We start from the raw sequence: 123431 nt of genomic DNA on the forward strand, positions 1-123431 counted from the left end.
AGACGAACAAATATACATTTTTTTTTAGAAAATAATTCCCTGCAGTGCACTTGATCTCTCATGGCACACTCCTGTGCCACGGCAGACTGGTTGGGAAGAACACACTGTTAATAACTGAGTGAAATGCGACACCCGGACTTGGGTTTCGCATTTCATTTTTTTATTTGTTTCTACGCTTGAAAGGGATTTCCTGTTTGCTCTGCCATCATGCACAGGTAATGATTAGACAACACTGTCCTGATAAGTGCACATGGTCTTATCTGGCTGATAAGATATACATCTTGCACACTTCAACAAAGTGCGCCAGATTGTAACAAAGCAGTGTTAGAATGAACCCCCGTAATTGAAAATATTAAAGGTAGTCTGTGAGATTTTATCATGTTCAAGAGTAGGGTATAACTATTTACAGTTGCTCATTTTCCATTAAATTAGTCAAAACAACTGAATTACACGGTGTCCCTGATTTTCAAAACACAGCAGCAAATTAAATAACACCAATATGTTAAACTAAACAAAATATGGAACCCCCCCACCCACAAAAATAAATCCCTAAACAGAACAACAAAAATACTGAATAAGCAAAACAACAAAAAGCTAAACACGACAGCAAATAAACACACACACACAAAAACTAAACAACATGCTATACACACCAGCAAAAAAAAAACTAGCTCAATAAAACAACTCAAGGTAAACACAATAACAAATCTAAAACACAAAAATTAAAGGCCTGAAACCTTGAGCTCGGTTTCAAGGACACTGAACACAAATAAACAATCATACGCAATCACAATAACACATGTGGACAAAATTAAATCGTCAGTGAACCAAATTTGCATGTGTTCGGAATTATTTGTAATTTAATAAAATGCAAACGCATCACGAAAACCACAGCAGAGCAAGTACTGTCAAAAACTACGTTTCCCATGACCACTTGAGCAAGGACACGTGACAGCTGTGTCTTATCACGTGACCTTCATACTGTTCACGAGTCAACAGTCCGCTTCCGGCGTCTGCACTCGCAGCTGATCTCGCATAACGCAGATCTACTCCATGACTTCGAAATTGCATTCCGGCTTTTGACAAGCGCATTTTGTCAGCTCGTCAGCGTATGGAGCATTCGACACTTGGATGTCAACCAGCAGAGGTCACTTAGCCTCGGCGATTTCCCACCAGCAAGGCCTCTCCGCTCACCGAAAGAGCATCGCTCTTCTTGCCGCGGTGGGGCGGGTCAAACTCGGCCACGGAAGCCGCATCAGCCCGGTCCCTCGCGAGCCTCCCCGGTGGATGATTTGCAGCAAAAAGAGGGATGAATAACCTCGGTGGGGAAGCGTCAAGCTTGGATGTTTCCGCACCAGAAGTTTTGTTGCCACAATGAACGGTAAATTTAGTTAGTGTTTGGAAAAACACGTTTGGACAATTTGCACGGGCGTTTCTCCAAAGCTATTGTCATACAGCCTTCCAGTTTTTGTAACAAAAGTCCATTTGATTTTGCAGACTTTGAAATATTTCTATACTGTTGCATTTCAAGATGAATCAGTTTTAACCTACTGACATGAAAATGTGTCGTCATCACAATGAAGTCTGACCGTATTTGTTGCTTCCTTTCTCCTAAGCAATGTATATTGGGCATGAGGATGCAGATGACACTGCAGTATTTAAAACAATTTCAAAGCTCACACAATTTTATTAATTCTCAGTATGTAGGAAACATGTTATTTTATTTGGGTGTGGCACCTGTAAACTCCACAGTCATGCAAATTGAGTCCAACTGGACCATGTTACGTGGCCCTTATTGAGGGGGTCGATCTGTGTTGTGGCCGCAAGGTGGTCGGTGCTTGTCTTGATGGCAACCCCCAAACTCGCTGGTTTACACTGGCAGAAAGGATGCCATCAAACTGAAGGAGTCCCATCAGTCCTTTTTGGGTCACGGGTTACCGACTTGCCAAGCAGAGCACGGCTTTGGTGGTTGCTCCAAACAATGACTCGATTAAAATAGTAATCGATTAGTTCTTGATTCACACCTTAAGTTTCCAATTATCGTCCAATAAGTTAAGAAATTGCATGCCACCAAATCAAATGTTGTCTTTGTTCGCCTTTTGCAGGCGCTGTGCAGAGTGACGCCAAGAGACAGAACCTCTTGGAAAGGTTACTAGATGCTGTCAAACAGGTTAGTCCAAGTCGCCTTTCCAAACTATGGTGTATATATGTTTTTTTGTGTCGATATGACATTCTATTCAACATCTCTGAATTTAATGAGCCCATTAGCACACTAAATTATAGCCATATTGTCGAACAAGAAAGTGGACATGATTTCGACATGATAATAGCTTCAGAATGTTTCAGGCTGTGGAGTGCAGTAACCCAGCATTTTTTGAAAGTGGCTCTGAATGTTCACCCAACCTAGTTGGTTTTAGGGAAACTGTGTGTGCAGGTGCTTATTATGTAAATTTACCCCAGTGAAGGCTTGCTAGAGTTTTTTTCTAGAGGTGGGCAGGGACGCCAGAGACACAACTACTCCAATACTGTACAAGCCTTTCGAGAAAATCAGCTTGCATTCAGGTTTGTGGTCTCTCATCCATTATAAACCATCCATTGTCTTCCCAGTGCCAAATCCGCTTTGGGGGCAGAAAGGAGATCGCAACGGACTCGGACAGCAGGTTTGCAGCATTTAACATCTCCAAATGAACATTTTCAGCTTCACACAGTGATGCCTTGAGGCCGGAGTGACACGACGTATGTTTTATAAGAGAGGAGCGGTTTATTTTATTTTTTTTACTTGTGAACAAAAATTCTAATTCCACCTCAACTCACTTCGCATCAAGAAGAAAAAATCTGAAAATTGGTCTCAAGCAGTTTATTGCCACTCCTGGTTGAGGTTTGCTGTCAAACTAAACATCCAAAAAGAGAATTACAACATGTGTATACAAATGATGATTAATTCTGTTGAGCTTCATGCTGACATACCAAAGAAAATGCAAAAGGGCTAACGTATAGCATCGGTGTCACGGTGTGATCACCCTTTTTGCAACGGATATATGAACACAAATGGTGGAGCAACAAATTTAGACAGACAATCTAACAATCCTCACAGGCCTACATTCTTATATCCTTTGAATGACTTTGAAAATGACTAATATGACTGCAGATGACTAAATCAGTCATGAAGTCATTGCGCAGTGCTATTCTTCTTTAATTCTTTATTATTCTCTGCAGGGTAATCTGTCTTTGCGCCCAATTTGAGGCGGTGCTGCAGCACGGCTTGAGAAAGAGCCGAGGTCTCGCCCTCACCACCGCCGCCCTCAAGCAGGCTGCGGGTTTCAGCAGCAAGGTTGAAACAGGTCAGAGTTTGGAGTTTACCTGGGTGTTCTATGAAGAGGTTACGAAACAAAAGGGGGCACTAACTCGGTATCCACTTTCAAATCTGTTTTTTGTCACGCAACTTGATGTTTGGTTGGCAGTGGTGACGATCAATACCACTGATTGACTTTCCGATTCGATGCTGGGTAAAATCAGTCCTGGTGCCGATACTGTGTGCCAATATTACCGTGTCAAGTCAAGTCAAGTCAAGTCAACAGTATTTATAGAGCACTTTCAAACAGCCATCGCTGCATACAAAGTGCTGTACATGGAGCGATTTAACATATACAATAAACAGTAAGACGAATCAGTAATAAGTAATAAGTAATAAGGCGGTAGAAAGCACCAAGCAGTAAAACCAATAGCAAATCTAAGTCATGCTGAGTCAAACGCCAAAGAATACAAGTGAGTTTTGAGGAGGGCTTTAAAGATGGGCAGCGAGGAGGCTTGCCGAATGTTCAGTGGGAGGTCATTCCCTCTGAACTGAACAGAACTGAAGTGTCTGGTAATTTGAACAAAAATAGTGTATTTAAACTCAAAGCTCGTTAAAGCATCCTAGAGCAATATTAATGAGACATCTGCCAATTTTTTAATGCTTTTAAAATCAGCCCACGGCCAATTTTTTTGTGTGTGTTTTTTAAGCGCTTTTTAAAATAAAGTGCACCGGAAGACAAAAGTAACGACAATCAAACATTTCCCTCTCGCTTAAATCAGCAAAATAAATTACTGACTTGAAGATTGTTTTCTCTACTTTTGTTAAATTCGACTAAAATGTTCTGCCTGTGATTGATATCTGTACAGGAGTAAGCGTTAACAGACCCGTCAAACATTGAAGTTAATGAAACGAATAATTATTTTTAGCATATTTTTCAGGTGTTGTATTTGTTTCATATTTTCTAATGAGTCAGCTGATTAATCGGTTGTCGGAATTTTATTCAGCCAAATACCGAAATCTGCATCGACCTAAAAAAAATAAAATAAATAAAAATCATCTCGGTCGGTCTTAGTAAAACCAAGACAATTGTTAAATTCTTCACTCTTACCTTGAATGACAGATGATGAAGGTGTCATGTCTCTTTTTTTGACTGTAAAGTGTCCTTGGGTATTTTGAAAGGCGCTTATAAATAAAATGTATTATTATTATTATGATGTGAGGTTTGGAAATAAAACTTTTACGCTGGCCAAAAGTATTGGTACACTGCTTGACACGCACACCACTGATTTTACTGGTTCTGACTTATACGGGGCTGGTGATTTTTTTTGGGGGAACGTTTTGCTTCAGTGTGAATACCTTTCCAATTCGGCATGACAAAAAGAAAGCAGCTGGACAAGTTTCATGTGGGTTATATATTTAGAGATTTGCTCACGTAGCTCTATCATGAGGAAGTGTTAACTCTGAATAATCATCCTCTTGTCGTCAACCCAACTCTAAAACTGTCGCGCTGTTCGAGGCGCCGCGAGTGCCACATTAGCGCGGAAAACCGCATCATATTCAAGAATGCATTGCCTGTTCATCCCACAGTAATGGCCGCCACCTCATACGTGGCTATTAGCACTTGTAATGTCCTCCTTTGTTTGAACCTGCGGCTTTGCGGCAGTCTAATGAAGCCCAAACCATCGCAGATTATAAATTTCACAAATGTCCTGGAGCTGTATGCTAATCATGTGCAAATGAGTTGCGTTATCACTTTCCAAATCACTTTCATATGTCATAGGGGTGCGAGCGTTCGCTAATGCTTATTATCACATTTTTTTTTTTTACTGACTGTTAATGATCACTTTATTGAATACTTTTGCGATTACGACAGTCCTGATGATGCGCCCCTGCCCCCTGCAGAGTTCACATTCTGGTTTTACGTGAAGGAGCATCTCAACCGGCATGAGCTGCAACGCTTCTACTCCCTCCGTCACATCTCGTCGGAGCTGGGCCGGGGTCGGGCCTGGATGCGCTGTGCTCTTAATGAGCATTCGTTAGAGCGCTACCTGCACACGCTGCTCGCTGACCGACCACGCCTCGGGTTAGTGCACAATGTCGCTTTGTGCATTATTGAAGCCTCTGTGTTTATTTTTTTTGTTTTGATGAAAATCCCATCAACTGTGTCTCAGTGGGCGCGGCAATAAACAGAGGACATTTATGAGCGTCCGCTTTAATGCACTCCCTTGAATTAACTTTCCCACTGTTTTATTATTATTTTTGAAGCATTTATTATGAAGACTGGGCTTTCATGCTTGATGAAGAGAGAGCCAGTATGCTGTCCACCATGGCTGCAGGTGAGTTTGGAGACTAAATTTGCACTTACTCATTCAGTACCAGCCAATTCTGGACCAAGTCTGAAAAGACGTTTAAATACGTCTTTGGGAGTGAATGAGTTAATTAGGTATTACATTATGCTTTACACACCCTATATCCTGTGTGGCTGAAATTATGGATGCTGATGTGGACCACACAGGTTTTTATATACGTATTGTCACGTCCTGTCATCCTTCTGGAACAGAGGAAGGATTTTAATAACAGACCTAATATTTAATATTGCCGGTTATTGAAATCCATTTCAATGTTCTCTCATTAAACTTACCAGGGTCTGAATGCGAAGTATCCGGAATATTTTCATTGGTTTTTAACCCTTTCATGCACCCTGTAACCTGATAACATGAGAAGCTGTCCACTGTAGTAACCGCTGTCCCTGAAAAGCTTAACGCTCTTTGCGGACTGAAGGACACTTACCGGCAAGTGGAATTAAGGAAGTAAAAGAACCGAGACCAGACATGACTTGTGCTTTTGTCCTCGTGAGCCACAACTGTAGGTGTTTCTGCACGATCTAATCTAGATCTTATACAACAGAACTGTATTTAAAAACTGGCCATCTTTTGATTTAACGAACCAGAGAGCGGTTCATACAAACAATGGTAGTGCCAATAAAGTCTCAGCGTTATTTTGAAAGTCATCGCGTGGATGTACCTGAGGCAGTAGCTGGTGACTATGTCGCAAACAAAATTGTGAATTAGTGGAATTGAAAGGCAACATTTAATTGATCCATCCGAGTGTACAACTGAAGCATTACTGTACTATCATTCAAATACTAAAGTTCAGTGATGTAAGGAAGTAGTTCAAACCATTTTTACTGGTCGATAAGAGACTGAAGTTGCATCCTCATTTTGCTCTTCCTCTTTGAACTATTGATAAGCACCAACGAGCTGAGGACAAACTTTAAAATATAAAGACTAGGTTGCACTCACTGATCCTACACTTTGAGGAAGTTCCGTCTTCACAAGCACACTCGGTAATGACTTGGCTTTGTGCCCTCCCGCCTCTCTGCAGGTTTGAACTCCATCTTCTTCGCCATCAACATAGACAACAGCGACCTGAACGGGGGTCCGACGAGGGGCGGCGCGTCCACCATCACGCACCTCCTCAAGGAGTCCACGCAGGGCATCGGCAGCCTGTGGAAGGAGTCCACGCAGGGGGTCAGCAGCCTGCTTCGAGAGATCAGCACCACCACCGTTGTGGTGCCGGGGTTCTGCCCGAGGGTGGATGGAGCCTCGGACCCACTGCCTGTCCTGCCGCGTAGCACCTCTGCTGGTAACCTCCACTACGAGTTTGGAAATATGACACTCTGGAAACGTGTTTTTTTTTTCCCCCGTACTAAAGAATTTTGCGAGAAAAAAATGTCATTTTGTTCATACTGTCAGTGTAAATCTGACAGAAATACCGTATTTTCCGCACAATGAGGCGCGACTAAAAGCATTCCATTATCTAAAAAGCCGACAGTGCGCCTTGTAATTCGATGCGCCTTATATATGGATTAAGATTCTCATTTCTTCTGATTTGTGTGATTTTCTTGTATTTTAAATGGTCCATAAAGCACTTTGTTCCAGCTGCAGCAGTTGTGAAAGGGCTAAATAAATAAAACTGTATTGTATTGCATTCCCTTTAGCGTAGCTCCATCTAGTGGATGCATAACGCAATTTCAGTTGTGCCCTCTATATGAGGAGAGTTTTAAAACAGGCTATTCATTGAAGGTACGCCTTATTCTCCGAAGCGCCTTACAGTGTGGAAAATACGGTACATTAGGATGACAAATGGAAAAAAACTCAGCCCTCCCGGCCCTATGTTGTACCCCTAATTAGAATTGTAGAAACCACCACTCCCAAGAACGAAGGACCGATCAAGAAGCCGTGACCGAAAAGGTGTCAGTTACATTGCCGTTCACTTGCTACACACTTGTATCCAGCATACCCCTGACTTGTGCTGAGCTGTAATTGTTGGCTTCAGGAGCGTTGCTGAATCTATGGTGGAATATCCACATTTCCTTGGGGGTGGGGGAATAACGCGAAAAGAAAAAAAAAAACGACCTCTTCATATCGTAAATCGGCCTCATCCGAAAACGAATACTTACATTCATATTGGATATTTACCAATGCGAGTGTAACGTAAATGTTTAGATGTAGCCAAGTAGTGCCCTCGGTTTTTTCCGCAATTATTTTCAAACAATATTTATCAACAATCAATTGCAAGAACTTGCAACCATCAACTCATCGAGTAATCCAATATTCTGCCCAGCCTTGACTCAAAGGGGCCTCAACCATGAATGGAATCACCGTGGATAAATCAGACCACATGAATTTTCCATAGCTCAGACCTTTTTATGCTCCCAACTACGCCGAAGGTTTTTCCGCATGAGCAACACTTGAGTTGTTGTTGGTTTTTTTTAGGCCATTCTGCGGTTTTTGTACCAATTCCTCGACTTCTCAAATTAGGTGATAAAATGTTCTTATTTTTATTGTGATAATGTAGCCGTTACAGTGACTGTGTAATTATTTTTCCCCAGTGTGGGACGAATAAAGGATATCTTATCTTATTTTCAAAACATGACTGATCATTCACCCAAACACATTTTCTTAAGGGTGAAAAATTCGTCGGTTAAACAAAATGTTCTCATTATATTTCACTATATCCCGAAAAGGAATCATTTTACACGATCCAGTAGAACCCCATAACTTATTTGCCGAAGTGAATCCAAGAAGTGAAAGTTTCAGCCCACTCGATACAGGTGGCTAGTCGCATATGACTTGTCTTCTGACATTCATTTGCAGACATCTCAATCTCCAAATGGCGCAGCGGTTAGTGAACTCCCCAATGAAGCGTCTAACCTTCCGGAACTTTTGTGTTTGACCTCATTTAGCCGTCTGCCCTGTTCCATTCCACCGGGCCCGGCTGACACCGTTTCCTCCTCCGTGTGTTCCATTTAGCAGCTCGAGCGACGCTTCAAGTTTTAACTGTGCGGTTGAAAATGGAGGTTCACAATTCTTGCGAATACACAGGAGAGATTTTAGGCTCAGAAACTGAAGTGTTTTTTTACAGTTCGGAATGTGTTTTTGTCGGAGAGAACATCTGAAGCTAAATGGTCCAGAAGTTGTGAATTGGGTCTTCAAAGTTAGCTTGAAAGCACTTTCACTTAACTCGCGTTTGAATTCCCACAGATTCCGGCCTAAGAAAGGAGCGGCGGAGAAAAAAGAAAATCACCAACATCATTTCCTTCGACGACGATCTGGACGGAGGTGCTGAAGACGAGGAAGAGGGCGAGGACGACTTCCCCAAGACTGGTGGAATGAGCAAGAGGCAGACCGATCCCGTTCCAAGTAGCGTGGAGGATGGGATTGACCTCATGGAGCCATTTTTCCATCCGTCACCTTCTCACAACGGGCTGGACGGCACCGCGACACCGACATGGGTTGGGTCACCCCATCACTCTCGTACAACCCCCATGCCGAGGCCTCCTTTGACAGACCGAAAGAGCATCGACAACGAGGAGGAGGAGGAAGAGGAGGAGGAGGAGGAGGAAGAGGAAGAGGAAGAGGAGGAAAAATACAAATGCAGAGCACAAATCCAGGACGACGAGAGAAGGAATGACCAGTGAGTTGTGTCACCAAAACCCCCCCCATTGCCATTACTTCCAGCCATTCATCTTTCTATAGCACTTCCATAATGGGGGCAGTTGCAGCCAGTTCTGGTTTGTCACCAGTAAATGACACTGCTTGGGTGTTAAACGCATTTTTGTCGCGGGCCACATTTTAGTTTCCGTTTCTCTTGGAGGGCCATTATGACTGTTGAACCATATGGAGAAGTCAAGAATAATTGTTGATTCAACGATTGTTGAAGTGACTGTAATGAGGGTTTGGCGACAAGAAAATGCTTACAATATCACTCTTATTTATTACGGAAGAGAATTTGAAATTTTGCCAGCAAACCTCAATCATGGAAGTTGACATGTTTGGATTGACTTTTGCGGGCCAAGTAAAATGATGTGGCGAGCCAGATCTGACCCCCGGGCCTCGAGTTTGACACCTGTGGATTACAGAACACATTTCGACAACCATTCACACCTAAATCCCTTTAACCTAAACCGCCTGGGCTGAGATTCGACACAAAACCTCAGGATTGCGATGCAGACGTACTAAACCATTCAGCCCGACTATTTTTATCGCTCATAAAAAAATAAAATATGGAAGACATGGCGCCTTCTTCAAAGTCCAAATGTCGACGTGTGACTTGTGGGGCGAGTAGGACGCCAAGGTCACTCCCAGCTTGAATGAGTTTGAAATTGTTCTCTTTTTAGGATGGCGGTGGGAAGTCTGTCCAGTGTATCCACATGGAGCCCTGTGCAGGTATTGATGGAGCACAGCAGCTCAGACATCCTCATCCCCCTCAACGCCGCCACCCCGCAGCCAGGTATTGTACTCCTTGTCACTCTTCCGTGGAGACTTTCTGCAAGATTTTTTTTCAAAATGTGCGAAGTTTTTGTACATTCATCTCAAATTGGGGGTGGGCGTGCATGCTACATTCTGCCCGCTGTGCTCTTTCATGCTGCCCACCAAATATCATCAAGAGTCCCTGGAGTATTTCTCAAAAATAACACAGCAATTTGAGCGGGCCACAAAAAAAAAAATGACAGAGGAGGGCCGGAATCTGTCATTTCCGTCATGTTTCAGTCAACTCCGTGGAGGACTCGCCGGCCTTTCCTGCTCAGTCTGAGTCATCGGGGCCAGCGGGAGACTGCGATAGCCTTAGATCGCGGTCACATCTGAAGTAAGCATCTGCTGTGTTCCATATAGGCTGCTGCTATGATGCGAAGAAGACTCTCGTCACTTATTGTAATGACACATTGATGTGTTTCAGTATGGAGTCCAGTCCGCTGGTGCTTTCTGCTTCGTTCAGCGGCACACCGCCAACATCTGCTTTGCCAGAGTCCATGACAGTCGGTGAGCGTTCCAATCCCCCCACCCCCCACACCCCTTTTTCTTTATCTCAGTTTGTTCGTGCTCATCCTGTCTGCCGTGCCAGCCAGCCTTCCGAGCGTAAAATCAGTGGCATAAATGTGTAGTTGTAGTTGCGGTGGAACCACAACTATGAAATCCCATTCCACAGTTCCAGCCCTTCCTGAAAAACGTTTCTTTTGATTATGTAGTAAAGAAATAAACAGATTTTTATAAAGCAAAAAAAAAAGAAAAAAAAATCACTAGCCAGGTTTACACGGGAGACTTTGTCATTCTGATTGAAATCATTGTGAATGAAGAGCTCTGGTCACCTGTTGACATGTGCTATGATTGATTTCAATCTGACGTTTACATGCTCCACTACATTAACTCATTCTCTCCCAAAGACGTTTTTAAACGTCTTTTCAGACCAGGTCCAGAATCGTCTGGTACTGAATGAGTTAATTGGATCAGCCGTGTTACACCAGTGTGACACGCAGGGATTTCATCTGTTTAGCACAGTCGTGATAGTCAATCCTTTTTTTAAACACAATTATCTTATCTGCACCGTTAATGTGCGTGGCCTAAAACGTGTCCTCAGGATCTGGAGGCCGGTTAGTTTTGTGTCAGCGTCTCGCATAATATTAGCCTACAATGATTATTTTCATTGTATATTTATGTGTTGACTATTTGTCCCATTCAGAAAATAGTTGACAGTGTGTCAGCAACTGTGACTTTCCTTGTCCACATAAAAGGGGATCTTAATTGCTCCGACTTAAGCAACACGGTATCTGAAGCTCACTCGTTACTGAAATATTGACTCGCAACACAAAGCAACAATTTGTTAGCTGAGGTAAATATAACAATAGAAATGTTGTATACATGAACAAAATAATTATAACACAGAAGCAAGTATTTAAGATACAGTATTAAAAAAATAAAACCTTAGTGGAAGCTATCAGCAGTACGGTTGAACTGCCTCACCATTGAGGTTTGAATCTCCGCTATGGTGCCCGGTCTATCGTGTACGTCGCTGCGCTATCAAAAGTAAGCCAACAAAGGTTCCAACTCACCCAGGACCTTAATGAGACGCATGCGAGACAGAAAATGTCTGTCATTGTGGTCTTAAAAGTTTTATGTGTCTCACTGTGCTATTTTAGAAACCACACAACCAGACTGCAGCTGAAAACTCGCATTTATGCTAGGTCTGGCGCATTTACACAGTTTTATTCTTGTGTTGATTAATGTGCACTGTGCCAATGAAATACATTTTTTAAAAATGATTGTAATTGAAATATACAACAATGTAAATATAGCTATAGACATTTTCTTTGGAGAATGTCTATAAAATCAGGTATAGCTATATTTACCCAAACTTTTGACAAAATGGGTGTAAAATATTGGCGGGCCGGTTATGATGTCTGGATTATTTTCTGAACAATGTGTGTGAAATTATTATGCAAGAACAAATTATACCTAAAATTTATTTTTTTGAAAGTTTTCACAAGCACTTTTTTTCCCTCCTTTTTTTTCGCACACAAAGTTGAGTTAAATGTCACGAGGAGGGAGAAATAGGTCCCATATTACAAATGCACCATTTTATCCACCTGGTGGCACTGTTGTTCCAGTGAATAGGCATCGACTTAATTTCCGTTTCTTTCAAGGCATTCATGAGAGGAAATGTCAGTACTTTTGTGGCAGCTGTGAGATTGCAGATGTTGGCGGTGCAGGAGGAAAAAAAAAAGATTCCAAACGATTTGCTGAGCCATGTGTGGTCTGGGGTCTTTTTGCTGCCCAGTAGATTGGCTAATTTGTAAACGTCATGAAGTCCACAGAGAGCGAGCAAATATGTACAAAGAGGGAGAGTAGCTGTCTGTGATCACCACTGACCCATGAGTTTATTTTCCGTTTTTTTTTTTACCTGCAGCCCAGAGAAGCACAGGGAGGCAGAGACGATGAGTTTTGTCAGACATCTCAACTCAGAATTGTTCCACATCAAAACAGCTTCTTCTTAATCACCTCCTATGTCATGCTTTGGGTGTCGCCGAGCCAGAGTGCCTGACTTCCGATCACAGCCAAGAGTCACCAAGTTCTCGGTTGACCAGAATGAAATAAAAGCACAACAGATGTATTTTCCTTTTTATCCTCACCTTAACCCACATACATACAAGTGCTCCTCAAAACAATTAGAATATCATGAAAAAAGTGGATTTGTTTCAGTAACACTGTTCAAAAAGTGCAGTGTGTGTAATGGTTACATTCATACCACACAAAACGGATACATTTCAAGTTTACGATCTCTGAATTTTTAAGTACTTAAGACTGTGCAAAGAAAAGACGTTTTAGAAATGTTTGGCGGCCAAAAAATAAAATGTAAATATTGTGCCAACCCATTCAATGCCAAAGACTTTTTTTTTTTTTTTTTTTTTTTGCACGGGTTCAGGCATTCAATCCCTAGTACGTTATGGATTTTAAAAAAAATGGTAAGGTGAAAAAGGGTCTGAAAAATGTCTGACCCAGAATTTATATGGAATGGCAGCAACTACCAACGGGGTAGAAAAACATGATGATGCCGTCCACTTTACTTCACTGCGACATATCTTGACATTAAAATACAACATAGTTTGCGATGCAAGGAAGAGCCTGCCATGCTCACTTTGAAGCAGACAATCTTGAGCGTCGTTTGTTACACATCCCATTTTAAAAGACTGTTGAAATTGAAGGGACTGTTTTCCTCTCCCTCTCTCTCAACCTCACAAACACACTTCATGGCAATGTCATTTTTAAAGCCCCTTATTGAGGATTGAGGGTTGTCTGGCTGTACTCAAGTCCCCGAAGGCTCGTCTCTCGCACCCGCTGTGAACGCGTGGTCGTACTAAAGGTCACTTATTTCTAACTTGTTGACGTCCATCTGTATAGGCTCCCCTCATGGCCGCTTTTTTTTTCCTTTTTTCCTTTTCCTCCCCAAGCCAACAACCCGCGCATTGGCCCAGGGCTGCAAGGGGGAAACTACTTGTATCTGGGGCGCCGCGGATACCCTTCATTAGTAATGAGAACAAACTAGTGGTCTTTGTAATTTGTCACATACAAAAAAAAGTACTGCATAGTTAATTTATTTGTCTTGTGGTTATTTTGAGACATAAAAAATAGATATGAAAATAGATCTACCCATTCAGGGTATGCCTCTGCCTTGTTAAATGACGTTTTCAACTATACAGATGTTAAGTTTACGGCCAATCAAAAGGTTTATACCACGAGACAAAAATTACCGCTGATATGCTGCTCGCTGAAAATGAGTGGAAATGTGCAAAATCATCTTTGGACCTTTTAATAACCTCAAAAATGTCATTATTTGATGAACCTAACGATATGATTTATGCACTTTCATTGCTTCGAGCTCACCGTGTGGTGTCTTTGCAGCGGAGCTGCGACAGGCCATTGTGGCCATGATGAACAGGAAGGATGAGCTGGAGGAACAAAACGGGTACGTCGGGATATATGGTCCCCTTATCTGCGGTTTACAAAGCCAAACGTGCACATGGACGCTCTCATGCATGTGCCATCGTAAAAGCTGTTAGATAACCTTTTTCCTTTCATACGGTGCTCTTTTCCATCCACGGTGAGGGATTTCCATGCTGACTCTGCCAAAAAATGATAAGCTTTACGTACTAGCGAGGCTTGACGCTAATTTCACAGTTGCCAGGAACAGACAACAAAACACTGCAAATCAGTCACCGTAAGTCGCTCCTGAGTATAAGTCGCACCAGCCATAAAATGCATAGTAAAGAAGAAAAAACATAAGTCGCACAGGAGTCATCGTCAATTGCGGTTCCAATGATTGCAGCCTATCGTAATGCTAACTGGATAGTCCAAAAGTTTTTGGCTGCATATTTCACTATTTGCAGCTTGCTATCTGCAGAATACAATTGTCTTTTCGGTGCCATTTTTATTCAGACCTTCTCAGTTGTTTTTAATTCAATACCAGCAGTATTTTAAATTACTGACACTGTCGAAATCATCAATACAGGCCTAGAGCGCCCTCTTGCGGTGTAATGTGAAAACGTAATTTTGTCCGTACTTTAAAAAAAAAAAGGTGTTTTTGACCTTATGAAATGTTTTATAATCTCTGACAGCACACTGCTGCTGCGTGTACTCCCATGTGACATGCACGGTCCATTTGGTGTTTTTGGCAGGTCTCTCCGTAGTCTGCTGGACGGGGAAATGGAGCATTCAGCGGGTCTGAGGCAGGAAATTGAACTGCTGAAGATAAAGTTGGCTGAGCTGGAAGAGAGACACATGGCTAAAGTCCAAGCATTAGCCAGGTAACACACATGAGTGTTCTTAAATAGAAGGCTCACTACACCCGGGCATTGATGAGGTCACATTGTGTTCATAACTCATTCACTCCCAAAGACGTTGTTAAACGTCTTTTCAGACTTGGTCTAGAATTGGCTGGTACTGAGTGAGTTAAATAAGAGAAATCACTCACTGGCCACCAAATGAGTTTAAATTATGAATACGCAAGCTGAATTAAAAAAAAATAACTGAAAATATTTCCAAACGAGCCGTTCTGCATTGCCACTCCACTGTAACGTAACGCAACTGCCCGGACACAGAGTTTGTCCGTGTGTGACATCATCAACTAGGCTAGGCTAAGATCCAAAAGGCACTGCAACACGCGTCATGTCATGGCCAAAATGTTCAGAGGATATAATAAGTCCAATGCCAGGCTTTTGTGATCTTAACTCATTCACTCCCAAAGACGTTTTTAAACGTCTTTTCAGACTTGGTCCAGAATTGGCCGGTACTGAATGAGTTAAAAATAGATTTTTTTGGGCGATTGATTCCAGTAAGATGTTTGATTGGATAATTTTATGAATTGAGTTCAGCATTTGATGTTTTTTGTTTTTTTTTCTCTCCCCATTTTCAAAAAAACAAAACGCTTTAAGCCGCATTTATTGATCTAAATGCAGACGACTAAAGCACAAACCTTTGAGCAAGTTTTCTCATGGAAATAATGCAATTCTCACCTCATCATCAAGTAGTTGCTCTGTTGGAAGTCAAGCAAACTTTAATGTCATTACTTCCACTAACATCTACCCACGTGAACCACCTTAAGCCCTTTTGCCTCTGCATTTCAAACACTGCGCCTGCGATATTAATCGAGTGAATCACACACACTCCATCTTACATCAGCCCAAAAAGCCAAAGATCACAGCTGCTTAGCTACATAGACCCATGTACATTTCCTCTTCCACTCTTTTTAAGAGTCATGCTTTATTACCAGGGTAGGAATTTTTAATAGGCGTCAAGCCTGGATTGGAGATTTTGCTATCCAGTTGCTCCATCTTGACACTTTGGGGAATCATTATTGAGTTTTGTGCTTGGCTATAACCAGCAAAAGCACAAATCATTCAGACTCAACCGGTTTGCTGCAGATTCAAGAGATAAAAATATGGCTCAGGAATCCACTCATGGGTGCAAGTATAATTTGCAATCAATTAACGACGGAAACATATTACTTTTGTCATTATTTTCGTGTCATTATTTTGCCATTTGCAAGACATGCTGTCTCATATATAATATAGACACACACACCACACAGAGACCCAGCTCACACACGCGCTGTCATGCGAGAAGAGCTGTCAAGAGTTAAAAGAGGGAACAGGGTTGTTGAGCGCGCATCACACCTCTCCGGTCGGCAGGAAGCAGACAAGCATCTCTGCAACAACATGACATTTGTCCACAGCCGGGTGAAAAGTATGTGACCCTCCCTGCTCCGAAGCCCATGTCATGACAGATGCTTGTTGCGATGTCGTTTTTTTTTTTCAATAAATATTGACAAGGCTTGTGCGCCAGGATAGCCCGCTAGAACTTCATGGCTTTTGATTTGAAACCTGCTCTTTTTGTTGTTGTTATGCCGGGGGTCGAGTTTCATACATACGTTAGCTGCATCGTTGACAGACATGTAATCACAATCAATCGATCAATCAGGTTTCCCTGTCTAATGTCTCACACACGCTATTATAAGTCTCCACCAAGGCCAACCGTTTTCGATTCATTGCTTTGGGGGGGCGACAAGGTTTTCCGATACTCAGCCTTGAGATGTCTATTGTCAGCATGTGTGCTTTCACGCGATCGACTCTTACAAGTCCAACGAGAATTGATGTCAGAGGGACTCCAGTAATGCTTCAAAGGGCCGAAAATGAGGTTTCCGGTTTCCTTTTTAATGCTTGGAGCTCATTGTCGTTGCAGCGATCTCTGCACCGCTTTTGTACATTACACTTTTATACGTTTCACGGCGTTTTTGCTCAGCACATCCGCTCCCCACTGTTGTCTTTGATTAAAAGGTGGGTGGTCTCAACCCAGTTGTTTTTGTCTTGTATCGTGAGGTCATTGATTCACTGCCATTCGGCGGTAGCGCGGTTGTCGAAATTGCCTGTTGGTTCCGCTGCTCAGACTTTCTCTCGGTGGCATTTTCAATGTGAAAGTTGAGCCCAGTAAATTGCGCTGTACAATTGGGGTTGGATGTGGACAATTTGATTTTTAAGACAATATTTTGTCAATGATACAAGAGTGATCCTGTAACTGAAGGGGAGAAATAAGATACCGGTGTCAAAGTTAAGACCCGGGGGCCAGATCTGGCCCACCATATAATTTTATGTGGCCCGCAAAAGCAAATCAAGTATGTCAAGTTCCATGATAATTGCTAAAGTCTGAACCAAATTTTCAAATCGTCGTATATAATCCACAATCACAGTCATTACTCTTGACTTCTGATTTTAAACCTAGTTATCCATAGGCGTCAAACTCAGGTCCTGGAGAAGGCCGCTGTCCTGCATGTTTTCCAAGTCTCCCTGTTGCAACACACCTGATTCAAATGAACAGGTTCAGACTTGGAAAACATGCAGGACAGCGGCCCTCCAGGACCCGAGTTTTACACCTACAGTATGTAGTTATCCATCAATTTGTTGTGCGCTGTGTATGTAATAAGTGATTAAACTGTTAACGGCCCTCCAAAGTCAACTGTAACTACAATGTGGCCCGCGAGAAAAATGAGTTTGATACCCATGAATTATACACTTACACCACAAATTACACGTCATCAAAGCTCTCCACTCTTGACCTGTGGCGGTAAAAGCAAAATTATTTCTCCGCAAGGAATGAGGTCATCAGGATGCCGCACAAATCGAACCCCGGGGTCGTGATTGGTTCTGTGCTATTGGGTTTGTTGCTCCACAGTGGGGACGCATTTCCATGGCTCCGGCATGCCTCCGACCCTTGTGAGGAGAAAATGCTCGGATAATGGATGGTTGGATGCAATATTTATAAATGAAGGGTTAGGTTCAGCAACAGGTGTCTAAAACGTCATCACTATTAATTAAAACACATGGTCAAATCCGATCAGGGTTTTATAGGCCACATGAAAAAAATATGAAAATCTCACATACTGGATGTGCTAAAAAAATAAATAAATAAATATGTGCCAGAAATCTGTCTAGGGACACATTGGACACAGTTGGGACCAGTGTAATCAATTGATGACAGAAAGGAAGTAAAATTCAAGCTAAAGACGAGAGGAAGGAGCAAAATGAAAAAGTAAAATAAAGAAAATATTGATTCAAATTCAATTAAAAATGCATCTTGAGCCTGTTCTCAAAATCAATAACGTTCTCTGCAGCCCTGAAGTTGTCCTTCATAAAAAAAAATTAGTAGTTCATAACACCTAGGCACAAAGAAAAGAGAATTGAATTTAGCTCTCAAGAAGATGTTTTTTTTCCCTCTTTAATCTGACACGACTCGCCACCCCCCACCCCCCAAAAACAAATTGAATTGTGACAGGTGAACCATTCAGTATAAATACAGCCTAAGTGAATATGGTAAAGTCACCTCTTAATTCTGTGCATTCCAAGACCACTTTCCAGGTTTGAGCCAGCCGCAAATCGGATGAGCTCAGCATGTTTTGAGAGGACGGCGCATCAGCTTTTTTAATAAGCCATGATTTCCGCATTCGCACGCAACGTCTTAATGGGAGCGGAAATAGCAGGCGAGGTAGAAACGACGGGGCCCCTGGCCCGCCTCGCTCTCGCTGCAGGTGACTGTGACATGCAACGCGCGTCTCGGACTCGCAGCAACTCACAAATCCTATTCTGTCGTCAGCGGCCAAATCTCAAGTGCCGCTTTTCCTCCTCAGCCAAATCTGTCTCGATCGATAGCGGCTATAAATACCACCAAAGGAGCAGCTAGCCGCTGAATAGGGGCTGGAAGCTGACGGTATCATTCAAGGGAAGGAGGCTACTGCCAGTGGTTGCTGCTGCATGTATATCACCATCTTTTGTCATTAATTTTCATTCATGGTGCGGAAGGCGCAAAAAAGTAATATTTTTAAAAATATATACAATATGTTTTAAATATGTACTGTATTTCTATCAGGCCTCGGGTATCGTATTTCGTGCCCTTACATGCGGAAATGTGTGTTAGTAGGACAATGGCATTCCTTGAAATATGATCAGTCCTCCTCAAGACTAAGCATGACGTAATTCCATGAAAAAAAATTGACCGCACCAAGTTTGATTTTGTTTCTGTGAACAGCAAATGCTGTTGGAATTGTATAAAAGCTGTTGACTGGGTCTAGTTGACAGGAATATAGTCAAACTGACCCCTCCGATAAAGCCAAACCAGTCCTAAAAAAGCTCGTTTGTTGGGCTTTGTCCGCTGAAAAATCATGGTGCCAAATGAGGATAGGGTGGGAATATTAATTACAAAGAGGGCAGCTCGGGATCGGCTTTTGGCAACATTTCATTGACTTGCGACGGGGAAAATTAAGAGTGAATTAATTGGTTCACGCCCCCCCCCCTCCCCCCAAAAGCGGCTCCATTTACTGGAGCCAGTGGTCACGTAAGACGTTTCCACCAACCCTCTCGAAGGCTCAGTGGACATTTTGCATCATCCTGTCAGCTGATTTACCAATGATGTCATCAGGAAATGATCAGAAGTAAAGCTCAATCAGAGTTGAGGTCCATCCTTTCATTTTCTCTTTTGCTGGTCCTCATGAGGATCGCGGGACACCTTCCCAGTTGACTTTGGGGCCGAGGCGATTGCCAGTGGATCGCAGGGCACACAATTATTGACTACAGTCACAGCCATAGACGCATTCAAATTCATGGGAGTGAAGGACTTAAACATTTTTAGAGTTTTCAAAGCAGTTAAAATGACTGCACTTCATTCTTTCTTCTTACCACGGTGGAAGGTGTTTTGTGTGTCGCAACGAATCTTAGACCTAAGTTGCCTCTTGGAAGATCCAGACCAGCATACTCTTGTAATGTAAAAACAAATCAACAGTTCCTACTCATGAATGTTCCCCAAACAGAAATTAACCCACAAGCCCAAAAACAAAACAAAACAATCTGTCCTGAATATTCAACCCTTAAACCATTGTAACACTCACAAACATTCACAAAAAAAAAAACATTTATACCAGCATTTGGCAGAAAGAAAAGCGGCCTTCAGGGAGCAGGAAGTTGGGAAGGTGGCCATTTGAGTGGGTTCGGCAAGTGGTATTTCGTCACTGGGAGAAGGGGGTGGCTGAACAGGCGGACATACGTGCACACACTCACACATGCAGACAGAAAAAGAATGGCAGCAGGTGTCTTTTTTCCTCCCAAAAAACAACAATTATTAGATCGGCGTCAAACCTCACGGTACAGCAGGCTGTCAGGCTTCGGACGTCATCGTTTTCAGCTCCTGCCCCGAAATGAAGCAAAACCTCGATACATGCCTAGGGGAACTCCCACGTTTCTTGCGACCCTGTTGACTATTTGTCTCAAAATTTTCTATGGTTCCGTGATCAGAGGGGCTGGATCCCTCTGTAATATGTTTTATAATTTTTGACTCTTGCAAGTCGGTTAAGTCTCTTTTTTGGGGAGGGAGGGGGGGGGCACGTAATGCCTTGGGAAAAGAAACTGCCTAATAACATAGGGTGATGATCTCCTCAGGCCATTCCTTCCCTCATTGTGCATCCCCCAGATATTCTTAAATCCAAAAAGAATTGATGATATGGTCAAAGTACTCCCTTTCCTCATAATTGGGCACACAATTTTCATTCAAAGAAATGAGCAGTAAATTGCACTCAGGGGCATTATTCAGTGAGATGCATCCATGAAGGTGGCTTTGTAACCCCCCCCCCCCCCCCCCGCCCCCCCCCCCCCCCCACACTCCCCTTTTATTACTGCCAAATAAAATCGGAGCATATCCAAAGAACAGACAATTTTCGGTGTTTATTGTGCATTAAGATGACTCAGAAGCACGGAAAGAATGAAAGTGTTGGGTGGGATGCAAAAGAAAAAACATCACATGAGGGGTTTGACTCATCTTGGGCCATTAATGTTTTTTTTTTGAAGCCTTTAAAGGTACAAACCCCAATGTTTCCCATTCTTGCTCTTTTTTTAAGTTCCCTTAAAATCTCACCCCCTTTACATTGCATTTTTTTATCACTCTCATGAGCATGATTTGAGTTTTCCTCCCACATGGGTCCAAAAAGGGGGTCCTAATTCTGATGGCCCCCCCCCTCCCCCAAATGAAAACTTTGCCCTCTTTCATGAATCAGATTTCTTAGACACTAATTCTGTAGATCCAATCTCTTTCTCGACTTACTGTTGTACTGTACTTGCAAGACAGAAACATTCTGACTTGTGTGTAGTGTATTTCTGGGTCAAATTATTGAAAGCAATATGGGGCTCATCCCATTTCATCAGCAAGCCATGGGATGCGGTTTCTAAGTCTTTCAAACATATTTCCGACAGGCCTATTTAAAACCTTTGAGAGAAAAATGACATAGTATTTGCAATATTTTTGACGTCATATATACAAACTAGTTAGGGGGGAACCATCTCTAACATCCTGTAGCTGAGGTAATTTGAATGAACCCTTTTCAAATCATGTCACAGACTCATTTTCTTTTGTTTTGGTTGATAGTTTTTCTGATTTGGTTGGATGCTTCTGCACTTTTTCACGCTGGAAGGTATTACTCTCCTCTGCTTCCAAGTAAACATCTGAAGGCAATTGGCCAAATCGACTGCCGTTTGGAATGGCCCAGACTTAAACCCAATTTAAAATTGGGTTGTAAATAAAAAACACACAGCATGTTCTTTATTGACGTCAGTAAAATGTTTTGGGGACCTTTTACCCCACAAAAAACTGCACAAACGGTATTACTTTGTAATTGGATGATCGAGGGGGGCGGAGTCGGAATTCCCACCTGCCAGGCTTTCAGCTCGCACGACACATTTTTTTTTAACCTGCAATCCTCTGTATTAAAAACGCACAAGTCGAAAATTCTAGCATGTTGCATTTATAAAAATCAATGAATTTATGCAGGATTGCGATATTCTTATCAGGTTGTGGTCCTGGTAAGCGGGGGCTGTATTGATGCAGGCAAGTGTCGGCAAGAACACTGCGGGGGGCCAGGATTTAACGATCGATAACTTGGCACCTTCCACTCATTAACGTTACGCATACCGTCCTCTCATAACGCATTCTGGGATCACCGTCGAACTGCACGGCTGCTTTAATGTCAGAAATAAGTAAGCAAACATAGAATCTGTTCCTATGATATAAAATTCCAACTGCACTTCTTCTGCAAATTTGCATCCTACAGCCAAACACAGAAATGTAATAATAGTTTTTTTTTACATCCATAAATCACTCACCCCCCAAAAAACATTAGAAAAAAAGCCAAACAAAGCAAGATCAAAACACATTTGAATTAAATACTCATCGGGTTCCCAACTAGTCTGCTCGCTGGCAAAAAGAAAGGAATTTATCTATTTTATTTATTTAATTGAAAACACTTTGGGGGTGGGGGGCATTTCTATGCTTTTCGGTTTTGTTTTGTTCTCCAGCTCGCGTCGCCAGATGTGACCAATTAAAACATGATCATCATAATTAGGTCTGATTCTTAATTCTTTAAGCCAAGTACCAATAATTTCACTTTTCTGTTCGTGGCTACGTTTGCAATTTACGTGCCGACTTTAGCTCGTGCTGTCTTGAATCGCACAATGAATCTGGTTCCATCAGCAGAAAACATTTCAGTCTTTCAGGGATCAATAATTCAACAAAACGGGTTTATTGTCGGGCCACCGAAACCAACAACAGTAACAAAAAAAAAACAAAACAACCATGGCGAGACAGCGGCGGTTTTGTATTGTTTCTTTTGATTATCGCTTATTCACAAAAGGGGGGACATTTGCTGTAAATTAAAGATTATCGGATCAAACGGGACATAAACAAAAAACAAAACGCTGACGGGATTGTACACCGGCACAGTATTTTAAATTGTGCGGTGGCATGAAATATTTAACGTAGGTTGTCATGTTGTAAAAATGAAATGTCACATTTTAAATAGGTCTTGCTGCTGCCTCCTTGACATCTCCTCCTACAGTAATTGTTCGACTCAATTCCTCTGGAAACAATCAGTGTATTTTCTCAGAGGTCAACAGCCTAAAACAAATTCTGCGTATGGAATCATCGGTCAAAGGTTCCGCCTACGATGAGCTATGCTTCTTTGCTGTTAGCTTAGTTTCCTCCATTTCAGTATTGGGGGCGGCCCGGTGGTCCAGTGGTTAGCGTGTCGACCTCACAGTGCAGAGGGACAGGGTTCAATTCCAGCTCCGGCCTCCCTGTGTGGAGTTTGCATGTTCTCCCTGGCCCTGCGTGGGTTTTCTCCAGGTATTCCGGTTTCTTCCCACATTCCAAAAACATGCATGGCAGGCTGATTGAACACTCTAAATTGTCCTGAGGTGTGAGTGTGAGCGTGGATAGTTGTCGGTCTCTATGTGCCCTGTGATAGGCTGGCAACCGGTTCAGGGTGTCCCCGGCCTACTGCCCGAAGTCAGCTACGATAGGCTCCAGCACCCCCTGCAACCCTTGTAAGGATAAGCAGATTGGAAAATGGATGGATGGACTTTTAATATTGGCATCACCCTCGAAAATTGTTTCACGATCAAATTTTAAGCGGAGCAGCCAAATGGTCTCTCTCGTTCCTGATTGCTTTATGAAGGAGTATTTTGCAAACAAGGCCTGTTCGCTCAGACGCATTTATCTGCCCGCCGGTGTTAACATCAGACTGGAGACTCATTCTCAGTAAAATGAGACGCATTCCAATATCTGTGTTAAGTGGCCAACACTGATTCCCTGCGAACACACGCATTGAGTGGAGCCGGGTATATTCAATATAATTTAATCAAGCTGGAACAATGCCTGGGCCGCGGGCGGGTCTGATAACGACGGCGTGGCCGACTCCGCATAGAGCTTGTCGTACGGATGCCGCAGGTCTCCGTGCAGGCTGGGAATGAGGTCTGATAAGCGTGGGGGTGGGATGGGGTGGGGGGCACCAAAAATCACCCGTGGAGGATTAGTGGAGAGGGGGGATGGGCAGTGGAGCAAGACAAAGGCTGTTAAATTTAACTGGCGAGGGCATAAAGCCTCACTTCAACTCTGATTGATTTCAACCCCAAGTCAATGAGGTTCCGCCCGTTACAACTTGTAAAGAGACTCCCTCTTTTTCTTTCACACTTTGTGTCTGCGTCCTCTGCCCCGAAACAAATCACTGCCTCAGGTCCACTACTCTTGGAACCGTATACTTTCCTATGTTTCGTCAACACTCAACGGCCAATAAAGTTGGACTGAGAATTCAACATTTACGGACAGACAGTTGAATTTTGCTGGGGGCGTATAGAATATAGAATATCGAGGTGTACAGTGCTAATATGTCGACGACCTAAAGAATAAAGTATCTGCACCTCACATGCATATTTTGTGTTGGAATTATGCATACCGGTATGTCTTTAAAATAATAGTACGAGAATGTGATGATCAGCAGAAACTAATGCTGGGCTCTGTGATGATCTGTGATCGGTTTGTCAGTAAATGTCAAGTGAATATGGCCCAGCTCATCTATTCGATAATCTCATGTTGACAGAGGAGCAATGCGGGAGGAGGTTGAAATATTTTGGTGAGAATGAAGCGAGGCTTTTTCCATCTCCTTATTTCATGGAGGTGTCTACTAAAGATGACATCATGTCATCTTCATATGCCTCATTCCATATTATATGTCTGTCCTACTTCGGAATTTCAATCGATTCTAATTTTGGGTGTATATCTCCTAACGTTTATTCATTTATTTATCCCACCACCACCACCACATAATTTCACACAGTGATCTTGATGTTCCAAATATAGTCTGAAATCAATCTAATCTCGTCTCTAAAGGATTCCCAGTAAGAATATTAGGCGGGGAAAATTGATAAATCGCAGCCATACCACCCAATGCCGCGGCTACAACCTCTTTATTATTAACTGTTATTGGTTATGTGATATCAGTGCGCGTGTCTATTTGTGCAGGGAGAATGAGGTCCTGAAGGTCCAGTTGAAGAAGTATGTGGGGGCGGTGCAGATGCTGAAGAGAGAGGGGAGCCAGGGCAATGACGGTAACACACACACACACACACACACACACAAACACAGAGACACACACACATGTGTAGAGGTGGCTAGTGCATATTTTGCTCACAAGCAGGGGTGCCATGAATCCATTGCAGAGGCTCTTTCGGTTCTGCTGCATTTCTCAAGGGCTCAAGTGTGTAGCTTGTCTTTTAATGGTGCCAGGCTTCAGCAAACACGATGGTGAGCCTCTTTATTTATTTGTATTTGTTTTGGGCGGAGTGGCAATAACTTTGACCGTGTTTGCCACCGCCGTAGGGCACAGATGTGTTATTGGGACTGAAGCGGAACTCTGTGTGTAAATACGAGTGAGATAAGCCTCCGCTGTTTATAAATGGAGTAAACTAGGCAGATTATCGAGGGATCTAATAATGGCTAATTGCATTTTTTGGGGGGAGGGGGCGGGTTAAAATGAGAATGATCACCTGTGCTGTTTGTCCTGCAGAAACTGATAGGTACCAGGTGTCAAACTCAAGGACCGGGGGCCAGATCCGGCCTGCCGCATCATTTTATGTGGCCCGCGAGAGCAAATCAAACATGTCTAGTTCCATGATGCTTGCTAAAGTCTGAACTAAAATTTCAAATTGTCATATGTAATCCACAATAACAGTCATTATTCTTGACTTCTGATTTTAAACTAGTTATCTACCAATTTGTTGTGCGCTGTGTATGTAATATGTGGAGGTGATTAAACATTTATATGGTTTCCCAAAATTCATAACGGCCCTCCAAGGAAAACCGGAACTACAATGTGGCCCGCGACATACATGAGTTTTACACCCCTGTGATAGGTAAACGGAAATGTGAAGATGAAAGCAATAACCGCAACAGAGATTATATGTGGCTACATTTTTTTTTGGGGGGGGGGGCTGTTATTAATTCTGACAGAATGCCAGCATAATCGTCATTATTTCTTGAATGATTTTTTGTTTGTTTGACCGTGTGTTGATTTATTCCGAAGTTTAGTCCGCCCCTGCTTTTTCATAAACGACTGCCCGCAAATCATTTTCTGTTTTTTTTTTCATGTCAAGCAAGGACAGTCGGGGTTCGGGAACTTGTTAAACAGCCATATGCCTGCGCTACGCCTGCAGTTATCGGCATTCATGTTTAAAACATGACAGCGCCTTCACGTTTTGTCGTTGCTCCCCGGCAATTACGGGGCTCAAACACAGCCTCCTCTCTCGGCCACACCCGTGGGCTCCGTTGGGGAAGATCACAGAGGGACAGGCGATGATTGGAGGCCGAGAGGCCTTACTGCCCCCCCCCCCTCCCCCCCACGCTCGCCCCATAACCCACACGCGTTATCACCCAATCAGATTTGCCAATTGGTGATCTGGCCTCTCCGCTTTGTGGCATCCGTTGCACCTTCCGTCTTCTTTTGACTCCATCCCTTTCTCTCTTTGTCTTCCCAGTCGACGGGCGTAGCAATTTCCTCTCTGCGGCGGTGCCTAAATGATTTCATCCTCCTTTGCCTGTATTCTCTCGCTAATGATGTACCTCATTCTCTCTTACTTTTGATGTTGAGTACCAAAGGTTCCGCTTGGCTGTAAGAGGAGGATGTATGAATTTGAGGAGGAGGTGAGGGGGACAGGAGGATGAATTGATAGACAAATGGCAGTTTTTTTTTATTTTTTATGTGCTGTCAGCATGCTTCCCTGTGATCAGAGCCTACCTCTAATGATAGCGCCGCGGACGCGTTCTCTCAAATGCTTGGTAGGCGCCGTCAGCACCACTGACATCCCCGCTAAAGAGGTTTCTCCTTTACCTCCGCTGTGATGGACGGATAATTAATCGTTTCCTGCAGGATGCCGTTGCGGGATTTCCCTTCTCTGTAAAAAAAAAAAAAAAAAAAGGGAGCGGTGTCTTGAATGTAGCCCGTATGCTCATATTAATATGGATGGCGAGAGATTTGAGAGCCGATCATGCGCGGATGCATCGGCCATGCGTTTGCGTACCTTCCATTATGCCGCGCAGGCACAAATATGCAAAATCTCTCTTCCGTTTAAACGTGGTTGACTTCACGCTGACATCTGTGGTCGTTTTTGCCTCACACTCTGGTGCGTTTTCTCTGGCCTGAAGTGAGAGAATAAAAAAAAAAAGGTGGCTAACTTGAAATGAAACTGTTTTCTGAAGTCAATTGCTGCAGCGACACAAGGTCGAGATTAGAATTAAGGGCATTGATGGGTTAAGAATTTATTTTATTTTATTTTTTTATTTTTTCGGAGAATCTCGAGAGTCCCGCTGCCGATCTTCCAGGTAATAATGCTTTCGTTCTCTCAGAGGAGCTGCGTTGGCCTATCGGTTGACCGTTTTGCTGTTTGAATAAACCATTTACCCAAGGGGTCGATTCGTCGCGGTGATAGTCATTTGCGTCGGAAGAAAGTGGTCCTTTGCCGAATAAGATGGCCGATTGCTGCATGCAGCCTGCCTTAAATTGGCCTGTGGTGGTGTAGATGAAAACGATTGGACTGCCAACTCCGGGCCAACGTTCGAAAATTATTAACTTGTTGAGTGCTGACGTGCCTCTAAGGCAGGGGTGTCCAAACTTTTTGCCAAGGGGGCCAGAATTTATGTGGTAAAATGTCGGGGGGCCGACCTTGGCTGACATTCTTTACATTGAACAACAATATTGTTCAACAATTTTTAGTAAGCCAGCCTGTTTCACATTTCCATTTTTATTTTAATTTCAACAATCTTAAGAATTTCTTTTGGTTCATTTGAAACGGGTATATCACATGCAACTGCTTATTCACTTGACTTTTTCTTAAACAGAAGTCTCCTGAGTGCAAATTGATTGATTTGAAACATAAAATGTATCACCATGACTTTTCAATAGTCACAAAACCTTTGACTCGAACAACAGGGAAATGAACAGTCAATATAAACACGGAGTGATGTCTTGTTAACTTGTGAGTGATGCCCTCTAGTGTCTAAATGCTATTACTCATTTAGTGAATGCCATTACTCATTTAGCCACTAGAGGGAAGCAGTACTCTATGAAACATCACTCCCCAGTCTACGAGACCTCAGTCAATGCAACACGTGTTCCATTGCGCCCAACCTGCGGGCCAGACGGCACTGATTTTATGACAGGGGCCGAGGGCCGGATGAAATTCGACCGCGGGCCGGATTTGGCCCCTGGGCCGGACTTTGGACATGCCTGCTCTAAGGAAAAAAACACCAGGAGAGAAGTGAAGGGGTCAAAGGGTCGCTATTTCCCCTCATTTCCATTTTCACCTTACGGTGCATCCGATGTCTATTTGATTGTTATTCTGTTAATGTTCTTGAGGAAACGTAGGGGTCTGTGCCTCTTTCAGCGGTTTGCTTGAACATCATACAGTAAATACAAAACCCGCGGCTCACTCACAAGAACCTTTTGAGTCTGCGCAAAAGGGGTGTCACGATGTTTACATGATTGTGTTCATTGTGGTCATTTCTATTTCATATTGTGCATTGACCCTATTTGTAAATCAAGGTGTATGTTGCGGGGCGGCCTGGTGGTTGACCGTTTAGCGCGTCGGCCTCACGGTTCAGAGGTCCAGGGTTTGATTCCGGTTCTGGCCTTCCTGTGTGGAGTTTGCATGTTCTCCCAGTGGCCGCGTGGGTTTTCTCCGGGTACTCCGGTTTCCTCCCACATTCCAAAAATATGCATGGCAGGCTGATTGAACGCTCTAAATTGTCGGTCGGTGTGATTTTGAGTCGGAATGGTCGTTTGTCTTTGTGCCCCCTGCGATTGGCTGGTAACCAGTTCAGGGTGTCCCCCGCCTACTGCCCGAAGACGCCTGGGATAGACGCCAACAAGCCCGCCTATGTTCACCCATGTGCGGATTAGAAAATGGACGGATGGTATATGATGCTCTACCGCTTGACTTCCACCACTGCAAGTAGTGATCCGTACCTTTTTTTTTTTTTCTGTGTCACCTTGAGAGGTTTACTACCCCGCTTTCTCTGGCGTCAAGACCACAAGAAGACTCATCTGCCTGTCGGACTTGGAGTCTTCCATCATGCCGCTGGGTCACTGTCATGTAGACATTCTTTCACGGTTATTAAAAAAAAAATAAAAAATTACGATCACGGGAGAAGTGTAACTTATCCCAGGTGACTTTGGGTAAGAGGCAGGGTCCCGCATTTGTTGGGACGTGGGCTTTGGAAAAGGGGGCGGGGCATGTTTGTGTCCTATGTGGAAAGTGGAAAACAAAGTTCCCTCTTTTAATTATAGTTTAAAAAATATGTAAACAGGTTTTTTTTTTTTTTTTTTGGTCCGGCTCACTCTTGATGATGTCCGTAGGCCAACGCTTTACCTGTCTCGGCATACATGTTTAACGACCGTAAATAAACGAGCGGAGGACAGGAGCTTATTCATCTCCAATCAGGAAATGCATTACACGGCTGTTAAAAAACCAAATAAGGTCACTCTCCGGCCCTCGGTCCCTTTTGCTCCTGCCGGCACCACCGAACTAATGAGTGAACGAGCGGCATTTATCACCGCCGCCCTGTTCTAATAGGCGTGTACAACTTATTCATTACAGACACAGTTCTGCATTTATTGTCCCTCGCCGCGCTTCGCTTTGCCCTTGCAGGTCCTGAACGAGGTCAGGGCTCCCGTTCGAACTTGCCACTTGTGTATTTGTGCGCGGCCGTGGATTCTGTTGTTCTTTTTTGGCACAGGTGGACCCCTCTGTGAATATAAATTGAGAAGTGAAAGTTTGTTTGCATGCTGATGAAAACTTAATTGCTTTTAATGGCTTTTTTGCCGAGGCTGTCGGCGTGGTGAAGTATTTATTCATGACTTTTAATTAGGTGTAGTGGCATGCCTTCAGGAGTGGGCTCAGTGGTAGAAAAACGGATCTCAGTGGCCAGGAGGTGGGAGGGGTCATTATTGAACAATGTGTGTAGGCATGCCTTTTTTTTTTTTTTTTTCAGGGCAAAAGGTCCATGTCTGTTGCTCATATGCGCAAGTTGAGTTCATTGCAACGTTGCAGACGAGTCTCTTGTGTGAGTGTCGGCCGCTCGTGGCAGTCGGCCGGCGTGGAAGCGTTGAGGCCGACGTCCAAGCGCTTTCTGTTCAAACAAGTTATTTTCGATCCTAGTAGGCCGAGTGTAAAAGCGCACACGGTGAGTCATTCCCCGTGTGACTTGAAGCGGAATCGCGTTCCAATCCCTTATAGCTCCAATAGCAGCCGTCCGCCGAGCAGATCGGGCTTGTTGATCAGATCCAAATGGTGTGAAGGGTGCTCATTTAATCCAAGACGATCAATGAATCGGCCCTACTATTAATAAGGTGACTTTGTGTTCTCCGCGTTTGGCCAGGTGGTCAACACCTCAGCAATTTTGTGTCTCTGGTTATTGCGTGTAATTGTTGTGGGCACCACCGGGGGGCGCGTGACACATTTCACCACCTCGGTGGACACTTGTTAAGAAATGGTTGAATCATCCTTCTCTGCCAGAAGTCTCTCGACGACTGCGAAGAGGGAAAAGAAGAGCGGCTACTCTGCAAATTAAACTCGTCATTTCCTTTCTTCAGTTTCTTGTTGAGACGTGAGCTGGCCGGAATGTAGACGGAAAGCTACGCAGTGCCTCGGAGCTGTGAGCAGTATCGTAAACAAACGTGAGAAATGCATACAAAGGGGCTAAGATAAAACATCAGAGCTGTGGAAAGGAAACATACGCAGCTTCGCTTACCGGGAGATGAAGAAATGGTTCAGCAGATGCAAAATGTCTGCATGTATAACGTTTGCAGTCAAGAAACTAACAACCGTCAAGAAAGTAAATATGCGAGCAAGACTCATGCATAAAGACCCTTGGTAAGATACACTCCTGTCGTGGTTGAAAATCATTTTATTTTGTTTCCAGTAGAGGAAATAAATAATGAACAGCAAGGGGGGGTGGGGGGGGGGGGCATCTACCAGAATTTTACTATGGCGGGCATGTTTGTTGAGCTTTGGTGGGGATGTACGCGCTCCACCGAGCGCCATTCTAGTTAATATCTGAAATATTTCACTTCTCTCTTGAAGTTTAACTATGGATTGGTTAGATTTACAATTTAAGTGCGGCGCGCATGGCTTCAAATTTGATGAGGGATTGAGAGGAAGCCCTCATGCTGATGCAGCGAGCGATTCACCTCCAATGTTGCCTCCGGCTATTTTTTATGTATTTTTTAAATTTGCACGAATACACACGCGCACACACTCTCATAGGCGCACACCTCCGGGTCATTACTGTACCTGGCACTCAAAGTAACGGTAGGCTTCATTTGGCTACATTGCTGCCATGCAAGTTATCCGTGCAAACTCCCAAGTGTGTTTTGGAAGAACCCGCTGTTTATAAAATCCGGATAACGCATACATAGTATGACATCACAGTCTCCTTATCTCCTGAGTGATTACATCTGCTCCCAGCTCGCCATCCTGCCAGCCTTCCAGACCGTGTTGGAACGTGTCGGTGTTGCTATGTCGGGGGTCCAGGCATGCTGTTCATTTCCTGGATGAGTGCCCGCGCCGATGATAAAAAAAAAAAAAAAAAACTCCTCTCAGCATGCGGGGCGGTAAAGAGAGCGTGAAACACTCCTGTGTTTGCCAGGTTGAGGATGTCAGGGACAGAGGGTTTGTTTGTTAGACTGGCCTTTGTCAGACTCAGACACGTGTCCGGTGGCGCTTTTAGTGGTGTGTGAGAAAGAATTTGGAGGCAAAGTGCCGATCTTTGCTGTTGTTGTTTGCCGTCCTTTGAGTTGCCTTCGCATGGTTGCAGATAACTTGTCCGGTTCGACGAGTTCACTCATACCCAGAAGGACGCCGATTCTTTTCCTCCGTGCAATGAGTTAATCGATTAATGGGCAAGTAATCGACTATTCGATTAATCGTTACGATGCCTTTTTTTTCCATTTAAAATTGTTCAAATGCTCCTAAATTCACTTTCTGCATCATAAATGCGATCCGATCTCTGTGAAAGTTTCCTGATTATCTTTGCGTTGAATCAAACTATTCATTCATTCATTCATTCATTCATCTTCCTAACCGCTTAATCCTCACTAGGGTCGCGGGGGGTGCTGGAGCCTATCCCAGCTGTCTCGGTCAGTAGGCGGGGGACACCCTGAATCGGTTGCCAACCAATCGCAGGGCACACAGAGACGAACAACCATTCGCACTCACACTCACACCTAGGGACAATTTAGAGTGTTCACTCAGCCTGCCATGCATATTTTTGGAATGTGGGAGGAAACCGGAGCACCCGGAGAAAACCCACGCGGGCCCGGGGAGAACATGCAAACTCCACAAAGGGAGGCCGGAGCTGGAATCGAACCCGGTACCTCTGCACTGTGAAGCCGACGTGCTAACCACTGGACTACCGGGCCGCCCTGAATCAAACTAAAACTTAATTAATTGATTAATTAAATTAAATTAATGGTTAGTATATTTTTTGGGGGGTGTAACTTCTGACATGCAATTCCTGCGTGCATGTTCGGGATGCGTCAGGAAGCAGTGAAATATAAATACCGTGTTACTGTACTCTCTTACTGTAGATTCTTGCCCATCTCCATCTTTCTGTCCTTTCCGTTGTCCAAATATACTCTTGACTGTTTTTAACCACTTTCGATGACGCCATAAAATATATGACAACCTCTTCTTCATTGATTGGTTGATTGATTGATATGTTGGTGGGGATTATAAGGCCGAAAAAAAACTCCAAAACAGTCGGCAACGGAATGGATGAACATAAACCTGGGCGCATTCATGATGATGATGCAATGTTTAGAAGCAAGCTATTCCCCATCCGTGACTTTATTTAAGATAATAGTTGCTGCAGTTTCAAAAATGCGTGTCAATCACGAACCCGCAGTGTTGTTTATTTTGTGCCTCGACATTCTTTTTCATGAGCTTGAGACATTTCAGTTGTGAGGTAATCTATTGCCGGTGATGAGTTTTTCATTGTGGAGTCTTTTTTGTTGTTTTTTGAGGGCACTGCTGGAAGTTCGATTTATAAAAAAAATAAAATATGGAGCCACACACTGATAATGACCCACTTATATTTGGAGGCTTTTTTCCCCTTTGGAACATTTGGAGCAAAAATTGCAAAAAGCCAAGACAAATGGATTGTTGCATCATCCTCTTATTAAATCTCCCGATTTTCATGAGACTCCACAGCTGAGCCTGCGCATGGTTTCCGTGCGTCATCGTGACATTGTACCCCGTCCGCGCATTGGCTCATTTCCACCCCCTATTTTCAACCGTGGATGAACCGGGGTCGCTTCCTTAATTACTCATTTGCATATAGAACCACCGTTTGGACCTCACGTTATTAGACACAGCAATTAGATTAACCACAAATGTGCAGTGCAATGTCGCAGAAAGTCCAGGACCACAAAATGGTTTTCTTTTACAGAGCGGATCAAAAAATAAATCAAAAGAATAATCCATTGTAAATAAATTGGCGACACTAATGACACGTCACATCATGACGGGACGAGAGCAAAACTGTGAGGGAGTGAGCCGCAAAGAGTAGCTGATCATCGAACACGAAGACAGACACATGGACATGAATATGACGTGACGTTCGCACCCTTACTTAGATTTTTTTCGGTATCCTAGTTTAAAAGCTGCATCCTCTTATTTAAGATTGCTTCGTTCGTAGCAGTGATTGACTGAACTGCCAACAACTACCTCGAGTGTTGTGTTTCCCAGCCTGAAGCTCGCCCGCTTCTGTTTCCTTTCAACCGTAATTAAAGCAAATCCTCCAAATGAGCATCTTTCAAACGCTCACGATATAGCACGTGCAACACCCACAGCATTTTTTTATTTATTTTTCTGTCAAAAAGAGATGCATTTCTGCAATATAATGAAGAAAACTCACTTGAAGGGAATTCACTTAGTGAGTAAAACATTTCTCTGCCCCCCCCCCCCCCCCCCCCCAAGTGAATCCCACTGTGCACGAGCCAACTCAACAAAATGCATGTTTTCTAAAAGTCCTTTTGGAGTTTGGATCAAAAGTGTTTTTTTTTTCCCTCCCCCACATCAATCCATGGCTGAAATATTTAAAACCGGCACCGAGTATCTCTGTCATGCTGCCGCTCGCTTCGCTCCACTACCATCCCTTTTTATACGTTTTGTTCTGTTTCTTTCCACCTTTGCTTCCTCTTCGTCTCCCCAGCTCCACTCTTACGCCGCGTTTGCATTAATAAAGCGCGCTAATGCAAAGTGGATGCGGTGGGTTTTAAATACGGAGCTGTATGTATATTTGATTGCTTTATGGAGACTTGGCCACACAAAGAAGGCTAATATCAGCTTTTTGCGGATGTGCTGTGTCTCGGCTGTTGTCAAGTCAGGAAAAAAAAAGAATAGAACAAAGATGCTCTTTGGGAAAAAAAGTACTGTACAGTCTCGAATATTTTTTCACAACCGTTTCATCTTTTGCAAAGCTTCTCAAGGTTGGTTTGCCCCCCCCCCCCCACCCCACCTAAAAACATGTGAATACAGAAAGCGATGCTAGGATGCAGATAAGAGATTTTGTTTCTGTGGTGCATAGAAGCAAGATCTCCACCGGCAATGCTTAAATTGGATTTACCCCCCCCCCCCAAAAAAAAAACAGTCCCATGCCCTCATTTTTTAGTTAATGTATGAAATATAATTCAAACATTTTTTTTTGGTCTGGCTTTCCGTATCTCAAAATCGGTTGTCATGTGTCTCCATCATAGCGCCATCAAAAATTGGCATCGATGCTTCGCATTGAAATTTGTCTTTGCGTTCATGGTTAATTTTGTAATTGGTGTTCACTAAAACAAAGTTATGGTGATTGTCTCGGTTTGATCACTTGTCTCCCCCGTGACATAAAAAGTACCGCATTTTCCGGATTATAAATAGCTCCTGACTGTAAGTCGCACCAGCCACAAAATACATAATAAATTAAAAAAAAAGCCATATGTAAGTTGCACTGGAGTATAAGTCGCGGAAATTTATTTGATGAAATCCAGCACCAACAACAGACATGTCATTTTGAAAGGCGAATAAAAATAAAATAGAGTACAACAAGCTGAATAAGTGCAGGATTTGCTAACTTTACGTGACGCGTAAACAACAGAAGTGAGAACCTGCCTGGTGTGTTCATGTAACAACTATAGCATAACGGACATGCTAACACGTTTATCAAACCAAATCACAAAATCCAATGAAATCGTCATACTCCGTGTCACTTTTAAACAACTCTGCCAAATCCAGAATTAGAAAATGGGCGCTTCTTCTTCTATGTTGCTGACGTCAGACTCATAGTCAATTTATCAACATCGGCCTACAGTGCCCTCTTGTGGTATAATGTGGAAATAACGTGAAATAAAATAAGGAAAACTGCAATTTACCATCCGGAAAATACGGTCCGTACTTTGGAGAACAGTTCTGTCAGGAACACGGAACTACTTTTTTTTATAAATATGGTGTCCCAAGACATTTTTTTCATTGGTTCTTTGGCTTCCCACTCTTAACAGGACATGGACCGTCATGTTTTTTTGTACATTTTGAACCATTGCATCCTTCCTACATTTATGTAAACCGTTCATTTGCCTTGTCAGAGGATTTGCAGCCGGGTGTCTTCATCCTTGATTGCGGTGAATGTCGTTTGTATGCCAATAACAAGGCAGCCAATCTGATTCCTTTTTTTTTTGGTTTAGTTTTAGGCAGAGCATCTGCTTAATGCACTTCAGTGTGTCACAACAACCGCAGGGGTCATGTCGCAACAGTTTGCCGGCGTCGTCCTTATGTTTAGTGCTGGGAACTGAGATGCTGATTAGACATTGAGCGCTTGGATGTTTGCAGATAAGTTTGCATGATTAAAGGCCAGCTAATCAACTTGGACAAGTTTTGATGTCAGAACTTATTAGCTCCGATGCACTCAGTGAGTCTGGGGTTGAAGCGGGGGGTGGGGGGGGGGTTCCGTGCGACTCGCGTACCGCTGCGACGTTGAAGCGTTTATGAAAACAACATCGTCTTTGTCGCTGTTGTTGTTCCCGAGTGCATCGGGTGAGGAGCAGATGGTGCTGATTGAAAGCTGCCGCTGTGAACTAGCTGCAGTGATTAGGTATGCCTTAATGTCAGAGTGGAGCGTAATGATTTTGCCTATTGATTAGATAACATATGCGCTTGGTCATGTTTGTTTCGGAACACGGGAAGTTGAACTCCGTCATTCAGGGCGTATGTGCCACTTTTTGCTGTGAATCGAGCGCATTTGCATGTAAGCTGCACAAACTTGGGACGTTCTTGTCTTCGGTGCTCGATGCCTGTGCTGTCAGTTATAATCATCAGAAAGAACATTTGAAATTCACATTTGTGCAAAAAACATGTCCAATGATACGGTGACACTATTTTCCCACTCAAGCCGTGGCAGTCAGGTTTCAGGCGAGATGAGAAAATGTGACAGGCGTTGATTGCCGTGGATGTCATGGGCCCAGTGCGATGTGTATGTGTGTTGTATTCGACTGAGACGAGTGCATCCGGGAGGGGGTATCAAGCCATGCCCCGACAGGGAATGCTCATTGGCGTCTATTGCGGTTAGCAACATGCTCCATGTTCTGCCCAGCGTCCAAATTAAGATTAAGAAAAGATTAAGAAGATTAAGAAAACCTTTATTAGTCTCGCAATGGAGAAATTCCAGATTCACAGCAGCAAAGTTATGAAAGGAAGAAGTAGATGGCACCGATATTCCTCCCAATCAAAATCAGCGCCGGTACACACACCAATCACTTCGTTATTTTGGCTGGAATTCTTTTCCATTGATGAGTAACAAATGCTCAGATTCAATTCATTGTTGTGATTGTAGTTTGCAGCTCCGAGATACTAGGAACGCAAGCGGTACTTGAGAGACCTCGTTTAGCGACATGACAAGTTTACAGACGATTAGGAAAATCTCGAAGTCTGCCTCGGTGCACTTTTACAACACTGCGTGTTACGATAAACAAAATAATAAACATAACATCGCATCAATCTTTGAACGCTTGACATTGTACCCGAGTCTTGTACCCGAGTGTACCCTAACCCTCTGGCCCTGATCTAAAATCGGAACTATCTAAATTACACTTGCTAATAGGTCACAGCGGCATAATTTCCTCCCTCACCCCATCACTCCGTCCCTCTCTCTCTCTCTCTCTCTCTCTTTTTTTTTAAATTAATCGTTAAGGTGCAGAGAATATTTCATTTGACACAAAATGAAATTGTTCTTCTCAACTCTTGAAAGAAGGAAAATATAAATAAATAAAAATCTCTTCTACTCTGCCGTACCTCGTCCTCTAGATGGGGAACATGAATTCTTAATCTTCATTTTAACACACTGCGACCCATTCCCACTCTTCAGTCATGCACACAGCCACCATCGGACGCTAAAAGTGAACACACACTCACTTTGCTGTGCCTGAACACCTTCAGAGAAATATTTTCGACTTGTTGTTTTTTTTTTTTTTTTTTTTTTTTTTAATACATCAGATCAGCATATTAATTCCAAGCTGAAGAAAAAAATCGATTTTCTGACAAACTGACTGGGCCCCTTATAATCTGATGCACCTTGTATATGGATTAATATTCTGATTTCTGGGACGTAGTGTTCTGGAAAGCGTTTTGTTACGGCTGCAGCGATTGCGAAAGCTCGATATCGATATAGCTGTATTGTATTGTATTCCCGTTATGCGTCCATCTAGTGGACGCATAATGCAACTGCAGCCACTATTGTAGCTTCTATCTTATGTGCTTGTAATGTGTTATGAAAACGGTTTTAAAATAGGCCGTTCGTTGAAGGTGTGCCTTACATTTCAAAGCGCCTTATAGTGCGGAAAATACGGTAACTCGTGTTTATTTTGAATCTAAGGGAGACCATTTCTAATAAACAACGTTGCCACTTCACTGCGAGGTATTTCGATATTCCTGGCACTTCATCAGTACTTGTACTCTTTTCAGCAAGCTTTCTTTGTCCTTATATAAGCACTTTTCTTGACCACAAAAACATGTCACCTTCATGTAAGAATGGTGGAATATCGATGCCGGCCCACTGAGTATTTCATGCATTGCTAAACACAAATGTCAGCCTGCATGGAGCGTTATGTGAATTGTATTCACAGTCCCTCACATGGCTGCACGTCGTGCGCTTATTTCAGTATGTAAGCACATGAAGGAACAGACCGTTCGCAAGTGTCACACTAAGTAAGCAGACATGCATTTTGCATGCGATTGGGTCGCTAAATGTAAATTCTGTCGCTATGTGTGCATGCTTAATACCACTTTGAATAGGTTGCGGCACAGTGAGCTGCGATGCTTTCCAGTGGAGACATTTTGGGGCCACAGATTTGTTTTTGGTCATTTATTTCGATCAAAGGAAAAAAAAAAAGATTTGGTTTTGCTCGCACATGAACACCTGCTTGCACACATTGCTCTTCTATTCTTCATGGCTCAGCGTACCCCAACAGAAAAGGCAGAAAGATAAATGCTGTGTTGCTCGACCATACCGGAATACTGGCTAAAGAAGACATCAAGCTGCTGTTCATATTGTAACCCTTCTGATAAATGAATGCAGGAATACTCTTGCGAGGGTAGAAATTCTGAAAATGAAATCCATTTGAAGCACCCACTAAATGTAAAAAAAAAAAACTTGATTTAAAGCACTAGATAAATAAAGCTGTATAAATAAAGTATTGTATTGAGTTGTATTACCTTTAGCGTAGCTCCATCTAGTGGATGCATAATGCAACCGCAGCCACTGTTGTATCTTTTTATTATTATTCTATGCGCCTTATAATGCGGTGCACCTTATATATGAAAACGGTTTTATTAAAATAGGCCATTCATTATACTCCAAAGCGCCTTGTAGTGCGGAAAATACGCTAGTAAAGAATGCAATTAGAATATTGCATTGCACATCACAAAACAAAGACAGATCATCACCTGCAATGAAGCGTATACCGTTTAGTTTTTTGTTTTTGCTAGCAACCTATTAACCCACTGTTTGGGTTCACTGAGCACTGTGATCTGTCCACTTGTAATTGGATCTGTCCATGTGAAAAGCCCCCTGTGACCCATGAATGCTGGAAACCATTTTTTTTTTCCATCCTCAAATTATATGAATATATAATGACGCTCTGTACACTGCCTTCACATTCGCCAGTAATATTTAGCAACCGGTGTCACGATGCATAATACAGTGCACTCCGCTTAATAGAACACCGTTGGGCCGAAGCGCTTCTGTTCTGCTAAGCGGAGTTTCTATTAACCGGAGACACTTTATTAGGTACACCTTCAGACACGTCGACGACCAAGTTATGCACGCAGAAAACCCCCTGCTGACGAGTTAGAAGAGATATTTCGACTGTGGACGTCCATACCAAACAACAACTTTAATCAACTTCAGTCAAATCACGAGAAAAATTTCGTTACTTTTGTCTGGAAACAGGAGTCCGTAATTTTGCGGTTGACTTCCCTCTCAATGCGCTGGATAAGAGGGAAGTCCTGGAAACCGCGGGCATACCTTCTGAGAATCCGGCAATGCATCGTATCGTCTGAGTATGTCCTTCTTATCCGCAGGTGATAGCCCTCGTCTCTTGAATGAAGTTGAAGCCATTGTGACGTGCGTGTGTCTATGTGTGGAGTGACGCGTGCTACCTGTTACCGTATACGGCTAGAACTACCGCGTTTTCTCGCGATAGTGGTACAGTATCGCGATAGCTACACTTCGAAAACCACTAGTTGACAATGTTCATTGCTTACGGCCTGTTCTATTAAGCGGAGATCTGTTCTACTAAGCGGAATATCTTTATAGGAAATTGCATTAGGCAAATCTGTTCCAGAGCCTTTTGCTCTATTAAGCGGATTACTCTATTAACCGGTGTTCTATTAAGCGGAGTGCACTGTACCAATATTGATCTCGCACCCCTCCCATGTGTGAGCAGTCTCACATCTTATCTTTTCCATCAAAAGCATCCGTGTGATGCCGTCACGCTCGGAGGTGTGGATCTTAAATAAAGGCGGAAAGCTTCAGATTAGAGGAGATGATAAAATGAAACTTTAATAATCCCCGTGAGGAAACTGGGTCACTGCCGAAGTGTGCGAGCAGAAGACAAGAATAGAGAAAATGCAGTCATGAAGGTAATGCGAGTAATGGCTATCAAAGCGCATATTGTATTGTAGTGTGAAAAAAAAACAAAACAATCTACGGTATGACTTAATGATGGGCTGCAATCAGATTCCAATTTGGACATACAATATTGATAAAAGCACATACTGCAAACATAACCATGATGGTCTTGAGCCTGTCCCAGCTGACTTTGTGAGAGAAGCGCATTAAAATGGAGACAAATTCACATTCATACCGAGGAGATAATTGTTTAAGTGCATTATGGCCCTGTTGTAGATCAACAATTTTCTTTCATCGGTGGAACGCAAACAATATTTGTCTTCAGTCTTTCAATTAACAGAGTTGATCCTAGTGGCCAAATTGAGTTTTGTCAATATCTGCTCAGAACAAAGAAACACATTTTCATTTTCAACACATTGTCGATCCCCGATTGAGAAATTAATTTTAACTTAAGCATTTTAACTTCTCCCAAGCCACAATGAGTATTGATTTTGAATACGGAGGCTTGTTGTCACATTCATTTGCTACTTTTACCAGTGGGAAACAAACATGACTGCTGTCAATTAAATTTAGGCAAGGGACAATTGATTCGTAAACATTTCCCCACTTTCCTGCACATTTTTTTACGTATAGCACACTAGACACAATACCTTTGAGCTCCTGCTTGTGCTCCTACTTTTCGTCTCGTCAAATAGGAGAGAACCAGGTTGGTTTCCGTTCCGCTTATATACATAAACACACACATACACACCTACACACACACACACACACACAAAGGCTGCAGTTATCTGAGGGAGGGGAACGCAAGAAATGAACTATGCACGATTAGAAAATGAAAGAAGATTGCTTTTGATTAGCACTAGTTAATTAACTCAGCCAGCTGCCTGCCTGCTTCCGAGCCAGCCCATCAACAATGCACGGCCCGTCTGCATGATTAACCCAACGTTGTTTATGGGCGCTTGCATGTCTGTATTTTGAATGCTAGTGTTCTTTTGTTCATGGCCTTTTCTTCTTGTCTGAGTCCTGGCATTTCATAATAAAAAAACAGATTCATTTAGCCCGTGTTGCTTGTCCCTTTCTGATTAAAAAAAAAATATGCATGGTGGAAAGTGTTTGGCCTTCCCCGTATATATGATTAGCGACATGGGGACCACTGTTGCGCTACGTGACCGCGTGCTGCCAAGTTAAATAGAACAGCAGTGAATGATTGATCAGGTGGAAACAAGGGAGCTAGGAAATGAGAAACAAACAAAGGAGAGAGAGTACAAATAAAGTCATGGGAGAGGAAAAAAAAGATTGAGGATACGTTAGGATACGCTGTTTGAACCCTGAAATTTTGTGCAACCTTATTGCAAAAAAATAAATTAATTAACAATCTTAAAAAGTCACAGCTGTGGTCAAAAACCAAATGCAGTGGTGACTTGGCCACCAGGGGGCAGTAAAAGACAGACAGATGCATATAAAGTCTGCATGTACTGTACATTGTCAACTGTAGTTTGTGGATGTCTCCGCTCCTTACAGAGGATAAAGAATGTACATTCTTGTGAGTCGTTATATTCAATGCCATAATAGGCTGCTGCACTGTTTGTATTAGAAAATGAATTTCTCAAAGGATTATACAGTGCATATATATTTTCTATTTTGTGTCAGTATTAACATTAAGCTTGCAGACTGAAGACGAAGCGTTTCTTTTTTTTTTTTTAAATACTCAGTGTAGAATTCTCTTTGTCTTGTGTTTAGTTTGACAGTCAACCTAAGTAGGAATGGCAATAAACAACCTGAAGCTTCTTTTTTGAAGAAAATTTGTCGAGCTGTACAACACGAGCATTTTAAGTTTGTACTCAGTAATAAAAGAAAAAAAAGGAGCAAATGACAGCTCATATCTGCAAAAATTCTTGTTCCCTCTGTTGGAAGCTCACATTTGACACATAGACGGGGGTCGAGTTTTGCTGGGGAGAAAATCAGATGAGTTTTTGTCATTATGGTGCTTTTTGTCAGTGTGGCTCTTGTATGCGATCAGCTGTTGCTGATGTGATGACTCATAAGGTCAAACCAAATCAAGGTGTCGACTTGTATCAACAAGCAGATCAGAGCAGACAGGAAATGTCAGCGCTCATCAGGATTGGTCACAGTTTGTTCTCTCTTGATGTCCTGCCATGCCGGCTGCTCAGTAAAAAACACTTGCTGCGTTACCTTCCCACTCTGCTTTTATGGGTTACAATGAAACAATTCTGTCCATCCATCCATCCGTCAATTTTCTACCGCTTATCCGGCGTCGGATCGCAGGGGTAGCAAGTTGAGCATGGAAGCCCAGACTTACCTCTCCCCAGCCACTTCTTCCGGCTCTTCCATGGGGGGGATCCCAAGGCGTTCCCAGGTCGGCTGGAAGACGGTCTCTCCAGCGTGTCCTGGGTCGTTCCCGGGGTTTCCTGCTGGTGCAAAATGCCCGGAACACCTCACCGCAGGGAGGGATTCTAATCAGATGCCCGAGCCACCTCATCTGGCTCCTCTCGATGTGGAGAAGCGGCTTGACTCTGAGTTCCTCCCGGAAGACCGAGCTTCTCGGTCTTCTTTCACTCATTCGCTCCCAAAGACGTTTTTAAACGTCTTTTCAGACTTGGTCTAGAATTGGCTGGTATTGAGTGAGTTTTAAGGGAGAGCCCGGACACGATACGTACCCAAGAATTAATCGTCCAGATTTGTTTAACTTTGGTATGTGCATTTAAATGCGAAAAGGTAAATAAAATACACCCAACAAAATCTGTCTGCCTGAACAAATTTAGACACCACCTAAAGGTCGGATTAATGGTGTTTATTTCCTTTGCTGCTTCCATCAGTCTTTTGTCCTGCAGCTGGTCTGAATATAGGACTGTTGGATTAATCGTTTGAGAGTTTTTTTTTTAATCTTATCGAAAGTGGGGAGTGCTGGATTCAGGTTTAATTTTTTTTCCCCAAAAGTGTTGCTATTTAGAGGCATTTTCTGAGTAATAAATTGAATTCCATTGTTAGGAACTTGAGCTGGGTTGGCCTTCCAGCTCATCCATTAGTCGAGGATAAGCGGCAGAGAAAATGGACGGATGTCTCGATGTATGTTTGGATTTTGGGCTTGAAACGTCGTGCCGCCGTCGCTATGATACATTTCTCTGTTCAGCCTATTTTGGAAGGCACTTTTCTCGGTGGATACCCACACTCATTATCATACTCAAGTTAGACCAATGTCTCAAGGGGTGGAAACATTCAGGTGAGAACTAAAGTCTCGGAATGGGGAAACACCAAAGTGCGCTCGCGCACACAAATCGGTGTTGCATCGCTGCACCCGATGCAACACATTGCTCATGGGCAGCCCAACATTTCATAGCGCACAACACAGCTGTTTGGGAACGACGCTCAGTTAGTTTTGTTATTACACACCAGCTGTCAGCCCAATTTTCTTTAGCCAGGAACATCTGCGGTGTCATCCCCCCTACCCCCTCCCACACATACCCACACGGATTCATGCGCCAGAGTACCAGCCTTAGCAGTAGCTCAGCTTTCGATAGGTGATGTCATACCGCAAGCGAGGCTCCATTTTGTGTCAATTGCTTCGAGGCAGTAATTAATCAGCAATCCGTTCCACGCAATCAACACTCGACTCAATGTGTTCATTACGCCGATTGTCGTCTTTTGCACCTCACACGAAGCGAATTAGGTAACGTATGAGGCACTCTTCGCAGCGGGATATAACTGAATGTGTACGATCACAATATACCGTATTTTCACGACTATAAGGCGCCATTAAAAGTCTTAAATTTTCTCCAAAATGGACAGGACGCCTTATGGTGCGGAGCGTCCTTTATATGCGCCGAGTTCCAAAATCTGACTTACAGCCGACACGCTGTTTATATAGAGAAAAGGCGGAAGTGACTGTGAAAGAAGTCGGCCAATCAGGGAAGGGTGGGCGTGTATATATACATATATGGAGAGGGAGAGAGAGAGAGCGAGAGGGAGAGAGAGGACAGACAAGCTAGTCCGCCAATGGTGAAGGGTGGGCGTGTAAGTGGACGCCTCAAGCCAGTACCAACACTTGTATAGCGTGTGGCAATGTGCATTGTTGCAAAACAACTCCGGTTTTGGTTTCTAAGAACCCCTGAAAATAAATTCGACAAAAAGACACGCCTACGAAGCTCAGTTCAAACTTAAAGCCACCGGTTATGCTTTTGGCATGCGTGCCCATCTCACAGCAGCGGTGAAAAAACAAGTCAAGCAAATGAACTCTGAGCTTGCCGTTATTCCCGGAGTCTTGATTAAAGAACTCCAACCGCTGGACATTGGCATCAACCGGGCGTTCAAAGTAAAGTTGCGAACGACATGGGAACAATGGATGATCGGTGGCAAACACAACTTTACAAAGAGTGAGAGGCAGCGCTTGGCGAGTTACGCCACAATACGCAACAACGAGAGGGAACGCGGCGTTTTTGATGGATTACGGTACTTGCACAATTGTTCAATTCTTTCTACACACACACGCGCTGCCACCATGTTTCGCTCTGTTCTTTACTTTCAAATGTGGGAAAGCTTCACACGAGAGAAATGTTGACTTTGCTGTTGGTACTCCTTCTTTCCGCTCGGCAATGCGTAGCAACTCACACTAGCATGCATTCAATGACAACTGAGATGTGCAGTCCTCTGCTTCTGATACAGAGGATGAGGACTTTGATGGATTTCTGGGTGATGATTGATCGAAAAACATGAGAACATTGTACGATGGCTAAATAAAATACACCCAAACTCAGTTCTGCTTTCGTTGCCTTTTTAAAAACGTGTTTTTATCTTATCTGTATGTCTTGGCGTGCTACCGTATGCTTCAAGCTAACGTGTTAGAGTGCGCGCATGCATGCCGTATGTTTAAGCTGGCGTATGTTTTACCACTGTAAAACTGCGCCCATTCGTACGATGCGTCCTGTGTATGTGTAAAATACAGAAATGTCACGCATTACTGAGACTGCGGCCATTAGTACGATGCGTCGAATAGTCGTGAAAATACGGTAATTATGTGTCTGCTCATATATTATGGATGTCACTGTCGGACTCTTCAGGGAAGTGATTTTCACTCCGATATTTATGTTCTGATGAACCATCAGCCAAACTTTATCTGTGCCTTTCGACACGTTAAATTCCCATCACGGCACTTTTAAGTTCCCTCATTTTCTCGGCTCTCAGAGCGTGCCTTCCCGTCTCTTCCCTTCGAGCTCGGGCATGTGTCGGCGGCGTGTGTGGACGTTGAAATTCCAAAGTTAATTGTCTTCTGCGGTGCCGAAAATCCAATCAAACTGTCGCCCACCTTCTCTTCTGCGAAGACCTCCTTCTGCCAAGTTGTGCTTTTTTTTTCTTTTTTTTTTTCTTCCCCCACAGAGGGAACCCTGTTAGTTGATGTTTATGAGCTTAGAAACAATGCTTTAGGCGCTGCCATGATGACTTAAGCCTGTGAGCGAGCTTCAGTATTACAAAGAAACAAGGAGCTCGGTCTGAGAGGAAAGTCTGCGTAGAAGAGGCAATGGAGTCGGGGGGGACATTTATCATCTTAATAGAAATGACAGGAAGGGGTGGGCGAAAAAAAAAACTGTGTTTGAGTTGCTGGCTTACATTGTGGCGTCGTGTACGTACAAAGAAAAGGAGGATTTGTGTGCTTAAGCATCTTTGTGTGTTTGCTTGTCGAGCCCTCTGCAATTGTGTGTGTGTGTGTGACTCTTTTACTCCGGTGTGACGTTAATTCAGTGGAACTGGGATCGGAGGCGCTTGAGAGGCTGCTAGCGTGTGTATTATACCGACCAGCCCCCTGTGTACATCATTCTCTTCAATCTTGATCAAAATAGTCAAGCAGCTGCAAGTGTCACAAAGTAACTGAGAGCAGCACTGGTGGAAACGTTTTCACTGTAATTGTTGTGGGACGGGGTGAGCGGGGGGGGGGGGGGTGAAGCCTTCCTCCAAGTGTGTGTTGTCGCCTATTTGAACATCAATCCATTCATTTCCTTCATTGTTTTTCCTAGCAGGTGAGCTGGAGTCTCCCCAGCTAACCAGAAAGAAAAAAAAAAAACGGTGTACATCCTGGACTGGTTGCCAGTCACTTGCAGATTTTTTTTTTTCAAACATCATTTTTCTGTGTCTTGCAGCACTGTCAGTATTACCGTTGAGTGAAGAGCACGCCCCCGCCCCTCAGAGTAAATGCATGGGTGACATGGAGGAGTTGGCAGCCAGCTACGAACGCAAACTTATCGAGGTGAGTGTTTGCTGTTGTCGCAGCTCGCTGCTTCCTGACTCACTATTCACAAGTGTAAAGCACCGTTAAACCTCCATGAAGTCCCTTTTTAAAATTCCTTAAGGAGTCATATTATGCAAATGGGACTTTTTAATTGCCTGTGTGCAGGTAGTTGGGTCTCGCTTACATGACACAAGACTGGCCCATCCAAAAGTGCTGAGTACAACAAGACAGGAAATAGAGTGTAATTCTTAATCCTTTTATTATTTATGTGTGTATCTATCGATCTATTTATTTATTTATTTTGGGACATGTCACTGGCATTATATGAAATTAATTGGACCTGTTTAAAAAATAAGCACAATACAAACACATTTTGCCCATTTTAATTAATGCTAATAGAATTTGTTTACTTTGTTTCTTGGGGTTTAATCAAAGCGGAGCGCAGAAATAATCGATCGCTTTGTTCTGTCTTTGTGGAGCTTCTTTGTCACCCCCCCTGTCCCCCTATAAAAGATGGTAGATTCCGCCGCATAGCAATAGGCGAAACATCAACTCCCTTCTCATTTCAATACTGATACGCCGACACTTCGTATTATCGCTATCAATTGGGTTTTTCGCGAATACATACCTTTTAGTACATACGAAGGGAAAATTATGAGGAAAGATCAACATACTGGGCGCGTGTTATTCATACTCGCTTGGCATTACTTTATTTATGTGTGAGCATCTCAAATGTTCATTCAATCAGACAGTAATGCAGTTATTTTCAAATTAGCACAATCCGTGGAACTGTATGCAGCCTTCCGTGAGACTTTTGCGGCTATTGCATTACTTGTGGGTGGTTGCACTTGTGTCAAGTTGTTTGCGTTGCATTCTAACTAGCATATTGGCTATAATATTACCATATGCGTGGTTAATTACGTGTCCGATTCACAGCGAAACTGGCCCCTGATGGGCCAGCTCCATCATCTCAATCATTTGTGCTCATTTTTATCTTGGCTTTCCTTTATTTATGCTCACCTGACAATGTGCATTTTTAATGTTTGTTGACCTAGTTAGTTGTTCATCTGCTTGGCTACTTAGTTTTATCTGAATCGGGTTACCCAAATACTAGTTTTTAACATCTGAATGGATTTTTTTTTGTTTTTACCTGACTGTCAGGTAAAGTTGTTTAAATCGATTTATTGCACCATCAAACTCGACGATCGTACCCCGTCCCCAAAATTGTGATCTTGTAAATCTTGAATCAGCACCTACGGCGGATTATAAATTTTCTGCCGTCTGCCTGAGCTTTCTTCCTTTTCGTGATGTAATAGGTTCATAAATGATGTGATTTCCAGCAGTGCCTGTCAACGTTTTTTCTGGAAAGGAGCCCGTAAAAATGTGACTGACCACACTATTGATTTTCGGAAAATGTCACATTGAGGTCTGTTGGTTCCTAATGAGGCCTGCCAGAGCCAGATAAATATTTGACTGTTTACCTTCATTTATTGTGGAAATACAGCTGTGTGTTTGACCGGGCTCTGTTCAATGCCATTTATGCATCACTCTGGGCTTGCCTTTGTAACTTCAGAGCCAATTCTCAGGGTGCTCGATGTTCTGGTTTATCAGACAATTTGCAGGCTTACTGAACATAAAAGACCGCTCAAAAAAAGTTCATGCTGGACAGTTAAATATTAAAAACGAAGCGGTGCAAACGTTTTTTTTCCCGAACTTTTACCTGTGCCCAATCTCAAAGGTAGAGTTGAACAAACATTACTTCACAGTCAAAACATTGTTATTATCAATTTGTTTGAAAGAGACCCAATTTCCAAAATAAGAGCTGAGACTTGTCAGACTTTTCATTCTTGGTAGAAAGGCTGAACTTTGATGACATTACAAATATTGCTCGATTTCTTCATCTTGAACCGGTGCGTTCTACTTAAGAACGAAAAAAAAAGGCACAATAAAAGTGTTCTCATATTTATTTGAACCCTTTCTTGCACCAATCATGATAACCTGTAACGTTATGGGTGCCCACTGTAGTGACCGCTGTCCCTGAAAGGGTCAGCGGGTCATTCCGTCGTTATTATCAAAACATTTCGCCTAGCAATTGCCCCCCCCCCCAAAAAAAAAAAACATCCAGACAAAAATTTGTGGCATATGGGTCACAAACCAAAGACGAACTTTTATTTTGTTTTACAAACCCATCATTTTTTTCACTTTGTTTCCATTTTATGCTGAATAACGCAGAAATGGGCCTCAAAGTCTCGTGGTCCCGAGTTTGAATCTCAGAGAGGCCCTGTGTGGAGTTGACTGAGTACTCTGACTTCCTCCCACGTTCCAAAAAACATTCATGGCTCCAAATGGTCTTTAACTCTCTCATTCCACAAAATGTATGTCTTTTTAAAATTAGTCCCCGCCTGCCAAGGACATACTTGTACGTCTAAGTCTTGTTTTGCGTCATAGAGAGGAGGAGGGTCTGATGCAATCTATGAATGAGAAGAAGCCGTTTGCATTGTAAATAATGCAAAAAAAAAGCAACCAATAGGTGGCAGTGGTGCCTCACGTGATTGAAATGAATGCTTTTACAAAAAGCTATTTTTCTCCGTTTTTTGCCCAGGTATCGCCATTTCCATGAAACTTAGCCATTTTGTAACGCTGATTGCTGAAGAATGGCAAAATAAACATTTATTTTCTATCCAAACTTTATTTTGGTAGGCTCCATGTTTATATAGCATTAGAACCAAATATTATTTGGGCCTTGCAAGATCAGTCAAAATCCAACAAAACTCTGGGATTGAAGGGGTTGCTGCAGTGAAAATAGCTGGGATTGAATGAGTTAAGTGTCAATGTGAGTATCCCCCCCCAGATATGCCCTGTAATTGGCTGCTGACCAGTCCAGGGTGCACCCGACCAAAGTCTGCTGGGATTGTCTCTCGCTAACCTTGGACTCTCATGAGGATGCTCTCTAGATACATCCTCATGCTACATCGAGTCGTTTGTATGATAGTGACCAATCAGGTGCCTGAATCATAATTTTCCCGTCTTTGGGGAGGTCGATGTTTATCCAAATTCATTTCTAATTGACCATTTTTATTGTGCCGCTCGAGAATGTCCAAGTGAAAAATTGAGCACTTAATTGTGGCTGATGAATAAAAAAAAAAAAAAAAATCTAATTTTCCGGCCGAGCAGTTATAGCTTTATTATATACATTTCTTCGAGCCCCTTTTCCAAGTTGATAATACAATTTGAAACTTCTGTCAGCAACTAGTTTTCCCCGATGATGGAAGGCTCGTGGGTTATCCCCAGTGTTTAAAAAACATTTTTCTTTGGAATTGATTTCTTTTGAACTTTTGGAGTCGTGTGAAAAGAAATGAAAGGATTAGTGTATTAACTGATGCAAATTCACAGTTAATATGATCACAAAGCTATTAAAAGGGCTTTGAGAAGTCAAGGAAAAAAAAGAGATGGAAATGGAAAATGGATGGATGGTTCTGAATACTTGCTATGCTACAAGTTTGGTGAAAGTAAGGTCAAATTTTGTTGTTGTACTTCTAAGAGTACCCAGTACCAGTGTGTACTTTTAAATATTCCTCTTTGGACATCTTTATTTTCCTTAGACAAAATGTTCAGTTGATAAAAGTACTACAAATGATCTACTTTGATTGAAATAAAATCAAAATGTGTAATGTACAACCTTTCCAGCTTGCCTATGTATATGTGAGTGAGATATGATATTCCCTTGGATGGAATGTTGACCGATAAACAAATGTTATCACTGCCCTCCGTTGTAAATCCTTCGTCGGCCGATGCGACAAAACTGCCAGCATGACAGCATAAACAAATGCACGTGGGGATCAGTCACGTGACGTCCGGTGCCCCATGCAAAGATTTCTGATGCATACAAATCCTGTGATGGTGAGATTTACAGCTAGTTTGAAACTCATTGAAATAGATCGACAATTAAACTATTTAACAACAAGCTTTTTTATTTTATCAATATTCAGATTTCTCGGACGTAGTATTTTAAATGTTCTCTAAAGAGATTTGTTACAGCTGTAGCGGTTGTGAAAAATCTATATTAATAAAGCTGTATTGTATTGTATTCTCTTTAGCAGAGCTCCATCTAGTGCATGCATAGCGCAACTGCAGCCAATATTCTAGTTTTATTCCATGCGCCTCATAATGCGGTGCACCCCATATATGAAAACAGTTTTGAAATACGCCATTCACTGAAGGTGCGCTTTAAACTCCGAAGCACATTATAGCTCGGAAAATACGGTAGTTTAATGTCATAGCGACTGTACGTGTGCATCATCCCTCATAAGTCAAGGGGAGCAACCGTGATATAGGTCACAAACTCTCAGTGGGAGTAGCGATTCTCCCTTTGATCCACGAGCTCATTACCTCACCATAACATATCCAATTAAAACAAGAACAACAATTACAAGCCACCAGCTGAGAATATCCGTTACGGAGGAAAACGCTGAGACAACATGATGTACAACACGGAAGTAAATGGCTGTTGTCCTTGCTTTGTAATGGAAGTGAGTGGAGCACTTTAAAAGGCCAAGGTAGCGCAAGACTCGGAATAAAACCGTTTTATTTATTTATTTTTATAACAGACCAGTGCGGTCGTGACCATTTCAGGTGCAATTTGTGAACATAGTTGTTTTGTGTGCTGTGGTTGTTCGTGTCTCTATATCGCTTATCAGATTTTTTAAAAAAAATTTTCGTGAATCAAGATTATGGAACTCTGAGTTCCCCGCAGTCTCATCAACAGACAAAATGACAGCAAACCAAAGAAGGCACATTTTCTCGTGAGCGGTCATCCTCCCGAATAGCAACACGGTGATATAATGGCTTGCACATTTGCCTCACAGTCGCCAGGTCCTGGGTTCGAATCTCAGCTTCGATCCGCATGAGTGCGCAGACGTCAATAGAAGGCAGTATTTGAGGTTTGAGAAGATTATGATGAATAGCATTAGCAAGTGAACTTCATCTTGCCATTTTGATTATTATTAAAAGAATATTGCAGTGAATTTGTGTTGCTCATGGCCCATTTCTGAGTTGAATATATTCAAATACATAATTTTGCCCTCCAAAGCATTCTCTCGGTTTTGTTTTTGTTTTTTGCTTGAGGTGTCTTATAAACCAAAATTATTAGCATCAAAGTATTGCTCGAGTGGATGTGTATATTTTTGCAAAAAGCTCATTTTTTTCTGCTTTTTGGGCAGAAACGTATGTTTTTGGTCCAACCAATCCACAAATTAGACAAATTATATGCCCTAACTGTTAGGTTAATATTTTGGCAATCAGGTAAATTAGATTTTTACTCTTTGACTCTGGGAAATAGAAAAAACAAATTAAATCTTATCATCGTCTGTCCGTCTCGTGTCTAATTGATTGAACAGTGTTCAGCCTGTGGATTTCTTCATTGATCTGGGAGACATTCTCCAGCCTGGCCACAACAAAAAAAAAACAATTAGATCTTATAATTATTCAGCATCAACCTATTTGCTTACGACTCACATCCTTGCCTGCCTCAATAATTACCGTCTGCCAATGGCGACTAATTGCATCTTTCGAAGAAACATTTATTTACAGGCGCGGAGAAGGTTAATTTTCTTTGGGTGAAAAAGAAATGAAATGATAGACTGCACTTGTAGCATCGTGCAGAATTTCAAAGTGGTCTTTGGCCATAACAAAAGTTATGTGCGATCCAAGTGCTGTCATGCTGCAGCGACAAAAGAGCGACTTTTGTATCATTGGCCAGATTTCGGCCTTTTTTTTTCTTTTCTAGTTGCCCATCTGCTGCTCTCATTTTTCACACTTTGTAGCGCTCTGTTCCTATGTAGCTGTTTTGCTTCTAAATTTATTTATTTATTTATTTATTTAACGCCCAGTCAATGGCGGACCGAACAGCTTGACATTTCTATATTGGTCTTCGCTCACCCTCTTTCTTTTCCCTTTTTTTTCCCCTCCTCTTCCGTCATCTTCAGCCCTGTTTCCTCCTGTTGAGGAGCAGATGTGCTGAAGTGAGTCACGGAAATGCATGCAATCCAATATGTGGTCAAAGTGACAAGTTAGTCAGATAGTTGTCATATTTTGGTTGTGCTTGTTTGTTTGTTTGTTTGTTTGTTTGTTTGTTTGTTTGTTTGTTTGTTTTTTTAATGCTCTCTTGGTTCTCATGCATGCATGTGGATTGAAGAGTCTCATTCAAAGGTGTCCCGAGTCTGAACCTGGGGCATTTTTTTTTTAATGGCTCGGCGCATTCACTCAAAATAAATTTAAACACAAACCACATCAAAAGGTCACAAAAATAATCCAATCTGGAATAAGGCAAGACCATTGTTATTTTGAAAAATATTTAAATTTGTTACATAATAACAACATAAAAAATGGACATATTGTACTTTGAAATGTTCAAGGATTTCAGACTGTTGGTTCAGAAAAAAAATGTTTCAAATGTTAAAAAAAGGGCCATTATTTCTAATTTAAAGTGCTGAAAATGCGCAAACGTATAGGATTCAGTTAACGGCTTGCTGCTGGCAATCGCTCGGCCTGGCTTTCATGAAGAGTGGGCCTGCCTCATCTTACCGGTATCTTGCCAGTAAGTGTTAGCACTACAGTAAGCAAGACAACCAATAAGAGCTGATGGAAAACCAAATAAATAATGCGCACTTCCAAATTTGCATCATGATTTTGCATGTGATAGATGATTCCAATTTGTCTGTGCTTACGCAGTCAATAAAGAGTCAAGATGACAGCGGTGCAAAGGACATTTGTCATGACTAATTCCATCTGCTGTGGATGGAGTGAGGTCATTTCTCGCCATCCAATTTCAAATTCAATCTTGGGCCCTCTTACTCTCACTTAGTTTGACTTCTTAGGCTTTGTACGTGCCCTTGTGCCACTTTCTCCATTCCATCGCAAGTGACATTTCGAAGTCGCGTTAAGTCTGTTGAAGTAAACCCGAGCGGTATTCTGGATATAAAACCTCCTTAACGAGAAAATTGGGGAAAAAAACAATTGGGCTGACATTTTTTTTTTCATCCACGTCTAAAATATGTTTAAGGACACACAAATCCATCTTTAATTAAAATGTTGTTGACCAGAGTTATTTTCTTGGCAGTCGATATCTTAATACCTACCGTATTTTCTGCACTATAAGACGCACTGTAAGACATTCAATTTTCTCAAAAGCTGATAGTGCGCCTTATAATGCGATGTGCCTTATATATGGATAAATATTCTGATTTCTTGGACGCTTTGTTTCAGCTGCAGCGGTTGTGAAAAAGCTATATAAATAAAGCTGTATTGTATTTTATTGCTTTAGCATCGCTCCATCTAGTGGATTCATAACGCAATCGCAGCCACTAATGGAGCTTCTATTCTATGTGCCTGAAAAGGCAGTGCGCCCTACATATGAAAACTGTTTCAACATTGTCATGAAAAACAACATAAATGGATGAATTACATTCGAAATGGTAAATTCAGAAATGGCGTTGACTTATTATGAAACTATCTGTCACACAATGTTTGACACTTACCTTTTAATGACCCGCAGAGGTCGTGGGTTCGATGCCGGCTCCAGCCTTCCTGTGTGGAGTTTGCATGTTCTCCCCGGGCTTGTGTGGGTTTTCTCCGGGTACTCCGGTTTCCGCCCACATTCCAAAAACATGCATGGCAGGTTCATGGAACACTCAAAATTGTCCCGAGGTGTGAGTGTGAGCGTGGATGGTTGTTTGTCTGTGTGTGCCCTGCGATTGGCTGGCAACCAGTTCAGGGTGTAACGTGCTGTAGCTTTGTTCAACTGTAACCGCTAGTACAGTCACAGACAGGGAGATTTAAATGCCTTGCTGACTAAACGGGCTGTCGGCAGACAACATTGTGGCATTCGTTTTGGGTGCTCTACCATTTTTTTTAAACTGTAATGTAAAATATGTGCTACAATAAAGGTGAGGCAACAATGCACGCAAGGACATGCGACATGCTGTTGTAAATCGGATGTGAATAAGCAAATGCGGTAACGGCATTGCTCGCCTCACCTGTCAATCGCGTTTGCGGCAGCAGGTGCCTCATGTAAAGCGCTTGTGTGCTCCACGGCTGTCAGTCACTCGACTAAGACCCGTCAGCGCTGTCCGGCCGGGTTAGGAAGATGAGGCATGGCCGCACGTACACACCCGCCATCATTTGTCGCTACTATTTGCATGAGTGCACGGAATTGAGGATCGCACTGTCAAGGTTCGTTAGAGCTGAAGACAATTGATTAGCAGCCTGCAAGGATTCCGACTGCCTTGGCTCACCCAAAAAATAAATAAAAAATCGAATCTAAATCATCTAACTACATCCGCGGCGCCATCCTTCTCACCACAGGATGGAGTTTAACTGTTCCCCTAAATCTCCTCTGCTGTCAATTTTAATTAGACTCCACCTGGACTGCTCCTTCTGTACGCGTGCTACTGAGAATTGTAGCTTTTATAGTTTATAACTCCCCTTTTTTTTAATGCAGCAGTTGGTTTTGTACTAATGATATGTTGTGTGACTGCGCGTTTCTGTGTGTGTGTTTTACAGGTGGCCGAGATGCATGGAGAGTTGATCGAGTTTAATGAGCGCCTATATCGCACCCTCATGGCCAAGGACCACCTCATCGGGCAGATGAGACAGGAACTTATTGAGCTGAGAGGACCCGTGAGTTCATCATAACACACAGATGTCCTCGTGGCCGCTCATTTTCTTTCCCGAAGACCAATCCTCCCGTTTCCGATCTCGACTCGGCCGCTCTGTCATTTGGAATTAATATTTTCCTCCGAGCCAGTAGGTTGGATTGCTTTCTACTTTGCATGTCCGGTCTTGTTGATCGAGCGTAACGATGGAGGAAAATACAGTGGAAAGGCCTTAGCTTAGCGCAGCACGGTGTTGACCATTCATTGTGTATGTCGTCGCTGTCTGGCAGGAACCCCCTATGTCCAAATATCGTCATGTTTTTTTTTTTCGCTTCCACATATATGGCTCAAGACTTTTCAGAATGGGTTTGTGACCATGAACCTGGGACGGGCGTTTGCTTTTGTGACGTATTGAAATTGTTTTTTTTCTCCGTGCTTGGACTAGTTTAAGCAACGACTAATGAATGAACTAGCAATTTTTTAAAATTTGGTATATAAGATTAGCGCTTCATCTATTTTTTTTGGTTGGTTTTGTGTTGATGTGAATGGGCACGTGCTAGCAATTTAAAGTACAATCCAGCTCGAGCGATGCGATGGCTTGGAATTCAAGCAAGCTGGTGTTGTTTTTTGAGTTTCTGAAAAGTGGTCCAAGGATTCCGCCCGACAACACCGATGTGCTGCTGCTATTACCCAACAATTCCCAGAGGGCCTTGGCAGTCCCTGGTGCGTTCGGCTTAATTCAGTGAAGCTCTTTCCTGGTACTCAGCGGTTGTCCCCGTGGCAAAAACCTTGAATTTGAAAGCATTTTAGTTTGTCACATGTGTTCTGACAAAGTTGCTGTCAAATTTTTTTTCCCTCAATGTAACACATTTTTTTTCTTTCCCAAGATAGTGCACATAAACACAACATGACACTAACATCTGTTACATGTAGAGCACCCCCCCACACACACACACACATACACACACACACACACACACGCACACACACGCACGCACACTCCATCTGTTATGTGAGATGAATGCAATTCCGCTAAAGCGAGTTAAAGGTAAACGAAGGTGAGCCCTCGTATCTTTTAACGCCAGCCTTTCCTCGCTGGCCTCCTCAGTGGGCTTGTACACTTTGCTGTATGTGTGTAAGCCTTTTGACACTCATGTTCTTACAGCGCCATGCTGAGCAGCTTCAAAGTACTCAGGCCATGGTCAGGACCTTTACACATTTCCCGTCACCTTCCAATCTACTGCGTGTGTGTGTGTGTGTGTGTGTGTGTGTGTTTATTTGTGTGTGTGTGTGTGTGTGTGTGTGTGTGTGTGTGTGTGTGTGTGTGTGTACTGTACATGTGCCGCTTGGAGGGCGCGATCAAAACCCAGGGATGTTGGGGTCTCCGCTTTAGGTGATTGGGATGGCGAGATGACACACTTTTTACACTTTTTATCATCCAATCCACCAACATCTGGATTTGGTCATGTGGTGCCTCAAGGGATCGCTGGAAAGACTGAAGCAAATCAGCAGAGGGTTGATGTATTCCCGCACAATCTATCCATCGGAGACAATCGCATAGAGGGATGGCATCTTGGGATAAGAACTGCTTCCCGACACGACAACATCCATAAATGTTCCAACATTTCATGTTTATGTGTTCGCGTGTGAGTTTTTGAAGTGTAAACTTGTGATGCATAATGAGTCACCTAGTTCTTTCATTTGTAATTTTTTTTTCTTGGATATTTAGGTCCCAGGGGATTTGAGTCAAACGTCAGACGATCCCAGCCTCTCCGATTTTGAAACGTAAGAATTGCCCACTAATTTCTAGGGTAAAGAAACAATTGACAAACATTTGGTATCATCCAATCGGATTAACATTGCTGTCATTAACGCTTATAGTAGTGTACCCATTTTTCAGGGAATGCATTTTCCACACTCATCCAAATTAAGTGATCTGTACGGAGACGGTCGCACGCACTCACTGGTGCCATATGACACGAATAGAGCCCGCCTCTTAACTCATTCGGTACCAGCCAATTCTAGACCAAGTCTGAAAAGACGTTTAAAAACGTCTTTGGGAGTGAATGAGTTTTAAAGACACACTGACACTTCAAAATGGCCAGAATTGATTTTAGGCTTGCAATATTTTTTTTTTTAAATTCAAGTGTTTTTTTTAATTAAAAAAATGTCTTCAAATATGTTTCCAAACTTTTTAAGACATTTGATTGGGACGGCAATGATAAAAAAGGGCTCACTCACTGCATACGGAAATGTTCCCAAAATGAACACGTGCGAAATGAAATCTTGATATCTTCCGGCGAATATTTGATGACTATTTTTTGTGACGTGAAGACAAGCGGATCCATTGCATTGCGGCGAAGACGAAACACATGAAAAATCTAAATCCAGTCATTGTTTATCCTGTGCTCACTATCTGACAAATTGTACAGTCCCCTGGCCTTATTGTGAGGCTTGCTCGATCCATTTCTACCAACCACAAAGATGACCCGATGTTTTTTTTAATGCATTCATTGATTTATTTTCATCTCTCTCAATATATCTGAACGACCCCCATCTCAGCACGCTTTGATACACGATCGCATGGCGCGCTGCGCTTCTTTCATCACTCTGAGCTTCAACGTGCCAGAGCTCACCAAGTGTAGCGCAACGACACAGCGTTGATGGTGATGATTATGACTATGATGATGGATGAAAAAGGCCATCGCGGTGAAGCCTTGCCTGTTTATTTGTATCCCCAAAGGACCCATCGCGCTCTCATCAACGTGTGGATCCCTTCTGTGTTCCTGCAGGGCAGAGCTGCAAACGCCTACCACGTCTATCAGGTAAATCGTTTGCAAGCGCACGTGATTAAATTACGTGAGGCATCCAAAGGCGGCAGAAAAATATTTGGAAATATTGTGGATGGATATGTTTAGAAATCCAACTGTGGTATGTTTACCTGTACGTGGTACATATGATGTCATGTCCTGACATTGCCGTTCATTTAAAACCATCATAAATGTATCATGCTGAGAGTCCCTTCGCTGTCTTGGTTTCGTTGGTGCATTGGTCTCGAAAATGCCAATTTTGGGCTGACTGGAAAATATCGGCCGAGTGCAAGAAACATGATCACTTTCAAGAATGAAATCCAGTAAAGAGCCGTATAAAATCAAAAAGTAGTAGTAGTGCCTTTATAAGAAGTATAAGATTCAGTTTTGCTCTTTTATCAGTTATTAGTTTAACAATATCATATGTTTATGATGTTAGGCCGGTGGTTATTCCATTCATACGGGGGGGGGGAACAGAAAAACACGTTTCGAATGACATAGTGCAATTTGATATAACCTTAGTAGTAACATTTCTTTGTTCATTTTTCTTTCCAAAATTGAACATCATTTTCTTTCCAATGTACACATTTTTAATGCAGGGACAGCGGTTACGACTGTGGACAGTTTATGTTATCAGGTTGTAGGGTGCATGAAGGTGACTTCCTGTTGTGACTTCCTGTTGCCCAGAGTCATCTCTTAAACCACCCATGCATGTTACAGGCATTTGCTTAGATGTCACCAAAATAACCATTCACGCAATCACTGTTTTCTCCAGTTGGATAAAAACAAATTTGTGTATAAAATTATATTAGACAGGGCTTTGGCATGAGCAGAGAAATAACCACTCGGTGAGATTTTAGAAAATAACAGAGGACAGGCAACCAGTCCTGGGTGTACCCCGCCTCTTATCTGGATCCAGTTTGGATAGGCTCTGGCTCACCTGCGACCTTAGTGAGGACAAGCGCACTAGAAATATCTCATGCTGACAGAATCAATTGCTTCGCATTGTTTTGTTCAATCTGTTTTGCTGTCATGTGCCACAACTTGCAAACGTTGATATTTTCCATTCTTGAAATGCATTGTCTCAAACACAATGGAGCGAAAGGAAATGGCAAATAATTTATTTCTTTTTCAATCAGGCTAACCATGGCTGAATAAATGTTGATCATGACAGCTGCGTTTTTGGTCGCCTCGCCTTTCCTGTCACCTTTTACAAGACAAGAAAAAAAATTCCTTTGCAGCCCTCCCTTCCAGAAATTCTCTTCACCCTTTCACCTCCAACCACTTGTGCGATTCGTAATAATTTTACAACTCGGCACTTAGACCCGGTGACTTACGGATAACTTACGAACAAATTCAAGGACGTTCAACTTGGAGAATTGTCTCTAAGCAGCTGCTTCTTCTTGGCTTTGTCCAGTTACCCTTCAACTTTTGCTCATGTCTTTCACATTCACAAGGTATTAAACTTGAGCACTGACTCTCTGACACACACACACTGCGCACACCGAATTGCCTGGAGGTACAAATGTAATGCTAGCCAGGTGACACCGTTGAGGACAGGAAAAGACAGGTGACACATTCTGAGCGCTAACTGAACATCAGGGACGGCTTGCTACCGAGCTCAGCCCAGCTCAGTTTATACATAATTGATGTAAATTCACATCTTGAGCGGAGAGCTGTCTGACCCTTTTTTTCGTGCCCTAAATTGTATCCGTCTTCACATCAAATACAAACGCGCAACTCCCAGCATATGACATATGAGTAGTCTCACCCAAATTGGCAGTATTTGTGTGGGGCTATTCAGTTATTTCTGTGAAAACCTTACGTACCGTATTTTCCATACAATGAGGCACATCTAAAAGCATTTTCTAAAAATCCGACTGTGCGCCTTACAATCCGATGTGCCACATATATGGATCAATATTCTCATTTCTTCGACATAGTATTTTAAATGTTCCGTAAAGTGCTTTTTTACCGCTGTAGCGGTTGTGAAAGCGCTATATAAAAAAAAGCCGTATTGTGGTGTATTCCCTTTAGCGTAGCTCCATCGAGTGGATGCATGACAGAACCGCAGCCACTATTATAGCTTCCATTCTATGCACCATATAATGTGTGTGAAAGCAGTTGTAAAATAGGCCATTCACTGAAGGTGTGCCTTATAATCCAAATCACCTTATAGTGCAAAAAATACGGTATATGTATGCTGAAATAGATTCAGAAGTGACCCTCTTTTTTTTTGCACTTTACTATTGGTATAATTCGCAATGGACAGCAGCTCACATTTTGTGCTCCGGCGCAGTGCAGGAAAAGCGACTTGTTTCTTGCCGTTTGGCGGCTCATTTATTCAGTGGGAATTCGAGGTGGGCGCCATTGACATGCTTTAAAAGCAGACATATCCAGAATTCAAGAATTCATCCTGATTTTAAAAGTTGCATCAACCCGATAGGTAAGTGCTCATTGAGGTGTGAATGTTTGTCACGGTTTACGCTTATCGGCCCTGACACATGGCACACCATCGGACAGGGCTCCAGCAAAGTTGCCCCTCAGCTGAAAATTTAGTGGCGCAAGTAAAAAATTCAGTGACACACACTTTGACTTGTGTCAATTTTCGTTTGAAAACACATACTGGTTGAGAAATCCTGAACATTGTGTGTGTTGCGCTGATTTCCTATTATTGGCCTCTTCCCGGGCTGGTCTCAGGGCGGCTGCTGTCCAGCTCTTGAGCCCAATAGAAAGTTCAGCCCATCTGGCGCATTGGAAACTTTCCTTCCCAGAGCTATATTCGTCTAATGGCTCCCCCTGGAAAGGGTTTTTGTTCTTCGACAGCCTAATGGATGGCCAAGGTTACTAGAGTCATTGTTGTTAAGGTGAGGTAGTTGTCGTGATTGAACGCCCCGGCCGACTGTTTAAGGACTGGCGAGTACTACCAGGAAAAAAAAAAATGTTGTCCAATCACGTTTTATTTTGAAATTCCCCAATCTATGTGAAGTAATTGGACTACTCCAAAGGCTATTCCTCACATTCTCATGCGCATGTACTTTCAAAACAGTGCAAGATGAATGAACTGAAATGAGCAATGAACCTTAAACTTTTTTTATAACGTATATATTTTTATCTGGCGAGTCAATGGGATTTTTGAAGCCCAGGGATAAGTTAGGTCACAGCACCCTTGTGGTTTAAAATAAGCTCACTAACGGCCATGTGCTGCTGCCGCCGCTGCTGAGGGGAGGAAAGCTGATCTGAACACCACTTCTCACATTTTACCTCTCTCAAAGTCTTCACTACTCCCCCTTATTTTATTTTTTTACCCTCTGTCCTTCTTCTCCATCATCCCTCCATCTGTCACCCTCCCTCCACCAGCTTGCGCAGCATTATGCCGAAGCTCCTACTCCATTTTCTCTCTGTCTACTCCCCCCCCCCCCCCCCCGCCCCCACTCCGCCCGCCTCACTTTTCCTCCTAAAGCCACTTTTCAGCCTTTTTTTTTTTTAAATGACTTCCACCAAGATCAGGGAAGCTCGGGATGGAGTCGCTCCATCATCAGTGACCATTTCTTCTTCGCGCCATCCATTTCCTTCCCCCACCTTCTTCTCCACCCCCCCCCCCCACCCCCACCCCTGAACTCATAATGAGCAAATTACACCGGTCTCGGTGTTCTCCCTCCTACATAATCCCAGTAGTGTAGGCAATAATGAGAAGAGGGGAGGCAGCATCATTTGTATGAAGATCAACCAACACATTAAGTCATTTGCGTTGTGCCGGACTGTAAGTGTTATCGTCACCTGCGTGTTTTAGTCTGACAATCGGGACACGAGAAGAGCATCAATGACGAGTGCGTCGGGATTTTGTTTCACTTCTTAAGAAACAAGGAATTTGTTGGTTGCTTGTTGTTGGGATCAGTCTGTCATTATACTCGACTATATATTATCCACCTTCAATTGTTGATCAAACCGAACAAATTCTATTTCGAAGACCAAAGTAGCCATATGAGCGTCATCAAATTTTCGATATATGCTCAGCACGACGTGCGTAGTAAATGCTTCCGAGCTAGTTTTGTTTTCGTAAAAGAGCAGCTTTGTTTTTTTTGTTGTTGTGTTTTTTGTTCCTTTGTTTTCACCAGGATATTAGTGAAAGAAATGGCAATACGACAAGTTGCGGGTCATGATACGTTAGCCACCAAGACTTTGTTTAGCGCTTCACAATCAACAATGTGAAAATGTTGTCTACCGCCCTGAATTAATGATGATGGGCCGTGTTCTTCAAAGGATATTGATGATGAAAATGCTAAGTATGTTTTATAATGAGGGCTGTGAGTTATGAGTGATGTCAAGCTACCCGCGATCTCTTGGCATGTTAGCTTTTTTTTTTTCTTTTTTTATTAACTTTAGACATCATCAATCTCTGCAATCTCCCCCCCACCACTACCTCTCTCCACTCCTCTTTTCTTCCCTCGATTGGCTTGGAACCCCCTCTTGTTAATTTCCCCCTATTTATCGTGATCCGATAGGTTTGAACGATAGTGATGATGAATGCCGAGGCAATGCAAGTGAGACCCTCCCACCTCCACAGCAACCCTGGCGACTACAATGAATCATGAATTTAACCTGACACTTCTTCCCATATTAGACAGTCCTTGCGTTGATTTTCCACACCACAAAAGCGTGGCCGCTTCGCAAATTTCTGGCGTGCAGTGTACGAAGTGTTGACAGACCCAGTCTTGCAAAAGTTGCTCCATCTACTGGGGGGGTAGGGGGGGGGGGCAGTATATGTAGTATCACCTTTAACCCTTTCATGCGTGGTTTGGAATCACTGTAACAGAAACCCGTACCTCATTTTCGGATTAAAAAAAAAAACAGGATCTGATTCTTGAGACGGCATCCGTATTCTGAAACTGCTCCTCCTCATTAGGGTTGTGGGTGAGCTGGATTCTGTCAGACTAATTTAATCACGGTTGTTAATATACGGCATGTATCGAGATAAATACAAACATAGCAAGCCTGCTTTTCCACAAACTTTTAATTTACTTCACACGTCATCCGAGATTGTCCACTGCTATCGTGAAGAAGAGTGAATGCACCCAATTATCCACAAAGCCTTTAATATGCAGCATATACAGCCACATAAATAAGCCGCTCAAATGAATAATTGAGACACACCGTTGGTACATTTCTGAAGCTTGTGTGCCGAGGCTGGCCGCCCGTGTGGGCCGCCATCCCTTGGAGAAATTCAAAGTGTAATCCGTCATCGCACCTTGAATTTACATTGTAAGCTAATGGCTAAATTGGGGTTAACTTCAGAGGCTTCTCGGCGCCCCAGACCCTTCCTATTTACCGTCAAGTTCTGCCAGCGTGACGATAGGCGGGAGGAGATGGCGCGGTGCATTTGGATCGATGTTCATTTCCAGCATATGTGAAGTTTGCACGTTTCAAAACAAATAGATGTTGTGCTTTGCAGCGCAGCTAATGCTAATGGTCCTCCACGCCGGCACGCACATGATAATGGCGGGTTGGTTGCAGGGGGAGATAACTGTTACGTTGATGATGGCGATGATGAATATTTTCCAATGGTAATGATAATTACGCTCATCTCGGCCTCACATCCATAAGTCTTAGATCAAACATCCCAAGGAAGGCCGATTGCGTTGCTGCTCGGAGCGCCGAGATATCAGATTACGTTTACAATTTTAGCGTCCAAACCACTGGCAACAAAAGTGAGCACACCCCCTCGGTGAAACTATCCAGCTGGTGCTCTTGGGCGATATTTCGTCTCATTCGCCACCATGTGACTTGTATTCTTTGGCGTTCGACTCAGCATGACTTAGATTTGTTCTTGATTTTACTGTCTGGTGCTTTCTACCGCCTTTATTACCGATTTGTCTTACTGTTTATTGTGTATGTTAAATTGCTCCATGTACAGCACTTTGTGTGCAGCGATGGCTGTTTCAAAGTGCATTATAAATACTGTTGACTTGACTTGACATTATGGCTGTTCCATCCGGTTGTAAAATAACTCGAATGATTTGATCATGCAACCACGCCACTTAAGCGTCACCTGGATTTGAACCCGCCACAAAAGAACACCGGGACGCCAGCTTTGTCACATCGTCGGCAAGCCAGGCATCGAAAAAGCGCTTCGTCGGTGGCAGCAGAATGTGACGCGTGAGAGGTGGGATGAGAATTTGGCCTATCTTCCTCTTCCCAATTTGGCTGGTGACAAGAGTGCGGGCGATTTTAAGCCTCAACATGCCCCGATGAGCTCTTGAGTTGACGTGTAATTTGTCAATCAGCTCCCCTTCTCTTCGCTCCTTTTCCTTTGTTACTGTCAATTTTTAGTTCCTCATTCTGTCTGTCTGGGGGGTGGTCGGGGAGAGGGGGCTTAATGGTCTGCCTTTACCTCGCACGTTTAATCTTCTGATCAGTCAGTTTCGCCCTCCACTCCTTTCTGGCTTTGTGCCCGATTCATCTCGTCTTTACGTCGCATCAGCCGCGCGACACCCTTCAAAAATGGCTCGTCCTCGGGATATTGTGCGTGTGTTCTCAGGAAAAGCGAGGAAGGGATGGTATCCGATAAAGAGAGTCGCAAGGAAAAACAGGGAAAGGGGCTGGGGTAGGGGATGGGGGGGATGATGGGCAATAATGGAGGCAATTGTGATAAAAGATGAAGGTGAGAGCTTGATCATCTTCTTCCTTCTGGGGCGCGAGAGGATTTTCCAAAGTAGCCTCTAACTTGGAACACGTACGCCGTACGTGGTTACCGCCCGCTACTCTTCACGAACTTAAGTGATAAAAAGATTGATGGTTGTTCTTGATTGCACTTAGCTTCCTGTTGTTCTGTATTGATGAGAATTTCGGTCACCACTGTTATTTTGGCGTGTTTGTCCCCTTTTGTTTGGCAAGACAAAATAACTGACTTTGAATGTGGATGCAAATCAAGCCACTGATACAGTAGCATACAGTAGTTTTTACTGCGTTTATAGTGGCTTAATAGCACCTGTCGTGTAAGATTTATTACAAAGTCGATGGCGTGCCAGGCATATTTCCATGTTTGTTGTGACAAGAGTTTCTCTTTCACTCTCTGATGGTAGAAATTTACAGTGTACACCGCAGACTGTGCAAAGGTACTTCCGTGAGGCGAAACCTTTAAAAAAAGAAGATTCAACAGACATGATAGGGTCGAAAGATTAAAAAAAAAAAAATCATTCAGTACTAGCCAATTCTGGACCAAATCTGAAAAGACGTTTAAAAACGTCATTGGGAGTGAATGAGTTGATGGTGGTCATAATATAAATACTGTGTAACACGAACGCAAAATACTCATTTGCATGAATAGGTTTGACATGCAAGCACATAACGCCCCCACCTCCCCAAATTGAGACCATGAGTTAGCTGTGCCAATCAAGCATTCTCTCTCTCTCTCTCGAAAACGATAAGGTAAAGGTAGAGCCTGGGGACAAAAGATAATTGATAGAGATAGTGTGACTGAATTTTATTTTCAACTGGTGATAAGCAACAAAGACACTCTGGAAAGCCGAGCATTGCAGATGACTGACGCAAACGTCACTTGCTGTATTTTGACATCTTCTGTTTTGAGTGCGGGTGACCAAAATGTGTTTACCCGGACGTCCTGGTGACTCATGTGAGTGATCTTAAAGCCACGATTTAGTATTCTGTGCGTTATTAGTTAGTCTTGGGTATGTTACACAATATTTCATTTCTTGTTTCATCAAAAGTAAGATTTGTTTGCTCTCAGGGAGGGAATGGGCACTCCCTCCAATCAAACCATCAGAACAGACAACAGAATATTTCATACTCGCGTCATTTCGATAAATGTTAAGTTAGAGTAAACTAATTCTCCCCAGCCTCCTCTTTTAGTTTGAGGTGCTGCATTTTAATGGGCTCGGAAACAGCAGCTCGACAACAACAACAGCTGCTTCCGTGTTTCACATTTTTACAGACTAATGGAAACAAAACACAGACGGTCTGTTTATGCGTTCGACACATTCAATATTCCCAGCGGGGAATGTTGGAGAAGCCACTTGGAAAATGTGAGATAAAAAAGAGTCACTCTGCATTAAATAATGCTCTAATTTATAGAAACGCAACATAGCAAGCATGTTTGACTTCGTATCTCGCTATGATACACGACGTTGCGCTCTATTCACTATACAATTGAATCAGCAGGATGTATGAAATATATTTCAGTTCTGATATTTTCTTGCCTAAAATGTGAAGGCATCAGACCAAGACCATCGATAGCGCTTGTCTTCACTTGAGTCACCAACCAGTCGCAAGACACATTTAAACAGACGGGCAACAAGTGCTGGGAGACAATACACAGGAAGAACATGCAAAGTCCATGAACTCCTAGCCGGGATGCGAACCCTGAACTTCAGAACTGTGAGGCAGATGTGCCAACTGCTTCCCTCCAGCGTCCTGCCAAGTGCAGGTAGTACTAATAATAATCCGTGTGGATTATATTTGAACAGGCGCTGAAATTCAAGAAGATCACAAATACCGTATTTTCCACACTGTAAGACACACCAAAAAGCATTCAATTTTCTCAGAAGCTGACAGTGCTCAATATTCGGATTTCTTGGACATAGCATTTTAAATGTTCTGTAAAGCGTTTTGTTACGGCTACAGCAGTTGTGAAAGCACTATATAAATAAAGCTGTATTGTATTGTATTGTATTTCCTTTAACATCACGCCATCATAGTGGATGCATAAGGCAACCCCAGCCACTATTGTAGCCTCTATTCTTTGCGCCTTATAATGCGGTGCGCCCTATATATGAAAACAGTTTTAAAATAAGCCATTCATTGAAGGTGCGCCATATACTCCAAAGCGCCATATAGTGAAGAAAATACGGTAAATCAATTTTTGTGATATCTTAATATTGTCTAGACATGTCTCTGATGCTAATGCTTTAACGAGGCCTTTCCGGCGGCGAACAAAACATCTCACATGCCTTCTAATGACTTGCCCAAAATGTCAGATTTGTCACTTTTCACATTTCATGCTTTGTCGTGGTATGCGTCCAGACAAAAACATGCGCGGCGAAAGTAACAGTCTCCTTATAACTAGGAATGAAGCCTTTCTCCCATCCTGGTCGTTAAAAAAATACAGGAAAAAAAAGGTTTGAAAATTTGAACGCACTGCGACTTCTGCAAACCTTCCGAAAAGTGAAAGAAGGATGCTTCTTCAACTGTACGTCAGTCATATTGCAGCACTATTGTTATCCTTACGGTCTTATTTACTCGTGTGACTGACTTGAACTTCACACTTCTTGAAAGAAACAATACTTGCATTTCTTTGCCGTCATAACACGACGGTATTAAATACGGCGCAGGTTATATTTTGAGAACCATTCTCAGTGAATGTGTATGGAAATGCAAAAAGAAATCGTTCAAGCGCAAGACGCAACGTAACCGTACAGATTTCTGTACCGTCAACACACAAGCAACGGAGATGTTGCCCACCTGCTTTTATTTTGTTCAGTCTGTATTCTTACTCAACTTTTGGACTGCATTTTTCTTTGAAATTCGAAGGCCGGTTTTCGGCCTGTTGACCGCTTTCAGTTCCCATGAGGTACTGCGCACCGGCAGCAGGATGACCACCTTGGCTCTCATGTAAAGGGCAATCGGTTTTTCAGATCGTCTCGTGGGTAAAAATGGGTTTTCGACATTTCCGTTTCACGTGCTCGACTAAATTCGGACGCGCGTTGCATCGTGTAACTGTGCTTTCTCCCAGATGGTCTGTGCGATACAATTATTATGATGTATATTTTACAACATGTATGTCACATCTGGCCAATGGGACTCCTGAATTTAATTATACTCGGTGACGCCTGAGCTATGCAAATATATCCCGTGCATTTTACAGCATCAATCCGTCATAGTTTCGCAACTATTGAAAATCCTAATTTTTTTGGACTCATATTGCCGGCCTGACGTGAGGGGAATAGCATTTGTCTCATTGTTATGGCAACCCCTTACTCCTTCAGTCTGTCTCTAAATGTTGAATGGGCCAGGCAATGAAATTTCGCTAAAATTTCCTTGACCGAACGATCACCCGATGATTATTAATTTTAACGCGATGGGGAAATGTTACCATGAATCCCATTTTCATGCCACTGTTGTCTAGAGGCCTATGTGGATATATGGCTCATCTTGTCAAATCTGATGTCGGTTTTTCTTCTTTCGAAGGTAAACTAGATAAGACTGAATCCACATTGCCTTTAGAATGCCCAATCCAAGGTAACGCTTCGCACAGTTTTTCTTCCCCATGTCTCATACAATAATGGGTCTCTATTGTTTTAGTTTTTATTTAGCCTCTGGATAAGTCTCGTCATCAAGCTTTTCCCCCCAACGGCCTAAATGCACACTCGACATCACAACAATGGCAACAATCCCGGGAGCATCACCTAATGACGGCCCAGCCACCGGTGTAGTCTAAAATGATCCCCTTTGGTATGATACTAATAAATGCAAAGTGCCATAGAGTCACACAACAAATACAGCAACTTTGATTGCATGTAAAAGCCTCAAGCGTGCTCCCTTCACGCTTGATGAACCTCTTGCAATATCCCTCACACATCGGGGGGGGGGGGGGCGGGGGAGGGCTCCGGAGTGACACACTAACACCGCTCATGCACATCATTGACATGTAAAAGACGGGGGTCCAAAGGGACGACCGCTGGCTTTTTTTCCATCAGCATCAGGGTGACATCTGTGATGAATGAGCAATGACTTCAAAAATTGGTCTCCAAAATGGACTCATGGAGGTTGAAATGAAATTGTCTTGACTCTTAAAAAAATATAAAAATTAATAAAAATGCAGTGGCTCTCACCATGTTAGAGTTTTTCCATGTTTTCAAGATTCCGAACAGGGTTCATGCCAAAAAAAGAAAATTGCTTGAGGTAACATGGTTTATTTCAGACTTCCCCCGTTTTTTTTTTTTTTTTTTTGGGGGGGGGGGGGGTTAGGTGAGTTGTTTTTTCTCAAATACAACCGGCTACTATTTGTGATGATCCATGTTATGGCACTGCTTTCCAAAACTTTTGTACTAACTTCTGTGTTGAAATTGAATTTTCAGAAAAAAGAAGAAAAAAAAAAACATTTCATCTCTCACTCCCGGTTCTCCTTCCATGAAAACAGAAGCCCATCTCCTTCTCTCTTTCTTTGTAATAGGCTCATTTTGTCTCCTCTCCGCGCTCCCCCTCTCTTTTGTGAGTGTGAATAAAGCAGCTAATGGTGCATGGAAATGGTGGCAGAGCTGTCACGTCTAAAGACAGACTCTATCTCGGCGTGGCATTATGTCAGCCAGAGGATGTCTGAAAACCTTGGGGGGGGGGGGGGGTGGTGTGTGTTTTTTTTTTTTTTACACCGCTTATTCCCACAAGACGATATATGAAACCTTAATGACAAGTTCATTAAATGTTACTTTGTGTTTATCAATCTATATTCCTTTTTTCCATCTCGTCCTCAGGTTTACATCCGCATCCTGGACAATGAGTGGAATGTGTACAGGCGCTACACGGAGTTTCGGGAGCTGCACAACTGCCTGAGGTCGCGGTTCCCACAGGTGGACACGTTCAACTTCCCGCCAAAGAAAGCCATCGGGAACAAGGTGAGCTCACACCTCGGATGGCTGGTGAGTTAATAATCCCCGCTGATTGCGTGGGTTAGGGGTGATGAGAAAAATTACAGGTCATTGACCCCCCAAATAGTTTAGGATTGCCTCTCTACTGTACATTGTTAAAAAAATGATAAACCACAAACTATGTCAAAACGATGAAATATTTCTACATTATTTTACATTATCCTCAAAAGAAAGTCTTTGATTCTGATCCCCCCAAAAAACCCTGAACCCTAAGTCTGCAGCAAAGAAAGACTCTCCGTCACAACCCAGGCTAACCTTGGCTCCTCCCCGACATATAAAGATTGTCTCTCTGTTGAGATGTATTGTTTTAAAACACTTCGAAGTACTACTTTCCTATTTTAGACAGGGCTTCAGTGCCAGCTTATGTTATCACTGCGGTACATTTCAGAAAAAGACTTTTGGAGAGCAGCACATTTAAGTTTCTCTGTGTGTACATGTATAAAAATTAGTCTATTGAAGGTTTCGGATTGATGATTTCAAGAAGAAGTAGACGTTTAGATTACCACGCGAAATTCAGCTCGCGGTAGCTATATTTTTCACAGAACCAAGGAAAAGTATTTTCCTTTTGGACAAGTCCTTTCACTTTTTTCAAGAAACACAATACCGTGAAAAAAACCCGACATTTTGTCAAACCAGTCGATCACGCTTGACGATTTCTGTAACCCCCAAATCGACACTTTGAGTAATTATGTTTCACTTGGGATCTTCAAACAGTACCAGCCTATAAAGGGAGAACACGCTGCACTACGGAGTAAGTCAATGGTGTTGACTCCCAAGTAGTTGCAACTGGTGCATTGCTCATTTTCTCCATTTGCTGCATTTTCTGGACGTGCACCTTGGTACCACTGTGGCTCAGGTTACAGCCCGGGGGGGCACACGGTCCTCCCTGTCAACAATCCTTTTCACGCTGTACTTCCTTGTCTCCCTCCAACCTTAATTTGGGTCTGACCTGGATGCTTAGGTTGGTCGGGTTTGAAGCTGCCGTGATGAAAAGCCGTGGTCAAGCTTGCCACCTTCAAAGACTCTGCCGTTTCATGGTTGGAAACCGAAGCTAACTGAGACAAGCTGTGTGTCGCGTACGTGTGGTTTATTTTTTTTGCGACATACGTACGAGTGACCACATGTGGAAGCGCAAATGGCGATACCGCCGCAATCATTGTGTCTTGAACCCCCCCCCCCCTTCACCCCCAAAGCCCATTTGAGTGAATTATCGGTTTGGAACAGCCCCTGCAAGTCAGCAGTCATGGCAGAGAAAGCTCACCTGAATTTATCCTACTCTCGTCTCAAAGCAGGCATCCTTCTGGAGAGGAGAGTTCACTAAGTTGAAAAGGGCAACAAACTCAAGCAATAAATGAATCTTTATTACAAAAAAAATAATAATATTATTGGTGTCGGTCCAGCGGGTGACTGGCTGGCGCGTCGGCCTCACAGTGCAGAGGTGCAGGGTTCGATTCCGGCTCCCGGCTTTCCTGTAAGGGGTTTGCATGTTCTCCCCGGGCCTGCGTGGGTTTTCTTCGGGTATTCCAATTTTCTCCCACATTCCAAAAACACGTGTGGCAGGCTAATGGTACACTCGACATTGTCCCACGGTGTGAGTGTGAGCGCGGATGCTTGTTAGTCTCTGTGTGCCCTGCGATTGGCTGGTAACTGGTTCAGGGTGTCCCCCGCCTACTACCCGAAGACGGCTGGGATTGGCTCCAGCACACCCCGCGACCCTTGTGAGGATAAGCGGGTCAGAAAATAGAAGAATGGATGCAATATTACTGGTGAGGCTTAGGCTAAAAGCATAGGACCCATGATTTAGCCTGAATACTGTTCACGCCCAAATGTATGGTAGTAGTTCACATAGCTGTCTTTCGTACACTTGGCGTGGAATCCCCAGGCAATACCTCATTCGCCCCGTGACTTGACCACAAATTTCTTGTGTCCCTTTTCGGCATCTTTGTATTTTTTCTTCGGTAAGACCTACCTCTCCTTCTCCTGCCCCCGCCAAGTCCACGTGTTTGTCGAAATCGCCTCCTTTTGTTTGCCGCCGCCTTTCATTTTCTCTTTCATTTTGATGCAAGACAATCATGCAAGCCCCCACCGGCCTCGTTTCCTCACCTACACAGTTTGCGTTTGCTTTCCTTTTTTTTTTTTTTTTTAATATATAAACGCTTCAACGTCTTTACAAATGCACTCCCCCTACCGCCACAGTAACTATTTGTCCCACCTCCTCATCCCCCGCGAATCAAAGAGTAGTTTATTTCCCAGAAGGCTGAAATGTTTCAGAGCGCACTGTTTTTCAGTCAGTTATTATAGTCTTCGTCTTGCGCCACTCTAACCCTTCCTTGCCATCCGACTCCTTCTTTGTTACAAAACAAATGAGCTTCTGGCCAAAGAATGGCGTCCACTGTGGACCGATTGCAAGCAAATATCAGGGAACCTACCGTCTGCACAGGATAGACGGCATGTAATTGTTTTAGATATGAAATGGAACCCAAAAGTACCCGTGTCATCTTTTGGCAAAACATTAGTTTTTGTTTGTCTTATTAAATTTCAATCAGGCAGTGAAATTATTCTACATATGTTTAATCAAGCAATTCTGAACCTGATTTTCTGAAAGGATGCTTCCGCCGCCATCCGAAAATCTCTTTGAGAAAGACTTGATTTAATCACGAGCGCTACTAATGACAGTTTTCAACCAAATATTCTTTTGCGTGGCTCACATCTCCCCACCCCCCAAAATATCGGTGCTGATTTTGTAAGATGAAAATATTTTGAAAACAACAAAACAAGACACTCCTACGCAATCGCACATGCGCTATTATCGTCAAGTTTGAGTCTGGCAGTTTGAATACAAAAATAAAGAAGATATTTTTTATTTAAAACCATGTGTCTGGCATTTTTTGGTCAAATTACATGTCGAAAAATGTACCGTATTGGCCCAAATATAAGACGCCCCTGATTATAAGAAGACCCTGTCTTTTTCAAGACTCAAGTTTGAAAAAATACTTTTTGAATACCAAGTTAATTTTTTATACAGAAAATAATTACAGTACATCTGAAACAAATTTTATATAACAATATATTTGAGAGAGAAAGCATGTTATTTTGCCTCATTCAAATCTAAAGTGCAATCACATTTGTAAATGAATGGCTTCTGGTTTTTGAAATGTAAACTACATCATAACTTCTCCTCAGCTGCCGGTTAACCTGGCCGATCCTCGACCCACTTTGCTCACTACGTTTCTCCATTTTCCTTCTTACCAGTATTTTTTCTTTTTCTTCTTCGTGCTACCGCTATTTTTAATTTTGTTCTATGTGGCAGGGGTTCACTTTGGCCTGGGGAGTCAAGTTCAGCATTCACCCCAATGATATCTGGCGCCATCTCGTGTCGTGAATGGGTATAATGTCTAGACCCCAAATATAAGACTACCCCCACTTTTTCATTCTTATTTCAATGCAAAAAACACTTATATTCGTCTTATATTCGGGCCAATACGGTACACAACTGATTTAAAAAATAATTAAAAAAAAATCGAGCATCTGTTTGTGCTTTTGACTTCTTAAGACTCCGGCGCAGGAGATATTTTATGTTCAGACTGCAAATAATTGCTGGGTGAGCAAAGCCAACACTGCGTAATTTCACCAAATACTATCTCGCTTATTATAGGGGGACATATTCAGGAAAATTGACTTTTTAAGTGCTTGTAGACAATTAATTGGGCCAGTGGCGTGCCTGTCCAACCATCAAATATGAAATTGAATTTGAAAGCACTTATTTATGTTCTAATAATATCCATAATACTCACTTTCACCAAAGTTATCACGTGTTGCGTATATGCACACCCGTAGAGTCTCACACGATGACGTCCATCGAGTCGCTCCAAGACACAATGTCAGGCCAGCGAGAGTGGAAACACTCCCAAGTTCTTTTAGCTACAGTTGGAAATAAATATCTGCTCTAAAGGTTCGCCCAAGTGAGGATGCAGTATGCTCGCGTCAATACGGATCAGGCGGCTGTCAAGACGCACATCCTGGCTAACTCCATTACATGCCCAGCGTTCTCGCAGTTTCATCATGCCACGTTAACGCAGAGCCCCTCGAGATGACTGACGACATAGATCCACAAAGCGAAAGTTGACGTCGACCATCTGTCATGACGAAAGTCACACGGAATTCTGTGGAAACGTGTCGCGCACCTGACACATGAGTGGCATAAAGCAGATTCGGGTCGGATCGTGAATCATCGATTCATTTAAGCAACGCGTTAATGGCTCAAAATAGGCCGATTTTGTTACTTAACTCAGATTCCATAAGCCCAACGTGAATCGAAATGCCGCGTTTAGACGGGTGGAGGCGCAGAGAACGAATTTTTCGCTTGACTTCCCCTGAAAAGAAAGCTATTTTTTTTGTATGACAACGTAATTCAATGCCTATTGTCAAGTCACCCGATAATCACGACCCAAATAATTAATAGCAACATGTCGAAAGCAGATTTTCTGCGTGTGCCCATCTCCAGGCCTTTTGTCAAGCTTTACGGAGCCAATCATATTGAAACCATAATTAGGGTTACGATTCTATGAATCCAATTAAACTTTTGCCGGTTGTTCACTCCCCCCCACCTTCCCCCCGACTAAATCATCCATTTAACTCTCATTTGCATTTGTTCATGATCAGTGTAGTACTTCCTATCGTATGTCGCCGTTGATCTCGTTTCCAGATTGCACAAGGGTCATTCCGATAATATTGCCGAGCGTTTGACGTTGGCCGATAGGCGGAAAAAACAGTCAAGTGTTGACGAGCGTTAATGTTCAACCTGTTTTATGTTGACGTTCGCCAGTCGAGCCACAGACGTAGTGCGCGCGCGATTCTGAATGTGAAATCGAACAGTCGCCATTCAGGAAGCAAACTGCTATTTCCAGACACAAATCTATGACTAATCTTTTTTTTCTAGCTCGTTCTTGGTTGCTGGCTTAGGGCAGGGAACTCACGGTGTGCTGTTTGGCCTTGAGTATATCCCACACTGTAAGAGCAGTAGTCACACAAAATTTTATTTTTTTGGCTCCCTTTATTTAGTCTTTCATAGTTAAGACTCAGATTGGTTAAGATGTTGAAAATCACTATATGCCACTTGGGAGCAGATGCCAGTGAAGCTGTCATGATTCTCTCTTGCTTCTTGCAGCTTTGCACACAGTAATTAATACAGACCCGGTTTTATAGTGTAAAATGATTTCTTTGGCTCCACTGGGGCTTACAACCATGCCAACTTGTAGGATCGATGTAACTGCACTTTAATCAATAAAAAAATGCTACAATATGGCAAACAGAATAATACAGGCCAAGCATGAAACCATTCATTCATTCATTCATCTTCCGTACCACTTGATCCTCACTAGGGTCGCGGGGGGTGCTGGAGCCTATCCCAGCCGTCTCCGGGCAGTAGGCGGGGGACACCCCGAATCGGTTGCCAGCCAATCGCAGGGCACGCATAGACGAACAACCATCCACGCTCACACTCATACCTAGGGACAATTTAGAGTGTTCAATCAGCCTGCCATGCATATTTTTGGAATGTGGGAGGAAACCGGAGCACCCGGAGACAACCCACGCAGGCCCGGGGAGAACATGCAAACTCCACACAGGGAGGCCGGAGCTGGAATGGAACCCGGTACCTCTGCACTGTGAAGCCGACGTGCTAACCACTGGACTACCGGGCCGCCCCAGCATGAAACCAGTTGAGGTTTAAATATGATCAGGTAGAATATGTACAGCCGTTAAGAGTTAAACATGCCCTGAGAGTTACATTTTGGAATCGGTTTTGTTCTTGTCGTATTGATCGGCACTGATGTTCTCCTGTCTGAACCGTATTATTCATTACTCAGGTCTGATTTTCCAAATGCCTGCTTGAGGGTGCGACCCTCTAAAAATGGTCCACACTTACATCATTTAGAAGACCGGATTTTCCGCGTTGGACTACAAGGCGCACCTTCAATGAGTGGACTATTTTAACTGTTTTCATGTGTAATGAGCACTGCCTTATAAGGCGCATCGAATAGAAGCTACAATAGTGGCTGCGGTTGAGCGATGCATCCAATAGATGGAGCTACGCTAAAGGGAATACAATACAATACAGTACAACGGATCCGGCCCGTTGGTCTTTTTAATTAGGCCCGCCGAAGATTGGTGCACAAGGTTTGATTGCATTCATTTCGTTTGGACTTGTAATGACAGGTATTTCAACACCAGGTGGTGCAGTTACTTCAAGTTGCAGAGCACAGGGAGGGAGAGGAAGACGAAGAAAGAGGAAGAGAGTAATGACCATGGAAGGAAAAGTGATATGTACCTGATTAAACGAAGCAGGTAACAAAATACGAAACATTCAGGAGACACCTGGAGTCGGAAAGACTCAAATCTACGAGACTTTGAAAAACAAGGAAGCGATTCTTACTCAGTCCGATTCTGGCAATTTCCATGCCCAGAGTGAATTGCTTGTGGCTCTAGTCAATGAACATTTCGTAGAATGGTTTGATTGTTATCAGGTTAAAAACGTTCCGCAAACTGGCCCGCTAATAAGAGTCGGAGAGCAGTTAAATGTGTAGAGCGTGAACAACAGGGGGCTCAGTTCACATCCTTGAGGAGAACCGTTGCTGAGTGTGATGGTGGAGGAGAATGTTACATTATTACTGGCATACAAAGACATTGTGCTATCTTCTTTATTTTCTATTTCTAACTTTTGGCCCGGCCCTCCACAATATTTTCTGCTTCTCATTTGCCCCACCCCCCACCCCCGTGAAAATAATTGCCCACCGCTGATATAGAGCCTTCACAACCACTGCAGCTGTAGCAAAGCCAAGACAACTGGTCACAAACGCACACATACAAGAAACATATAAAGACAAACGGCATTAACAAAACAATGAATGAAAGACAAAAGTTATGAAGGCAATTGATTCAACTGATTCAATTGATTCTTCCTTCCTTTAGTCAGTAGTTTTGGTATCATCTTCGTTTCATTGTGGCTGCTCGTCTGAGTATGTGTTGGCGAATGCACATGTCAATTAGTGTGGGGCCGAACCCGATTAGGTTACAATTGCTTCCTGCTAATAATTACCACCAGATGGCAAAGAAACACTAACAGGAAAATAACTCAATGAGGAATATAAAGAGACTGTAACACCATACATAAACCCCATTACGGGGCGCACTGTCGGCTTTTGGGAAAATGGACTGCTTTTAGGTGCGCCTTATCGTGCGGAGAATTCAGTACTTCCCAACGTGCACGCTGTTCTGTGTATGTAATCGCGTGAAATTAATTGCCTCGCCGGTGGTCGAATTGAACTCTGGCCCATGTATCCATAGCCCCTGCGCAATTTGTTAACCGTCAAGCCCTTTTGCCTCATTTGTGCATCTCCTTTACTCATAATGAGCATAATAACGCATTCGCCCCAAGTCTCCTGGTGCTTTTGGCCAGACTGTCCAGCTGTGAAAGTGAACCATACGAGTGGTTTTCCTCACACAAACACACACACACTGCTGCACAGCCTTCCTTAACTCCTCTTAAATAGCTGATAGGTCAGGAAAAGTGTGATATGCTTTCCACTCAATTCCTTGGTACCTCTCTTCCCTCCACACATTCAAACGTCATGCATCCTCCCAACGCCACAGCCATTTTTTATCCGTAAGGCTGAAATCGTCATTTGAACAAATAGCACGCCATTATCGTCGGTGCCTGTTAGTAGCCAAATCCGAGAACCCGTGTTGGCGTTGTTGTCGTCATGGCAGCTCGATGAATAGCAGAAGCCCTTTTGTGAAACTGTGCCCGGTGACTTACAGTGTAACTTGTGTGCCGATATTAATGGTGGGTTATTAATAGGAAATGCCATTAAGAGTTGCAATGAAAATCCTGTTTTATGGCCCTCATGTGGTTGAATTATTTTTTTTTAAATTGTGCCCCCCCCCCACACACACACACAGATCATAGGTTTCTTAACTTTTTTTTTGTATCAACGGTCCAAATACCTGAAGCATCAGCAATTGGGGCACACATAACACACCCTAGTTATTGTGTTGATGAAATCAGCCTGTTTGAGAACACAAAGTGCTCAGAAAAGTTAGCTGGGAGTGGCTCCAAACTCTAAACAAGACCCGATAAAAACATTTTTGGGGGGAGGGAGGGTTCGTTACCACTGATACATCTCAATTGAGAAACATCATAGATGCGGCTGAGCTCAAATTTATTTGTAAATAATAAATAGATAATGTAAATAGAAAAGTATTTTTCTTTCATGAAATGCGCATTTTCAGCCTCTAAAATGTGACAGATGCAAATGTTTGGCTTTGACATGCAAGAGGGGGATCTATTTGAAAATATACAGTAAATGCTTAAAAAAATATTTTAAAAATCACATTTGGCCTAATTTTGCTGTTGTTTGTTGTGGTTCATCCGATTTGGAGAAGCATGCAGAAGTGATCAGTCAATTATGCTCTTCAGTGATTATTCAATTAGAACATTTTCACAGAAAGGCTTCTTTAAACAGGATCACCATATGCCGGCTGGGATATTGAGGCAGAGCGCTGATTGCAATTACCGATGCTTTATGGACAAAATAATAAGAGATGATTTCTTTCGCAGCCGATGCGGGTAGAAATAAAAATCACCATTGTTTAGCTTTTTGATCTCTTGGATTCAAGTGAGAATATGTAAGGGTCCCTAAACTGACTCTTGCGCAACAGTCATTTCTGCCAGTGCTGCGCTGATTAATTAATCAGAAACTACAAAGTGAATTATTCACCAATCTTACGATGTTGTCTCCAATTTTTTTGCTTAATGCAATACACGCTTTTTAAATTATGACAAGTAGACATTGTGAAGGTCTTGTACGAGCAGTCCTGAATTGCTGGTGATGTTTTATGCATAGCCGAGACCTGCGCGTTGGAGAGTGTTTACGCGTGGCATGGAGAGAACAGAATGTTCAGCCCTGCTGCCCACTCTTCATTTCATTCTCGGGTCCAAATCATTGCTCGTGTTGGTCTTCCTGAAGAGGTGACAGGGGTAGCCACTCCTGTTTTGCATGGCACCGGGATTGCACATCCTGTCAATCTGCCAAGCAAAGGCTAGGAAAAAAAAAGAGCAATCTTTTATCAGACTCGCCACTTGCAGAGTTTCTGACTTAATCAAAGTCCACTCATTTCCTGAATTCTTCCTTTTCACTCCTAACATGTCTTGTTGCCGGGCAACATGAAGTTCTTGAAACAAGCTCTCAGCGGTGTTTTGCTCCCCTCTGCCAAAGTTGAATGGTGTAAAGCTGCCAGGAAATCCACGGAACATATGTGACAACGTTCGAGCGTCTCTTCCATTGACAGCCCCCCCCCCCCCCCCCCCTGCTTATCTGTGCTTCTCTTTCCTCTCTGTAAAGTGACACCCGACATCGGTGTGTTTGTGTGCACTTTTACCCTGGTGAATGTGCTCAAGATCCTGTCGCATGGCCATTTGGCGGCCCCGTGTATCAGTGCGTTTCTTTATTTTTTTAATGAGACAACATCCACTCTCCATTATCGCTTTTAAGACCTTGTCTCAAAAATGCAAACATTAACTCTTTTACTCCACAAGACATAATTGTACGTCTTTTTAAAATTAGGCCCCGCCTACCAAGGATGTACTTATACGTCCAAGTCTTTTTTTTGTATCATAAAGAGGAGGAGGGAGGGTCTGATGCAATCTGTGAATGAGAAGAAGCCGTTTGCATTGTAAATCATGTCCCAAAATCGACCAGTAGGTGGCAGTGGTGCCTCACATGCTTGAAATGCATGCTTTTACGAAAAGCTCTTTTTCTCCGTTTTTTTTGCCCAGAGATCGCCATTTTCTTGAAACTTAGCCATTTTGTAATACCGATTGCTGAAGACTGGAAGAAAGATTTTTTTTTTTAAATTCTGCTGAAAGAAGAGAGTCCAAACATTATTTTGGTAGCCTCCATAGCATAAGAATCAAATATTCGGTTGCAAGATCAGTCAAAATCCAGTAAAACGCTGGGAGTGAGGGGGTCGCTCCAGTGAAAATGGCTGGGATTGAATGAGTAAAATTACATGGCAACCCTTTCATGCACCCTGTAACCTGATGACACGATCAGCTGTCCACTTTAGTAACTGCTATCCCTCAAAGGGTTCATTGAGCTTGTGGCCGAAGATCTGAAGTATCTTCTGAACACACGGGGTGTACCATGAAAGTATCTAACCATGTTTCCTCCGTCTTTTCGAGTTTGAGAGGAACATACATGTCAAGCTGTCCTCCCTCATCCACAAGTTGACTCAATGTGTGCGGAGATTGGTGGTGCGGGCGTACGCTGACAGAATTAGGCTCCGGGGATGTTTTCTTTAAGCTGTGCTCCGCCTTCATGTTTAATATGAGCTGGCGCCTACAGATTCAATGCTGTGGACTGATTCGTGGTTGGGAGGAACCAGGGGATGAGTGGCGCTTGGCGTTGGTGTTTGATGAACGCAGATAGGTTGAGACACGGAAGTCGTACCTGCAGCATCGCGCCACGTTGATTCGTGAACCGAGTTTGACCGCGCTCGAGAGGATGAATCTGTCACAATGTCCATTAGGGTTATTACTCCTTTAACATCCATGAAAACAGTCAGACTGTCCCACCATGTGTTGGCAGAGCATGAAACCCACACTGGCATGCACAGCCTAATATGACACATCAGATTAGCCGACTCGAATTCCTGTCTTTTCTCCTGCCGCCATCCACTCTTGTGTTGACTGCGAACATGTCCAAACTTTTTTCAACATCCTTCTGACCGGTGTAAGGAATGATGCAGGCCAACTTTCTGAAGGGGTTGAGATTTGAGATCATTTGGTGAGTGATTTTTGGGGTTCATTTCATGACAATCGTCACCTGAGATGGATCAGGTACGGTCTCTACTTTTCAAGACAATTGAAGTATTTTCCCTTGAGGAAGCAACGGATCAGAATCTTCTTTTTTGTGTGTGTGTGTGTAAGTGGCAACTTCACCTCACAGTCAAGTATGTGCCGGTTAACCGAAGCTGACGCCGTTGAGCGAAAGCTACTATGCGATCCAAGAAAATTCAATGCAGCTCGGCTTACCTTGTGGCTTTTCCCTGCATGATCACGGATCTTCGTTCAATCTGGGTATTCTTTTGACTTGTCTATATTGCCTATCTTGTTGCTGCACTCCAATTCGAGAAAAAGAACGATAGAGTCTTGTTGATCAAATTGGAGTATTTTACGTAATTCATAAGAAGCAGAAAGTAGCATGCAAGCTAACCCCATAAGAGCTATTATTGTTTTATTCCTGCGCTATCCAGTAACTCTGGTGAGGACCGCGTTACTTTTGTTGATGAATAAGTTTCCATCTCAACCCCCCCTCCCCCCACGTAAATACCTGCAAGTTTAATGAAGTCTCTCGGTCCTTTTGGTGTCCCATTTATTCATGTTCCACAACCCCAGCACAACAAACGGTACTTTGAAGAACATCTTTTTTTTTTGGTCGGCTCAATGAAGTGTCCTTGGGATTTGGATTTGAGATCAAAAGAAAAGCAGTAGTTTCAATTTCAATTCAACTCACGAGGGCTGTTTGTCCCAGTAAAACGGAGCGTTGCCCAGGCTTTGTTCTAAGCCGTTGCTGGACTACGATTAGCCATGCTAGCACGGGCCATGTGGCTCCATGCCGCTTGCCTGCAGTCGTTCGTTCTCGCCGTGAAGGACTTTTCTTCCTGCATCACCAAGCGAATGGCAAAATAACCATAGACATGTTTTATTTCTTGTTACTTCATCCGACTCCCTTGAACATAATAAGTGTGTTGAATGAAGACTGATTTCTTTCTTTTTACTTTTTTATCTACCTTAATTTCTGTCAAATTATTACTGTATATGTTTTATGTTCAATAAACAAACAAACAGTAGTTAATTCAGGCCAGTTGGAGTTTGTCGTTAAAAATCCAAAAACTCACGTGCTGTAAGTGTAAAAAAAAAATAATATTTTTTGCACTTGCACTTTTTTTGATAAAGCTGTTTTGATGTGAAATGGCGTTAATTTTTTTTAACTGTGCTGATCGTTTTTTTCGAGCTTCTGGCAGAGACCAATCAATTTTGAAACACATCGACTTTTAGAAATGTTTATTTAGAAGTTGTTCAACAGATTCATTAAACAGGGACTGTAAATCCTATCAATGGATAACTTCTCTAATTAATCTGAGTTGAATTGTTTCTTATGCGATTCCAATTTCTTTCGACTGTGAATTTTCAATTTGATCGCGGCGTAAGCGTCAAAATTATTTTCAAAAATATTAAACAAAATTGAAATGTCAACTGCTGAAATCAATTTAGTTTTGACATGAATCCAGACATGCATGTCAGATTGTGGTCTTTTTTATTGTATTTTTCTTTACCCATAAGCCCTCCATTGACACTTGGCCAAGTTTATCAGATCACGTTCTCTTTTGTGGATGTGAGAGTTACGGAAATGCATCTTTCCACTTGCCCCTTTCTTACTAACCACCTCTCGGCTGTGCCCGTCTAAAGGATGCCAAGTTTGTGGAGGAGAGGCGGAAGCACCTGCAGTGTTACCTTCGTATGGTCATGAACAAAGTCATCCAGACATTGCCGGACTTCACGGCCTGTCCCACCAAGGAGACCCTGCTGTCTCTGCTGCCTTTCTGTCTGTAAGTGGACACACACGCACACACAACCCGTCAAACGCGATTTGTGCCACACACATTGGGCTTTTAAAGATCCACCCTCCCACCCCCAAATGTCATACAAGTGTTAAATGACAACAAAACGCTGTATTTACCACTTGAATTAAAAGTGATTATGTGTGTTTCCCCTCATAGCCATTAACACCCCTGAAGTCCTTTTGAATGTTTCACAAAAAACAAACAAACCAAAAAAAAGCCAAACAAAAGGCCAAATGCACCCTGTGGATCTGATCGATGTGTTGCTTTTTGTTGCTGAATATTTATCGGCTCCCGTCTGACCTTCTGAGAAAATGCATCTTAGGACAAAACATCAGATAAAGAAGATGAACGTTTTAATATCTCGGGTTCAGTTCCCCTTGAATGCTCGCTGAACTAAAGGCATGTCAGGTCTTACACAAAACACCAAATTAACATTCAACTGGAATTTGTTAGAGTTGTTCCTTTTGGGGTGGGGGCTGGGGGTTTCTCTCTTCATTTGTGGCTAACAAATTGGTCTGTGGCGGGGGAAATAAGAGACCTGTAGATTTTTAATTAAAATCAATGCATTGTTGTAAAAATATGAAAATTCAAATGAGACAGAGCGATTAAACCAAATGCATGACTCTATTATTCTCTAATTGAATGGAAATGGGCCCAAAGGCCCCTCTCAACAGTCAAAGCACATTATCTTATCCCAACGAGAGGCTCTGTAATTATAATTCATATCTAAAAGTTGAAATCAAAATGTTTCTTGGTTGCACACGTACCCACAAAATGTATTCGCGGTCGCCTAGCTGGGCTGCTATTGTAGCGCGTCCTACCATGGCGGTTGAAGCGCATTTTGGAACAAATGAATAGCTTGGCGATCAGTGACTTGATTGGAGGCGGGCCCATTAGCATTAGCGTCTAGCCATGTTGCGCTAACGATGGCCTCAAAGAGTTGGGTGTGGGTCGCATGTACATTCGATGTTTCAAAGCTTTTTTTTCTCGCCACGGTTTCTTCTTCTATTTATTGACCGTCTGGATGCTGCCCTCTCATGGGTAAGCCTTGCTACTGCAGCAGAGGAGATTCACAATTGTGTCCAAATGCACATGCGTGCAGATCGCTGAAGACATGTGGAACAAGCAACCTGCACAGGTGGTGAGGTTGAGTCTCAACGTCACCTGAGGCAAAGTTCAACTCAAAGAAATGCACCGACAGATTTTCGAGAAAGCCTTCAGAAATTGCCCAAAAAGGAGCTTACTTTTCAAAAGGAATGTACTCCTTTATTTGAAGCACCATACATCACGGGGCCAATTAATCACTGTAAACACAAGCGCAAACCATACAAGCATAAATCGGAGCGGCAAATTACACTTTTTGATTTATCAAATCATGGATAAAATATTGAAATATGCTGGCAGACTTTTGAATTTTTTTTTTTTTGCCTTGTGGGTTCTCAAGCTTGTGCTGGTTGTCGTTGCATTTCGACACGATACTGACTTGAATACTGAGCAGGCTTTGCCAGGCTTTATTGAAATGTTATTCATTTGACTGCAGGGGAACATAATTAGAGCAAGCAGGTACACACGCACACCCACACACGCACACCTACACACACCCACACACACACACATGTATGCCGCAATCTAATTGATTGTCTTGACGGGAAGAGTTTGCAAATAGTACATGCCATTAAACTATTCCATCTCCTCCACTTTTTCTCGCCCATTCACACACACACACACACACACTCACACACGCACACACACACACACACACACACACACACACACAACACGCGTGTCTAATTTGGCACAATAAAAGGTTACATCCTTATTCTGTAGTCAAACTGCCCCCAAACTGCTCTTGACAGCAAAACAAAGGTCCTCAACACTTTGTTTTCCCCTGAGGCAGCAAGTCAATAAGGTGGGAACTAAGACTGAGAGATGTGTGTATTTTGTCTTTTGAATAAACCATAAACGCGTCATTGTCGAGTTGCATACCAACCTCTAAGTAAAGCCGAGGAGAGGTTGCTGGGCCTGACAAGTGATGAAAACATGGGATTATACAGTGTCCAAAAATAAGGGTTATTCATCAATTCCCATTCTTAACTGTCTATAATAATATTAATTATAATTTCATTGTAGCGGTAACCAATCACGTGACCGAGAAGCGAGCCTTGACCCGCGTCGAGAGTGACATACTGTTGACGGATGTCGTATAGAATCCGGTAATTTTTCCAAATAAAACATCTTTTGGATTCTGAAATGAATAAAAAAGAAGTAGTTTAAGTTATATATTCTTTCTGTGCGGGCCGGTACCAAATGACCCATGGACCGGTACCGGTCCCCGGCCCGGGGGTTGGGGACCACTGGTCTAAGATATGCCGACGTTCCACATGACGGACAATTTAGAGTGTTCCATTAACCTGCCATGCATGTTTTTGGAATGTGTTAGGAAACCGAAATACCCGGAGAAAACCCACGCAGGCATGGGGTGCAAGCTCCAGCCAGAATCGAACCCTGCGCTTATACACTGTGAGGTCGACGCGCTAACCAGTCGCCCACCGGGCCGCTTATAATAGAGTGCGCCCTGTCTATAAAAAGTGTTTTAAAATAGGGTATACATTGAATGGGCGCCTTATACTCTGAAGTGCCTTATAGTGCGGAAAATACGGTAATACAAAACATAACGTTTGGTACCTGGGGTGACCTCTTGAAAATAAATAAATCAGAAGTGGTTTTTTTTTTCCTTGTGCAAAAGGAAGTTCAAAGGCTATACAGGGATGCACTGAAAATGACTTTCCGCTTTTCATTTTCCTTTGAATGCGTGGACCTCCTTGTACGGTTGTTTGTTGCTGCCATTTCGAAATTCGCAGCGGTCCCTTTGCCAAAGCAGTACTTGAACTTCTGTTTGCGTCATCGTGCGCGGCAGGTGAAGAGGTGACCGCTCGAGTTGCCGTGTAGAGCGGTGAGCCGGGGCTCTGACAACGTGCTTCACTAACTCCTCGTCCTGGCTTTTCACTGCCGTCTTTTATCCTCAGAGTCATCTGATGCTCGGGGATCAAGGCTCACTTGTAATCAAAAACTGACGACGGCGCTGATATCATTGCTGCGGCGAGGTTCTATTTGCCAAAAAGGAATTGGAAGTCTTAAGATCTCAGACATGTGTTGCGTCATTGAATGTCAAGTGATTTGAAGATTTACCTCGGTCGTTGCCTTGATTGGGGAAAAAAAAGCCAACAGCAGGGAATGGAGGATACTCACCTTTTCCTCTGATGCGCTTGGGGTTGAAATGGATTGGTTACTTCCCGGTGATGGCGTCCAAAAATTCATGTTGAGCTAATTGACGCGCCCATCTCATCTTTGATTTGCGGCTGATGTTAAAACTGTGATAAGCAGCTGCAATCAGCAAACATGAGCATGCCTGGCCAAGCATCTCATGATGTGTCATTATCTCATCTATCATATGAACATGATGTGTTTCATGAAACAGTTGTGAAACCTCAAATGGGTATCATGATTCAGAACAGGTTTTCTGCACAGTTTTGACTAAAGTTAAGATTTTATTTTATTTTTAAAGTGTCCGGGCAGGAGAGGAATGATTGACTCCAGCAGATGCGGCATCATTTGTTTGTTTGAATAACAAGCCTCAGCAGATGTTTTAAATTCTCTTTTCGTATTTTAGGGATGCGCCCCAGACCAGCGACGGCGGCCCTAAGACTCCCCGCTCCAAAACTTCATCCCGCTTCCCAAGACTGGGCCGCGGCCAGCACCAGGAAGCCAGACCGGAACCCCAAAGTGGCGACCTTTAACACACCAAGACCGTTGATTTGTCTTTGACGTTTTCATGATGTTCAGGTCAGCAGCCCACCCGTGTCCAACCACTGCCGTGAAGACTTTGAGGGCATCCGACATGACTTTATGGCCAACTGTCAGCCAAAGCGATGACAGTGTATTGAAATATAGGAGATGCCAAGAGGCTGGACCAAATCACACCATACCTCTTACCTCACTAAGAAACAAACTGAACTACCACTCTGAGATGCTGGCTTTCTTACTATGCTCCTTTCTGTAGTAAAAGTGTGTGTAGTCACAGTGCCTAAGGTGTATATTACAGCTGTGTTGATAGTTGATCTATAGCAAGTGATTGATTCAGTCTGGGGATGCGTCTGCTTTATGGTGCCATTATATTTGTCACGTCGCGTGTCCGCCAGCAGGTGGCGGGTTTTCTCCCCCGCCATCCGCGCACCTGTCCGTAATTTCGGGCTGATTACCCTCTTTTATTAAGAGACTCCGACAGTCATCTCGCTGCCGGAGAATTCCTCACCGTGCCATTGATCTCTCGTGCTAATTCCTCTATTTGTAGATTACTCGTTGCCTTCTTGCCTTGCGGCCTTTACTCTTGCCATTAGCGTTAGTCACTAAATTGAATACGTCGATATTGCCTAATCAGTAGTTCCTCGCACTTTGTTTTTCAGCGAGCGTTTTCAGTTGTTTCCTTATTTCTTCCCTGGTCCTTATTTGACCAGCGTTTTGTGTTTCCGTTTTTTCCCTGTCGGGCTCTTTCTGTTTTTGTCATTAAAGACACTCTTTGCTTTGAGAAAATCCTTTCGTTGTCTGTTTTCCGGGGATCCAATTCTTTATTTTCCTCGTTCTGCACGGAGCGATCATTATCGCTTCGGGCAGATCGTGACAGAATTCTCCGGCCACCATGGATCCCGCAGACATCGAAAGAATTTTGTCCGCTCTTTCCCGACAAGAGCAACAGATGAGTCAGCAGGGCCAAGCCATTAGGGGACTCCGTGGCGCGGTCTCCATGCTGGCTCATCGGTCCGATGATTTAGAACCTCGGTTGGTCCGGGTGGAAGAGCGGAGACCATCTCCCCCCGGGGTTCGTTCTATCATTCCCGAAGCGCCCCCCTCATATCCCATTATGACGAGGGAGCCATCGCTTCCACACCCCCCTCGCTACGGGGGCGAGCACGGGCAGTGTGGACACTTCCTCCACCAGTGCTCTCTCATTTTTGATCAACAGCCGTCTGCCTATGCTAATGACGCCGCCAAGGTGGCTTATGTCATGAGTCTGTTAACAGGTCCGGCAGCATCGTGGGCGATTGCGACAAGTGACGCCAAGCCGAATCTCCGTACTTCGTTCCCCGACTTCGTGGCTGCGTTCCGCCGGGTGTTCCATCATCCCGTGCGGGGCAGAGAGGCAGAGGGCCGGTTACTCGCCATCCACCAGGGAGAGCGATCGGTAGCGGACTACTCCATCGAGTTCCGGATCCTGGCCGCCCAGAGTGGATACGATGATCGGGCGCTGTGTGGTCTATTTCGCCGTGGACTAAACCCTCAACTCAAGGACGAGCTGGCGACCCGCGACCACAGCACCAACCTGGAGGAATTAATCGACCTCTCCCTCCTCATGGACAATCGCCTGAGGGAGCGAAGCCGGGAGCGTGGAGGTGATCGGTCCCAGTTCCGACGAACACCCACGGAGGAACAGGTGCAGCTGGGAGGCAGGGACGCTGGTGCGGAGGAAAGAAAGCGTCGTTTCAGCGACCGAGCGACGACTGACGGCGTTCCACCATCTCCTCACGCCGCAACCAGCCATCCGGGGTCGTCACCCCCTGCCCACCAGGAGTACTGTGAGTCACGACCGCGCGCGCCCCCCTTCGAGTCTAGGCGAGTCGACTCGCGGCCTGGACACCCCAACAGACTCGAACTCGAGGGGGAGATATTAACGGGGTCCCGGTCGTGGCGGGTTCGGGCTCTGGTTGACTCGGGGGCTGATGACTGTATAATGGACACCGATCTCGCTTCCGAGCTGGGTTGTTCCGTGGAGAAGCTGATAGATAGGAAGCGGGTTTGTGATCTTGATGGGCGTCTCCTGGCGGTAGTTACGCATAGGACGGAACCGTTGAAACTTCTACTGTCCGGCAACCATGTCGAACATCGTCGTTTTTACTTAATGCGGTCTCGCAACGCCCCGATCGTTCTCGGGTTACCCTGGCTCAAGACACACAATCCCGTGATTTCCTGGGCGCGCCCAGCGATAGACAGCTGGAGCCAGTACTGTTACCAGCACTGTCTGCAATCGGCCGTCGGGAGGCATGAACGTGTCACACCCCCCGAGGAGATCTGCCTTGACGGAGTGCCGGATTGCTATCGGGATCTAAAGGAGGTGTTCAGCGAGGATCGTGCCCACTCTTTGCCTCCACACCGCCCCTACGATTGTGCAATAGACCTGCAGGCGGGCGCTCCGTTGCCGACCTCGCGGCTGTATCAGGTGTCCCAACCCGAGCGCGAGGCATTGACGGAGTACATCAACAGCTCGCTCGCCGCAGGTCTTATTAGACCATCGCGTTCACCGTTAGGGGCGGGTTTTTTCTTCGTAGGGAAGAAAGACAAGACCCTGCGACCCTGCGTAGACTATCGGGGATTAAACGAGATAACAATTAAGAATAGATACCCGCTACCCTTGCTGGACTCCGCCTTCGCCCCATTACAGTCAGCCACCATTTTCTCCAAATTAGACTTGCGCAGCGCTTACCACTTGGTTCGCATCCGGGAGGGTGACGAGTGGAAGACGGCTTTTAAGACCCCTCTGGGTCATTTTGAATACTTGGTTATGCCTTTTGGGCTCACCAACGCCCCTGCCGTTTTCCAAAACCTAATCAATGATGTGCTAAGGGACATGATTAACATCTTTTGTTTCGTTTACCTTGACGATATTTTAATTTTTTCCCGGTCATTACACGAGCACCAGCAACACGTTAGGCTGGTGCTACAACGTCTACTGGAGAACCGGCTCTTCGTCAAGGCAGAAAAGTGTGAATTCCATGTCCCCGTCATCTCCTTCCTAGGGTTCATTATTGAACAGGGCAGGTTAAGGGCGGACCCCATTAAGACGCGTGCCGTCACTAACTGGCCGGTTCCAACCAATCGCAAGGAACTGCAGCGCTTTCTGGGGTTCGCCAACTTCTACCGACGCTTCATCCGCGGTTATAGTCAGAAGGCGCTCCCCTTAACCCGCCTTACGTCCATTAAAACCCCATTTAAGTGGGATCCGACCGCGGATGCGGCGTTCGCAAACCTGAAGGCGGCGTTCACCAGTCCCCCCGTACTACAGCACCCTGATCCTGATCTCCCCTTTATCGTGGAGGTGGACGCCTCGGATTCGGGGGTGGGGGCTGTGCTGTCCCAGCGCTCTCCGGTCGACCAGAAGTTGCACCCCTGCGCCTTCTTCTCCCGTCGACTCAGTGCCGCCGAGTCCAATTACGACGTGGGCAACCGTGAACTGTTGGCAGTTGTGACCGCCTTGCAGGAGTGGCGGCACTGGCTCGAGGGGGCAAAGGAACCCTTCACGGTCTACACAGATCATAAGAACCTCGCCTACCTTCGCTCCGCCAAAAGACTGAACGCCCGTCAGGCCCGGTGGGCCCTCTTCCTCACCAGGTTTGACTTCATCCTCACCTACTCTCCCGGGTCTAAGAACACCAAGCCCGACGCCCTCTCCCGTCTCCACGAGCCTGCGGGGAGGGATCGATCCCCGGAGACCATCCTCCCGACCCGGTGCGTCGTGGGGGCCGTCCAGTGGGAGGTTGAGCGGCGGATCCAGGCAGCCCTGGAGGGGGTTCAGGTGCCGACGGAGTGCCCAGCAGGGAGGCTATTCGTACCTCCCTCCTTACGATCTGAAGTTCTGCAGTGGGGACATGGGTCCAAGGTGGCGTGTCATCCCGGGGTGAACCGGACTGTGCAACTCGTCGCCCAGCGTTTCTGGTGGCCGGAGCTCCGCAACGACGTGACGGAGTTCATCAAGGCCTGCACCTCCTGCGCCTGCGGCAAGTCGTCCCATCAGCCGCCGGCGGGACTGCTCCAGCCGTTGCCCATTCCTCCTCGCCCATGGTCCCACATCGCCCTGGACTTCGTCACGGGTCTCCCGCCTTCCCGGGGTCGAACTGTCGTACTCACGATCGTGGACCGCTTCTCCAAGGCGGCTCATTTTGTTCCTTTGTCCAGGTTGCCGTCGGCGCTGGAGACCGCCGACCTCCTTGTCGAACACGTCTTCCGTCTCCACGGCATTCCACTGGACATTGTCTCGGACCGGGGGCCCCAGTTCGTATCCCGCGTCTGGAAGCAGTTCTGCCGGTCCCTCGGGGCCACTGCCAGTCTGACCTCGGGGTACCACCCCCAGTCCAATGGACAAGCCGAGCGTGCCAACCAGGATCTGGGGGCGGCCCTCCGCTGTGTGTGCCTTCACCGTCCCTCGTCCTGGGTCGACCACTTACCCTGGGTGGAGTACGCGCACAACACCCTCGTCTCTTCTGCCACCGGTAGGTCCCCCTTCATGGCCGCCTACGGGTACCAGCCGCCGCTGTTCCCGTCCCAGGAGGGGCAGGTGGAGGTCCCCTCTGTGCAGCACCACCTCAAGCGGGCCCATCGCGTGTGGAAGGAGGCCCGGGCTGCGTTGTCCCGCACGGCGGCCAGGAACCAGCGGATCGCGGATCGTCGCCGGCGCCCGGCTCCTTCATACGTGGTAGGACAGAAGGTGTGGTTGGCGACGAGGGATCTTCGGCTGGCCGGCACGTCTGCGAAACTGGGACCCCGATTTACTGGACCGTTCGAGGTCGAGGCCGTCATCAGTCCAGCTGCAGTCAGGCTCCGGCTACCGCCCACCATGAAGGTTCACCCCGTCTTCCACGTCTCCCTTCTCAAACCCGTGTCTCCCAGTGACTTGGCTCCTCCTCCCACGCCGCCGCCACCTCCGCGGGTCGTCGACGGTGACCCGGTGTACACGGTTCGTGCCATCCTGGACTCTCGGCGCAGGGGAAAGGGGTTCCAGTATCTGGTCGACTGGGAGGGCTACGGGCCTGAGGAGCGGCAGTGGGTGCCTCGCTCCTGGATCCTTGATCCGTCCCTTTTGCGCGACTTCCACGCTGCACATCCATCCAAGCCGGGTAGTCCGCCGGGAGGCGTCCATTGAGGGGGGGGTACTGTCACGTCGCGTGTCCGCCAGCAGGTGGCGGGTTTTCTCCCCCGCCATCCGCGCACCTGTCCGTAATTTCGGGCTGATTACCCTCTTTTATTAAGAGACTCCGACAGTCATCTCGCTGCCGGAGAATTCCTCACCGTGCCATTGATCTCTCGTGCTAATTCCTCTATTTGTAGATTACTCGTTGCCTTCTTGCCTTGCGGCCTTTACTCTTGCCATTAGCGTTAGTCACTAAATTGAATACGTCGATATTGCCTAATCAGTAGTTCCTCGCACTTTGTTTTTCAGCGAGCGTTTTCAGTTGTTTCCTTATTTCTTCCCTGGTCCTTATTTGACCAGCGTTTTGTGTTTCCGTTTTTTCCCTGTCGGGCTCTTTCTGTTTTTGTCATTAAAGACACTCTTTGCTTTGAGAAAATCCTTTCGTTGTCTGTTTTCCGGGGATCCAATTCTTTATTTTCCTCGTTCTGCACGGAGCGATCATTATCGCTTCGGGCAGATCGTGACAATATTTGAGCTAATCATGACTCCCAATCGGCCAGAACATTGGCCGAGTGCTTGGGCACTCACAGTCGAGATTGTGTGAAGATTGTCAACCTCCCCGTACTCGTTTCGTCTGGTTCACATGAACGGTTGTTTGTATCTATGTGCCCTACGATTGGTCGGCCAAGGAAGACCGCGCCCCAAAAGTCAGCTGGCCTTTGGCTCCAGCTTGCCCGTGACCCAAAATGAGGACAAGCAATGTCGACAATGAACAATCTCTGGTGTGGACCACCAGGTAATGTATTCTTCTTTGTGTTTCCTTCCCATGTTTTATGAGGGTGGGGCATTATGCATCAACAATTATCATACTCAAGGATTTGGGTTGTACACCACTGACAACACATAACGCATCATCAGAGCTCAGAATAGTTCCCATTGAATTGCAGGTTGATGCCACTATAGAAATGTCTTGTTTAAGGATTGGGGCTCATGTTTCCGAGCAGGATTTAACACGGCGGTGCATTGCAAATGAATGTCGTAACAAAGACTAAACACTTGAAATGAAGCAGAGCTGCTCGTGAAGAGTGCAAGGAGAACGTGTTGCGAGCCACCAAGTGTTGATAATAGGGGCTCATGCATATGCAGAGCTCTCCCCAGGATGGGTACCAGGTTCCGGGTCCACGAGGGCCCGATCGTTTTCTGCAAATTCTACTCGGCAAAACGTGGAGCTGAGGGTCACTTGTGATTTTTCTTTTTTTAAACCCTGGATGGAGGTGAAAAAACAAAACGAGCTGCTTCTTTGATGAAAAGTGTCACTTTTGGTTTCAAGAGACTTCACTTTGACTTGGTTGCTCAATAAAGAAAAATCCTATTGGAATGAATGTTTTTTGAATTTTTTTAACCCCCCGAGCCATCACACTTGACCGTATTTGTTTTGAGCTAAAAGAAAAGCACATTATGTGTTTTCTACTTTCCAGGGAGTCAAACAGTAGAATTATTGCCATTTTGAGTGACGGCATATTCCCAAAAGAATTTACCACAGTCTTCTTCCACCATGTCAAGGATTCATCAGCTCTTGCCCCCAGCATTTAAAGGAGGAGCTGAAACATTTTTTTTAAATGCTGCTCCAGCTTTTATGGGTGGTGCAAATACCATCGCTTAGTCTAGCCCACGTTTTTTACACCACGTATGAAAATAGAACTCGTCATCTGATAAAACCAAGTTGAGCTTACCATACCAACAGTGAAGCATGGTTGTAGTGGCAGTGTTTTTCTTAAGCTCGAACACCAATTGCAATTCTATAAATGATCACGGTAAGTTTCTAAGTTTCCTTGCAAAGGGAGCTGCAAACCAGGCCCCAAATGAACTGCGGCAAGGAGAACGTTTCCATTCATGTGAATTTTTTTTGTTGAAACGCCGGAAACGACAACGAGCAAAAATAGTTTTCAAAAATACTGTATAGCAATGAATGATCTTGGGCTGACTTGTAGCCAGTCACAAGAAGGAGTCATGCCAACTCAACAATCACAACTCCTTTCAACTCTGCTTTTCCTGTGCATTTGGGTCATTTCAGTGCACTGTGACAATTAGCATTGTTAGCCTCTCCCGCAGCAATTATTTCCATGTAATTCCCTAATAAAGTGGCCTTAAGAATAGAAATGTCTCAGCCATCCCAGAAAAGCTGCTTGTCTGAAGTGCTGTATGTACTATACTTTAACTCGCTATGAAAGAAGTGAAAAAAATGTTTTATTGCCTTCATTAGCCTGGAAATGTTCAGTTATTAACTCTATTTAGTTTTGCAGCCCTTTTGACACTTGTTGCCATTTAGGAAGTTGAACGTTTATTGTACTCAAGTTGAAATCTAAACTCGGGGTGGCTAGTTTATTTGAAGTATGCTCCCTACTGGCCATTTTGGCTACGGCAATTAGGTGTGTGCACTCCTTGCAAGGGTCAAGAGTCAAAAGCAAGATGGCCGCCTCAGGTCTGGTCTGCATGGACTCAATGGAATAATGGAAAGCACATTGAAGCAGGCTTCTCGGCAAGAATTTTTTTGTTTTTTTTTCTGCAAAATGTTGACATTTTTTACCTCATTTTCAAGCCTTGAAGATCAGGATAGTTGGGATATCATCAAGTCTTCCATCCAGCCACCACCTGTAACCCGTTTCCTGATTTCCTTGCATGAACAAACAAAAGGTGAGTGAATGCATTGAATCCCTCCCGAGAGTTGTGTCGACATTTGTATGAACATATGCAACTGAAACATGGAAATTCTGGGAAAAATGACAACTACTGGCTCTTATACTGCTTGGCAAATCTTTTTTTTTTTACATTGGAGTTGAGTCGAACAAAGCAAGTAAGATTATACTCGTGAGTCTTTTCTGCGCTTGTGGACTTGTGTACCATACACCTGCTATTAATGTTCATCCTGTACTCGCATGCAGTTCTGCTGCGCGTGAACACGTGTGTTCTGTACTTTGTCACGTTGTGCATTCACCCATGAACAGGTACGCTGTCGTAGGCGCGTACGTTCAATACAGAAAGCAAGAGCGTGTCCTGCCTGCGCTCGTGTTCGAACACAATGCATAATTCTATAAAATTGGACGGATTCTGTAAATGACATCGCCGCCGCATCTGAGGCCCAGCGTGCATCTGTTTTCCTCTTCAGTCATTATTTATTCTTGACTGCTTCACAAAGCACAACCACGCTGCCTTTATGTTAGGTTTCTGTAGGAGTTCCGGGGGCCGAGAAAATGACATGTCAAGGCAAATTGATCAGTGGCTGTTGACCAGAAAATTGTGTTACAAGCTGGATTCAGGATGTTGTTGGACACTGGGCACTGGAGACGGCAATTTGACTTGCAAGCCTCAATGGGTTCTGACAGATTGACCATTTGCGGTTTAACAATTTTTGTAGACGTGAACAATTAAAAATTTGTTGATTCATGAAAAGTTTGCATGCAAATTAATTCGTCACACACAGACACGTCCCGATCTTGGTGGAATCCCAACTTGTCATTTAATCCTATGCAGGTCTGCTCGCAGTTTCTTATGAATGTCCTTTGTGCACATTGACTTGTCGCAGTCTTCTTCCGTCATGTCAAAGACAATCAGACGGGAATGATCGCGGCTGCTTTGATTGCCAGTGAAACAAGTTTGCACCATCTTGTATGGGTTGTGCAAATTACTTAGTCTAGCCCACCCCTGCGCAGATTTACACCACACATGAAAATGGAACCCGTCGTCAGATAAAACCAAGTTGAGATTTTTGGGTCGAATTCCAGCACGGCTCATCAAAAAAAAAAAAAAATACCATACCGACACTGAAGCGTGGCGGCACTGTTTTTATAAAACTGGAGGAACTTTTGGGAGGTGGTCAGTGGATAGCGAGTGGTCTAAATAATAAAAGTTAAATGATGGTGTGACTGAAGAAGATAATTGAAACTGAGTCATGCATGGAAGCTTTTTTTAATCAGGTTCTTAAGATGTCTGAGTTCAATAGGGTGTATTGATTAGCTATTATCAAAAAAATGATATGCAAAACTGGATCAGGAAAAGGTAGAACACGAACACAATATGATTTATATTTTTTGACTTGAAACATGAGACGTATGTGACTTAAAATTTTGAACCCCCACCAGGCTTGGGGCAACAGATTTTCCATCTTGGATTGTTCTTGTCCATTCTTGTACCACTTTTTCCCTCCTCCTAAGGGGACATCGATCTTTAGCTTGGCTCTTTTTCCAGCACCGAACGTAATGATTGAGCTCTTAGTGTTGCGAAGGGGAACATCAAAGAGACAGCGGCTCCTGGTTTAAACAAGGTCACCGTATAAGCATCTTCTCCCGCCAAACAATGCGCAACGCTGGCTTGCATCGTAAAGCGTCCTCATTATCTTGATAAAAAAGCGCAGTGATGTCTTGGGGAGCCAATACAAATGTGGTGTACTGTCAAATCAAATTTTTGTATAGTTTTAGAAGAAAGATTTAACATTACATGCATATGTCATGTACATTTCTATTAATTAGTATTTTGGATCCAATCAGCGAGTTAAGAAAAAAAAAAAAGATATTATCTGGTCTATTTATATATTTTTTTAAAATTTACCGGATCGTCGACCCCTGCTATTCTCGGGGCATTGGGCACAAAAGTAGCCAAAATGATGTCCATTGAAATGTATTTGAGGAAAAAAGTAACAATTAAACCCTGAAAATCCCCCCTCCCCCCCAAAAAAACAAAACATTCAATACACATAAAATGTTTAATGTATTAATTTTTTTGCTTTGCATTAATCGGCCCCATCAAATTTTTTGTTGGCCCAGATCTGGCCCCCCGTGCTCAGTTTTGACACCTGTGGTATAGTTATTCGCTTACCTTGGGATCTCTTCCCACTCATTGGTGATGTGAATGGTAATCTGTCAACTGCGGCTTGTTTCCAACCACCCGCAGATCTAAACAAGATGCGCTTAGCATTGGAAGATGGATAGATGGATGGATGGATACATTTCCTGACTGAGAAATGCATTTATTTCCAAGATCCCTGTCATCTCTGCCTCTGCATTTTTTTTCTCAGATTGCACTTGATCCCCCCTGCTATGGTGCAAGCCACACCTGCAGGTGTTCTCATTTCGCTTGTGGTTTGATCAAAAGTGCACCCTTGGGCTCCTATGAGCGCCCGTGATAGTTTTGTGATGACACGCATGCAGGGAAAACACTTCAGTCACCGACCTGAAGGAAGCGAGAAGTAAACAAGGTCAAATAAAAGGATGAAAACAAAGTAGTCTTGATAAACGGGAAACGGTATCTTGGCCTCTGAATTTTCTCTGAATGATCCTGCGTCAAAGGGTAACTTACGGTACGAGGTTGCCGTCGTCAATTCACAAGAAATTAGCATCTTTGCTATCTAATGACGGAGATGTTGCAGCTGAACCTTTCATTAATCCTCCGAATGTTGCAATTATTTCAAGAGAAATCGCACTGTTGAATTTAATCAACAGAATGCAAGATACTCATACATATCGATTTAGAACACGGGTGTCAAACTCGAGGTACGCGGACCATATGCGGCCAACCAAATCCTTTTGTGGGGCCCACTAAAGAATAAGTGTCAATTGAATAACGTGTATAATGTACTTAAATATTTGATTGCCACTATTTTTCCGTGACTTCTGATTTCCAAAATAAAAATTATTGACAGGGTAGGGGCGCATGAAGGCCATTCGTTAGGCAGTCAGTGAGTGTCGTTGAAATCTACATTGCACAAGCTTTTCTGAGTCAATTTTCAAATCAAAATATTTTTTAAAAAGAAAAAAAGGATTAGACATTTTTTAAATTAGCATAAAAAAACAATTTGGGGCACAAATCCATTCAAATTTACGTGAATGTTAAGAGACATAATCACTATTTCAAATATGTCTGATAAAACATTTTAACTATAATAAAGCCCGGATAAAAATTCAGACCAAAAAAAAGAAAGGATTTTAGCAAAACGTACTTTAAATGTTATTTAGGAAAGACTTTTACGACCTTTTCGCTAAGGGCGGCTATCCAGTTTTATGTATGAAAACAGAAAATGTCTTTTCATTCTTGAACGGCTCAAGTGTGTCTTATTAACGACCCGTGACCAAAATGAGTGTGACACCCCGGTTTAGAATCGAAGGGGAGCCATTCTTGTCGTCTACACATCTTTTTTATTTTATTTTTTTTAAACCACAGGCGATGTGAACTTTACTTGAAGCAACAGGAAGGAGCTGGCGATCAATCTGGAGTAAATTTAAAAAAAAAAAAAGAAAAAAAGATGAAAGGGCCAGGGGAGGGGGGGCTCAAACAATCAATTTTCCAGTGAAGCATATCGAGATTCCACAGCAGGAGATCTGGCGCGCTTTGTGCAGGAAATAAATGTGCAAATGGACAAAAAAAAATGCGGCTGCATCCACTGTCGATACTCATGCAGGTGGTGTTTGGACCAGTCGCAATCATTTTGTTGGATTGTCTATTTTTTTAAACTGCAGATTTTGTACGTCACCGCTTGCAAACTGGTTGGATTGAGTTGAATTTAAAAGAAAAAAAGAAACGTCACAATGTTCTTTCAGTCATTTATTGAACAGAACTAAGAGACACCCAAATATAAAATGCAAGAGGCCATTCATCCACATTCACTTTTACTATCTTTTTAAATATTTTCTTATATATATATATTTTTTTTTCTAATCATTTGCTGTTTTTTTTCCTTTATGGTTCATATTATTAAAAATGTAACCAAAAAAAAGAAAAATGAATTCTTGGGGGGGATGGCCGAATAGCATTTTCAATTCATTTCAGTGATAAAAAATTTATTTGAAATGCAAGTAACAACGAGTCACAATGTTGGTCAGGAACAAATGAAAATCACACACAGTGTACCGCCTTTGCAATAATTCATACAAAACTGAGCGGAAAAAAAATGCCGAAAGCTACAAAAATGATTGCCGGTGACAAAAGGAAGGGAAAAAAGAAGCACGGGTGTTGTGAATGATTGGAAAGTAATTTGGCAGGTCAAAGCGCAAGGTTGCTGTTATGCCACCTCGACACGTAGACCGCAACAAGTAACCATTAAAAGTCCATAAGAAACCCTGTGCCGTCTTCAAGAGGCAACAGAGGAAACTGTCCTCCCCAAGTGGCTGTGTTAAATCCAAACACGTTTTTCTTACACCTTTTGGATTAAAAAAAAAGTCTTAATTCACTGAATTGAATGTATCAATCATGATTGTGGGATGGGGAAAAAAATTGGAGTGGCATAACTGGATTTGAGAAAACGTCCCCTTCCTCATACATTGAATAACTGTGATGACACAGCTCTGTTGCGTTTGATGCCCGTGGGAATTCTGGACTTGGATATCCAAAAATCACTGCTCTGTATTAAATGTAAAATATGTCAATATATACATGTATAGATGTATATATATTTTTTATTTTTTTCAAGGTAGAATGATGTACCTTTCATGTAATCGCCACGACTCAGTTCAATGAAGACAAAGTGAGACCATAGGTGTTGGTCAAAATCGCGGCGGAAGACCTCAACTCTGCTTCTTTTCGCATGCGATCAGAGCGCGTTGGCATCTCGTGTTAGCGTCGTCTGACACAGAGCCATTTGATCCCCTGGGTTGTCAGTTGCTACCTGCCGTGCGATTGAAGCTCAAACGCTGCAGAATAAACCGGCAAAGGGAGTTCAGAGGCTTTTGTCAAAGGACCCTTTTACACTTGTTGGCTTTCTGTCAGAAAGAAATCTTTTTACGTTCAGTCTTTCCGCCAGTTGGAGTTACATTAACAGTGGCAGGGACTCATCCGGACAGGCATGATTTGAACTCATGCAGTGATTAAGAGGAGACGCGGTAGCTGAAATGGGATTGTAATTGGACTCTAAATCACGGGAAGAGGATGTTTTACAGGAAGAACTGATGACCCTTTAACACATTCAGTACCAGCCAATTCTCGACCCCATTTTTTTTTTTACCCAAAGTCTTGGAAAAATTGAAAAAAAAAAGTATCTAGGGTTGAACGTGTGGAGTGTGAAAAGACGTATGTCTTTGGGAGTGAATGAGTTTTAATAGAGGCGGTGGTGTGCAGTGCGGTGAAAAAAATCGAATGGCAGTGAAGTGGCAGGACTTGCCACACCCGCAAAATTGTGAGTGTTGACGTACAAATAAAAAATGACATAGTTGGGTCTCTGGAGTGTGAAAAATGAAATTGAACTTGTCTTGCCTATTTGTGTTCTTGATCTAAATCACTGGTGTCGAACATATGGCCCACGGGCCGGAACCGGTCCCAATGAGGTTCAACCAGGCCCTCATTAAGAAAGAAAACCTTTATTAGTCTCGCAATGGAGAAATTCCAGATTCACAGCAGCAAACTTATGAAAGGAAGAAGTAGAACAACAAAAAAATAGGAGCTGCTGGAAAGTCAGCCACTCTCGCGGCGCCATTTTGAAGTCAAAAATAACAAAAATAACACAAGACAACACATAGGACAGAGACAGTCGTGCAATCTTCACCACTTTTCTGCATACACTTTGTTGTCTGAAGCAGTTATAGATGAAAGAGGAGAGGATCAAAGTGTCCTTTCACCAGTGGATCAGAGACATCATGCTGAAAAATGTGCACGTCTGCTACAAGCAAAGTTTTGAAAGCAAACACGAAGCTGTAGCGTCCATTGACGAAAAGAGATTAGTTCACTTCTCCTGTCCCATATAATCCGCTTCAAACTCCAAGCCGCGACTCCCAGCTCCAAATCCGCATCGGCACTCCGCGCCAACGCTCCTTTCTTCTCATCGTCGGCTCCTCCAGACCTCCATCCATCCAGCCGCAGACCGTTCAACAGCACCGATCTCTCCGCTGAACAAAGCGGGGCTGCGAAAAATGCTGCCCATTACAGGCGCAAGACACAAGCGCCCTGGGACTGTCCAGCAACGACAGTCAAATGGCGCCGACATTCCTCCAGTCAAAAACAGTGCTGGTATACCCATGCTGCCGAGAAGGCGCAACCACCAAGCACAGAGTCTCCTCCTTGATGAATGTCGTGGCCAAAAAATGCTGAAAAAGGTCCACATCAAGTCCACACGACGTAACAACAAACACAAAGTGACAAAAGAAACACAAGAACAACAAAAAAAAAGCAAGGCTCATGAGAGCACTTGCTGACGGCTGCCTACTCGGGCGCCATCTTGACTTCAAGATGATCATTTCAAAGTGAAAAAATGAATATAAAACATGGAATGGAGATTTTTAATCAGGTGCAATTCATAGGGTATCCACTAGGGGGCACACTGTTTTGTTTTGATCAGAGAAGAAGACAACAGCAGTCTCAGTCTGTCACTGATGTTTTATGTATCTTGGTGTACATGTTCATCGTGATGGTACAACACAAAATTTCAAATTTTAGGTCAATCGTAGCAGGGGTCAGGTCGCCACAGCCTGCCAATCGTTGACATTTGTTGGTTAAAAGGGGCGTGGCTTATGTCCAGTAGCAACCGGCAAATCATTCACACCATGATTGAAGGCTGAACCAACGCTGCCTGTGTGCGAAAGACTACACAAGAAAGCGACTTGATGGAAACCTTCAATGATCAGGAGAGGAAGCGGTGTTGAAGAGGGAGTAATACGTGCCGGCTCCCTTTGCCGAATATGTCCTAGCGGATCCATCTTGTCCGCTTCCAGTGAAGGTTGCCTTTATCCGTTTTTCAAGTTGGTCCTTGATGTGACGTGACGAGAGACGTTTGGGGGAGGCGGCGGGGGCGTTGAAAGGGTTGGGGCGGTGGGGTGGCTGATAAAACGGTCATTGGCGGTGAACATGAAGGTTGATGCCATCCTTAGCGGACTGCATACATATTACTGTCAAACAGGTGCATTTCATGAATGCATAAGGACGCGTTGCCGCAGATGCGAAAAGACGCCTTTCATTTTTCAAAACCTTAACGTTTGATGGGATTTTTCACCAAGTCCTTGCTGAAATGATTTGGGGAATAAAGGCGGCACCACTGCTTTGGAGTTCAAAGTGGGCTGGCGGCGGGGGTGATAATACCGAGTCAAAAGAAGACTCAAAAGTAACATTGGCTTCATCCTGTACTCTGTAACAAGCATGTTAGATTTGAAATTGTCCATGGAAGTGAATGCTTGTTTGCCGAAACTTTGATTGGCCTGCAATCGGTTCAGAGCATCACTTGCCTTTCTCTTGATGTCAGCCGGCCGGGATGGGCTCCAGCCACTTGTTACACTGAACCGAATAAGCAGTATAATTGACTAAATCCAGTCTCAAAATACTCAGACTTGCATATCGCTACTTTGAAGAGTCACAGTGCTGATTTAACCCTTTCCTGGACCTTGTAACCTGATAACCTGTCCGCTGTAGTCACCGCTGTCCCTGAAGGGGTTAGAAATCGCTGTACTACTTTTGTGCGATGCAAGAAAGTGACAGAAGCACTGAGTCATAGGTGCGATCTTCGTGATTTGGTGCCTGGGAAGATGTTATGCTAAGCTGTTGATTCTCACACCCTTGAGAACTGTAGATTTGCCTCCTCGCCAACACAAGGCTTCCCTTGTATGCAGCGGGCGTCTTGGCTTCTGTTCGTGTATGTACTTTGGCTATTTGTATATATTATTTGAGTTCCAGGCGAGGGTGTAAATTTTATTGTCTGTTCATGTGGACAAGTGGTATGTGTGAGCGTGTCTGTGTTGTTGCTAATTACCTTTCTTCACAGTGGTGCCTGCTGCTATTTATGAGGCGCAACATGGCGCTGTCTCAGCTCAGACACAACGCGCCGCCTCGTCACCGTAGGCTTTCCACCCTTTTTCAATTCTGGACACCGCCCGCTTGCGGAGTTTCATTTTGAGCGGGTTGCAACTGTTTTGCATGGCAAGCTGCATTCTCATAAGTAGCATTGCGGGTGACAAATATTTTGGGCTGTTCTGAGCAAAATACGTCTAGCGATCATCAGTGAATGCTTTGGTTCGTCGTCCGATGTTGGGCTTTGGAGTTTAATGCACACCTTCGATGAATGGCCAATTTTAAAACTGTTTTTAAATATAGGGCGCACCGCATTATAAGGCGCATTGAATTGAAGCGACAATAGTGGCTGCGGTTGCACTATGCATGCACTAGATGGAGCTACGCTAAAGGGAATTACAAGATAATACAGCTTTATTTATACAGAATCTTGTAGGGCACACTGTCGACTTTTGGGAAAATGTAATGGTTTTAGGTGCGCCTTATAGTGCGGAAAATACGGTATATATTTTTCCAGGCCATGTCTGTGAATTGTTGTTTCCCCGAAGCTCCCGCGATTCCTTCTGGCTGGCTACTGTTGTCGCTGCTGGCGCCCAACTGCTTGATTGTGTGTTTGTGTATAGAACAACAAAAAAAAATGGAATGAAGTGCGAGTGGGAGAACGACAGGGAATAAGTGATTTTGTTACTAATGATCCTGGCAGCTTCCACGCCTCTGCTGAGTTGCGCGAGCTTTGTAGCGGGAGCAATTAAAATATGCCGAGGGTATCTCCTGTTTGTGTGATCTGGATGATCGCCGTTACTCCATCTTTCACGGGACATCTGGACTGCATCATGGTGCTTGGGCTAACTGAGGCAGACACGTGCGGTCAAAGACAATTTGGTAATAGACATGTCAACAGGGAAAAGGCCATTTTAGTCGCCGTACGGTGGCGGGCTCCAATTACAATATGTGATACAATATATTACATGTGTGTGTGTGTATACACAATTAGTTCAATAATACATTGAGCCTGATTATTTTGCTGCTTAAAAAATGATTTCCTGAAATCATAAAAAGCTAATTTATATAACGTAATCGGTACATTAAATATCACCTAAATATCAATCTCGTGGTGCGGGATTTTCCAATGTCGTGCAGCCCAAATTAATGGTGCATTTGCATACTTTTCCTATTTATTTTGATGTTAATTGTATGAGAAAAGAAAAAAAACATTTTTGGGGGGGTGATCATTTTCTTTGTGATAGAATCCTGTTGTGGGTTTTTAAAAATGTTTTTGCATTCGTTTTATTTGTGTGGTGTCTGAGGCGAAAAAAAATCCATCGGTACTGATAAGAAATTGCAGGAATGACTTTTAATACAACTGCAGTTTGAATTAAAACCAGTTCATCTTTCAGTATTTTGTGGATGGCTTATTTGCAATTTCATTGGATGTGAGGAAGGGGGCGGGGTCACAGAATATTTCAGAATATTTTAGAACCCCTTTCAGAATATTTTAGTATATATCCAAGTCTGACATGATGTAACTCACTGCAGTTCTCCGGCCCGTGTAGCCGTGTGTGGGTCAGCCGAGAGATGATTTGACAACAACAGAGAATGAATGATGCAACAGACAAGAAATAAAAACACACACAAAAAAATATACACATAAATAAAATACTTGAAACTACATGTTGCAATTTCAAATGCATTTTTTAAAAATCCGTGTTGCAGTCCTTCCAATTTGGTTCTTCATATCTAAGAACACGATGAGGATGCGTCGATGTTATTTTTCCCTTCATGACTATTTATGTCGCATTATTGAGTTACCGCTATCCAGCCGACGAATCCTGTGGTGCAAACACCGGCATTATTCTTCCGCATCATACTACGGTGGGGCATTTTGAGCTGGTCCGCCACATAATCATTAGTTTTATCTGCCTTTTGCTTATTTTTCAATGGGTCTGAGTTAGCTAAAGAATCTTAGCTTGGAGAGAAATAATGAACAGAAGCACCATTAAAAAAAACGCACACAAGCTGCATTTAAAAGTAGTTTACGGTTATGACTGAAGCGAACGGCAGTTTGCAGCCACACTCCAAGGATCGCTTAGTAGGATTGTGAAGTGTGAGTAGTAAGTTGTTTTTTATTTTTAAATAATAGTGTCTTATTCAAGAAGACACGCATTGATTGAAGGTCATGTGCCGTACCATAGGGTCAGTAAAAGAATTTTAGATGCTTGTCCTTTCGGATTGTTTGTGAGGTTCTGCAACACATTTTTTTAGGGCATTTCCCACCAGTAATAGCTCCTGAGTTCAATGACCTTTTAGTATGTGAACATTCAGAGTGTTCAAAATGTAGATGCAGGGGTATGGTAGAACTGGTTTGGGTCCCAGGTTGTTCGTCACAGTCCCTTGTTGGTCAAAACACTCGATGCAGGAATTATACAGGATATAAAATCGCAGCCACTAAATGTAGAAAGCGCTGGTCCTCACTCGGGTTTCATAAACTCAGCAAGACACAACTCTGAAAAGTAGTCTGCCTTCACTTCCGTTGTCAACTTAGTCCATTTGTGTACGGCATAACAGTTAAATGCAGCTTCACCATATTTGCTTTGAACTCCACTGATTGACCCAAGTCTTCAAACCTCAGACCCCCCTACTGGGTTTATATCTAATAAGCATTTCTCAGAACCAGTTCACGATTTATTGACCAGTAGCGCAATTTTCAAATCTGTACTAAAGCTGACTGGAAGCCAGTGTAACACCTTTGAGACAGGAGTAATATGTTCTATTTTCTTTGTTCTGGTCAGGACCCGTGCTGCGGCTGTTTGATGCTCTTTTGAGGGAGCCCGGTCAGGAGATCAACAATATAAATGAAGTCTACTAGAGATAAAAGCATGGATACGTTTCCCCTGCTCTGCCTGGAACATGCGACCCTTCAGTCTGGAGATGCCTTTCAGCAGGTAAGAGATTTATTTTAGTGATTGATTTGATAGCATTGCTCAAGGTCGGGTCAGAGTCTAAGGGCACCTTTTGATTTCAGCCCCGGTCTTTGGTATCTAAGGTGGTGGCTTCCCACAGCCCCCAAAATGATTAATGACCTCCCTTTCTATGTGGATTAGCTGAGAAAAGTTTAGGTTCATCCAGTTGTTAGACAGTGACAAAAACATGCTGCATTCAGGTTGTCATGCTCAAAATCATGTTGATAAATTCTGAAATCTACATTCCCCCCCGCGTGGACTGTGCCAGTCAGGCCCGTGCGTACGTATGTGTGTGAGATGCCTCTTCCCACCCCCACCCCAGGGGTTCACTGAATGTGTTGACAGTGACATAGCAAAACTTCACATTGCTCAACACCATTTAAAAAAAGGAACCCTTTTCCAGATATTGAATCTGATTTTTCCTTCGACTCGTCGTTCCTATTTTCAGTTGTACTTCAGCTCAAAATTTGTATTAAAATGACGATTGCGCAATCTATAAGGAAGCGTATGCCATGAGAGGACTTCGCACACTGTGGATTCTATGCGCCGTTCCCCCCCAGGGTGACGCAAATGCACATGAATGCACAAGAGTCAGCAGTGAGAACTTTCTGGTCAAACAGCCTCCAGGCCCACTGGGACCTCTCCCGGGAAAGACGGCCTATCCTTACATCTGAGTTTGTGCGCGCCTGGCAAGAACTGCATTCACGTCAGCCAGATGTGTTGATGCGGCGGTCAGAGTGGCCGTGAAATTTTTCATTATATTATTTAAGTACATCCAGAATCAGGATATAAACATTCCGGGTGAACTCCACTCGTGCATTGGAAGGGCCAACTGCACCTACACGGGGCTCGACCCACGCGGTTCCCCCCTACCACCCCCCCCCGCCCCCTCCTGAGTGAAGCTTGTACGCTCGGCTCTGTCAGCCACTCCACGGCTAATTACAGTGAAGCCACAGTGCACATTGCTGCCAAGGAACTCGGGGAAGCTGTGTTTATCTCCAGAAGATTGAGACAGATTGAATATGTAAAGTAAGAAGCGAGTGAAATCCCATCACACTGATTGCTTTAGACCAGCTGAGAGTCTGAGATTGATTCTAACAGTTGTTGTAGAGGGACAGCAGTGGGTGTGGGTGCGGGTGTATGTGTGTGGTCCCAATTCATATGCATTACAACCGCGATTCTCATGGCCCCCCCTAATGCAGACCATTACGAGGCAGCGCTGCGGATGGGTTGCAGGTGCGGTTTGTAATCACGTTTGCAGTCAAGAGAGCTCTTCATTTTTAATGAGACAACTCAAGGTGACCAATCGTTATTAGGCTGATTTTTAAACGTTAAAGACTTTTCCTTAGAACGAGAACCTTGTCATTTTTTTTAATGATACTTTGAACTGGTAAGCACATCGGCTTCATACTGCAGAGAGATGCAGGGTTCGATTCCAGTTCACGGCCTCTTGTGTGGAGTTGGCATGTTCTGCGTGGGTTTTCTCCGGGTATTCCGGTTTCCTCCCTCATTCCAAAAACATGTGTGGCAGGTTAATGGAACACTCTAAATTGTCCCTAGGTGTGATTGTGAGCCCAAATGTTTGTTTGTCAACCTGTGCCCAGTGATTGGCTGTTCAGGGTGCCCCCCCGCTGAATGCCCGAAGCCAGCTGGGATGGGCTCCAGCGCATCCGCAACCCTTGTGTGGAGAAAGCGGATCACAAAATGGAAAGATGCTTGAAGAAATTTGGCTCAAAGATTCTGCGTTGTAACTTGCAAACATTTTCATATCCATGAAACTTTTTGTACGTTGTCATGTTACAACCACCAAATTGATTTTTGTTGTTCATATTGACCAGAACAAAGTGGTCCATTAATTGCAAAGTGGGAAAAAAAACCTCACTAAATCAGAGTAACAATCATTCACAACAATGGACAATTTGGAGTCTTCAGTGAACCTAACATGCATTTGTTTTCTTTTGAAATTTGGGAGGAATCCGGAATACCCGGAGACAGCATTCGCAAGGACTATGCGATGCTCACACTGGTGGTGAATAGTCCAGTTGATTTTCTCAGACATGAGCGGCATCCAAAATGTTCTCTCTGACGACAATATGCTATGACCTGTTCTGACCCCAATGTGGAAATTCAGAATCAGAATCAGAATCAGAATCATCTTTATTGGCCAAGTATGTAGAACACACAAGGAATTTGTCTCCGGTATAACACGCTGCACTAGTATCATCGTAAACAACAAAATAATTGAACCATTTTAGAGTAACCACTAGTTTTGAAGTACCATTTTGTGGTGCAAGAAGAGTGACTACGTCAGTGACTGTTTAAGGAGTTAATGGCTAGAGGGAAGAAGCTGTTTAAGTGTCTACTGGATTTGGTGCGCATGGATCTGTAGCGTCTGCCTGAGGGGAGTGGCTGGAAAAGGTGGTGGGCAGGGTGCGGGGGATCCAGGAGGATTTTCCGTGCCCTTGTCTTGATTCTTGCAGTGTGCAAGTCCTCAAGAGTGGGTAGGGCGGTGCCAACGATTTGATTCGGTTGTGATTCGGTGTTCATTTTCAAAGGCTGATTTAGAAACCAGCCTGAGTCACCACCAATTCGTGCAGCCTAAGCAACTACGTGGAGTTATTCATCAAATCAAAGCCTGTTAATTCTACCGATTTACTTATTATTGTTCTTGGCTTTGCAAATACTGAATAGAAAGTAATCATACGATGGCACAGAAAAACAAAGCTCTGATTATATCACATATATTTTTAAAGATGGATAGATTCTTTATCCACAGGGGTAATTTTCGTCCTACTTTCTTGAGTGAGGAAGCGCAAAATTCCCTCATCCGTTCAAATACAGTCAATGGCAACGCACAGCGATTAATGAGAAATTTGTCTCACCAAGAGAAGGTTTGGGAGTCAAGCAGATCTGCTGGCCTAATTAGGGGAATTTAATTTCTCGCAGACTCACGTGACCCAAACCGTAATCATGCATTTTGAGGGTGCAAGGGGGGAGAAAAGCGAAGGAGAAAGACAGAGAAGAGAATATCATGCATTTCACATTTTTCTTAGCTCCGGAGTGCAAATACAAAAAGCTTGGATATTGAATCAGCTCCCTTGGACAGCGGGACAAATATTTGCATTGCCAGGTTGAAGTAATTGAGAAGCTGAAGTTTGTATTAAAATGTCAACGGGAGTTGCAGTTCCGTATAGTTTTTACGGTAACCTGTCACTGCTAAAACAATAAATGCAACGGCAACCCCTCCCGCCCACAACCACCACTCCTCCTCCTCCCCTCGACTTTAGCATAGTACAATATACTAAAAATGCGGAGGCCAGTGTGTTCCTGGCAGCTCTTTCATTCGTGCCACTCCAAAGACAAATGGCTTCAATAAGAAGCCCAAATCTATCCGTCTGTTTGAGTTTGGGAAAAAAAACCCGCTTAATTCCTGATTCACTTGCCTCAGGTTTGTGTGCTCTGCACCAAAAGGCAAGAAATAACTTTGGCAAAGTACAGCATAATAACAAATAACAAAGATTTCAATGTTAAGAGGCTGGATGTACAGACGCCGTGGCCAGGGCTATCGATGATCGCAAAACGGAACGTTGGGGAACGAGATGCATTTTCCAGCCAATGAATTGGTGCTCTAAACAAAGTGTAATATGCGGTGACTGTGAAATAACATGAGATTGTAGCACTTGGGGACTCGGAATCCTCCGTGCCATGACATTAATGCATTTGGATACCAAAATAGAGCACTTATGAGGAATTAGGGGTAGGCGCTCGGCCAGCTTTTGGAACATTGTGAGTCAGCTACATTACTGAGGCTAATATTCCATCTGTCTTGCCGAATTGGAGTTGAGATGCAACTGTCCGAATGTGTTGAGGCAGCAAGACAAGGTTTTGATGTGACAAAGTTAGTGTGAAAGTGTTGGCTTGTTAACTCAAAGCATCCTCTTCCAAAAATCAACCTTTTGCCGTGTTGGGTTGCAATCCTTGTGTCATCTGCCGTACGATGCTAACTACCGTATTGGCCCAAATATAAGACGGTGTTTTTTTGCATTGAAATAAGCCTGAAAAAGTGGGGGTCGTCTTATATTCGGGGTCTAGATAATATACCCATTCATGACGCTAGATGGCGCCAGTTATCATTGAAGCGAATGCTGAACTTGACTCCCCAGGCCAGAGTGAACCCCTGTCACGAAGAAGAAAAATAAAAATAGCGATGCCCTTGTGATGATAAAGTGCATCTGAAAACTGTAGTCACCGCCATTCTGAAAGGGTTAAAATCATCAATCATTCTTGCATTCGTGGAATCTGTTTTTGTGATGTCAATTAGCCCCGATGCGTTATTGCATTATGAATGTGATGTTTTGACTGGCGTGTGGGTGTCGCAGTGCACCGCTCTAATACACGCTGTTAAGTTCAAAGAGTCTTTAATTGAGTTGGTAATTGTAGTTTTCAACAAATGTGCTGTTTGAACAAAAGGGTCAGATCTCTCTTTTGGTAATTTGTTTGCTTAGCAGAGCGGAGAAAATATCCTGCACGTCATACTGCAGCCAATTCAATCGCTGGATTAGTGCTTGAGCAGTGTTGGCTAGTTCTGATTTATGTGTGGGTTAGATGGTGGATGGCAGTGTGGGTGGAGTATGATTGGTGTGTGTGGGTGATGCAGGCGGTGGCAGGGGCTGTCTAAAATAAAATGTGTCTGAAAGAGGGGGGGGAAAAGGTAGCACTCACTCTTAACTACGTGCGTGAACAGTTCTCCATTTCTGCTTATGTGGCAGGACGCAAAACAGAAGGATTTGGTTCGAATTAGTCAAGGATTACACATCTATTTTGGCATCTTTTGTCCAGTCAAATGCGTTGCATTCACAAATGAAGTCAGCCCAAGTGTGCTGCGGCATACTTTGTGAAAAGATGGAAAACAAATATCTTAAAAATAATAATAATAAGAGAGGGAAGCAAACGGCTTGCTCAGAGATAATTCGGGAAAATGCATTCAGGATTTTTGATGTCACGAGTCGGAAAGATGCAAATTTACGAAACTTTAAAAAACAAGGCTCAACTCCTGATGACAAGCCACCATCCAGCAAGGAAGCAATGCAAATGGCAACAAAAATCCTTCAGTATGCACAACAATTACCAGACATCAGTGATCAACGGGACAGTTACTTGCTACTAGCAAGAAAACTGTATGACACACTGGCAAACATTATCAAAACCAAAGAATGCATCCAACAAAAAATCCAAAATACACATGTTTTTCCCCAAGACAGAAAAAAATAAACATTAAAATACTGTACGTATTTTACTGTTGTGATTTTTTTTTTTCCGGATACACTTGTATTGCAGTGTTTGTTATATAAACTGTTTTTGGACAGTATATTTTTGTATTTTATTGATCGTGTTGTTACACGTGCATTTTGTCAACATACTTGCAGGTTCATAAAGGACATGTACCATGCTCATTTCCCAAATGAGGAATTTCTGTTATCAGGACAAATTGGACAGCGCAAACACGAGTCCGTACTAGAGAATATTTACTATTTTGTTTTTCTGGGAAAACTAAATTCACATTCTTGCACTCGCTCTCAGCTGTAACAAAACCGTGAACATAAAGTAAATAATAAACACAACATTAAAAAAAAAAACGGACAGTCGTGCAATCTGAACCACTTTTCCCCTCACGCGCTTGGTTTTTTGAAGCGGTTCTAGATGAAAGGGAAGAGAATCAAAGTGTCCTTTCACCAGTGGACCAGACACGTCATGCTCAAAATGTGCATACGTCTGTTACAAGCTGAATTTGAAAGTAAACAGAAGCTGTAGTCTTTGTTGGATTGGTTCTTTCCTCTTTCCCACGCTCAACGAGGTGACCAAAGAGACCAATTTTATAGGTAGTGAGATTAAATGGCTGTGATGACAAGTATCCAGGAAGAATCCTTCTGGGAGGGCATGGAAGCGTGGCAGGGAAACCTGGAAAGTCTGTTTGACTCCAGATTTCAAATCTTTTGTGTGACGCCTGTCCTGGAACGTTTCTGACACACCTTGTATACTTTTGATATAATGGGGAGTGGGCACAGGCTTTGCGATTTATCAGGTGCGGTGAGGTGAAGCTGTTTTGGATGAGCCGAGCGTTCGGCACTCAGGCGGACAAGACCACCATTTGGCACTGTGATGATAATCATCCAGTGTGACGATTAGATAAATAGCGGTGGCGAATGGGCTCAACTGGATGGAAAGTTGTGGAATTTCAGGGAAGGAGAAGCAAGGTGAAGATAGATGGCTGGGATTGGAAGGTTGCTCGGTAGGGTTGCCGTAAAGAGCCCCCCGCCCCTCGTCAGGTGTGCCAAACAGAGCAGAACAGTTGGCGCAGCCGTTTTTTGAGCCGGGCTCAGCACAGCTTGGCGCTCTGCTGATGTAACCTGCTGCCACTTGTACCAGTGCGAGACGGGATAAAGGAGAGACTGCGTCAAGGGATTGTGCGCGCAAAGAAACAAGAGCCGGCAAGCAGAAACAAAGCCGATGGACCATTTGTTGAAATCATTAAATAAGTGTGCGTCTCGATGCAGGGGCGTTACCCCTAAAACTAGAAATCTTTGTACCATTATGTGTTTGCCTTTGTGAAAAGCCAGGCCCATAGTCCAACAAATGAAAAATCCAAATTGATCAAAATGGTTAATGGAGCTTTTTTTTTTCTTCACCATAAATTCATGAAGCCATATTCACTTAAAACGTATCAGATTGGCACGTTCACATGGCGGATACACCATCAGAAAGCTTTTCCTTTTTATTTTAAAATGACTTACCGTACTTTAATCCCCAGGATCTCACACCATACCCTGGCCAACGGCAGAACTGAAAATGTTTTTTTTTCTTTTTGGTCTCAGTTTATATGCATCCCTGTTGTTTTATTAGCCCTGTTATAACTAACGCTAGCAGTGTCTAAATTTGCAAACTCCCTTTCAGTTGTGAGTAGGACGGTGTGAAAGGCTAACAGTGAGGTGTTTTGTACACGCCCTGGCTGAACTTTATTGACTGAATCTGATTGACTGAGTGCTTACCGGTTGCAACAGTGGACAGCTTTCCTGTTATCAGGTTACAGAGTGCATGAAATGGTTCATGCTCATTAGCCTGCCAAATATTCCCAGAAACACATCACGGCTTTTGGTTATCTGCTGGAATGTACATGTTCATAGTTTTCACGCATCCCCGCCCCCTTTCGTAGGTGCGTCACACGTATGCAGACATGAAGGCCATCCCAAGGGTACTATCGACAATATGCTGTGACCGGTTCGGTCTCATACTCCCCCCCACCCCCACCCCCCCAAAATTACAATTTGAGTCATCGCCGACTCGTGCATAGCCCGAGTCTTGAAGCATCGATTCAAGAAGGAAAACCTCCCTTTTGGAATTGCCAGTTCACTCTCAGGGTCAAATGCTAGTGTGTTTATTCATACACGGCATATTATTAGCAACGCAGCGACTGCGTGTGTTTTCCAGGCACGCCGATGACGCAGGTGTTCAAACGAGCTGCGTTGACTGAACACGATATGCAAACGTCGCCATTGTTGGTTGTTACACAGCCTGAATCACCACGGTCAGTTTTTCACTCTCAAGCCACATGGCAAATTGACAATTTTTTTTTTTTTTCCCCCATCGGCTTGGATCAGCCTCTCAACACGCTCGAGCCACATCTGTAAACGTAATGCAAACAACTTTCCTGCATCCTCATTGGCTGCGAGGACGATCGGAAGAGTTTTCAGCTTGATGTGGATGAGAGTCTGCAAACCTAAGTCCTCATTGTAGGGAGTGTGCAAAAAAAGATTGAACAAGTGATAAAGAAATGTGCCGCTGTATTTCCAACTTAGCACTACTCGAGAGAATATTATGTCATATCTGTGGCTACACGATTGCTCCCGATGGTAAAAATAAGAAAAGGAGAGCAAGAGAGAAGATGCGAAAAATCTTGACAGAAGTATCTTCCTGCGAGAATGTTTTTTTTTTTCTCTTGAATTATTGAAAAGGTGATCTTGGGTATTGCTGCAATTTTTTTTGGGTGGGGGGTGATATGCTAGCGGAGGAGAAAGATTAGAATGAAGGCAATCAATGTTTTGTTTTTTGTTTTTTCCAGCGGCGTCGCCAAAAGCTGGGTAGAAATTATGGGTGCAGATATTAAAGACATGCAGCCTCAACCAAACTTGGCTGCTCGTTAAATGAGCACTTTTCTGGAGCCCTCTTCTCTCATGCTTATTATGAAGGAGGAAGAAGACGATATTAGTTCACCTGTTGATGGACAATTCAAAGATTGTTTTTTTATGGGCCTTTTGTAATAGCTGTATTTTGGTTAGCTGTGTTGCACCCTGACAGATAAGTGAGAGCAGTGTAATTTGCCTCCTTCGCTGGCCCGTTTCAGCTCCATGCAGCACATTCCCTTCTGTAATTACCCACTTGTGACCATCCCTAATTGGCTTACTACACTGGTTCCATCAGTGAGCGTATCGTGATGAAGAGCGCCACTACAAAGTTAAGACGACGACGGCAAGTGTTAGGAGGACTCCCGGCATCACTCATCGGTTTAGTAAACGACAACAAAGTACTTGTGGCATTCGAAGCCACCTTCTCGCATGTACAAACGCTTAATGATGCGCATTAAAGCGAGGTTTTATTAAGGGATGTGTAGAATGTTAGCTGTGCCTCTGATTTATTCATTGGGGACTGAAGCTGTACAATAAATATGGAAATAACTCTTGGCCTTTTCAAACCATAGCCCTTGGGATCGCCCGAGCAGAATATGAATTACGATCCAGAGGGTGTTGATGTCGGGTTTTTCTTTTTTTTTTGAAAATGGGATCATGATATCCTAATAGAGGGTTCCCGTCATGCAGAAATAATCACTGATAGCAGACAGTTGGAATTAATTGTTGGCTTCATTCCATTTCATAAACATGCACAGAAATTTGGGGCATACATTTGCTACCACCTTCCCTTACAATGTATGTGTAGGTTGGTGATATCCTATTTATAATGGATTCATTTTTTTGTTCATGTTTTTTCTTTTCTTCTTACTTATCCAGCTGTTCTTACCACCGCTGATTGCTGATTTAGCCTTACCCAACTCATTGGCATACCTCAGGGTTACGCTTTAGGGCCATTTTCTTTCTTCAATACTTGAATTTAAATTGCTGCTGACAGTGAGATTCTTTGAGATCTCTCCTCTTTGAATGGATCTTCACTGCTGATTTAATAAATGTGAGCCAATGTTGGTTCCGATCATAAACGTTGCATTTTGTAATGGCTGTGATGCTGCCTGGCACGAAACTGTTGACATGAGGACCTAATCTCTGTCACAACAGCCGGATTGGACAACTCCCCTCCTCCTCCGAATGAAATTTTAATACTGTAGTCCACTCTTGGGTCAAACAGTTGCCATCATAAGCAAAATACCTGTGACAGTTTATTGTAAGTAACATTTTATAGTTTATAGTATAGAAAAGTAATGACTACAATTTAGGTAACTTTTTAAGTCTTTTCATTAAAAAAAAAAATGTAGAAAAAAAATAAAACATTGCATAAATCTTCTCATTCTTGATGTTTATCAATAAAGAAAAAATGCATTTGGTAGTTTCCTGGAGAAAAGTTTATGAAAGAATTTGCATATGAGAATTATTCAGCCTTGGTGGAAATGTATTGTCCATTGAAGGCCATTCAAGTCTCTCCAAGAACGTTGTGATATTTTTATGCAAAAATTGTCATTGCTAGTCATGAGGGGAACCTCTTGGCGTGTGATTTTTGGCCTTGTCTGAGAAAAGAGTTGTGATGACATCTTCAGGGTACAAGTAATGTTCATTGAAGACAAGTGCAGTTTTAAAAAAAATGTTGTCAGTCGACCGGCAAGGTATTTCCAAATACAACACAGTGTTACTTTGATTTTGAAGTCTCCCATTTTCAGAGGTATGGAAGATACAGTATGTGCTAAATTTACTGTTACGTTTACTCAACATGACTCGTTGTTTTGCTGACTTTCGCTGCTTCTCGCGGACCTATTGCGGGCTTTTTGCAGACTTTAAAAAAAAATTAAAAATGATGAATGTTTGAAAAAATCCGCTATACACTGAGTCGCGATAAACGAACCGCGAAATAGCAAGGGTTCACTGTACTATTACTTTAACCACTCATCTTTCCATCATCAGAATCAGTTTAAAGTTATGAGCCATCGACGTGTCCGTTTTTTAAAACATTTATTTTGTGAGTTCAAATTATGGTCATGTATGCACTTGAGATACACCGCTGCTCAAGAGAAGCGGAAAAAAAAAATGCAACAATGAAGTTTATGTGCGGGAAAGGAGAGCCACTGTCGCTGATGTCAAACGCCCAAAACCAAAATCGCTCACTCGGCCACGTCAACACACATTCTAAAACCAGTTTTGTATTCTCATTCATTTTGCATTCATATCATATAGAACTATTTTCCTGTATTTAAAAAGAAATGTTCGTGAGGAAGCAATTTGTAACCTCAGTGATATTGCCATCCCGTTGTGTCATACTAACAGTGAATTCTGGCCATGCTTCAGTGAGATCCCTGCATCACCTCACTGAAGCCCCCCTACCCAGTGTTTCTCTTCTACTCATCTTTCAAGAAGCTTTGAAGAATTTCCATCCGTGTCTTATTATTCTCATGAATCATGTTGCATCACGGCAGCCCTTTCCGCGGCACGTCTCATTTCCAGACTCTGCGAAATCTCATGTTTATCTTGGTCGGCTACACTTGTCTTTGCATTCGTCCCATAGAAAGTGTTTTGCCCGCAGTCATTTGCATGGCACGTACGGGGGGAAGGGTTGTCTCACGCTACCGCCGCCTGCTGAGGATTGCCTCTGTGTCTCGTGCTTCCTTCTTCCAACACATCTTGCCATATGTCTGTGAATGAATTAGCGCACGGCGCGGTAACGTCGTTGTCGCTCGTACGACACAAACGTAAGGCAAGTGCAAACCCACTTTGCTCCTCTTTTGTCTCTGAGGTAATCTAAAAATGAATTCCGTGTGTAATAATGCCAATCTAAGACGGAATGAGCGCGGCGTGTCCTGTGGGAGCGTTGCTTTGCATGTACTGTACATCAAAGCTATGATGCGCAGATTGGCATCCAGGAGGGTTTGGTTGTCGAGTATTCTATCTGCAGTCTTTGGAAACAAGTTCCCATGTGAGCGTCCCGCATGATGTGAAACTATAGAATCGGATGAAGTGCACGTTGTTCTGAGTTCCTTGGCTTTCTGGCAGCTGAGCCGTTGTGGTTCGATTAACACCGAATGATTCTAGCTCACGTCTCTTTTTGGACCATATTTTCTGAAGCTTTGATGGACTCAAACGGCAGTCTGTTTGAAGGAGGCCTCTGTGCAGACGTTTGTGGAAGGGTGCGGGAAGACATCCATTGATTTAAGAGTTTTACTTACATATCCCAATGCTTCACATTCACACTTGGTTTTCACATTTTATTTTATTTTTTTCGTATCTTTTAAAAAATTGTTCTACAGTTGTTTCTTTACAGTCACTCGTCGTAAATAAATCGCAAAAGGACAAAGCGTAACTACTTTGGCGACGTTTGGTGATTAGCTTAGCGCAGTCTTTCTCAAATAGTGGGGCGAGGCTGCGTCAAGGGGGGGGCTGGGGCGCGTTTGACCTCGGGGAACATGCTTTTTTATTTTTTTACTGTCCTAAAATAGCATGCAGTTGCACATCCACTACATTAGGTGGCAGTGGCGCTCTTATTAGCAGAGTTTGCACAGAGCAAATGCGCAGGGAGGAAAGATGACGAGGTGTACGGAGCGCTTGGCTTCAACGTGACTGCGGTGGCAGACGAGGAAAGATCGGATGTGCTTACTGTGTCTAAAAATTTTGGTAGCGGACAGCATGAAGCCAAATAAATGAAGGCGTCGCTTAAAGACATTACACCCCAAGCACGCCGATAAGCTGCTTGAGTTTTTTTCAGCAAAAACGTGCCAATTATTGCCAACAATCATGCTGCTTTTTGACTGCTACTTCAGTAAACTAAAATACAGGTCAAGGCTACACATTGAGCAGGAGCCGAGAGTTGCTGTGTCCTGCTTCGAAAAGATGTGCATTGCAAAACTTGCAAAATTTGATTTAAAAAAAAAGCACAAATTCTTTTATCTATTTTTGTTTTGCTGATGAAAGTTTTTTTTTAAATATTGTGCTTTTGAGAAAATGTTGATTAGTTTGAATGCATTATTAGTTATTGATTTTATGGAATTTTATTTTTCAGTATCGTAGGGTTTGACATGGTCAGTCAAAAATGTTTATTGTTAAATGAAGGATTTAATGTTATTTTTGAATTTCAGATGCATTTCAAATCTTTTCTGTTCCAGTTACTAAAGCTATTTGTTGTAAGTTGGGGGCGGCGAGATGTTTTCCTCTTCCTTGGGGTGGGCATGACAGAAAATAATTGAAAATAATTGAAACTGCTTAGCGTGAGCAGTAGGCAAGCTAGGTTATGTTTGAAAAACGTAAACTTGCCCTTTGATTCTGTCTTGTTGACTATGCTGATGTGCTTTTATGTTGTATTATGTACAGTTTGTTGTGCGACTGTCGGTTCGTAAAAGGGTGTATTTGCTTCCTTTATTTTAAAATCTGTTAGGTTCTCCTTGGCTTTGTGGTGAGCTCCTCTCGGGAGAGAAAAAGGCCATAACATTTTCAGTGTTCGACGTGATCATAAGTAGAGATGTCAAAATACATTTTGGTGACTATGGATCGCGTTTTTTCAGCTATCAGTCGACATTTATTTTCCTACATTACGGATTAGATTGTAACTGGTGCGCCATAGGACGGCAAGTGCAGAGGGGACATATTACATTAGCGTCGGCAACTAAAGAGCCATTTGAACCCGTTTCATAAAAGAAACCACGGAAACCACAAACCCTGTGGACATCTAAAATAAAGATTGACTATCTTTTCCTTTCGTTCTTTTAATTTCTGCTGCAGACTCCCGTTGAACCGAGTGGCCCATTCCAAGCGATGAGGCCATTGCATTCGCCGTCAAATCGGCAGATAACTATTTGTAAAATTGAGTTAGAATGACATAATGGAATCAAAAGCAATGGTTCAGTATTAATCCAATGAGATCTGGCTTGATGATACATCTCCAAGGAGCAACGAGGCATCTTCACAAATGGCTCCACTTTGCCACATTCAATGCGTTTACGGCATTGACATACTCAATAAGGCAATCTGGGTATATAACTTGTAAATGTCTGTGATAATACTTACCAGTAGTTGTCGCAAAGGGCGCCATTCAAGACAGTCGACTCGGAATGGCAGTGCCATGCGACTATATCAAAATATATAGAGAAAAGTATGTGCTGTCTGTAGGGCATTCGTTCTAATATAAATGCTTTTTTTTGTTTTAATCCAGTGGTTAGCACGTCGGCTTAACAGTGCAGAGGTACACGGGTTCGATTCCAGCTCCGGCCTCCCTGTGTGGAGTTTGCATGTTCTCCCCGGGCCTGCGTGGGTTTTCTCCGGGTGCTCCGGTTTGCTCCTACATTCCAAAAACATGCCTGGCAGGCTGATTGAACACTCTAAATTGTCCCTCTGTGTGAGTGTGAGTGCGAATGGTTGTTTGTTTCTGTGTGCCCTGCGATTGGCTGGCAACCGATTCAGGGTGTCCCCCGCCTACTGCCCGAAGACAGCTGGGATAGGCTCCAGCACCCCCCGCGACCCTAGTGAGGATCAAGCGGCTCGGAAGATGAATGAATGAATGTCTTGGTGCGAACAAAAATGAAACATGGCGAGAGTTATGACGGCAAGAGCATTTGGAGTTGAATGCTGCCATGACCACTGGATCTCCAGAGCCCATGCGGCAATCATTGACACGCTCACAGGGTGCGATGTGTGGCGCATATTGCTAGTATGCCCAGAATTTGTCCCTTTTTCCTCATCATGTTTATCGTAAAGTCAATTGCAGTGTCATCCTCTTTTCCTGAAAAAAGGGGGGGGCAGTGTTTAGGGAGAGCTGAGGCTGCAATTGGAGGACATCGATTAAATAAATTACAGTACAGAGCACCTGCAAAAGGAAAATGGAAGAATGAAGCATGTTGAAATCTCATTCACATCTCCCCATCTCCAGGAATAGTCACAAATCCAACTGTTGCCCCCATCTGCGACCGTTTTTGTACATGCTATTTGAGCTTGGCTGCGCCTGTGATTATCTCCAGAATGTCGCGACTCCTCATGCTCTAAGGGTTGAGTAGAAATTAAATACAGCGCACAATCAAATTCGGACGAATGATTCACTTTTGATTTTCTTGTGAAAAGCTTTTAGCACAGAAGAGGTGCCTCCTTAACAGCAAAAGTGTCGATGGATAAGTACCCTGCTCGAGATGGATTGTATTGGATGGATCAGTGCTGGGTGTCATCACCATTATTCATCTTGGAAACGCAAAGAACAAAAAAAAAGGAATGAAATATGCCAAGACTGTAAGTGGATTCAATCAGTTCATTTTTTTCCATCAGAGCAAAATTGATGCCAATTTAATGGACAATTTTCAGTTGAGGACTTGATTAGTTTATTCGTAAACCAAAAAAAAATAATTAAAAGGATCAGGAATATTTTTTTTTTAGTTTATTAGTCACCCAAAAAAAATAATTAAAACACATTTTCGGAATGTATAAAATATAGCAATGATCAAGAATATTTTATTCAGTTTATTAGTCAACAAAAAATAATAATTCAAATATATTTTTGGAATGTATAAAATATAGCAACAATCAAGAATAATATATATTTTTTCATGTCTGCCATATCAGCGTTTTCCCACTTTTCCTCTTCTGAGTGGCTTGCAGTTAGCTCTTGGCGAGTGTGTGCAAAAAGCAGAGACCATATTTTGCATAGGGGAGAAAAAAAAGAAGCACCCCTGAAGAAATCAAAAGCATTTCACCTTTCACCCAGAAGTCAGATGTGAGTTTCACATAAATTCCCCTTCATCACTTAACCGCCATCAATGACTAAAGACCGCTGATGGGGTATCTGTGGCTAAGTTGCGGCGACATACAGTATCCCGTTATGGCAATTGCGCCGCATTTCATCATGCGCGGCGCCTCATTAGTGTCAGTTGCAATTCGACGAGCAGATAGATCTTCATCAGGCCGCAGTGGGAATTGTTGAAGGATTGGTCACGGGTGCAATGTTGATTTCTTGACTTGTCAATGAAGCGAGCATGACAGGCGGCTCAGGGTGGAGGATTTACTGTGGCGATTCTCCTCTCACTCCATCAATTGATGGCAAAAACTGATTTTAAAAAATGTATTTATTTTTGCTGCTCACGGGTTGGTTGGCGAAGGAAACCGGGTGAGAGACCAATACTTCATACTTATTTGATTTTAATTTAAATCCTTCCTTGCAGCAGATTCACCCTTTTTCAATTCTGTGTCACTGGCTAAATTTCCAAAGCCCTGCTCTTAAGATTGTATCGTGGCTCAGTCAGAATAACAGTCTTTTGAACCTGTGCGGTCTTTGGCTCTGAATGTCAAGTCCATAATTACTTTGGCCAGGATCATGTTCTCCTCTTCTATTGTTAGCAATGTTGATATTGAGAGAAGCAAAAATTAAAAAAGGGAGTGAAGAAAGCCGCAGCTACGCTTGCGTCCGTTCCTCAATGACATTGTTGATAGTTGTTGAAAAAAAAAAGCAATGCTGGAAATGCAGCATAATCTCTTGAGCACAGGTATTTTTTTTTTCAACTGGATACGGCTACATACAGTTCCACTTGAACTATTATACTGTAGCTGTAGGAAAATAACACAATAAAGAGACATAAGACAATTAAACTTCATAGTGAGCAAAGCATAAACGTATTGCAACGGCTGCTTTAGCTCAGCAAAGGCGACCCGCAAGCATTTCCGTCGTTCAGTCGTCATATACCTTTGGTAGCACATACCTGGGTGAGCAGCTGTTGTCTGTGATGAATACCGTAGCGCCGGAGGGCTCTGATACTGGATTTGCGAGCATGCATAGCTGCATTTAGGAAATTGCTGTGAAGAAGGGTCTGTTGATATGCGTGATTTAAGATTGCTGTAATCTTATCGTCATCACATTCGGGATGAGTTAATATTGTATCTGGTCTTTTTTGATTCCCATTAAAATTTTGAATTATGACGAATGAAGAGATCGCTTCCTCCTTGTGCTTTTCTGATCTGATTTGAATGAATGGCCCATAAATTGTTGCATGCAAAACAATGTCGGCCGTCAGTGACAATTGATCACTTGGCTCTTCGCTGGTAAATGCAATTCACTGCACGTTATGAAAGTACAGTGAAACGTCCTCTACAACGAAATTATGGTTGCAGCAAGAAAATTTTCACAACAGGGGGTTTTTCACTGGAGCAAGTTTGATCTCGGATGTAAACAAACACACACACACGTATGTGTACACGCACACACAAATGTACGTGTACTCTATTTTTATTCCAATAGTGCATAAGTTATTTGACACTTCATATAAGATAAGGTAAGATAAGATATCCTTTATTCGTCCCACACTGGGGAAATTTACAGCCTCCAGCAGCAAGAATGTATGTAGAATGTAAGAAGAAAGAGAAAAAAAACAACAAACATCTTTCAATTAAATGCAATATGAACACAAAATGGATAAATCGCAGTACTATTTACAATTTTCCTTCACATCATTTAATTATTATTATTATTATTATTATGATTGTTATTTTTTATTCATCAGCCTGACAGCAGTCAGTCAGTCAGTGTAGAAAGAAAAAAAAAGGGGGGGAAAATTGCGAAATTTACGATCAGCATTCAATTTCACTTACATCAATTTCTTGGATAATGTCTTTTATTTTGCTTCTTCCGTCTTTTATTTTGATCACTTTTACCCTCTCTTGCAGCTCTTCTTGTTTTAGCTGCTTGACATGAAGGATGCTAATTAAGCTAAAAGCTATGATGGGCAGTCCCTCGCACCCCTCCAGCCCGCCCTGACAGCACTTGGTAGCTCCTTCAGCCAGAGACTGTTACACCCGCGCTGCAAGAAGGAGAGATACCGACGCTCGTTCCTACCGACTGCTGTCAGGCTGATGAATAAAAAATAATCATCATAATAATAATAATTAAATGATGTGAAGGAAAATTGTAAATAGTACTGCGATTTATCCATTTTGTGTTCATGTTGCATTTAATTGAAATATGTTTTTTTTTCTCTTTCTTCTTTCTACATACATTCTTGCTGCTGGAGGCTGTAAATTTCCCCAGTGTGGGACGAATAAAGGATATCTTATCTTATCTTATGCAACGGTCCGTTTTGTAGCAATTTTAGCAATGCAACATTCTTGCTGCGCCAATAACAAATAGTTCCTGGACTACTGCGCATGTGGTTGTTGTTACTGTTTCCGAACAAAGCAGTAGAGGTCGCTATTGGATTACACTTTGTTGTAGTGAAACTCGTCACGAAGCAAGAGCAGAGAAAAAGATTTCGTATAACGCAACAGGGTTTTTTTTTTCATGAAAGGGCAGGAAAGTGGGAATGGTGTCGATGCATGAAGATTTTTTCACACTAGGGGGTATTTTCGCCCATGTAGGTTTCGTTGTCGAGGAGTTTCACTGTAGACTATCAAATAGTACTAACTGTGGATGGTATAATAAACAATGACTTCTCAGTTTACAGAAACGGTGAGATATTGGGACAACCTAGCAACCCCACTGAAAAATGACCAGCTTGGCACCTGCCCGTGGTTATTCCACCACCATGTGTGCCCTATAAAATGAAAATATGAGAATACATCAACGTGGAGATGATTTTCTATCTCTTCGCTTCCCGACTTTGCGACAAGATGTCTGTTGTAGGTGTTGAAGTCTCCGGTTGAGTGTCAGCTGGGTTACAATTCACAGGTTAACCCAATAACCTGCCAACAACCCTCCCGGGACTTTCTGTCACAATCAATTACGCCCACCTGAGGCTGTGTGTTTGTACATGGAGGCAAGGGAGATAATGTGCAAAAAGTGCTGTGACATAGATCTTGTGCTGGAAGGGAAGAGCCTGATGAAGGTTCGCACGGAATATTACGCCTGTAGAAAACACACAAGGGGACACATCTCGGTGGAGCGAGAGGGAAAAATACACTGTGGGAAAGTTAATGTGATTTCCTCTGGTGCTTTTGAAGCACATGATCCAGCCACGTGTTTGACATGCGACGGGTTATACGTTATGCAACGTTCTTGTGTCACATCTATCCCATCAAAAGGGTTGTGTGCCGTAGACTGATGAGCAGCACTTCAGATCGCCTTTGACGTTGGAAAAAAATGTCAAAGGCGTTAGAAGAAGCATCGTGAAGAAAGCCATGCTAACCTTCAACCGTTAACCTCAGATCTGATCAAAAAGTGTCCTGCGGGTGCTACTTTTTGCACGGACTGAAAGCTCATCATGTCCTCATTCGTCAGGTGGTGATTGGCGGCGCATATGAACCACCGTTGACATCAGTCAGAAATCCGCAGAAGCACAATGGAAGAGCTT

At 43.4% G+C, this 123431-nt stretch overlaps 1 protein-coding gene across 1 annotated transcript; it reads left to right on the forward strand.

The window, feature by feature from the left end:
* The first annotated feature begins 973 nt into the window (after nucleotides 1-973).
* snx29 (sorting nexin 29) lies at nucleotides 974-86327 on the forward strand. The gene is made up of 21 exons (XM_052070465.1): nucleotides 974-1381; nucleotides 2106-2170; nucleotides 2608-2660; nucleotides 3217-3341; nucleotides 5198-5378; nucleotides 5561-5631; nucleotides 6680-6940; nucleotides 8842-9274; nucleotides 9978-10090; nucleotides 10351-10447; nucleotides 10538-10620; nucleotides 14035-14098; nucleotides 14808-14936; nucleotides 25015-25100; nucleotides 46356-46462; nucleotides 55004-55120; nucleotides 56825-56880; nucleotides 57839-57920; nucleotides 69392-69532; nucleotides 82095-82234; nucleotides 85920-86327. Exons 1-21 carry the CDS (start codon nucleotides 1375-1377, stop codon nucleotides 86044-86046), a joined length of 2538 nt encoding a protein of 845 aa, XP_051926425.1. The 5' UTR covers nucleotides 974-1374; the 3' UTR covers nucleotides 86047-86327.
* The last annotated feature ends 37104 nt before the right edge of the window (nucleotides 86328-123431 follow it).

This window comes from Hippocampus zosterae, chromosome 7, assembly GCF_025434085.1.
Source record: "Hippocampus zosterae strain Florida chromosome 7, ASM2543408v3, whole genome shotgun sequence".
NCBI lineage: Eukaryota > Metazoa > Chordata > Actinopteri > Syngnathiformes > Syngnathidae > Hippocampus > Hippocampus zosterae.

Excerpts from the sequence above, each read along its gene's own strand:
- snx29 (XM_052070465.1), top strand. Across the intron at positions 5,632-6,679 it reads GCTGTCCACCATGGCTGCAG|GTTTGAACTCCATCTTCTTC; the intron begins GTGAGTTTGGAG and ends GCCTCTCTGCAG. Across the intron at positions 56,881-57,838 it reads AGCCTCTCCGATTTTGAAAC|GACCCATCGCGCTCTCATCA; the intron begins GTAAGAATTGCC and ends GTATCCCCAAAG.